Source organism: Osmerus mordax, chromosome 4, assembly GCF_038355195.1.
Source record: "Osmerus mordax isolate fOsmMor3 chromosome 4, fOsmMor3.pri, whole genome shotgun sequence".
Lineage (NCBI taxonomy): Eukaryota > Metazoa > Chordata > Actinopteri > Osmeriformes > Osmeridae > Osmerus > Osmerus mordax.
This window is the reverse complement of record NC_090053.1, coordinates 18,245,744-18,351,031: the sequence shown is the minus strand read 5'-3', so window position 1 is coordinate 18,351,031 and position 105,288 is coordinate 18,245,744. Positions and strand designations below refer to the sequence as shown.

Sequence of the window (105,288 nt, the reverse complement as noted above, 5' to 3'; positions counted from 1 at the left end):
AGTTTATGTTTACATTTACATTTATGCATTTAGCAGACGCTTTTATCCAAAGCGACTTCCAAGAGACAGCTTTACAAAAGAGCATAGGTCACTGATCATAACAACGAGATAGCCCCAAACATTGTGAGCATCCAAAACATGAAGCATACATTGTGGAAAACCAAATAAGTGTCAAAGGGAAGAACCATAAGAGCATGCAGTTAAACAAGTTACAATTGAACAACATGAAACTCCCCCCATGTTATTTAATGTTGGGACAAGAGCAGAGCAGAACCATCCCACTAAGTCAATACATCACATCCGGAGTTACAGAGCAATTACAAAGTTGTCTGGCACATTAAAAGATGCATGTCGAGTACATATTTGAATTGTCACTGTTTGCTAATACACGTAAACTAAAGCAAGGATTAGACTTGTATGTCATGTTGTTAGCACACAGCTAGACCTCCTGCCTCCCTTTACTGCGACTACCCTCTGCCTTCCTTTATCGAGGCAAACACTTTGTCACTTGTCTTTCTTCATCTCTCAGAGTTTTGGTGCCAACTGTGTTTCCTTGCTCCCCCTAACCCCAACGCATTAGGAAATGGTGTGGCCTCGGACCAGTCACAGGATGCAGACACGTTTAAAATATTTTCCTCTACTCTTTCTTTCTCATACACATAAAAACCAACTGGTACCACCGTGCTGACAGCCAGCAGTAGTGTGTAGATGACGTAGATCCTACCCCACCGCAAGTCCCCCTGGCCTGTGGAGCTCTCACTCCGTCAACACTGTCTCCTACCCTGCACCCCCCCGCCCCACCCGCCCCTTTACAAACAAATGGAACCCGCTCACACCAGGTAACCATGGCAATAGTTGGGTTGTTATGGAAATGTGTGTGTGTGTGATTCTGGTGACATGCTGAATCGCATACTTTTACTTTGAGTGGGTACTACAGGAACGTTTATGGCGCATGCTATTGCAGGCAGAAAGCAAAAACGCTTGGGACATACTGACTGACCCAGGGAACTGGTCTCTGCCACAGCAGATGAGTGCACTTGCTACAGTCATTCAAGTATACAGTGTAGCTCCTTTGGGGAACTGCATAAGTTTAACATTATTTAGTCTATAATTTGTGGACATAGTAGGATTCTGTTCTCTGCAAGGCAGATTGAAGGAGTACTTACAGTATCGAAACTAAAACTACATGAAAGGATACATTTGGATCTTGTTGGACGTCATCTTCGAAGTGAGGGAATTCCAACCTAATAGTGGATTATTTATTTTTGTACAAATCTACAAATGATGTTATAAAGTCATACAAATACTATACACACACAGAGACACACGCGCATACATACAGACACACCTGTTGTCCCCAACAGGAACAGGATACATGTTAAAGATGTCATAGAAAAACAACCATGTGACCAAATCCAGATGGATGGATGAAGGGCATGTTGGACGATGATGTGTGTTTATGGTCATAGGTCGGGAGCCTGGGGTTCTAAGTTTGTTAGTATAAAACTGCCAGGCTAATGTGGTCTCTCCACTGAGCAGGCCACACAGCCAACACACCCTCATCCTATGACACACATTGTTCTCCTTCTTCTGCTGGCTCTGTGACCCGCTCAATAACTGGAGGAAAAGATGACATATTTTGGAACGCCACAGTAGAAAACGATACTCCAGAGAATGTTCTCTCATTACGCACGAGGTCTTGGCCGAACACTTCCGAGAATTGTAGCAGCAGGGGGGTGATGGAGGTTAAACGTTAACGTTTATTAATGAGTTTGAAAATAGCTCAATCAAGGGTGAAATAGAAAACAATGTGTTGATGAAACATTTATTCCACATGGAATAAAGGGAAAACTTGCAAAGGAAAAATCTAATTCTAATTGGTCGAATATAGAAATGACACATTGACAATTTTGTTAAATGAATGTTGTATTGTACTATTGTACATACAGTCGGTGGAGCAGGTTGTTGTCAGGAGAAATGTAGGGAGCAGTGTATGTATATATTGAATAGCCTAAACACATTATAGCTAAGTTTACTTTAATGTTGTTGGTGTATTTTTTTTTATAGAACACCTGTCGGTTTAATTTGAGATTCATTAAATTCCATCCTTTCCAAACATACAGACATTGGGGAGGGTACCATCCAGATATTGGTGCAGAGACATGGCGATTGACTTTCTAATTAGGAAATTATGTTGATTTGCCTAAAGGAACATTAGATTTTTTGTGTTTGGCCAGTGGAAAAACTCACAATCCCCAAATCTTAAGCCCAAATCTAAAGTAGATTTCAAGCAGTTCCCCAATGCATTTGCAGAACTGTGACAGGGCCCATAGAAAGTCAGATTTTACCGGATTGAAGTTCACACAATATGCTATTCACAGCAGTTATATAAATTTCATTATAATACCTGTATTATAATGTAGGGCCGTGTTCACACTTGACTTCTTAAAAAAAGAAGTCAAGTGTGAACACGGCCTAATACTGTTACAATTGTGGACTTCTAGACTTTATGTATGTCGTTTGGACATCCATTTATTCATTTACTGCACCAGACATTTTATGTAAGTATAAAGGTGGATTTGTGTGTTAAAATCCAATAATGCCAGTGAATTCCCTCATAACCGTGTCCTACTGTATTGTTCAGAGCAGGGCAACAGCATCACAATGACTCAAATATCCCCCAAAACGATTTATAACATCTGAGTCAGGGTGTAACTTACTTCCCAACACTAAGTGGATCTAGGCAGTGTAGGAGGCGTCTGAGTGAATAGTGGGAGGTTTCACAGCGGGCACCTACAAGTTCCTGGGAGTCCACATGAACAGCAGGGCTGGAGTGGGCTGGTAACATCATCACCCTCTACAGAAAGTGCAGTCTCTTCTTCCTGAGGTAGCTTCGGTCCTTTGATGTGTGCAGCTCAGCACTGCACACATTCTACCAGCCTGTGGTCTCCAGTGCCATCTTCTACGCCGGGGTGTGTTGGGGGATGCTAGCATCAAGGCAGATGATGCCAACAGAAGGAATAAACGGACCAGGAAAGCAGGCTCTGTTCTGGGGACTAACCTTGGCACCCAGGAGGAAGTGGCAGTGGTAAGGAAGGACACTCTCAAAGCTGTGGGCCACGACACCTCCCAGTACCTCCACGACTTGGTACTGGTGAAGTGGAGCATCTCTACAGCACCAGACTGATCATAACTTGGTGTCATAAGGAGCGCTTTTGGAAGTCCTTCTTGCCAGTGGCCATTAGACTGTAGAATACCTCACTGTGAGCCGGAACACGGGCCGTGCTGTTGGAGCACCACTCAATCACTTCAGTCATCTGGACATGCTTGTTTCTTAACTGCAATAATACTGCGTTGATTGCACTGCTCGGTTTGCACTGTTTAGTTGTTTAGTACAAGAGACTTCTCATAGTATTCTCCCTGTGTTAGGTTTTCTGTATTTTTAGTTTTTACTTACCGACGCTCATCTTTACAGTGCATGCTGTACACTGCTTCACGCTATTTACATGCTATTTACATGCTATTTACATGCTATTTACATGCTATTCAAGGTTAGCAGTATTGCCTGCATTAGCTGTGTGTCTCCCTGTGTGTCAGCTACATTCAGTTGTTTTGTCAGATCAGGATCTGTCTAACAATCTAACAAATGTACTTCCAGGATTAATACAGATCAATGTGTGGCTGCCTGTCCCTGGATGACCTCATCCACAGAACGTTCCCCACTAAGGGAACATCAGACTTCTGGCCTTCATTTGGTGGTTTCCTCTGACGGATAATGTCTCCCCCTTTTCTGCTGCAGAAGAACTGCCTTATAAGAATTGACCCATTACTACTAAAGAAATTCCACATAAAGGCATGTCCTTGACCAGGGTTCAGGCTTAATCAGGCTTTTAATATCTGTCCTAAGCAATTACTAGACAACATACTATTTTATTACTGATAAATATTCCAGAAATAAGAGTTTTAAGAACTATTGATTCTTATGTAATTTTATTAAATTCCCTTTATTTGATATCTTTGAAATGGAGCAGAGTTTTGTTCATGCATGGGTTGCTGATATATGTTGATACGAAATGTTGATATATGTTGATACGAAATGATACAAATTATAAATAATTTTACTCTGTGGATACTCTGTTGATTTGAATAAGGACATAAACTTTTAAATGAGTGATTTGGGTGAAATTATTGTTTTTAGGCAGTAGGGTCTATCACATCTGATAGAATTGAACCAAAGACACTCATGCCCCATTTACTGGAAACAGTCATGCGACTTATCTTATCTTTATATCTTGCTTCTCTAAGAGAAGCTGTGCGATGTGATGGCACAGGGCCTGTCAGACAGTGTAAACGTTCCTTGTGAGATGGACAAACATACCACACACAGGGGCACTTCTACGGGAATGCAAGGAATGCCCTTGTCAAAGCCAAGAGAAATATTTGAAACAATGGTGTGGAGATAATGCTTTGCATCGGGAGTGAGAAAAGTAAGTGCATATTTTCCAGCTGAGCTCAATGATATTGGTTTCATCTCAAAGCTGTGGCTCAGTAGGGTGTGTCTCAACCACAGACACACAAATACAACACACACACGGACACGTACACACACACACAATCCTTTTTACACACAAACACGAACTTCAGTGCACTTCGAAGCACAAACAAAGGATGTCGCATGGCAACCAGAGGAAGAAATCCAAGCAGTAATTAATTGCAAAGCTCCACAGTCTACTACAATGTGAGCGATTAAGATTTATTACTCTCAGAGGGGCCATGTGTACACTCCAATGCTACAATTGTGTACAGAGAACAGTACCTCTGCTATTGATGTGTCTCTTTGGAAAAGAAATGGGCAGGGGCTTTAGAGAGACACTACACAAACCCAGCATGCTTCATGGGAAAAAGCCTCCCCCACTGACACTGAAAGTCTGAGTAAAAAAAACAAAAAAACTTTACGGATTGTCTTGTTTAATTCTATTAATTTGATTAATTATATCTATTTGTCTCACATACGTTCTCAAATAGTACTGAGCCTAGGATAGCTGCACCAAAATCTCCCCTTGGCCAGCGAGGCAACGGTTGACATTGTTGCCCTAACCTTGTCTAAATCAGGTCATGAAATGTATCACCTTGACACAGGAAAAGGAAAGGGGGGGGACGCATTCTTCGCTTTCCAATGTAGCTCTCAGTGATCTGCCTTGAGGGAGGCACAGTGTGTGTATGTGTGCTGTTTGTGTACGTGTGACTGGCACGTATGTGATTGTGTGTGTGTTTTAAGGAGGGGGGGGGGGGACTGGGGGAATACCTTTTCCTAAAAGCCTCACGCATCATACAGAGGAATTTTCCAGCTGTCCAGTTGTGTGTGTGTGTGTTTTGGGTGTGTGGCACGATTGTGTCATTTCACAGTGTGTGATTCCACTTCCCTCGGTTGGGCTTTCACACCCCTTGTGCTCCAGCGCAGCCAGTTGATGGCAGGCCAGAATGTGACAGTGATCAGCTAATTACATTGTGGAAAGTAAGATGGCTGGCTCAACAGGGACTTGTTCACAGGGCCCAGTCACCATCAGAGGGCCGGCTGCACAGGGCCTTAAAGCACCGTCTGTATAGATGATGTGGTTGGCAAACACACCACCCAGTCAGCAGAGATCTCTGAAAGCCTGAAATTTTGTTAGCAAGCCAATCAGTCAGCCAGTCAGTTAACCAGTCAATTATCTGTCTTGTCAGACCATGAGACGACTATTTTTTTCTATGTACCTTCCAATGAACAGAAAGCTGGACGTTAGCCTTTACTGGAGCACAACTTACATGTTCTAAGGCTAATATCTGTTTGCTTGTTGCATTGCAACAGTGTTGTATCTGAATGAAAGGAGCTGGAAGAGTGTTTTAATTCATCGTCCCTCCCATGCCTCGAGAAAGTTATGCAGCAGAGGCAGAGAAGGAGACAAGCTTGACTCTGCCTATCAGGCCTGAATGCCTTCCAACTCTTACCTAACTGTCTCAGAATGGAGAGAACACCGTTACTGACAAAACATGTTTTGATATGCCTTGTCTTGATTGAAAAATCCATCTTTCGCTCTTGTGATTAACCCTTGTGTTATCTTCGGGTCATTCTGACCCATCAGTCATTGTGACCCACCGTTGTATTGCGACAGATTTACCGCATACAAAGACAAAGTGAAGCATTTTCTTTTAACAGCTAGGCTGTCTCAGACCCCCCACATTGCAAAGGTTAAAAGAAAATTATTTTAATTTGTTTTTGTATTGGGTAAAATTGGGTAAACACAACGATGGTTCGTTATGAACCTTTGGGTCATGTGACCCGAAGGCAGCACGAGGGTTAAGCTTCAAAGACTTATCCGGTCCACCCGGGCGCATGGGCCGAACATCCATTGTCTTCCAAAATTGGCCACAGCTTCCATACCCTGTCATCAATGTTTTAATTCCTAATCTTCTGTAAAGCACTGGGACACATTGGCTGGCTTGTCATTACAGTGAGATCAGTGTTGGAGTATGACAGCTATGTAGTTGCAGAATGCTGAGAAACTGTATGAAGCAGGTTTATCCAGACCAGGACACACACACCTTGCCAGATAGACACCCGAAATCATGTATTATTTAGGGGTGTAAGAGATAGAAGATTGCTTCATGCAACCTACTTAGCGTCTTGGGACATTCCATTTTTATTTTCTCAACTGTTTGTCATGTTAACTAGAATGTCATTACCTACAGTTCAGGAACAAGACGTTATTATCGCTCACGGGATCCATTTGGTTAACGTCTCTTAGCAATTTGAACACAAGGAACAACTTATCACCCCACCTAAAATACATCAAGATGTCACATCAACATTGAGTGTGGTTTCAATAAACATTCAAATGTAGACACATAATGCCTGATACACAATGCTTGAAACTGACACATTTCAAGGAAAAGCAAAATCTCAAGCAATCATGAATGATATAATAATACAAATGTTACAAAAACAATGTTTTCTCCCTGAAGCAACTAAAGGGAATCTGGTCCTCAACCAGGGATGGTCAGACTAACAAGCCCTGGTGCATTGTGGGATGTGTGGATCAACATCAGTTTAACACACACACTTTTCCCTGGACATAAATGTTAAACAACAACAAGGTTCTAGAGATACCCGTCATCACCAAATCCTTGTATTGCATTCTTTTCAGCAAGCATGGACAAGCTCACAACAATATAGGATGTCTCTGTTGGAAAAGGCCCAGTTTGAAAACATCCCAAGATTGTGTTTATGAGCAATCTCCTAATTACAAAACAATTACTTACACTTCTGTATGTTGATTGTTAAATGTACACATTAATGGGACAGGAAGCATTTCTATAGTACCTCCAGCAGATGATGTATTTTACAAGATTTACTGTAACTGTATTATATAATTTTACGTCAACTAGCAAAGCTTTATGGATGAAGAACTCATTATTTGGTCATCTAAGTGTCAAGGCAATTTTCTTACTGAGTAATGAATACAGCTCATCTCATCGATATCAATGAAAATCTTCTATTAATCAGACGAGTGTGGCTTTTGGAGGCCAGACAGTAAAATGAAAAAGCGTTCCAGAAGGAAGGTGCAGCCAAAGGTGGCAGGGTGGGGGGGGGGGGGGGGGGGGGGTCAGGTCGTGAGCCCGGCCAGAGCTGACACCTACTTCATCATTCTCTACTGAAATGTGTCTAAAGGTCTGACACTGAAACTCTCTCTCAAACACTATTTTTCTATTTCCAGAAGATGTCCCACTTGAGACGTAAAGAAAGCGTGCGCTGCCCCCTTCTCCCCCAAGAGAGAGAGAGCGAGGGAGTGCTAGGCAGAGAGGGGCTGGGAGGAGGGGGAGGGGGTCGGAGGAATCCCCCTGAATCCCCCAGGCATTTCATAGTACACAATGCACCTACGTGTCAAAAGCACCTTCGGCCTCCTGCCCAGGAGGTTCACACCACCGTGGTTCTGATGGATCCCCAAACATCGCACTCTCCACTCCCTGTTCATTGTAAATACACTAAACATGCCATGCTTAACCCTTGTGCTGCCTTCGGGTCACATGACCCAAAGGTTCATAACGAACCATCGTTGTGTTTACCCAGTTTTACCCAATACAAAAACAAATAAAAATAATTTTCTTTTAACCTTTGCAATGTGGGGGGGTCTGAGACATCCCAACGGTTAAAAGAAAATGCTTCACTTTGTTTTTTTATGAGGTAAATTTGTCGCATTACGACGGTGGGTCACACGGCTGATGGGTCAGAATGACCCGAAGATAACAAGGGTTAATAGGTTTTGGCCCCTGACCAGTTACAACCCCTTATGGATGTGTGCGTGCGTGCGAGACAGAGAGAGAGAGAGAGAGAGAGAGAGAGAGAGAGAGTGAGAGTGTGAGGAATGTTCCATAACCATATATTCCTCGCACTGCAGTGCTTGATGTGGGAAGGTGGAAAGGTCTGGGATATTCCTCTTCTTCACTTGTTCCTTAATCTTTCATCCGTGGGCGTGGAACAAGCCTTGCTAGACTCACTGCCAGAGACATTTTTTTGGAAAGAATAAAATGAAACTCATTGCTCAATTTGTATTACCATACAAGGCATCCCTGAATTCCTGCAGTGGACATTTATTGGCTCTCAAATAGTGTGTTCCAGGGATTTGCCAAACTTGGGGGAGAAATTCTTATCTAGCAAGTAGGAAGCTTGGAAAAAAGAGGGTATCGGTGGTGGAGGCTGGTAATTAAGCAAAATCGAGACTGCAAAAAGTGCACTAATTTCCCCTTACACTTTCTGTATGTGTTTATGTGTCAAGTACATGCATCAACTTTATATGTTCTTGTGTCATGTATGTACAGGATATATAAAGTATATGTACGTCTATTTACAGTATAAATATATATGCATACACTTTAAAAGTACTGTAAGTGGTGTGTGTGTGTGCGAGCATTGGTGAGTTTGGGTGTGTGTGTCACATTTCAGGTGCAGTTCATGGTTTCTGTTTTAAATAAGAGGATTACACTTGTCTACCAGGCAGAACGGAGCATCGAAAAAAGTCCTCCACAGTTGACTAAGGAGCTGGTGGGGATACTGACTGGGAGAGCAACTCTGTATTCATGACATGGAACAGTGCTTCGGTAATGAGGCACGGTTTCACTAAGCCCACTCTGTGTAGCGTTTATGGGGAAGACACTGTACGTCTTTGCTGGTACTTATGCCTTTGAGAGTGTGTGCGTTGAAAGAGAGAGGGGGGCGTCGTAGAATAAGGGGAGTGAGGAGAGAGTTCGCTTAAGCTCACTACCAGTGTGTGTGGTACACAGGTCTATTAACACGTGTACACCTGTGTGGGTAATACAAACCATGATAGCATACTCTTGCCAGGAACGATGTCAGGCCCTCCTTGAAACATACATTTCAAACACACTGGCTTATGTCTTCACTTCGCACTGTACCAGTTTATCTTCAAGTCGAGTGTCGCTCCATTGGTAAATCATGGCATATACACAACCAAAAGTCGTTTTAAACGTGTCTCCGAAGAGTGTGGCCTGTGTGGTGCGGAGTCTTTGCGTTAATATTACATAAGCTCCATAGTTACTCAGATGACAGGTGTACAGTGGATGGAGGTGGTGGTGGAGGGAAACTCTATATACGAGGCATAGCTGAGGGCTTAACACCTGGCTTTACTGCCTCCCACACTCTCCTCCCCACTCTGGTCTACCCAGCATGTGTGCCTCAGAGCAGCAGCATCAGCCCACTCGTATCACAACACGTGCTTCTCCTCAAAACCTTTTCTCCGAAGGGTGGATTGCATCTTTGAGGTGCGGTTTGCATGATTCAAAATGGCCACATCTGGTGAAACATTCCTGATAAGAATTTCGCAAGGGTGCATCTAAAAGTGGACAAGGATTCTCACTTTTTTTGCTTTACGCTACTGCTGTAACCTTGAGAGGATGGTTGACCACGCAGTTTACAGTGTATGAATACTAGCAGACTTTTTCCAGCATTGGAAAGAGGAAGTGCTGTGGTTAACAATGAGAGGAAAAGGAAACTTGTAATAAGAATCAGAGTCCTGGCTGCTCATGTTAGCAGACAGAGTGCCATGCTGCTTGCAGGATATGATAGTAATCTGTACTTCTAAACAACTTTTTCCCTTATTGAACCTGCAGTACAGTATGTGTGCCAGTGACCTGTATTACCAAGTTCCATAAGCTGTGATATGGTTAAGGAAAAAAGGAAATTGATTGAGTCATTCATTTCCAGGTGAGAACAATCGGTCATCTAGAGTAGAGCTGTCGTAATAAAGCATATGGCAAACGGGCAGGCAGTGAGTGGATCATTACCTCCTAAACAATCATGGTGCAGCTTTTTAGCAATAAATGCTCATAAACTCGAAAGCTTTATTGTAACTGTGAAGGAATTCTGTGTATTGACATTTAGTCACATGGAGATTGATCTGTGACTGTAAACTTGGATTGCCAGGGCCACAGCTGTCTAAAAGCTCACACAGTATAGACCAAGCTGTAGCTTTGTGTGCTTTAGTCCGCATTAACATTCGTTTGACCTCACAACCAACCAGTTTGTCAGGCAACCGATGTCATGACACAGTGTAGACAGTTTTTCTTTTGCTGCACCTCATCAAAGTATCTTTCTACAATGTGGCAAAGCAAGATTCAGTATCACCTGGACAACTGACAGAATGTCTTTGTTCCTTTCTCGGAGGTCAGTGAGTTTTCAAGGTAGGGTTGTCAAGGCAAGGGGTGAGCTTGAACTCAACTGCTCCGTTTGATATATCCACAATGTGAAAAAAGTGAAGGGACATTTCTGGTTTTTATCTTGCTAGCTCTGTATATAATTGGCTCTGTCTCCATGGAGTGACAGTGATGCCACTTGTGCAGCTGAAGTTTTAACCCTTGTGCTGCCTTCGGGTCACATGACCCAAAGGTTCATAACGAACCATCGTTGTGTTTACCCAATACAAAAACAAATACAAATAATTTTCTTTTAACCTTCGCAATGTGGGGGGTCTGAGACAGCCCAACGGTTAACAGAAAAAAATGCTTCACTGTGTTTTGGTATGCGGTAAAGTTGTCGCAATACGACGGTGGGTCACAATGACTGATGGGTCAGAATGACCCGAAGATAACAAGGGTTAAGCTGTAAATGATATTGGTACTCCAACCGTTTGCAGGTGTTGCTTCCATGTTGGAGTGGAGGAAGATGTTTATGAAAAGGGCTTCTCACACCAGGGTACCATAATATCTTGACAGTAGCTGGGCAGTCAACACAAGGTTGTACAGAGGCCCCCTACTGGCCTGTGTTCTCCCTGCTCTAAAGTGTAGAGAGAGTGTATGTGAGGTATGTGGGGGTGGGAGGTTTCCTCCTGTTGGAAAGGGAGTGAAAGAGTGGAAGAGAGTGAGGGGGGAGGGGAGGGGAGAGATGCTTAGGTGGGATCAGCATGTCCCAGGTCATCAGTCTTGTCTGTCTTCACATTGAAATCAAGTGAAGAATCTGGATGCCATATGGTGTGAGATACAGAAAGCACCAAACTCTTAAACCAACAGGCATCCCTGCTTCTGTTTCTGGTAATGCTGTGAGAATGGGAGTTTGCGTGAGAGCAAAGCCAAATTTTAGAGGTCAAAAAAGCAAGGGGAAAGATAAAGAAAAGGAGAAAGAGAGATAGAGAAAGAGTAAAGAGAAAAGAAAAGAAGTGAAACAAAGTATAACAGAAGATTAGGTGAATAGAATATTAAGTTAATAATTGATGATCATGAATGACAAGAATAACGGCAAGGGGAAACATCTTGGGACTGGTATGAATAAAGTGAAGAAATAAAGATAAAGTTGGTCTTTATACCATCTCTTCGCTCCAGACAGACCTAGGTGGAGAGGTAAGAGAAGGACAAGAGGAAGAAGGGAACACTGTGCTCCTGGAGCCTGGGGCTATGGTTATTCATAAACAAACCACTGGGGAAAGCGCTCACTCGACAAACTGACACTTATTCACATGGGTTGATCCCTTGTGAAATGCTTTTGGGTGTAGGCAAAGACATTTCATGATCAAATGTATAATTAGCAGGTAGCAACTTTTGAAACCAGTTCTGGGAAGTTTTTTCCCTTTCAACATTTTATTTCATGATTGTCTGTGAAATGAATATATTTTAATTACACAAAAAGTGGAGCTACTTAGTATTATAGTTATCCTGGTGTATTTGTGTACACGGGGTAGGAAGTGAACTTACAGTACCAACATCTCACTGTGACTGGTAAGTGGTGTTAAAAGAAACCCCAATCCAGTTTATCGGAAAACTTTAAAATACAAAAAACCTTCCTTCCCAGGTCCTGATTGACAAGTCCAGAGACATTCAATGACGATGTTGCTAAAAAATGAGGCGTTCCCCTCTCTCCCTCTCTCACACTTACGCTTGTTCCAGGGAGATAAGGAATGCAGGCTATGAGGAGTTTTTACACTGCTGACATTTGCCCTGAGATGGCTGATGCTACTGCCGCTTCTGAAACACGTGGTGACTACGATGTTATAAACATCTTTACATATTTTTTCAGCCAGGAAGTGCTGCTCCTTAAACTACCCATCACACCCTATGCAGTGTTAAATAAGACACTGATGCCCAAAGATGAGCAAGATCCTGTAATGTTTCATGAGGTTCGAGTTAATGTTGGCGAGAACTTATAGAAAGGGATTTGAGACTATTAATCTACACAGAAATCTTCCAGATCTTCAGTCCTACGTCGTTGCTTGTGGTCTCTCTGGTCTTCAGCCCTCCCCGCTCAAATCTATGGTCAGTGAACAATTTGTGTGTGGAATTGGAGCTATGCTTTACACAGTGTTTCTGCTAGAAAATCAAATACCAAACCTGCTAGTACTTGAATGGGGTGGACTGCATGTAGCCATGTGTCTCCAGTGCCTTTGGAAGTAAAACACATACATCCTCCACCATACTTCATGCTGGGGATTAGGTTGGTTACTGTATGACCATGGCTATTTTACACAAAATCCACCTCTGGTGGTCTTGTTAGTTCAGTCTCATCAGACAAGTCCAACGGTATTTAACCCCACATGCTTACGTTTGTGGCTTGGTGACAAAAAAGGTTTTCTTCTATTATAAAACTTATTGGCAAAACGTGTTTTGATGTGTAAGGGAAGGGCAGTACAGAGGCCTGGTTACCGTGGTGCGCGCATGGTGGTTGACTTGAGGAGGAAGAAGGCACTACTGACTCCAATGTCGATCCAGGGAGTGCATCCCGAGGAGGTCCAGACGGGACCACAGACTGGAATGGACCGGTAACACCGAATGTCCCGGCTCAGAACCTGTTTACAATCTGGGGCAGTCGGCATGTCTCCTGCCCATGCATCTCTCTGTACAGCACACAACACACTGCTGGTCCTTCTGTAGGCGCTGAGAACCATGAAAATGAATCAGCACATTAAGTAACGATTAGCATAGAGGGAAAAAAACAAGTTATAGTGTAATATTATAGAGTTTTTGTGTGTATGTGTATGGGTGGGGGCGGGGAACTAACCACAATGCACAATTTCAAATCATCAAAGGAAAGAATAACATGAGAACCTCTCCCAGATGTCCCTTCCCTAACCCTGAAGTAGGCAGATATACTTGCGTTTTAACAAGAGGCTGGTAGGCTGGACACATGCATTATGGAAGAGAAGGGAAATTACATTGAGCTGCCGTTCAGGTTCCTCCAAGTGTTTGGGCTTCCTTGAATTGTCCCATTGCTTCCAGAGTGGGTGAAAAGACAATCCAGTCTGAGGTGGATTTTCCATGAGCCGTCCCTACTACATACAGAAGTCCCATTGATGCAATAGGGCTGCTATGCTAGCCGAGCCCCTTAGTAAGGTTTAGTTGAGTGTGTTAACACATTAGGAGCCATTCGCACAAGTGGAGTTGTAATAAGTGATCTGTTGTTAACGCCTCCGGTTACAAGACCTGTGAATATGAACTAGGCATGAGGTAATTATTGCAACAAAAAAAACATTTATTAGGGTTGTTAAGAGTGCAGAAAAAAATATGAAAGTGCAAAAAGGGGGTAGGTAAGGTAGACACAGTACATAAGAACTGATAAAAGAAAAAAATTTAAAAAGTGGTTATCTTTGCTTATTTGCATTGCACTGTACATAGTTGGTCCTCATATCAATTAGTACATTGTTTCATTGTAGTCTGGAAATGTTGTAGTCTACATAACATGCATTAAGCGTTTTCATTGTACCGGACCCATTGCATCAGATAATGCCATATTGCAGTGAAATTAAAAGAACAACAATAAAGCACTTGTTTTCTCTTGAGCAAATATTGCTATCAAAGTATACTGCTATCGCTAAAGATTCAACTGCATAGAGGTGGACATCAGTAGTACATTCTTTGTGCCTTCTAGAAAAAGCATTGCAGATCAGTGGCATAGTACCATAACACTTTATAGAATACTAACAGCTGCTTCCATCGAAGGACAGTCCTGAAAATAGACTGAAATGTCTATGGTTGACAAACGTAATCTCATTAAAGAATAGAAGAAAAAGTCCCATGTAAAGTGAAAGACGGAATGGAACCTTCCATGGGCAACAGAAGGCATGGATAGATCTATATTAAGGCAGTATTTGTTTCACCACTGAGTGTGCTGGTTTTGTTTTGATGTAATATGCATCCTCAGGATTCAATATAAAGATTCAAATAGTCTAAAGGAGAGGTATGAAAAAAAATAAAAGAAAGAAAGTCCATCAGAGGAATTCTACACAGGTTTAGTTCAATTTCACTTGATAAGAAAACTCTACAGTTAGCTAGCAAGCTAGCTAGCACAAGCCAGCAGGCCTTGGCTAGTAACTGATGGAAGACTTGACAACCTAGAGCAACACCCGTTGGCTTGAATCAACCCTTTTGATCGGTCCAGACTTGACCCATCTAATGTTGTCTGGACAGGGTTTGGAACTTCCAACCAGGCCCGTCCCTAGGCCAGGGTCTTCTTCTTGCACTCCACCGAGCAGAAGAGCATGCCCTGCATGGCCATGAAGCGCTGGCCGACGAGGCACTTGGAGCAGCAGGAGCACTGGAAGCAGTCGGGCTCGGCGTGCCAGTGGTGCTCCCCGTAGGAGACGCGCTGGGCCTCCGGCTCCACCGGGTTCTGGCAAGCCACACACTTCTGGAGAGAGGGGGGGTTAAAGTGCAGGCTTAGTGTTTTAACCCTTATGGCCCATGTGTATATGCATACTCAAGCTGCCCAACCCGGACTAACCACAGCGTGGCTCTTCATGTAGCAGGGCTTGCAGACAGGCTTGTCGTTCTCCATAACGTAGGTCTCCCCGGCCAGCACGCAGTCACAGTCAAAGCAGCAGAAGTGCTTCAGGTGCCAGTTCTGTCCCTCCGCCTGTGTGTACTCATTACTGAAGATGAGCTACGTAACACACACACACACACACAAACAGTTAAAACAGAATACCTTGTATTTAGTACAGAATCAAAGGGTCGATGTGATATCTAGGAATATAACTGACAGCTGGGAAACAATTGCCGCCCAAGGACTAGCTAGGACTGCAAGTCTAACCCCCAAGTCACCTCATCACAGCCACCACAGCGGGGCTTCTCACTGTCTCCATAGTGACGGCCGCAGTAAAGCTTGCCCTTCTTCCAGAAGTAGATCATGTCCACCAGCAGCTCGCTGCAGGTGCAGCATACGAAGCAGCCGGGGTGCCACAGCTTGTCATATCCAGCCCGCTCCGCATACACCGCTGGTTCACCCTGTCGCATGGGCAGCTGGCACTGGTGGCAGGACTGGAGGGAGGAACGGGTAGGAGGCAAAGATGGAAGGAGGAAGAGGAGTAAGGGGACAGAGCGATAGAGAGGGGGGAAAGATGGCGGGTGGGGAGATGGATGGTTGATGGGAAAAGGGGCGGTAAGGATGGAGGCAGAAGAGATGAAAAGGGACAGGTGGTAGAAAGGTGAATAAGAGGATGTGGAACAGTCAATATCAGGGTATATCAATATGATCAGGGTTGAGTTACATTTAAATGTGTTAATTTACATTTGTGTCTCACTAAACCAATGCCACTTCTGTTCCCCAATATCACCGTGACTACGTTCATTTTTTCCAATGCACATTTTGACACTGCCTGACAGCTGTTGTGAATCAAAATCCATTCATTCAATGGGAGTAAGTAACTTCATATGGGGGCTTGAAATAAGTGGTAATTGGGTAAGTTAAACCAGAGCTCATTTACACTGTTTTTCCCCCAGACATGACTAATCTCAAATTCCAACCAAACAAATTGATTTGATGCTAAGCATAACAAAAAAACATCACGGGTGAGTGTCATTACCCATAATTTCCCTTCTAGCTCCACCTTGTGGCCAGTTTATGAATAAAGTCCCATTGAAGCACATCCAAAAGGTACCTTCAACCCATTTGGTGTTACTGAGACCAGGTTAAATGGGATCAGTTTATTCAGTGAGACACACATACAGATGACACTCCTACAGATCCATCAACCAGCTACTGAAACATGACACTGCCACATTGAACAGTTTCAAGATATTCTCTTTTCATGAAAGTTTGAGTGCCGGTTTTCGATGGAGGCTGAAGATACTGTTTGAAAATTGCAACCTAGTTCATTCATTGGTCTTTAGAGGCTGAACATATTGGTAACACATTGTGAAGCATTAGTATACATTGTCTCAGAACCTAAGTCTCAAAGCCTGTCTTCAGTTCTTCATCTCAGATAGTCAGTGCATTGTTAACGATACTCTGGGGTCTTTAACCATCAGTTGAACAAAGCTCTCTGTGTCTGCAGTAACCCACCTCCCTGGTCAGCCCATCTCACGCACATCACAGCCACGCACAAGCTTACATGAACACAAAGATGTCACACGTGCGTTCTGAGTCATACTTACAAAGGTCTGTCCAGGCAACTCGGTTGTGAGGCCACTGAGGGCTCCTGGTGTTCCAATGGCTCCAGCTCCAGTGGCAGTGCCCATGTCCCCTGTCTCTCCATATCCCCCAGGACCCCCAACCCCCCCAATCCCAGGAGCCCCAGGACCCCCTACCCCAGGACCCCCTACCCCAGGACCCCCTACCCCAGGACCCCCAACCCCAAGACCCCCTACCCCAAGACCCCCTACCCCAGGACCCCCAACCCCAAGACCCCCTACCCCAGGACCCCCTACCCCAGGACCCCCTACCCCAGGAGCCCCAGGACCCCCAACCCCAAGACCCCCTACCCCAGGACCCCCTACCCCAGGACCCCCAACCCCAAGACCCCCTACCCCAAGACCCCCTACCCCAGGACCCCCAACCCCAGGACTCACAGTCTGTGCTGCCCGAAGACTACCAGGCCCTCCAGACCCTACGCTCTCTGGAAATCTGGTCACAGGCCCACCGACAGGCCTCACCCCCTGGCAAGGGTGTCCGGTGAGTATAGCACCAGAGCCCACAGTTCCATCCCTGTTCTCAACCCCAGCCCCACCAGCTCCAGGACCATAGCCAGCTCCAGCATTGACCCCCCCCGCTCCAGCTCCTGGCCCAACCCCAACTCCACCTTCGCCAAGCCCTCCAGGTCTGTTCTCTGGCCCTGGTCCTCCGGCAGCCCCGGGGCCTCCTGGAACCATCGTCTCAGGCAGACAGAGGTCTCCCACCCCCAGGGCCTCGTCTTTGTACTTGCGAACAAACTGCTGCATCTGCTTGACCTCGCCAGGGCTCAGTTCGTGGCACATGGACGGGTCCTGGTCGTGCTCAGGCAGCTGGTGGGCCATCTGCTGCCGACGGTAGGCCGCTCCCACTGTACCGGCAACTGGGCGCCTCTCTGGCGGCAGTAACTCGATGTAGCGCACCGCCTGTGGGCCCAAGCGGAGAGGAACTACTGATTAGGTAAGAACCTGGGAAGGGAGGGATATGTGGACGTGCAAAGGGAGATTCTATGAAACAGACAGAGACAGATGGTGAGAAAGATCGGGCAAAAAGGAGTTAAAGTTCACCTCCCCTTGGCTCGTGACTAAAATGAAGGCCTACTGATGTGAGAGAGCTGCTGAGATATTACACAAAATATCTAGCTATTTCATTTTTCAGGGTGAAAACTTTCCATGATAATTGTCTGGATTTAACAGGAACTCTTGCATTCCATATGCAGACATAATTGTCAGTAGTTTAATTAAACATTCATTCTATAGCATGCTAAATCAAGCTAAAACATAGATATTACGGTATGAAAGCAAAACATAAGCTAGGAAAACAGAACTACAAAGTATGTAGGCACTAATATAATCCAAATTTAACAGAATACGTGCTTCTTCGCCTAAATCCAGTACAGAATGTCTTCAGTTGCGTATGCTAAGAACTTTCTGTACGTGTGGTGTAGGAAATAACACATACTGTGCTGGAAGCCTCTTTTCATTGTGCTGCAAGCACTCAACTTATCGAATATACTTTTTTACTAAACCTTTATTTATTACCTTGCTTATTTAATTAATGTTTTTTTATTCCATTCTGGGGATTTACCACACATATGCAACCCTACATACACGTATGAATTAATGATAAAACAAATGGGCAATGCAAATATTCAGGGCACCGTATCCTTACCAGGTACTGGTTAGCTCCCGGCGGCACCCACTCGTAAGTGACCGACTGGGCGGCATCCTTCTTGACTGGCACCACGTTGGCTGATACAGCATTGGGCTTCACTGGCACGGAATTTGCCTTCACTGGCACGGAATTTGCCTTCACTGGTGTGATATTGGCTGGAATTGTGTGTGCGGGTACCGTACTGGCACCTGCGCCAGGAACAGCTGAGGCAGTGGCCTGAGGTGGCACGACAGCAGCAGTGGAAGGTCTTGCCAGGGTGATGGTGACCATGTTGCCCTTGTATGTGGGGACGCCGTCCGTCTTCAGCTTGGCGATGAGGCCCGTGTACTTGGTGTCCTCAAACAGCTTGCCCACTTTCTTGTTTTCTTCAGAGTTCATCTGGACGTCGTGTTCAGTCAGGCCACACTTGCAGTTCCGGCAGATCTTTCTGATAGGGGAAAACAAGGGAAGAGATCGTCTTGATACCTGATTTGATGCTAGAATATATGCCACGTTTTATGCATAGGATCTGTGGAAGTGAGGACATTAATTTGGTTTCAATATTTTCAATGGTTTAGCTGTTTCAATGTCTGAACTATTTTCATTGTCGGGGGAATAAAGGATTGCATTTGCATCACAATCAATAGATCCTATTTTTCCTTATTAATTAATTCCTTGACATAGTATGTGTTCCTGTTTGAACCTATCTTGTGAACTGATGATAGTCATGTGTCAGCCTGAGTGTGTAACGAGATGGATCATTGGCATTTGGTGGAGCTCTAAGGGGAAAACAAGCATAATCCTGGTGTCCACTATCTTTTGCCTTGTTTTCACATGCGTATTGCAACCTAAGATTCAATGAAGGATGCTTCACTAATAATTTCAGCGACACTGGCTTGTCTCTGTATAACATACCTCAGATAGGAAAAGAAGGACTAGGTCATTAGCTAGGACTGCAAGACATGCTACGGCAAGAGCTGGCCTGTAAATACAGAATAAAACTGGAAAGACAGCTCTTACATCAGTATATGAAAATGACTATCACTACACTATCACTTAAGCCAAAAGCCAAAGAGTTGCTGGACTACTACAGCTTAACGGGTATGTAGGTCAGGGGTCGATAGGGAGATCTGTGAGGTGAAAGGAAAGCAGTGATGATTAAAATGTTTTCAGTATAAAATACCTTAATACCGTAACATGTCACACAGTAATTATGATTTCAACATTTTCCATTAGCTATTTTTCCATGACACATTGGTTTAGAAAATGGATGCATGGTGAAACAGGTGTCTGCCAGGTACACCTGCTGGTCAAACTCTGTTTATGGGGACTAGCCTACATGTCCCAATTCAAAAGGAAGACATGTTGACAGGACAGAGAAATACAGACCTCCAAAAGTGCAGCTCGAAACCCTCGCATTTGTCCTTGCATTTCAGACACGCAGCCCCAGCACCAAAGTCGTGCCCCAGGGTCATCTGCAAAACAAAACCAATGTTTGTATTATTAAAACAGCCGTATTTACTTATCAATAGACTGTCAGTCTAGTCAGCCAATCTACATCTCTCTGAATCTTGAAAAAGACAAAAGTCGCAGGTCCCTCCAATCTGAATCTAAATATTTAGGTTAGTCACTTGGAATCCCAATGGTGAACTGGAAATGATTTAGGAAGTTCCTTTTATGGTAAATTAGGGTGGAACATTGATCAAGGACTGGGTCCTGAGCAGCTTAAGTGGTAGTTAGTCACGAATGTAGTCACCTTTCTATATTTACTTTCAGCTACCATGTGAGTGACTCATTCTGCAATAAGGCCTGGTCAGAAGAGTGTGCCACACATTTCCGAGATGGGCCGACGAGATTGATAGTGACTGTTTGTTTTAATACATTACACTGGGTATGGTAAACGATTCTTCCGTTTTACGATGAGGCTAGTGAATACAGCCGTTTAGGGATTATAACATCAAATACAGTTGAACTCTATGCACTTTTGACCCTTGATCTATTACTGTACTTTTTATGTGGACTATTTGTACGTCGCTTTGGATGAAGCGTCTGCTAAATGATGTCCTGCAATTAAATGTTTTGATACGTCGTCATTGTGGCCCTTCAGCACATGATGGGCAAAATACAAAAGGTGTTGTGTAAATGCATTACATTAACCACATTTAGCTAGAGCTACTTGTGTCAGAACGTGGTGCTGTTGCTCATAATGTAGAAAGAAAAAACAAACCAACTAGCATTATTGACAATACGAGACCCCAAATGCAAACGTTACGCCTCAAAAGGGGATTAGGGGGTGCTAGCTATCTGTGCTTCAAGACATGCACTTTCTCTCAGTAGCAGCTTTCTCTCGGCGTAGCTTTAGCTGCAAAGTTCTCCTGTAATATTTTATGGTTGACTCGAAGTATCCGATTGCATTTTACAATAATAGATATGAGCATACGTGTAATCCTGCTAGCTCAATAAATGCGCTTTGAGTGGACAGGACGGGACACCCTCAAAACAAACACAGCACAGCTACAACGACAAAGGATGGATAAGACATGAATCAGCACCTCGTTTGAACAGGACTTTAAGTGGACCGTTAATTAAAAATAAGACATGTACAAAAAAGGAGAAGAAGAAGAGAATAAATGTAGTGTATGTAGTTGTCAGCCACCTGTCCTGTACTGCTAAAGGTTGGTTCATTCTGTTGGCTACAGTACTCAGGCAGCTAGACTACACCTTTTAAGGGCGTTACCCATTCCATTCTCTTAAAAAGTTTCAAACGATGCCAAATCTTACCTTCTTTACTTCTTTCTCCACCTCCATTTTATGTCCTTTTTAGTATACCAAACCGTAAAGACAGAATATTATTTATAATGTCTAAGACAAATCAGTGGGCTTTTGGTGAGTTTACTTCGCTTCCCCGCCGGGCAGTTTGCATCAATCTTCGAATATACTGCCCTGGTGACGAAACAGTCTGACTTCCGCTATCTTATACTCTTGACCAATGGGAGTCAGCGAAAGGAGTTTCTTTTATTCCTCATGTTTAGGATGCCTGTTAGACTGCCAAACATTCCTAGGTCTATGCCAGAAAAAGCTTAGTTTGTCCCAATAGATAATGTCAAATGCAAAGTATGCCAGTATGCCATACTTGTCCATACTATGTCCTACTGCATCCGGTCACATTTTGCAGTACGCAAACCACCATTTCTGGAGAAAGGTCCAGCTGGGTCCAGCTGCAAGCCCCGCACTAATTTGAAGGAAATTTAAGCTGAATTTCCAAATATGGTTCGAGTGGTGGTTTGGTAACAGAAAAGCCAACGTCCAAAACCGCTCGACCGGTGTTCACCCAGTAAAAATTAAGAAAGCATTTGACAAGAATTCGATTAAAACTAGTTAATTAACATCTTATAGTTGTATTTATATAACATAATTAATATGTTAATAATTTTATTATGTAATTAATAAAAGTATCTGATGCTATATTTTTTATACATCAATCCTTATTTTAGATTATTATAAATCATTGAGAAAGTCAGTTTGAAATTTCCATTTTAAATCAATTTTCAAAACAAAGTATAGCTTTGAAAGCTCATTGACAGATGAAGCAGATTTAAGTAATTTAGAGAAGTATTATGTGTGTTTTTAGGTGTGTCTTTCAGACTTCTCTGTTAATGAATAATACACTTCCTGAGTTGGAAAAAACTGCCTATTCTGGTACTGGTGTTATCAGCTGGATTGCGTAAGGCTATAAAACTGTTGAGTCAGAGAGATCTAGAAAAGTGTACAACTCTCCTTTTTAATAAACATATTTTCCAAATCCAATTTCATTTTAGCATTGACTCAAATAATAACAGATACCAAATGTTGGGTGTTTGGAACTGAAAGTGAATTATGTAAATTGGAATTAGGATATTATACAAAGTGTCACTTTGTGAAAGTAAGAATCTTTTGTAGTTCCATGTTTCGCTGTTTAAGAAGACTTTTGATATTTGGTTTGAATTACATTACTATTACATTCATTACGTGACACAAATTTGATCAAAAAAGTCTGCCTCATAATGTGGTGTGCGCCACTAACACCTCATGAGCACAGCAGTTGACTTACAAAAATGTAAAAAATATTAATTTAACCCCTCATATGTTTTCACACATTTTTAAATGAAGGAAAAGATCATTAATATGTGGAATATAGTAGCTCTAAAAATGTTTGCAGAACATATTCTCTGGCCCCAAATTTTAAAAGAAATGGAAAATTATCAAAAAACAACCCAACATTTCACAGTATGTCCTGGCTGGTGTGGGAAACTGAGCAGCAGGGGTAACACGTCGAGAACCTTAGGCAAGGTTGTGGGCAGTGTCATCACACAGCAAGCATAAAAGCTGGTGGATATACAGTTTAGATACACTTTTGTTGGGCATGATGAAGAGACTGCTCATTCTGATCGCTCTGTTTGTGGCCGTTTTCGGCAAGGACACTTTTGAGGGGTAAGTGGCATTCGTAGAGAGTTGAAAGGCTTCAGGAATCCGTAAAACCTCATTGCAATTATATAATATTGGACTGTGTAGTGAGTGGTATAATAACACTAATAACATTTAGGATTAAAAACAAATGGTTCTGATACATTATATGTTTATTGTAATGTGTAGGGAAGGTGTTAGCTTCAAAATCTTTCATGGAGACTTATTCTGAATAACAAGAAATAGATGATCTTCAGAAGGATGTTTACATTTCTTTAGCAGAGTTTACTCAACGTACATGAATGAAACACATTTTAAGCAATCACAGTCTCTTTCAACTTCCCTCTTGCAATATGATCTCTTGCATTGGCCAAGGTCTTGATGTTGTGGTGTCTCCACAGGGATCAGGTCCTTCGTATCACTGCGAAGGATGAGTCCCAGCTCGCTCTGCTCCATGACCTGTCTGAGATGGAGATGCTGCATGTGCGTTGTGATTGCAGAGCCAATGGGCCACACATCTCATATAATCACTCAAATAAATTAATTTTAAAAATTAAATGTACTCGATATGTCATTCACATATTGTCAAGCCATAAATTATGACAAGTCAATATGTTTGTTCCTTCTCATTCCCAGCTGGATGTCTGGAGGGGACCTACTGATGTTGCTACCCCTGTGGACATCAGAGTTCCCTTCCACAGCCTGAAGTCCGTCAAAGCCTACCTGGAGGCCAGGGATGTGCAGTACACCATCATGATCGAGGACCTGCAGGTTGGTAGGGGGTCTCCAAACACTTAGAAGGAGAAGAGCGAAAGACTACAGACTTGCAAACTCCACCCCCACATTGTCAAGTCCTGAAATGTGCCTCTTCAAATGTGAGACTTGGAATTTTGTAGCTTGCCGAGTTTTCTTCTGTCACAAGAGTTACAATAATTGGTCTGAATGCCAAGTGATAACGTCATCATAGCAACCTTCGTAGCAACCCACCATAACAACATTGATGTCATTGTTTTCGGAAGGCTGTTCTGGATGAGGAGCAAACACAAATGCGGATGGCCTCTCGCGCTGCCGAGCCCAGAAACACTGATGCATTTGACTACTCTAACTACCACACCATCAATGAGGTCAGTAAGAAGCAGAACATGGTAACAAGTGGCAATTTACTTTGCATGACATATTTATGACATGCACTGCTGACACATGCCATGAAATGCCTGTTGTTGAAATCCACATGTTGAACAGAGAGTTATGTCCTTTGTCTTTGTAGATTTACAGTTTCCAGGACATGCTAGTGGCTGAGAATCCCCAACTGGTCAGCAAGATTGTCATTGGCCAGAGTTACCAGGGACGTCCCCTGAATGTACTCAAGGTAAAAATGTGTTAATATTTGTTTGCTCTAACACAGCCTTTTCACATGACTTAGCATTATTTACATAGTTAATGGTAACTGTTATTACATGGACGCTTTCTATTTATTCTCTCTTTTTCTATCTCTTATTCTTTCCCAGTTCAGCACTGGCGGAACCAATCGCCCCGCCATCTGGATCGACACCGGTATCCACTCCAGGGAGTGGGTCACCCAGGCCAGTGGTACCTGGTTTGCAAAGAAGGTGCCTTGAACTTTCAATTTTTCTGCAATTGCTTTTGCATTTGTATACCTCACCATGTCCTTGTTCGTCTCCACATGGCTAAATGACCACTCTTTTCTCTTTGAAAATATATAAAAAATAAAAATATCAAATGATATTTTTTTCACCATGTAGATCGTGACTGACTATGGTAGTGACCCCACCCTCACCGCAATCCTGAACAGAATGGATATCTTTTTGGAGATTGTGACCAACCCTGATGGTTTCTACTACACCCAAAACAATGTGAGTTCCTTGATGCTAGAACACTGAATATGATATAAGGGCAGGGATATATAGATACATTGTGTTTCTCATGAAGCAGTATATTCGGTACATTTGACATTTGCTAGGTATTGGTGTTGAATAAAGTTTGCCGTCTGACCTAGTTATGTCATGAAGTAGATTAAAACTAGCGAACCACGAGTCATTCCAGGGACATTCTCTGTTTACTCAGAACCGCATGTGGCGTAAGACCAGGCAGCCCAACAGTGGCTCCTCCTGTGTTGGAGTCGACCCCAACAGGAATTGGGATGCTGGTTTTGGAGGTGCAGTTTTTCTTCTTTGTGTTTTATTATCACTTCGCTTTTGCACTGCTACATCCAACTGGATGTTCTCCTTCAACAAAATGGTGACATTTTTTTATTTTGTCCATTGTTGTGGTTTGGTCATACCAGTCTGCAGTTTTTTGTACTTGAATGTTTTGGTTGTAACATTGTCAATTCTCTTTTGTTGTCATGTCTACTGTACTTCAGGTCCTGGGTCCAGTAAAAACCCCTGCTCTGAGACCTACAGTGGCCGATCTGCTCACTCTGAGTCGGAGGTGAAGTCCATTGTGGACTTTGTGAAGTCTCATGGTAACATGAAGGCATTTGTCTCCATCCATGCCTACTCCCAGATGCTCCTCTATCCCTACGGCTACACTTCAACCCCCACTAAGGACCAAAAAGAGCTGGTGGGTCTAGCAGAGACAAAAATCTACTCTAATTTGTCTCAGCCATTGATAATCATTTGTTGAATATACATTCACTTTGCATTCAGGCTACATAAACTACCATGTCACTGCATACAAACATCTGTAGTAAAACATTGTTAAGCAAGTGTTAGTTGTGGAGATGAAAACAGAAGGGTTAGAAGGCACACTGTGGGTTTGTGGTGAAAGGGACAACTCAATGCTGTAAAGGGGCAGTTAAAAGTGTTACAAAAACAAAATCAATGTTAATCTACCCCTGGAAAACCCAACCTCCCCCAAACAAAGTTTCACTTATCTAATAACCGGTAAATAGCTATAGCTATTTACTATTATAGTATAGCTATAGCTATTACTATGTAGTGACGTGGTAGTTAATGTGCCATTGGCTTTATTATCATTACATTGTTGACAGGTCGTCAATCAAACAAGGCATATAGAGTACGATGATAAGAACTATGATAGTCATTTTACAATACTTTTTTTTTAACCTTTAATAATTTAAGAATCCATTACATTAACCTTAGTACAAGCATGTTACACATTTAGTTGATTGTATTTTATTTCTTTCAATAGCACGCCCTGGCAAGTAAGGCAGTCAAAAACCTTACTTCCCTGTATGGCACCCGCTACAGATATGGTAGCATTATCAACACCATCTGTAAGTATCACATATCCATTGGTAAACCGCCAACTGCACATAATTGAACATGCACACCCTTTCAGGCCAACCAATCAACTCACCTTGACTACATGATACTCAACATCCAGTTAAATCAAAACAAAATCTAAATAGACTTTTGGCTCTCCGTTGTATCAGGTATTGTTATTTTTCTTTCTCTCTTTCTAAGATCAAGCTAGCGGCGGTACCATTGACTGGACTTACAACCAGGGCATAAAGTACTCCTACACATTTGAGCTGAGAGATACTGGTCGCTACGGTTTCATCCTGCCCGCCAATCAGATTCTCCCCACTGCTAAGGAGACCTGGCTGGCAATGATGACCATCATGGAGCACACCAATGCCAACACTTACTAAAGGGGGTCACTATAATGACACTGGTTGATAACACATCTGAGAAACATTCTTTGTAGGGTTAGAACCTTAATGTACCAATAAATGACATATCTTCTACCCGCTTTTGTCCTCTTTTAAATTGAATTTACTTGAGATTTTTTATTTATAACAAAGCATAATGGAGACACACTGTAGAACTAATGACGTGCCATGGTTCACTCCCACACTATAACATACAGTATGTTGGTTGCTCATTTGCACTGTGCTCTATGATTAACATTTGTACTACTTAAACTATCCACAGTTTAGAGGACAAATTAATATAAAAGTATGCGTTCACAGTATAAAGCTTGAATTGTCAGAAAAAAATATAGAACTGTCTGGATACTGCCAGCTGGCTTCACTCGTGAAGATTGGATGATTTTGGCATGTTGACAAAAAAAATGAATGTGTGTTCACTCCAAAATTAATATTTAACATTTGTGTTTTTGTAATATTTGTATTTAAATGAGGGTTTACTAAAATATTTGCATAAGTATTCAATATGAATGCATTCAGAGTCCTCCTCTTATCCACATGTTGGTACATTACAGCCTTTAAAGTAATTTTGGTACATCACAGCCTGCAACTCAACATGACTAAATAGCTTTTTTTTTGCCTCATACCCCTTAATGACAAAGCAAACATTTTTTTTACAACATTTTTGCAAATGTCTTAAAAATAAGAAATAGTAACACTACATTTACATCGTATACAAATTGCATATTCTGATCCTCCGCTGTGTTAAAGCTTTTTTGACAGTAACTATAGCCTTGAGTCTTATTGGTCTACAAGCTTGGTTCTCCTGTATTTGGGAAGCTCCTCTCATTGTTCTCTGCAGATCCAAGCTTGGTCAGGTTGGATGGTGAGCGTCGCTGCACACAATTCATTTCACCAAACTCCAAGCGGGCTGTCATGAGCCGTTTACTGAAGAGTGGCTTCCATCTCACCACTGTACTATGAAGGCCTGATTCTGCTGCAGAACCCATAGTTCAATTGAGCCTTTCTAGACAACCCTTCCTTCATCCCTTTTTGACACACATTATTCAGCTGTGCTGTGATGTTTTGAACTGTTTAAAACCATGCAATTTGGACATTTGATAGGTTTGTTAAAATTATTATGTTGTTGATGTGATTTGATTTGGATTTGCCAACCAGGTGTATAACAGATATTAAACATACCTAAATTAGGAAAATCATCCTAGTAAAATATGTTATTGTAACTGTTGTCTATGATTGTATTAAACACAAACACTCACTGGCAAAGCACATGGAAAAGGAGAGGCACAGCTGGATCCAGACCAGAGCCAGCTACACAAGTGTTACACACGGCAGGTTTATCAGGCAAGGTCGTGGTGAGGTTATTTGGCCAGGGCATAACTCTGCTTGGCAAGATGAAGGGGCTGCTCATTCTGACAACTGTATTGGTGGCTGTTTTCAGCAAGAAGACTTTTGTGGGGTGAGTGAATTAGTGAATTAGTGACATTTGTAGGCTTTCCAAATGACTTGCTGGATAAAACACATTGTAACTGAAGTCACATCTCTGTCCAGCCGTAATGAATTATTCTCACATTTGTGATGTATTTGAAGGGATCAAGTCCTTTGTGTTATTGTGAAGGATGAGGTACAGCTAACTGTCATCCAGGACCTGTCTGTAGATGAAGCAGCTTCAGGTGTGTTCATATCATCATGTGTGAAATGAATGACAAGAAAAGATGGCTATATTATCACAAGGTGTGAACTGTCTCTCCTCTCTCATGTTGTTGCCATATTTTAATGATTGATGATCTGAAAGTCAGGAACTCCCGCTAATTTATCAGTGGAAATGTATGGAGGTTGAATCATTGTTTAAAAGAATAAACTCATAGCAACCAAATGTTCATCATTTGGTGAAATCTGCACAATCCTCTTCTGAATTTTTTTTCAATTCACACACAACCTTCAAATCCATTTTTGTGAAACCCTGTAAAATATAGACTATTTATATGCATTTTAGATTAACCATGTGTACCTTTTCATTCCATACCATCATGATCAAGGACCTGCAGGTAGGTAGGGGGTAATTGTAATTGACTCTACCATTTGTTTTTAAATATGAATTGAACAGCAAATACAATTATTTTAAGGGTATTTCACCCCCAATCCAGTTACGGAGATTTTTTCTGAAATAAAGTAAAAAGGTAAATTCATTACGTGACACAAATTTGATCAAAACAGTCTGCCTCATAATGTGGTGTGCACCAGAAACACCTCATGAGCACAGCAGTTGACTTACAAAAATTTTAAAAGTATTAATTTAACCACTCACATTTTTTCACATTTGTTAATGAAGGAAAGGATCATTAATATGTGCAATATACTAGCTCTAAAGGTGTTTGGTTTATAAGTCATGCAGAACATATTCTCTGGCCCCAAATTTGAAAAGAAATGGAAAATTATCAACAAACAACCAACATTTCACAGTATGTCCTGGCTGGTGTGGGAAACTGAGCAGCAGGTGTAACACGTCGAGAACCTTAGGCAAGGCTGTGGTCAGTGTCATCACACTGCAAGCATAAAAGCTGGTGGATATACAATTTATAGATCCACTTTTGTTGGGCATGATGAAGACACTGCTCATTCTGATCGCTCTGTTTGTGGCCGTTTTCGGCAAGGACACTTTTGAGGGGTAAGTGGCATTCGTAGAGAGTTGAAAGGCTTCAGGAATCCGTAAAACCTCATTGCAAAACTATAATTTTGGACTGTTTAGTGAGAGGTATAATAACACTAATAACATTTAGGATTAAGAACAAATGATTCTGATACATTATATGTTTATTGTAATGTTTAGGGAAGGTGTTAGCTTCAAAATCTTTCATTGAGACTTATTCTGAATAAAAAGAACTAGATGATCTTCAGAAGAATGTTTACATTTCTTTAGCAGAGTTTTCTCAACATACATGAATGCAACACATTTTAAGTAGTGCTGTCAGTTAACGCGTTATTAACGGCGTTAACGCAAACCCATTTTAACAGTGTTAAAAAAAAATATCGCGAGATTAACGTTCTTTTTGGCCTGGCAAACTTTGTAGTTTTTTTCACATGCTGTTGCAACGAGCGAGACGCCGAAATGGATTCCAATAAGATTCTGAATGGAAAGGTTACTTTAAAAAAATTGCCAAATGGTTCCATTGACAAGACCAAATTGATTTGTGTGTTTTGTCGTTGTGAACTGAGCTATCATCGCAGCACGTCCTGTCTGAAATACCACTTGATGGCCAAGCACACAGCTGATGCCAATTCTCCGCCCCCTCGTCAAAGCCAGGCAATGTTGCAATGTTGTTTTCAATAAAAAAAAAAACATTTGCACTTACTAAGCAATCCAATCCACTTTTCCATGTTGATAAGAGCATTGAAATGAGAAAAAATAATGGGACAAAAAGAAATCAAGGGACATTTAGAATTGATAAAAATGGCGATTAATTGCGATTAATCGCGAGTTAACTATGCCATTAATGCGATTAATCGCGATTAAATATTTTAATCGTTTGACAGCACTAATTTTAAGCAATCACAGTCTCTCTCAACTTCCCTCTTGCAATATGATCTCTAGCATTGGCCAAGGTCTTGACATTGTGGTGTCTCCACAGGGATCAAGTCCTTCGTATCACTGCGAAGGATGAGTCCCAGCTCGCTCTGCTCCATGACCTGTCTGAGATGGAGATGCTGCATGTGCGTTGTGATTGCAGAGCCAATGGGCCACACATCTTATATAATCACTCAAATAAATGTATTTTAAAAATTACATGTACTCAATATGTCATTCACATATTGTCAAGCCATAAATGATGACGAGTCAATATGTTTGTTCCTTCTCATTCCCAGCTGGATGTCTGGAGGGGGCCTACTGATGTTGCTACCCCTGTGGACATCAGAGTTCCCTTACACAGCCTGAAGTCCGTCAAAGCCTACCTGGAGGCCAGGGATGTGCAGTACACCATCATGATCGAGGACCTGCAGGTTGGTAGGGGGTCTCCAAACACTTAGAAGGAGTAGAGCGAAAGACTACAGACTTGCAAACTCCACCCCCACATTGTCAAGTCCTGAAATGTGCCTCTTCAAATGTGAGACTTGGAATTTTGCAGCTTGACGACTTTTCTTCTGTCACAAGAGTTACAATAATTGGTCTGAATGCCAAGTGATTACGTCATCATTTTTCATCGCAGTCTTCGTAGCAACCCACCATAACAACATTGATGTCATTGTTTTCGGAAGGCTGTTCTGGATGAGGAGCAAACACAAATGCGGATGGCCTCTCGCGCTGCCGAGCCCAGAAACACTGATGCATTTGACTACTCTAACTACCACACCATCAATGAGGTCAGTAAGAAGCAGAACATGGTAACAAGTGTTAATTTACTTTGTATGACATATTTATGACATGCACTGCTGACACATGCCATGAAATGCCTGTAGTTGAAATCCACATGTTGAACAGAGAGTTATGTCCTTTTTCTTTGTAGATTTACAATTTCCAGGACATGCTAGTGGCTGAGAATCCCCAACTGGTCAGCAAGATTGTCATTGGCCAGAGTTACCAGGGACGTCCCCTGAATGTACTCAAGGTAAAAATGTGTTAATATTTGTTTGCTCTAACACAGCCTTTTCACATGACTTAGCATTATTTACATAGTTAATGGAAACTGTTATTACATGGACGCTTTCTATTTATTCTCTCTTTTTCTATCTCTTATTCTTTCCCAGTTCAGCACTGGCGGAACCAATCGCCCCGCCATCTGGATCGACACCGGTATCCACTCCAGGGAGTGGGTCTCCCAGGCCAGTGGTACCTGGTTTGCTAAGAAGGTGCCTTGAACTTTCAATTTTTCATTTCCATTGCTGCAATTGCTTCTGCATTTGTATATCTCACCATGTCCTTGTTCGTCTCCACATGACTAAATGACCACTCTGAAAATATATAATAAATAAAAATATCAAATGATATTTTTTTCACCATGTAGATCGTGACTGACTATGGTAGTGACCCCACCCTCACCGCAATCCTTAACAGAATGGATATCTTTTTGGAGATTGTGACCAACCCTGATGGTTTCTACTACACCCACAACAGTGTGAGTTCCTTGATGCTAGAACACTGGATATGATATAAGGGCAGGGATATATAGATACATTGTGTTTCTCAATGAGCAGTATATTCGGTACATTTGACATTTGCTAGGTATTGGTGTTGAATAAGGTTTGCCGTCTGACCTAGTTATGTCATGAAGTAGATTAAAACTAGCGAACCACGAGTCATTCCAGGGACATTCTCTGTTTACTCAGAACCGCATGTGGCGTAAGACCAGGCAGCCCAACAGTGGCTCCTCCTGTGTTGGAGTCGACCCCAACAGGAATTGGGATGCTGGTTTTGAAGGTGCAGTTTTTCTTCTTTGTGTTTTATTATCACTTCACTTTTGCACTGCTACATCCAACTGGATGTTCTCCTTCAACAAAATGGTGACATTTTTTTATTTTGTCCATTGTTGTGGTTTGGTCATACCAGTCTGCAGTTTTTTTGTACTTGAATGTTTTGGTTGTAACATTGTTAATTCTCTTTTGTTGTCATGTCTACTGTACTTCAGGTCCTGGGTCCAGTAAAAACCCCTGCTCTGAGACCTACAGTGGCCGATCTGCTCACTCTGAGTCGGAGGTGAAGTCCATTGTGGACTTTGTGAAGTCTCATGGTAACATGAAGGCATTTGTCTCCATCCATGCCTACTCCCAGATGCTCCTCTATCCCTACGGCTACACTTCAACCCCCACTAAGGACCAAAAAGAGCTGGTGGGTCTAGCAGAGACAAAAATCTACTCTAATTTGTCTCAGCCATTGATAATCATTTGTTGAATATACATTCACTTTGCATTCAGGCTACATAAACTACCATGTCACTGCATACAAACATCTGTAGTAAAACATTGTTAAGCAAGTGTTAGTTGTGGAGATGAAAACAGAAGGGTTAGAAGGCACACTGTGGGTTTGTGGTGTAAAGGACACCTCAATGCTAACGAAGTTTCACTTTTCTAATAACTACTAAATATATAATAGCTATAGCTATTTACTATTATAGCAAAGCTATAGCTATTACTATGTAGTGACTTAGTTTTTACCTCTTAATAATTTAAGAATCCATTATATTAACCTTAGTACAAGCATTTTACATAGTATATAGTTGATTGTATTTTATTTCTTCCAATAGCACGCCCTGGCAAGTAAGGCAGTCAATAACCTTGCTTCCCTGTATGGCACCCGCTACAGATATGGTAGCATTATCAACACCATCTGTAAGTACCACATATCCATTGGTAAAGAATCAGAATCAGAATCAGATTTAAACCGCCAACTGCACATAATTGAACATGCACACCCTCTCAGGCCAACCAATCAACTCACCTTGACTACATGATTCTCAACATCCAGTTAAATCACAAAAAAATGTAAATAGACTTTTTGCTCTCCATTGTATCAGGTGTTGTTATTTTTTTTTCTCTCTTTCTAAGATCAAGCTAGCGGCGGTACCATTGACTGGACCTACAACCAGGGCATCAAGTACTCCTTTGGTTTTGAGCTGAGAGATACTGGTCGCTACGGTTTCATTCTGCCCGCCAATCAGATTCTCCCCACTGCTAAGGAGACCTGGCTGGCAATGATGACCATCATGGAGCACACCAATGCCAACACTTACTAAAGGGGGTCACTATAATGACACTGGTTGATAACACATCTGAGAAACATTCTTTGTAGGGTTAGAACCTTAATGTACCAATAAATGACATATCTTCTACCCGCCTTAGTCCTCTTTTAAATTAAATTTACTTGAGATTTTTTTTTAATAACAAAGCATAATGGAGACACACTGTAGAACTAATGACGTGCCATGATTCACTCCCACACTATAACATACAGTATGTTGGTTGCTCATTTGCACTGTGCTCTATGATTAACATTTGTCCTACTTGAACTATCCACAGTTTAGAGGACACATTTATATAAAAGTATGCATTCACAGTATAAAGCTTGAATTGTCAGAAAAAAATATATAGAACTGTCTGGATACTGCCAGCTGGCTTCACTCGTGAAGATTGGATGATTTGGGAATGGTGACAAAAAAATTGAATGTGTGTTCACTCCAAAATTAATATTTATCATTTGTGTTTTTGTAAAATTTGTATTTAAATGAGGGTTTACAATTGTTTGGGGATAAGTGTTCAATATGAATGTATTCAGAGTCCTCCTTTTATCCACATTTTGGTACATTACAGCCTTTAAAGTAATTTTGGTACATCACAGCCTGCAACTCAACACGACTAAATAGCTTTTTTCCCTCATAACCCGTAAGAAATAGTAACACTACATTTACATTTACATCGTATAAAAAATACATATATTCAGATCCTTTGCTGTGTTAAAGTTTTTTTGACAGTAACTATAGCTTCGAGTCTTCTTGGTTATAACTCTACAAGTTTGGTTCTCCTGTATTTGGGAAGCTCCTCTCATTGTTCTCTGCAGATCCAAGCTTGGTCAGGTTGGATGGTGAGCGTCGCTGCACACATAATTCATTTGACCAAACTCCAAGCGGGCTGTCATGAGCCTTTTACTGAAGAGTGGCTTCCATCTCACCACTGTACTATGAAGGCCTGATTCTGCTGCAGAACCCATAGTTCAATTGAGCCTTTCTAGACAACCCTTCCTTCATCTCTTTTTGACACACATTATTCAGCTGTGCTGTGATGTTTTGAACAATTAAAAAAAAAACATGCAATTTGGACATTTGATAGGTTTGTTAAAATTATTATGTTGTTGATGTGATTTGATTTGGATTTGCCAACCAGGTGTATTAACAAATACTAAACATACCTAAATTAGGAAAATCATCCTAGTAAAATATGTTATTGTAATTGTTGTCTAGGATTGTATTAAGTACGAGAGTCAGGTGGCTGAGCGGTTAGGGAATCGAGCTAGTAATCTGAAGGTTGCCAGTTCGATTCCCGGCCGTGCAAAATGACGTTGTGTCCTTGGGCAAGGCACTTCACCCTACTTGCCTCGGGGGGAATGTCCCTGTACCTACTGTAAGTCGCTCTGGATAAGAGCGTCTGCTAAATGACTAAATGTAAATGTAAACACAAACACTCACTCGCAAAGCACATGGAAAAGGAGAGGCACAGCTGGATCCAGACCAGAGCCAGCTACACAAGTGTTACACAAGGGTATGTGTGGGAAAAACAGCAGCAGGTTTATCAGGCAAGGTCAAGGTGAGGTTATTTGGCCAGGGCATAAAAGGTAGTGGCAACTCATGGCATCACTCTGCTTGGCAAGATGAAGGGACTGCTCATTCTGACAACTGTATTGGTGGCTGTTTTCAGCAAGAAAACTTTTGTGGGGTGAGTGAATTAGTGACATTAGTAGGCTTTCCAAATGACTTGCTGGATGAAACACATCGTAACTGAAGTCACATCTCTGTCCAACCGTAATTAATTAGTCTCACATTTGTGATGTATTTGAAGGGATCAAGTCCTTCGTGTTATTGTGAAGGATGAGGTACAACTAACTGTCATCCAGGACCTGTCTGAGATGAAGCAGCTTCAGGTGTGTTCATATCATCATGTGTGAAATGAATGACAAGAAAAGATGGCTATATTATCACAAGGTGTGAACTGTCTCTCCTCTCTCATCTTGTTGCCATATTTTAATGATTGATTGTCTAAAAGTCAGGAACTCCCGCTAATTTATCAGTGGAAATGTATGGATGTTGAATCATTGTTTAAAATAATAAACTCAGAGCAACCAAATGTTCAGCAATACATTTTGTGAAATCTGCACAATCCTCTTCTGAACATTTTTTCAATTCACACACAACCAGTCAGATGAATTTTGGTGAAACACTGTAAAATGTAGACTACTTATATGCATTTTAGATTAACCATGTGTTCCTTCTCATTCCCAGCTGGATGTCTGGAGGGGGCCTACTGATGTTGCTACCCCTGTGGACATCAGAGTTCCCTTCCACAGCCTGAAGTCCGTCAAAGCCTACCTGGAGGCCTGGGATGTGCAGTACACCATCATGATCGAGGACCTGCAGGTTGGTAAGGGGTAATTGGAATGGACTCTACCATTTGTTTTCGAATGAACATGAATTGAATAGTAAATACGAGGATTTTAAGTGTATGTAAGTTGAAGTGTAACCCCCAATCCAGTTACGGATAATTTTTCTGAAATAAAGTAAAAAGGTAAATTATTTGAATGTCAATGAGTTACCCATGGTTGAATATGAGACAACACCCTTCTGCCCTTTTGCCAAAGGCTGACATTGACAAAGAGGAGAGACAGATGCAGAGAAGTTCCCATGCAGCCAAGACTACTGATGACTTTGACTATGCAAACTATCACACCATTGATGAGGTAAACACCACATCACCAAAAATGTACAATAGTTGTTCACTTTTCTTCTGTACCAAAGACCAAAGTCATGTCATATCCCATGCACATTAAGGTTTCCCAAGGACTGTTGGCGCCAATATGAAAAGCTGTGTGTTTTCACCAGATCTATAGTTTCCAGGATATGCTTGTGGCAGAGAACCCTACATTGGTCAGCAAGATTGTGATTGGCCAGAGCTATGAGGGCCGTCCATTGAATGTGCTTAAGGTAAGCTGTTAAAAGATAAGAAAGCTTGTGTTTAATATATCTGTAAACATCAGGGGTGATTATTTAATAGGAGGATATCAAGCTATTTCCTTTCTTTCTCCTAGTTCAGCACCGGAGGAACTAACCGTCCTGCAATTTGGATTGACACTGGCATCCACTCCAGAGAGTGGATTACTCCAGCCAGTGGTGCATGGTTTGCCAAAAAGGTGACCAAATTCTGATAAAAAAAAAGTTATATACTTTAGAGAGAAGACTTACAATCTTGTAGGTCCTTTCTATGACCCTGTACATAGTATTTCATTCATGGTATTGTTCCCTGTCCTCCTGATCTGTCCCTGTCTATAATTCTGAAGGGAGTATGATAACTATTTCCCATTTAAAGTAAAACTCACCCATTCATCACCTGCCCTCCCAAGAACTATACAATACTTTATAGTAACTGGTTAAATGTTTCATGGACAGATTGTGCTTGATTATGGACATAATCCTGCCCTTATTGCTATCCTGGACAGAATGGACATCCTTCTGGAGATGGTGGTCAATCCTGATGGCTATCATTTCACTCATACCAATGTGAGTTAGTAAAAGTTTGATTCCCTGTCTGTTTTGGAGTGCACAGACATTGTCAGACTGTTAACAAAGTTGTCTAACATGGGCCAATATGCTGACAGAACCGCATGTGGCGTAAAACAAGGAAGCCTAATCCTGGTTCTTCCTGTGTTGGAGTTGACGCCAATAGGAACTGGGAAGCCGGTTTTGGAAGTATGTCGAATTGTCTGATACAGTATAGGTCTGTGATGACTGTAAAGCAAGTTAGAATGTCCCTGACATTTATTTGGACAACCATCCACCATGTGTTACCCAGCTGCCGGCTCCAGTGGGAACCCCTGTGATGAGACCTACCATGGTCCCACTGCTCACTCTGAGCCTGAGATCAAGTCCATTGTGGACTTCATGAAGGCTCATGGCAATATCAAGGCGGTCCTTTCCATCCATAGCTACTCCCAGATGCTCCTCTACCCTTATGGCTACACCAGTACCTCTGCCAAGGACCAGAAAGAGCTGGTGGGTCCAGCAGATGTTTTTCTCAACCCTATTGGTTTCTGATAGGAGGGTTGACTGTTTAGTTTGAGCTAGGAACAGCTGGTTAAATTCCCAGAAACAATTCCCAGTTGTTTGTACTGTACCAGTCAAGTCTGGTACAGTACAAACAACATAAAATGTACAATACTATTGACTGCATGTGAAACTTTTTATTAACGCATTTGTCACATGAATTATAAGCTATTTTACGATATATCCACAGCATGAACTGGCTAAAAAAGCCGTCACTGATTTGGCCTCCCTGTATGGAACAGCCTACAGATACGGGAGTATGATCAACATCATCTGTAAGTAGGCTATCAAACATTCCCTTACACCATCTCACCCCAGGTTTCTTATTGTAGACCTATTGTAAAGCATTGGAAAAAGGTGTATTATACTGGATGTAATTCCTATCATTTCCATTTTGCATTCAAGATGTTGCTATTATTCTTGACTTTGAATTAAAATGGCTTCCCCCACAAATGACTTGCTTGATTCCTCCCAGATCAAGCCAGTGGCAACACCATTGACTGGGCCTACAACCAGGGCATCAAGTACTCCTACACATTTGAGCTGAGAGATACTGGTCGCTATGGATTTATCCTGCCCGCCAATCAGATCATCCCCACTGCTAAGGAGACCTGGCTGGCACTAATGGCCATCATGGAGCACACCAATGCCAACACTTACTAACATCTGATTGGGGTAAAATAGAAAGAACGCCCATGAAGTGATGCTGTAATGACTAATGAACAAACTTATGAGAATATTTTAAGTTGTCCTCCTTTGTCCATTGGCCAAACAGAACACCATACAATGCATTTCAAAATGAGCAATCCAGTGTGTATAGTATACGATTGTGCATTTTATTTGACAGTAATGTACAAAAGCAATTAACTGTTTTCAGTCAAAACAGTTTTTAGATGACAAGCGTTGATGAGTTCATTCAGGTACAGCAAGTAGAAAGGGCAGCCTTTTAAAATTCTGAATATCTCTCTCACTCGAGCATACACAAACCACAGGTCAGACCTTAAAATACATCTCTCAAGCCCCAAACATTACAGTACATGCACTTTTTTAAGACCCAGTGATGTGGTAATTTAAATTTTTCCTGGTACAAAAACTGAAATGACAAAAAACTCAAACAAAACAGGTCACATATCACGTTTCACATTTTAAAAGTTTCCCAGTGGTGATGCTTTATAAGCCACCATGACCACCATATCATAATACCTATGTGTTCTCAGCAAAACTGAATTCACCCACATTAACCAGTATGACTGCATGAATGCATAAACAATCCCCAGGAACATGTAGAAATAGAGTACAATTTAGATAGATAATTTCTCCATTGATATTGTTCCTTTTCTACTTTCTTGAGAATGTGTTACACAATAATATTGGTCTTGTGTTTTTGGAATAAATCTACAACACACACTGGGGCAAACCTTTTGTGCAAAACTCACAAAACTAGCAAAACAAATGCATGTATTTATACAAAAAAAGGTAAGGGTTTTAAGTGTCATCTATAAATTAGTGTTAATTCAGTGCAAAACAATTTTCCTCAATTTCCCATTCAATGTTTTGGCCATAGGTGACGTCCTACTCTGATATGACAGATTCAAAACATTTTAAATTGACTTCTCCAGAAGAAAATCGAATTTACAATCCAACATAAATCCACCACACACTTTGAAAATATAGGCCTATAGGGCAGGGGTGTCAAATAAAGCCATTTGATGGTTTCAGTGTCTGCAGACACCACACAAGGTATGTACTTTGAATAACTGAACAAGGACAGATGAAAAGCTTTCAGGGCTGCCACAGTGAAGGTATGCTCCCCTATACTAGGTATCACGACAGTAGGTAATGGCGGCTCATGGAAGTGCACTGAGGTATTGATACTGAAATAAGCCCTTACAATTTAAAGGGAGTCTTCATAAGCATTCATGACACCTTTATGAAACCACTCCTAATACCCTTGTGAGTGCTTAACCATTCATAACACATTATTTTGATGTTGTTTGAAACCGATATGCAAAAGCAATTTTAACAGTTTTCAGTTGTAACAAATAATGACGTTAGCCCCAGTGAATAATGCAACATAGTGTATCATTGCGTTTGTCTGTTTGTAGCCAGGCAGAATACACTGCCAGAAACCTTCCCCTAGAACATATCAGATGTATGCTACACAGTAAAACAATAGCTATTGACTACCAAATACATATATTCCACACACACGAAGGTGTAATGAATGTTCATAATGGTGTCGTACATGCTTATGAAAACTCTTCATGTGAAGTGTTAGCGTAGACTTTATTTGTATTTTTAGTGGATTGGGGGAAGTGACGTCCGGGGGGGGGGGGGGGGGGGGATGTTACATTTATTTCCAGGGTCTGCTGCTCTGGGATCTTGCACTTTCAGGGCTAGCTAAAGAAGAGCTCTTTCGACTCCGAGCACTAGAAGCTTTGGACAGCGTGCTGCTGCTCGACATGCGACTGCTGAGACGGCCTGTGAAACACACAAGTAAAAGAACTGAAAAGTCAAGTCAACAAAGGAAAAAAGTGGTTTAAGTGGTATAGTGTAGTGACACCTATTGGTAGGATGGTTCAATGTTGGAAGTCACTGCACAAAAAAAGCCTCAAGAACAATGCTTTCAAACTACCCCTTGCTACAAAGTGATACTCATGTTGATTAACTTCTTTCCTTTATAATTCAACCTTTTTATATTGTCACTCCTTAAACATCTTCCACATATTTAGTCAACTTCAGTTTGAACACAACCTTTCTCAACTTTCCTTTACTGCCAATGTAACACAAGTTTGGTGTCCTTACTGTTGGGATTCGTTGGGACAAGCATTTCCTCCAGGTAGTGCTGAATATTAGCTAGGTCGTCAGATGAGAACCTCCACTTCCTCTCTGCTGGCAGAAAGACCTGGCGAGGCGTGGAACGCTTCCGGCCAACCACTGACCCTGTGGGAGACGGCAGGCAAGAGGCCGGAATGGAGCCTGTTGTCATTCCGACAGGGAACTTCTGAGCTATCACTTTGAGACCTAGAAGACGGGAGGGAGGAGAGTGTGAATGAAACACTAAGCCCAAAACTGAAATAACCAGCGCCACAAAAAATGTGTACACAAAGTGATGTTTGCATGTCATTATTCTGACTGTAAAGCAATCGTACCTTATTATGTAACATTATCAGAAATTGCTCTGTTGGGAGGGATGCACTTTTGCTCGCAAACTACATCTTTATACACTTTTTTTATACAAAACATCACCATGGTTAAGCAACAATGTCGGCTAATCGGTGTAAGGCAAATATCCTTTAGGATATGTCAACCCCCAAAAATCAAATGCAATAGTTTACCTCCAGACAGCATGAAGAGATTCTCAAAACCTCTTTCACACATGGTGGTGGCAACCTGACTGGCCATCCTCTCATCTTCATCGTACACTATGATGATCTTTCCAGAGGCGTTTTTCTGAACACACACTCTTGTCAAGGGTTTACCAATCCAAATGTAAAGTTCAACATCCATTTACCCAGTTTATTTTAATTTTTTTACCACAGGAATTTCCATCTCTAATGATGATTGATTCTTGACAAGCACATTTATTTAATCAAGAACAGAATCCCTAGATATGAAACTTTGGAAAACTGTATACAAGTGCAAGGATACATAATCCAACACTTCCCTAGTGTAAGGATTCATTGTTCTTGAGAGGGTGGCAATGGGGTAACTGTATGCTGCAGGGAAAAAAGGAAAGTTAGTAAGCAACAAGTTAAAAAGAACAAGAACACAACTGTAATTGTGAATAATGGAGATTATAATGATTCCCGGTGAGAAAAATGTGTTTTCCTTGAACTACTATTAGTTTTATAGCACCAAGAAAACTAAATGAAGAACTGACCAAGTAATTTAAAGGATTGTAAATAGATTGCTATTTAACGTAATGGCCAGTTATCTCTATGAAACCAAATTAATTGGAATTCTCTGCACCTCATGGGGTGTACCTACCACTGATGATGTGGCACTGGTCGTACTGCTCTCTGTCCCGCACATCCAGCAGCAGGTAAGGACAGTCAGGGTACCGTGTGTCTGTTTCCCGATGACTGGACAAGGGCGTCAGAATGACCTTTTGATCTTCCTTGTCCAGGTCCAGTTCTCCCACACCACTTATAACACTGTAGGGGTAGAAGTGATTGTTTCAGTAAATGGCCAATGGCGTTCAAACACACTTGACATTATGCCATGTCACACTTCCAGATAAGCAAAGGACAGCTAATACTTGCCTGCCCATAGGCAGGAAACAGGAGATTCTTAATTTGTTTTTTAAGAAAAGAAAAATGGCACGATGAGATGTGTGGGGCTGAATTCAGACAGGGATGAGGTTACAGCTGAGTTTAGGGTTCATAGTTATTTACAGTCTGTGTGAGTGTATGTAGGCAGCATATATGAATGTGTTAGAAGGATGGACGGAATAAATAAAAATAAGGGTGTAGATATCCAAGTATTTAGGAAGGAGCAGATGTTTGCATAGTCTGTATATGACGAAAGGACATAGGCTAGTACTTGTGTGACAAAAAAACAAGGAAAAGTTGTCTTTAGCTGACTGTCAATGTTGTGTAATCTAGTTTGGTTCTACAAACCCTACCTTTGCAGCGTCGACCTTGGAGAAAAGCCAGCATCCCCCGCATTGTTGCTGTTGTCAAGAAAATGTGCGGGTGTGGGGTACTGCAGGGGAGAACCGTCCGTGTTCTCAGACAGGCGCTTTATTTCAGGCTCCGAAAACACGGACATATTGTCTGGTGGGGTGAAAAACACCACTATGGTAAACCATCCACATTAGGTCAGCACACTCGTGACCTGTTACTTCTAAATAAACCTGACAAAACGGTTCACTCCAGCCTGATACATGTATTGAATTGTATTAGCATTGCAAGACAATTGAGCATATTCATGCATACATACTGAAGGTAATTAGACATCAACAGTGAAACTGTAAAGAGTTCAGTCATTACCTTCAAGCCTTGGCGTTTCATCTTCATTCACACTTTCATTCAATTCCGATACCGATGCCACTTGAATAACCTGACAAAATGACAGTACGTTTGTAACAAAGACTCCCTCAATTATTGAATACTGTAACCAGATATATAGTCTTGATCCCGATACCCCTCTACTCACCCATCTACATTAAAAGGCCTCTCAAAATCATTTTGTTCGAAGAAGAAAATGTACGTAAAGAAATAATATTACTGGTGTCAAAACCAATCGCAAAGCCGTCTGGCACGTGAAGTCAGATGATTAATACACTGTCTCAAGCAAAATAGTATACAAATATGTTCATACAAATCTTGTTACACATCCATTTAAACATTTAGCATGACTATCACAGCCACAACCTGAACAGCTATTCTACCTGTTAGCAGTCATTTGCCTACTGTACTTCAAACATCATGTACATCGTGAATAAGCTTGTTTGTGCGTTGGTAGAGAGAGAGGGTTGTGGTGGTCATTTGAATTTAGTCAACTTTCCTTCGAGGATTTTCACGAATCCTAAAAAGAATATTTGTTGTTTAGAATGTGACTCACAGAATGAGTGCATCATTTCTCACTTACCAACTGTGCAAATGTTGTCACTTTTAGCCTTTTGAAGAGTTCGTCCTTTCTGTACCTGTAATCTAAAAAGGGATATATTAAGTTAATCCTGAAACAGATTTCTCCCACATATCTTAACAACATTAAACAGCTTTGATGTGGATTCTCTGTCTACTAACTCAATCTCGACCCACCTGGGTCTTGCATGTCACATTTTTGCTTTGCCTCTTCCTGTAATCCTTCCAAAATATCTCTGGAGCTCAAATCAACAGTATTGGCGTCCATACCGCCTTGCAGGCATACCTCTACCACACCCAATGCCCAAGTCAGGCTGCTCACCCTTCTTTTAACACAGGCCTTGGCACTGAGGTGACCCAAAGTAAGACCTTGTTATCTCACTCTCTTACTTGTCAAAAGCCCCTGTTGGCATCTCAACAGTGGAGCCTAACAACTCCTTCATCAAGGCCCACAGAGAAATTATTGTCGAAAACTTTACAATCGGCCCAAAGTTATATAAAGGAATCAGTGTTACTTATCCCTGAGAAATCGTAGAGCCAGAAAGAAAATGGCCACTAGGCACAAAGTGCTTATTCACCGTGGTTGACCAGGTTACCAAGCTGTAAAATATCAGTAGGACAGGGCTTCTCCGGTGTACCTCTGAAAGTACAGACTTGAACACCAAAAGGAAATTGATATTGTACTGGAACTCTTCTTGTGAAAAGCACATGCTTTGAGGGTCTAGATACATGTGTCCCACAAACAAGCCTGGGTCTAGTACAAATGCAGACTTGTGTTTTGTCTACGCAATAGTTTAAACAATAAGACAAATTAAATGTTATTGTGCAAGAATACCTACACTAGAATATATCTAATCGTCATTTTACACCTTTATATTGTTGTTACTTGTTCCTGTTGTATTTATCTGACTTGTAGAATATATTCTGATGTTATCATCACTGGTAAGTGTCTGCCATGTGATGCACTACTTATTCACAAATAAAGTTGTTTATTAGCATAGTAAGCTGAAGAATCCTCAAGGCTTTTGTCAAGTCATTGCAATCATTACAGCACTACAAATATAATTTCTTTTACAAAAAGTGGACTTACTTTTCTTGATTTCTTCCAGCCTCTCCATGTACTTTGTCAGGCTGCATCCTGCCAAATAAAATACATTCAACTACATGCTGCAAATAATCCACATTCATTCTAACATAATATGAATACGTATATTCACAATTAGATCTAACTAGTATAGGCCTACTGCAAGAAACATGGTATCCTTTACAATAGTCATCTGAGGACATTTAGCCTACCTGTATCCAGCCTGGTTTTCACATGTTGATATTTTGGGTTCTGTGGAATTCTCCTTTTCAGGTACTTGATATGGGGAATTAGGTCAAAACTCTGATTATCTAGGTTACAACTTAAATAGCAGTGGTACAGTAACAAATAGGTTAACCAAACAGATTAGAAGCTGTGTGTGCACGCCAGTTAACAAAATGGCTAGTTTGCTGTATAACGTCGTTAAATGACCAAATAAACAGTAGCACTGCAATTCAGATCAACACGAGCAGTAAGACAGCACGAGCAAGTTAGTAATAATGAAGGTTGTTACTGCTTTAGTCTACTGTAACACCTGCGTGGCCAGAGGACCGGGAGAACATCTAGCGAGTACTGTATTATGTTTTGCTTAGTAACTGCTGACGGGAAACATGATCACGACTTTGAGAATGATCATCTTAAACCGTCGAAACGACTATAACTAGAATACAATGACTAAACAAATGTTAAAATAAAGTTAATGTAGTCAATTTACCTCTGTGTTTCCAATACTCTTTTTGGACGACATCTTTTCAAACGGAATACTTATAAAACATCGATTGCCAAGTTTAACAAACTTGGCGCTGATTGATTGAAGCAGAATTCTAAACCAATCAACAAAGCTGATACTCTGATGTCGAAGTCCATCGTTCTACAGTTTGCTGTACCAGTTGCCTAGCAGCAGAAGACGCTTAGCTCCTCCCTCACGATACTTTCTTGCCATTAGCACAGCGCTGGTCTGACATCATGCACATAGATAATCTAACTAGTCTACCCATTTAACCAATGTTTCATTGTATTTTCTAGTCCTTCTTACTAGTAATAATATAGCATCAATGTACAACTTCTAATCACTTGATGATAAGACTCACTAGGTACTCGACTAGCACAGTCTGACAGACTTAAAGCGCGCATTGTTTCCCCTTTGAAAGATGGAGGAGTACTTGGCAAACCTTCTCCGTTTTGCTTTTCCAAAAGCAAGTGTGTAAGGATTATGCTGACTATTGATGTCAATGCACTCAATGGCATCTGTTATGGTAAGCATACTGTTTTAGAAATAATGTGATTGTCCACAAGCTCAACGTTGATTGCAGTACTATGGTGAAATAGTTACGAGCTAGCTACTGTAGCAAATACGTTAGCACTACAGTACAGTAGCTATCGAATTTGCAACTAATTTGGACAGCTAGCTTATGGCGCTAGTTGTACACAGCTCAGATACCAGGTTTTATTTTATAGTTGGGTATACTTTTCCAATAAGCAGTGCCAATATTGTATTCTGGAGCATGAACAAAAGAAATGTGACGTTTTAAGTGAGCAGCTGACGCTGTGGGCGTGTAGAAGGGATGTCAATGGGGTAAATTAATTGACTGGAAATTCCTTAGCTGTCAGATGGCAGCTTCCTCTTAATGGGAAGGGCGGGGTGATGGGGCATGGGACACAGCTCACAAATATGGTCTCCGCAGGACGACCCAACCCTTCAAAGCAATTTCAAAGGCCACAAAGATGCCATAACCTGCGTAGACTTCAGCCCCAACCACAAGCAACTAGGTAACTTCACAGTCCTATTGCTTCCTACTATGCACAATCTGCATGGTGTCATACTATCTCACCACTAAAGGCTAATGGTATTACTCTCATGCTGCCCAGTTCTACTTTCCAATAATTACTCCTTTTCTCCATGTGTCATTAGCCACTGGGTCGGCTGATAAGTCCCTGATGATCTGGAACCTGAGTCCCAAGGCCAGGGCCTTCCGCTTTCCGGGGCATAAAGATGCTATTACTGGGATCCAGTTCTCCCCTTTTGGTGACCTTGTGGTATCTGCCTCCAAAGACATGACAGTCAGATTGTGGACCCCTAGCATGTGAGTTTTAAAGAAAGCAGCTCTGTTTTCAAGGTTGGGTGGTAATCACTGTTCTTCGACTGAAGTTGCCGCAATTTACTTGGCTTGCACACATTAAAAAGCAAACTTGTTTAATAGACTAAAAAGTTTGGTGTAGGCTTTCTCAAACTGTGCTTTGACACGATGCCAGACAAACAGTAGTTGGACACTAAAATCACACTATTGCACACATACCACGTAAACAGCTTCCCAACAAAGTGTTCCTGTTTTGGAGTCAGGTGGCTGAGCGGTTAGGGAAGCGGGCTAGTAATCTGAAGGTTGCCAGTTCGATTCCCCGGCTGTGCCAAAAAATGACGTTGTGTCCTTGGGCAAGGCACTTCACCCTTGCCTCGGGGGGAATGTCCCTGTACTTACTGTAAGTCGCTCTGGATAAGAGCATCTGCTAAATGACTAAATGTAAATGTAAATGTTTTCAGTAAAGGAGAGTCAACAGTTTTTAAAGCCCACACAGCCGTGGTGCGAAGTGTTAGCTTCTCTCACGACGGCCAGAAGCTGGTGACGGCCTCCAACGACAAGTCAGTGAAGGTGTGGAGCGTCCACAGACACCGGTTCCTCTATTCCCTCAACCAGCACACTAACTGGGTGCGCTGTGCCAGGTAATGTCTGACATGGTTTCTGTTGTCCTTTCGATCTGTTGAGCTTCCCAAATAGAATGCTGAAAAATGCGGCATTCAATATTATTATTATATTGAATTCAATAATATTGAATATTATTCAATATTTCCTCCTGTTCTTTGCAGGTTTTCTCCCGACGGACGTCTTCTGGCGTCTTGTGGTGATGACCGCACGGTCCGACTGTGGGATGCCTCCACCAAACAATGTGTGAACAGCTTCACAGACTATGGAGGGTAGGTAGTAATACTGTATGTTCGTCTTTATTTAAATCCTGAAGGTCTTGGAAATAACTTCATATGTGTACTTTTCACAAACATTTCAAAGCTTTTTTGGACAATTGAAGTTGCTGTAATAATAAGTGCTCATACAATACATTTGCATTACTTAGTGGTTTCAACGAACCCCCATTCATTAATATACCTTCCTCTCATACCCCATGTTTAGGTCAGCAACATGTGTAGACTTCAACTCCAGTGGTACCTGCATAGCATCCTCAGGAGCTGACAACTCCCTGAAAATCTGGGATTTAAGAACTAACAAACTACTTCAACATTACCAAGGTAGCCAACTTTCTACAGAGATGGCCACAACGTTACTTTTAGTTTAACGTGATTCTGTTTCAATTTGTGCCAAGTAATAATTTCTGTTCATCTTAACCTCTTGTCATGGAGCAGTCCACAGTGCGGGGATCAATTGCTTTTCCTTCCATCCATCGGGTAACTACCTAATTAGCGGCTCAAATGACAACATGGTGAAGATCTTGGACCTGCTAGAGGGACGCCTCATCTATACCCTCCATGGCCACAAGGTAGCGCCAGGAGTATTTCCAAACAGCAGTTTGCTTTATTAATTTGACATGCGTGATGACTGTTGCTTTGCTCTGTACATACAGGGTCCGGTCTTCGCTGTGGCCTTCTCTCGAGGGGGGGAGCTCTTTGCCTCTGGGGGTACAGATGCCCAGGTGATCTTGTCTCCACTACCACAACACAAGACCTGATCTGATTGTCACTATATCCATAAGATGTTTATACTGGTCTTCTTTGAGGATTTCATTTGAATCTCAGGTCTCTGATCTAAAGTAGGTCAGGGCATCTATGGTCAACTGTAAAACTCTTGGTGACATTACTTCTAATGTAAAATAGTAAAAAAGAAATGAAAGGTATAATCATTTTTCATGACCAGACCATATTCATTTGAGATCAAAAGAGATGTTTACGGATGGATATTTACAGATGGACAATCTTGACAAAAACACATAATTCCCATTAATTTTTATTTTAGGTTTTGGTGTGGAAGACCAACTTTGATATCATAGACTACCGAGAGCTTCTGAGCAAGCACAGCCAGCGGGTCAGCCTGGACCCCCCCCCTCATCTGTTGGATATCTACCCCCGAGGACCCCACCTCCACTCCCCCCAGTCTGGGGCCATAAAGGTCAGAAAGCCAAAGCAAACGTTTTTCCTATTATTATTCCTGTTAAATGCTATTGGCATTCTAAAGATTTGAAAGTAGTAACTGGAGTTGCATTTGAACATGTTGCTGTATAATATATTGCTCTGGGACCATTGCTCTAGATCAATCCCGTTGTGGCAGACACCCAGTCCACTGACCCTGACGTCATAGATGTGGACCAGACACTCTACTCCTTTATGGTAAGCTTGCCCCTCTGAAATCTCAGCCAATAGGTAAAAAGGCACTACCAATTGTCCAAACAATCAATAAAGATGAGTTGTCTGTCAGTCAACCTCCCCTGCAACAACTCAGATTAGGAATAAAGGTCCTCCTTTAAACATTCAGTAAAACTCTTACAGATGAGCCAAGAACAGTCTACTGTAGATGGGTTCAATTTTACACAAAAAAATTAAACTAATTTTTAATTTTATTTTACAAATTAATACAACTATCAGTATTGTCTGTGTTTCTATGAGTTTACTGCAGCTGTATTTTATCACCAATGAATGTAAACCTTAATTACTCAAGTTATCATCTAATCTTTGTTTTATGTATTTTGTCTGTTGGCCACTAGAAAGCAGTGCAGGGCAGTCTTTTATTTCAACAAATGGGACTGCTCAATACCTTCTGTGTGCTCTCTGACAAATGCATGTGGGTCATGTACAGACTGAGGCCACAATGCCATGGGGAAGGGACTGCGACACAGCAGTAAACAGTACTACACGTGTTTAGACTCAAGTCTTCTTTAAATTACAATTTTTTCTTCAAATGTAGTTTATTTCTGATATTTGTAATTGTTTCTGAGTTATGAATTACCTTTTTTATTTATGATCTTACTATTTGAATTAGGGATATCAACGGTTAACCTTTTTATCCGATAAAGCATTAACCACCAAGAACAGTTTTCTTCCGGTTATGTAGGTCGCTCTATAGGTTAATTTGCATACACCGCTAATGGCTTTGCTAGCAGTCTGACATAAAAATGATGCGCGCTATACCAAGCCCGGTGTGGAATCTTTGACTCCAGAATGGCAGCAATGCCAAATTTAAATTGTGTGATGCTAGTCTTCAGTTCAATAGTAGTAGTCCTGGTTGCACTGTGCTACACCACATTAAGAAGCACCCGACTACCGTGCTTGAGAAAGAGGAGCTAAAAGTCAAGCTAGGCAATAAACTTAAGCAAAGCCAACAGAAAATAAGGCACCAAAAACCTAAAATGTCACCACATCTAAATCCTATTTAGTTGTGTTGTTAAGTTTACAATTGTTTTTTGAATTGTGGTAGATTTTATAGTGTGTAAATATGTTTCTTAATGAGGTTGCATTAAAATTTACATTCAATTTAGAATCCTTTGGATTTCTGTATTTCAGGCACCATGTTGCTATCAGTTTGAGAAATGGCCTCCTTGTCTGAATGGTGTGTCATGTAGGGGTTGCTGCGCATTATCCACCGTAGTATGTTGCTAGGAAAGAATTCTCCTTTCTGTAGTCATGTCCAGTTTGTCAGAGCTAACAGACCCATTCTTTTTTCATCAGCTTGTTGAGTCTGATCATATCATTTGTCTTGATGTCATTTCTGTCCAGCATATTACTGCATAGATGATGGAGCTGGCTTTGACAGACAGGTAGAACAAGTTGAGGAATGTTTTTACAAACTCCAAAAGACCAAACTTGCTTAGGACATATAGTTGTAGTGAGCTTTTTGAACTGGGCAACAGTGTCTGGTGCCTATCCCAGTTTTTCCACCCAGGTCGACTGTAAGGTACTGTGACTGGGGCCAGCATTGTCCAGATGTTAATGGACCCTTTTAGCAGATGGATGATTGCGTCATCGACAAGTATGTCTTTCAGGTAGGCAAACCGAAAGCGTTTCGGACTCCGAATCCAAACATCTTTGTAACCAACTCTGGGGGCTGTCTTAGTGTCATCTCGCCACCTGTCTGTCAAATGTTCAACCAGAGAGAACAACACACCTGCTTTTGAACGCTAAAGAGAAGAGGGCTTTTACTGCACAGCCTCTGGACTGGTCAGATTGTTTGGTTCCCCCCACACACGCAAAAGCAAAGCAGCCTTTCACAATTTAGTGTGAATGTCTTCCGATGAAATGAGGTATTCAATGTGCCAACAGTATACACAATTAATGAATGAGCTTGGGGTATTAATAAAAGTGTAATACCCCAAGCTCATTCATTAATTGTAGGTTGTGAAAGCATCTTGAAGTACCGTTTGTCTTGCATGTTTGGGTACACTCTTTGTGTGTCCCATCATCCTTTCCACCTCCACCCTCCCTCCCTCACTCCTTCTCCGCCTTTTGCTCACATTCAGCCCCCCACCCCGACTCCCGACAGCGCTTTTGCTCTCTGACCCCTTCTATCACTTTCTCTCCCCCTTTCCCACTCTTTCTCTGATCCCTTTCTTTATCTCTGACCCTGTGTTAGGTGGTGTTAGCCGGGCTCCCTCTGAGAGTCACCCATGCATGGCAGAACGGAGGCCTATACCCGCCGGGGGAGAGAGGAATAGAGAGAGAGAGGGGCATAAAGAGAGGGGATAGAGGGAGAGAGAGGGAGGACTGGAGGGAGGAATAGAGAGAGGGGAGGAATACATGTGCCTGTGTCAAAGCCTCCTGGGTCCCCCCCCCAACCAGAGTGCAGAAATCCTAATAATAGATTCCCGCTCTGCCTGTCTCACATTGACTACCTCGCAGCTAGACACAGACACATGCATGCAAACAGAATGGCTAGACAGAAGCCACCACTCGGTAAAAGACACATGACAGCCTACTTGGCATCTGCCAAAATGCAACTAAAGGACTCTCAGACCATGAGAAATAAGATTCTTTGCTCGGATAAAAGCAAAATATTCGAACTCTTTGGTCTATATACCAAGCATCATGTCTGGAGGAAACCAGGCACCCCTCTTTACCTGGTCAGTACCATTACAGCACCATATGTTGTGGGGCCTAGCCCCATAGGCCTGTAAAAATAAAACGGAAATGATTACATGGAAATGTTACACTATTTGAATTGAGATTCACTGATTTACGCAAACAGAGGTTTAAACTGGCCCCAAGCCCCCAAGAGCGTGCCATCACAGGAGGACCAGAGCAAACATCTGTGTGTTTTACTCATCTTCCCCCATCTCCCATGAGCACCTTCCCTCCACGGTGTTTCCTCTCTTCTTCTAATGGTTGCCAGCGTAGGCGGAGAAGCATGGGTCCAGGCCCGGGGCAGCAGCACTGCAGCCAATCTCTGCATTCATGAGACATGTATATCACTTGTAGAGTGTGTGTGTGTGTGTATGGGTGAGGAAGTATGCGTGCAAGTTTGAATTGTCACTCTCTTGCCTTTGCATAAATGTGCATGACCTGAGTGCGCGCACGCCATTGTTTGCGTTGTTTGTGCTTCTTTTCACTTTTGGTGGGATGAGTTTGTATGTGGTGTGACGCATTTTGTGACATTGACAAAGTTCACCGCTGGTGCTTTCTCCTTACTTGCTCTTTTCCCTTTCTTTCTTTCGCTCTCTCGCTCTCCCTCTCTTCCCCCCCTCTCCATCCCCTGCTCACTTTGGAATCGGCCATTAAGTAGCCCTGTGAGCTTGCGGCATTAGCTGGGTTCACTGCTTCTGAATGGATGGGTTAGCAGCTGAGGCTACGTCAGCATCTCACCCAGGACCTCAGAAACACTATAGGAGCGAGGGGAAAGGGAATTCTCCCAGGCTCCATTGATATAGGCATAGACCCCGGGGCCTCGAGTCTTGTGCTGAGCACATTCAAGTTCACAGGTAAAAACCTCAAGAGGCAAACTCCACCATCCCTCCAGGAACAGGCTCGTTTTCATGTTAAGTTTTGAGAACTAGTGAAAGTCGAGGGACTGAAGTCAGGACAATGACTGGTGTGTGTATTTAACTTAACTGAATGAAGCAATGTTTTAAAATTATTTTATAGTCCATAGCAAGGGCTAGAATATTTTCGTTCAGTAGATTGTTTTTCTTTACACTTTGTAGAGTACAAGTTGTCAAGACTCCAAGTTAAAGTTCCTATAACACTACATTTAAAAAGAGGTCTTCCTAAACTTCTTAAGGAAACATGAATGAAACTGTTCATCGCATCCTTTTGGTGCTGGGGTGTGAAAAATACTTTTGTTTTTAAACTACACTTCAAACCAGACCTGTGACGGTAGCTGTTTGAGTAATACATGAACTTTAAGGTATTGTGAATGTTTTATGAAGACCTTCATCAAGGAAAGTGTCTATCTTCTCGTATACGTCTGTACAGCCTGTACTCATGTCTCCATAGCTGACATTGAGAGAAGAGACAGGGTTACAATGTCAAGGCATAGGGCTAAATACAGCCAGACAGGTCTATTACAGGTGTTGGGGATACCTGAAAGGCAACTGGTGCCTTTCTGTTAGCCTGTGGTTCCTGGTTTCCATCTAATGCCAGGGCCTATTGTAATCATTTGATATCACGTCAAGTGAAAATCCCAGACGTGAAACGACTCCAAAGCGAAAAAAAATTTTTTTATGTGACACGTGCCTGTTTATTAGATGTCAAACGTTTGGGCTTTAGTTACATGTACTGGCTACCATAAGCCTTTGCTGTGAATCAGGCTTCATCAGACAAGATATCTCCAACCAACATGGTTCTATCAATGTCTGTTTGTCTATGTGTGTGAAGAGTATTGCGGTATGGCTCTCCATCTAACCATTAGAAAGTTCTAGTGTCTGTGTGTGGGATCATATTATGTCTGTGTGTGTATGTATGTGTGTGTGTGTCTATATATGTGTGTGTATAAGCACCTGCCAGAGCCTTCCTCCTTCCTTCCTGTTCAGGAAAGTACAGAATATTGGATGGCTCGGAGGTGTGGATAGCAGATTTAAGTGCTGTAGCAGAGCACGAGTGACAAGGCATGGCGGAAATGGCTAAAGATAGACACTGCTCCAAGGGAGGAATACTTTCCACCAGGAGAGCTTTCAGAGATTTCCTAACAGCCGGAGAATGAAGCACATACACTCCTGACACCTGAGGCCTTAAATGTTCGGAGTATTTCCCTTGATTTTGTTCAGGGATTTGGACAGTTTGCATTTGTATGTCTTTTGTTTCAGGAGGTGTGTGCGTGTGTGTTGAACTCCATGGCCTTGCTTGCGTTTGCTGTAGTATTAGGTTACGTTGCGTGACATTTCCTAACTGCTTGATCTGTCGGCGACAGGGGAGTCAAAACGGAAACTGTCTCGGGACATAGAGTACGTCTCTTTTGTCGTCAGACACCCGGCAACCCTGGGCTCCGGTGGCAACATCGGCATGTGTGCGTCCAAACATGATCGCACTCATGAAAGATACAGGAGGGGCAAGCCTTATCACTTATTCAGCAGGGTTCTCTCTTAGTTTCCTTCCTGCTCTTATCCTATCTTCTGCCCCCCTCGTCCTCTCTGACACTCTATCTTAACACCTTACGCAATGCTCACTGCACAAAGCACTCCGTTGATGCTTGAAGGCTGTGCTCGATGGAAGTCACTTGGAATGAAAAAGCCTTTCTAATGGTTTTCCCTCACTGTCTCTGTATGTAGATGTCGTGGTTTTAACTCATTTTTTTGTGTGATTTGTTGGTATACATTCTACTCCAAGGCATTACCAATCATCCCTTGATTTTAACCAATGTGCACACCAATAAAAGCTACTGCCAGAGCTGTCTACGGTATGTGTTTGGGATGCAATCTCATTCTCAAAATCCAAGCATGTTTGATATCTGATCCACTTCTACTTGAATCCATAAAAAGCCCTGATCTCCCGTCCTTTTTTCATATTCTATAGTCTCTCTCAATTGGTCATATTTCCTGGCCCATAATGCACAAGTTTTAGCTTAGCTACTTATATCAGTTTGTATATTTATTGAATCAGAGACATAGTGCTGAAGCTTCATTAGCTTCTTCTTCAGAATCACCTAGTTTAGCTACCATCTGATCTCTAAATGTGAACCCCTTCAACGGTTGTGTGGCCCGTGTGTTGGGCGTCCAATAACATATGTCTTTAAACGTGCTCTTTAAGAGCAGAGTGCTCACCTTTTGTTCTCCCTGTGCAAGACTTCCCCTCTGTATGTCCTTTCTTTCTAAATGTGCTCTCTCAAAAGCACAGGCTGTGCCCCAAGGGGCCTCTGCTGAGAATTCGCTGACAGTCAGTCAGTGCGGAAAGCTAAAAATAGAGTGCACAGGTCTATTACAGGTATTGGGGACATCTCAAAGGCAAATTATGCACTTGAGTTTTCCTGCTTGCCATTGCTGTGTCTGAGGTGAGAGGGGTAGACAATGGAACTAAAACATCTCCCGGATGTTTTAATAATACTGGTGGTTTTCATCCTAAAGTTGTAAAGTCTTACCATTGTTATATCTTAATAATAATATGAATATAATAATGTATTCATTTAGACGCTTTTATCCATAGGTTCGTATGAGCGTTGAACCTAAAACCTTTTGATTTGCAATGAAATGCTCCACCACTGAGCTATGTTCTTAATCCCCTGAATGAGTTTCGGATTCACAAGTGAGAGTTACTTTCTCTCTGTTCCTTACAACAACAACACATGCGTCACAATCAATGCCCAAACACGGATATCACTTTGTCACATGAGGTCCTTACAACAAGGACCAACATTTTGGGCAAAACCCAAAATGTAAACACTAATTAAACGCAGGGTAAGTAATGTTGTTGAGAAGCACTTTGTCATATTTATTGAAATAAACTTCCCATCCTTACAGCAACCAATAAAGCTAAAGGGGGTCAGATGGCTGAGCGGTTAGGGAGTCGGGCTATTAATCAGAAGGTTGTTGGTTTGATTCCCGGATGTGCCAAACGATGTTGTGTCCTTGGGCAAGGCACTTCACCCTACTTGCCTTGGGGGGAAATGTCCCTGTACTTATTGTAAGTCGCTCTGGATAAGATCGTCTGCTAAATGACTAAATGTAAAGGTTTGACACTAAAATTGTGGGGGATTGTCCTCGATTTAGCTTATTCAGTACAGTGGCACAGGAGACTGTCATATAAGTAGTTTAGCTTTTTTTGGTGGCCAAGCGGCGAAGCCACCTTAAGTGTTTCTACCTTTTCTTCTTCTTATTATTATTATTATTACACATCTGTCATGGGAATCTATGGGAGCCCCAACCACATGGTCAGAAGTTGTGAAATTTGGCACACTCTTTGGGACCAGTCCCCTCATCAATTTCACCAAGTTTCATGTCTCCCATTCCAACCATCTAGCACCACCAATGGGTCAAAGTTGAAGGTGTGTTTACACATGTTACTTTTGAACCATATGCCGCATTTTCCAAAATGAGGTCTCGTTGGATTCCCTGGATCAAGACGAGTTCAACACACTCTGACATCATACCCAGTTATATAGATTCTCTGCCATTTTGAATGTAAAGGAATGGAACACAACAATTCTTGTTGAATCTTCTTCAAAATTGCCACAGATGATCTTCAGACCAAGCCTCACAAAAGTAATCCCCTGGAGCTTTGATTTTCGCAACCATTTGTTAGAAACAGCCAATCAAATTCAGCAACTGATCTTGAAAAAGGGAAGTGAGGTCATATCTTAGCGAATCTTTGATGCATTGACTCCAAACTTGGTGCATGGATTCATGACCCTGTTATTGAATCCAGCCACAGTCATCAAGCATGTCATGATACTGGTTTATCTGTTTAGTGAAGCCAGGTATGCCACAGTAGCTGTCTAACAGTATAATCATAATGGTAATGATAATGTTTCAATCTCAGGGGATCTATACAGATTATAGTCAGATTTATTGTGCTTTGTAGATATGTTTCCTCTAACCTCTAGGGGGGCGATGCCGTGTTTGACACATGTTAACTTGTGATACCAGCCGAATTGATACTGCCATTTTGAATGAATTAATAAAACGTTTTTGTCCTACCCCTCCTACAAAATGTATCAAATATTCACCAAATTTGGGACAGATTATCTTCAGACCACAATCACCTTGACATGTAAAAATAGGACTGAATTACAGCTGTTTTAACCCTTGTGTTATCTTCGGGTCATTCTGACCCATCAGTCATTGTGACCCACCGTCGTATTGCGACAAATTTACCGCATACAAAAACAAAGTGAAGCATTTTCTTTTAACCGTTGGGCTCTCTCAGACCCCCCACATTGTAAAGGTTAAAATAAAAATATTTTTATTTGTTTTTGTATTGAGTAAAATTGGGTAAACACAACGATGGTTTGTTATGAACCTTTGGGTCATGTGACCCGAAGGCAGCACAAGGGTTAAACTTGGGCCAAATCTGACAACCGCTTGCCACAGGAAAAACTGCTTATATTTTTAACCAGTAACTGAACTCTGTGATTTCCAGCACTGAGAATAGCTCACTAGGATAAGTTGGTGTCCTGGCAACGGCAACGGCAGAGGTTAGAATCCACCCAAAGCCGACGAGCTTGTCATGTCTCTGATTCTCTGTTTAGCGACACTGTAAGCCACTGCAAAGGAAGCCAGGTACACCGCAGTCGCTAGCTACCTGTAGTCAAGCTGTATATAGTCAATGCAATCCTCACACAAACTATCAAATGATTTTAGATTTTCGAAACCGTTTCGATCGGTACAGCCAATCGAAATCGGCAGCAGAGCCGCCAAACAGAAAGTTGTGTCGTATCTCAGCAAATCTTTGATGGATTCACGCCAAACTTGCTGCGTGTACTTGGAACCCTCTTCTTAGGATGTCGAAAGTTTCTTCTGGGTCATCTGACCTGCTTGGCCACCCCATTGATGCTTGCAGCTATATTTGTATTTATTTTTTTATACTACAATGTTTTAGACAGTTGCACACTGTGACATAGTGGGGCTCTCTATAAAACAATAAAACCCTAATGTTGTGTAAGGCAAGGGTTGTTGGTCTAGATTGATTAATACATTGTCACCCTTTTAGTGTAGTTAAATGTGTCCTATTGAATTTATGAGTTGTCTGCATCTGACCCTATCCGTTCTATGGCTTTGTGTGAAAACCGGCTACCTGTGTTGATGGTGCTATTTCTGGGTGAGTGTGGGAGGCAGAGAGCCTGTGGCCTGTTGCACTGTGTGGGTAGATCAAATGAAGCACCACTCTGCCACTGGCTTGGATTGGTCTTTTCAATATGTTGCACGACAAACCCCAGAGACGAGAATGATTTATTTATTTTGAGATCATTTATCTCCAACAAACGTTGTTTTTCCAGATGAGGATTGCTGACAGGTGAAAGTCAGTTAACAGGGATTACAGAACAGGTGCACTTGGAGAACGTAAGGGTTTCAAATGGCTCTTACAGTGGGTTTTGTTTATTTTAATATTGCTCATAATTTTTCGTGTACTTGTTTCTGTAGTGTGGGAAAGGGACTTTTTAACTTCCATGTTTAAGATGGGTCGGTAAGGAATTACATTTTTCCCATAGCATGTTCCAGCCGTCATTATTCACATTTATACTGATACAAGAAGCTGATGGAATCGTGTCAAATGTTCTGTATCAAACTGTCGATATACGCTTAGTGATCGTAAAATAGTCGGATAATGAAAGCAAGTACGGCATATTACAAAGAAAATTGTGTGTGGTTTGATTGAAGTTTTCTGCAGAAGGGAAACAAATTTACTTCCTGTGAGAGGAAGGAGCCCAAAGGGGTCATGGTCTCTCCGGAGGTATGGAATGAAACCCAACCCTGGCTGAGTCCCAGGTTAAGCCATCATCAGTGGACTGTCCAACAGAACACCTGTTAAGAAGCCATTCATCTGTGCCCCATTGTCCAAAATAAGTTTGGTTACTAGTCCTGAATGAACTTCCCACAAGTCAATCCCTAATGGTTTTGCCAAATAAGTCCAGATCCAGAGCAAAAACCAAGTTCACTTGACCCCTTGTCTTGACTTGTTGCTAACGCATCAGCTACCCACGTCCATCCCAGAGACTTTCCGAACTCAGCCAATCCAGCTAATTTCATTCATTGTGTTTTACCCTCTTCAAAATGGCCCATGGTCTGCATAGTAATGTGAAATTTATAACCTGTTTTATCCCCCTGATATCTGCAGACTAACCATTACTTTTGAGTTCTGTTTTTTTATTTTGATTAATTTGTATCCAGGTCAAGATTGTGCCAAAATACCAGATCTATACATGGCCACTGCCTTACTTTTGCCATAGAAATACAGAAAAAGTTCTTTGAACCAATGTTTTCTTTGTTAAGGTATTGGATTTAAAATTCCCCAAATTAAATCTGATTAGCTTTTTGTTGGTGTCAGTTAGACTAGTATGTGTGGGAATGCAGGAAAGGTTCGATGGCTCCAAGTCTGGATCTGGAAAAGGATCTGGTTTAGCCTGGGACTCCTATTGTTTTACTTAAGGGGAATTAGCAAATGGCAGGCAGCTTATAGTAAATCGTGAGTTCCCACAGGTGCTTTGCAGAATGTTAGGTATAAGCGGAAAGCAGATTAGTAGGCATTTGTTGAGCAACGCAGCTTGGCCCTCAGTAAATCCCTCAGTGACCCCTCCTGTTCCAGCAACTTTCTGTGTATTGATGCATTTTGCCTCGTTTTCTGAGGCTTTATGAAATTAGAAGTCGCTTAATTTCACTGTACTTAGCATTCTTCGAGTATTTTCCCTCAATCCTCCCGCCAGTGTGTGTGTTTTATTTATGTGGTCAACTGTTTGCTATTTTCCATTTGTTTGTCCCACCTGTTATTTTTTGCAGTGTGCTACAATGTGAATAGGATGGCTGGTCTGTGTGTCCTAAAATCTGTGATTATGCCTGGCCTTGGAATTTTGTCTAAATAGCTTGAACAGATTCCACTGTCCTACATGCATGTATACACACATTCTGACATGCACTCTACACCTCTCCAAATGGCCTATTACCTTCTCTGTCCAGATCTTTTCTATAATTGCATGTTTGCCTTTAATTTCCCTCCTTCATCCTCATTCCTGCACTCACCTATTTCCTCTATTTATTAACTGATTACTTGATATATTTATTTATATAAATTAGGAATAATTGTACCCATAATAGATATAGATTAAATATAATGAAAAAGTATACAGATGTTGTAAAAAACTAAGAACAACTCAGAATCTTATCCCTGTTACTATTGTGTCTAGGTCCCCTTGTGACCATTGTTTTTTTACTTACTGTAATTGATCCTAATTAAAGGAAGTCACCCATTTTATTCTGTTTCCACCAGTGTATTTTTAGAACAGTCTTTGTCCTCTGTAGAGAATTATAAGTACCACTTCAAAGGCCCAAATCGGAATTGATGGCATTACCTTTTTCAGAGAACCTTGTGATGATGTTCCAAGGGTTATTTGCAGAATGGCACATGTGAGGGCAATCACTCAGAATGCACAAACAACAAGCAACATACTGATGTCTTATTTTAGAATGGATCAATCAGATTAGGCCCCCAGAATCAAATTACCTTTTTTTCCTGGAATTTTCCTGAGCAGGAGTCATATGTTTTTATGACATGTGTTTTCACATTTTTTGTTAATTAGACAAATTTTCTGAAATGCACATCTAGATCAGCTGCATTTGACTTCCTTGGAGTGTGTCAATTCTGAATTGTGGGTTGTTTTGGGTCATGGTTTGAACCAGGTCAGCCAAATTCAATAAAATCAAAATAAACCAAGACAAATTACTCAAATGTTCCTGCTCAAAAATAAATGAAAAAATTAAGAAAAAAAGTTATAAAGTATTTCAACATTTTTGACTGCCAGTGATTTACAGAAGAAAGAGAAAGCTTGTCTAGAATTTTCAAAGGTTAATTAAAAGGCCACCCACAGATATATCATTGAAATAAACCAGCTCCATAGTACACAAAACCTCAGAATGGGTAAAATGTTCAAATGTTCTGGTTGTTGCTTGACAACAACCAGAACACTGAGAGAAAATCTGTATGGAGATCTCAAGATTGCAGTTTACCAACATGTTCTGTATTCCACTTGAAATGTTTTTTTGAAACTGCCCAAATCCAGGTATGCAAAGCTTTTAGAGGCATACTCGAGAACTCTTTATTTGGTAATAAGCCTTAGGTAATATCCTCTGTTCTGATGCTGTTTTGAATGATAAAAACAACTCCCTTCCTTCACCTTTTTGGCTGAAGGGTCAGGTTGTCACTCATTACTAATGCCCTTAGAGAAAGACAGTTAGATGGGGTGCCCTGTTGTGCTAAAACCTATTTAACCTTTGTCAAGCTTGGTGGCCTCAGCCCAGACTTCAACAGTGGGGAAAGCTCTTCCAGAAAGATGTTTGCAGATCAATTTGATTCAGTCGCTTGGCCACAGTGAGCTTAGGTGAGAATCACATATTGAAAGCTTAGAAACATCTGGAGCTGTTATAATGGTCATGGGAGACATGTTGGTATTGCATCATTAAAGTTTTTAGAAGATCAATGTTAACGTTTATGGATTAGTTACTTTGCCTTAGTTTCAGTACATTTGACCCCACATGCACAAACGACTTGTTAAAAATCTCTTTGCAAAGACACCTCCTGCACTTTGGGGAATGTGGCTTAGTAGGAGAGTATCCTATTGTTGGGGTGGGATATTAGCGGTGGATGTCAGCCATATTTAGCTCTCCAACTGGGAGCACCCTGTGACTAGCCTAGGTCTGTAGCTTGTCATTCTAGCTGGTCTCCCATAAGTGTGTACTGCTTGTTACGAGGGTTTAGTTTGTGTACTCTCTCTACCATGAAGACAGCAGCAGTAAGCATGCTTCATCTTAACTGCACACCGACAGAAACAAATGTAACATGCACCCCCATGGAGGGGTAAACAAGCACCCACTATCCCATCCATGCTGTGGCTTTTCTGTCGCATTGCCTCTTTCTCTGCAGAAATTCATTTTTCTCGCCACACATCCAACTATTTCCCATGTACCACACAAACACATACATAGATACACCACTCCCTACCAACCTATTGGTGAATCCCTTACTTGGTAAGTCTTGAAGAAACCACTCAATAAAAGATAGGGAGGTGGTGTGTGCCACAGACTTTTTAATGATGCACCACAAAGTCCTCTTGCAAATACCGAGGCCAGGAGCAGCTCTCTCCTGTCCCCCCCCACTGACACTGTGAAGGGCAGAGGCTCAGCGTGACCTCTCAGCCCCTGGAGCTGGACCTGCCAATCAACCAAAGATTTTCTTCCCACATTCTTCAATTGCTGATGGCTGGTGGCAAACGTCGTCACATGTTCATTCTGTAGAATATTTGATCCTTCCTTTATTTTTCCTTCCTCTTCATATTCCTCACTGTCTGTCTCACAACTAATCTCAGATCTCTTGATAGTTTCAAGAACCATTATGTAACACTTAAGACTGTCTGCTCGTTACTACCATACATCATACAACTCACTACTAGCGTAACAGGTCGTAGTCGTGCTGCTCGGCAGTCCTCACAATCTTTCCCCTCGCTGGCACTCAATCCTCGCGACTACTAGCCAGCTACGCCAACGAGAAGCTAGCTTTTCACTGGCGTGGTGGACTGCATTTATATCTGAGGAGTGAGTTTAACCGATTCACATCGGTTCCACAAGCACAAGTATTTAAAAAAATCCAGTGCTTCTTGTATTGGCTGTTAGTGCTTTAGTCATGTCTGAGAATAATTAAGAATTAATGAGGTAGTAACATACATACAGATTTAAAATATGCTTTTACGTTGGGGTTTTTTGTCTGTCCCAAAATAAGTTACTGGTAAACCCACATTGAAACCTGGTTGTTGGTGTCAAAGGGGTAACACTGGCAGCTGTTTTGAAACGTGTCGTTCGGTTTTCCCACCAACTTTTGAGTAGTTGCGTGTCACTGAGCTTTGTTGCCTAAAAGCCTTGCCTACGACTCACACATTGGGATTTCAGTTAATGGGTGTAGACCTTGTGTCCATTCAAATTGAATAAAACTTTATAAGGGGCTTTAAAGTGGGCTAATCTTTTGCAAAGCACAATGACGACCATTCGCTTAAAGGATTTGCCTCCACTTCAGACATGGGTGGGAAAGTGTGTCTGAAAAACCACCAGTTTTAGCGATTACTCTCTTTAGTAGGAGTCTTATTTCTCTTCCAAGAAACCTCCCAAGTAAAACTGTTTTGATCTGTGTAAACCGTCTTATCGCTAGATGCCAATTAGCTGTATTTAGCACAAATCGTGTTTTTTGACAATGCAACATGATGCTTATCTATCACCTCACACAAAAGCATGACAAACTCATTCTAGAAACACCTCACTTTGACGTGGAATATGAAGTTGCCAATGTAAAAAGACGCTACTAACAGAAATGGTCAAAAGTAGGTTCAAATGTTACCCACTTCAGGTGAGTTCTCACTTTGAGAGAGGAAGCGGTGCGTGATAGGTGTAGGTACATGTTGGCCTATAGAGAGAGAGAAAATGCTTAGAATGTGAATGCTGTTTTGTTTTTTTGTCCCTGAATTTGGAAAAAGAGTGCTCATTGTCTCATGTCAAGTTGCCATGCACACAACGTCATGGGAGTAACTACTTTGTGGAACAGAAACTATGAGGATTCCAATCAATATTACAGAGTTTGTTGAAACTTGGGAAAAAGTAAAAGCTACAATTTAGTAGGCTAATCTGTCTTATCAAGTTTGCTACACGTGCTGCGATTTTCAACAACAGTTTACTGTTAGCAGTGAGCATGGAACACAAGCTGGGGCACAAAGTAGCAATCTCTTCTGTGTCACTCCATAATACTGTTTAGTATAAATCCTTTGTAGAATTTATAGACAATGGCATCAGTATTCCCTCTTCATGGCCTGACCGTTGTGTCTGCTAGGCTTATACGATATCCGCTCAGAAAGGCCCCCTGGCGGTTGTTTTGGCTGACCCCTGAAAATAAATATGATGAAAAAAAGAAGCCATTGAGTCAAGCCAAGAATTGAAGTCAATCCCAATTACACGTTCAAACATTCAAACCCCAATGTAGAAAGTAATTAATTGAATTGTGAACTTAATACAACTATATGAATTGCAACATTTGAAGTGTCTGGATGAAAATGTATTTAGAAGACACATATTAACATTTTAAACTACATATTCCTGTCCATAGAAGCGATGGGGAAAAAAAATACAAAATAGTCAGACTGCAGCCTATGCTGCTCTGACATACACATTTGACATTGCATTCATGATGACTCGCGTGGATGCAGCCCTTTGCATTACCCTCTTTATTTAACCACGCATACACATTCCAGACAGTGAAATCCATTTAATGGGTCACAGACTGACAAAGAGATAATTTAGCAGAAGTGGGAAGAGGAAAAATAGTGAGAGAGGAAGAAAGAGAGGAAGTTGACAGTGCTGACAACGGTAAAATATGTGGAAGAGCAAAAATACAGGAAGGGAACAGGAAAAAAACACCCATTACCTAAAAGAATTAAGAAGGCCTGGCATGCAAGTGTATAGCTAAACCCACTCCAAAAGTAATCTGACATAGGGAATCATTCTGAATTCAATTGAATTTCCTCTTCCCTGTCTGATTGCATGTTGACTACCACTAACTGACACATGGGAGCATACACTGTATAGTTGTGGCCAAAAGTATTGGCAGTGACAAATGTAGTGTTTTGCTAAATGTTTTGGTCCAGTATTTGTAGATACTTTTTTCACGTTTCTGTGGTATACTGGAAAACAATAATACACATTTCATACGTTTTAAAGGTTTTTATTGGCAAAAACATCAAATATATGCAGAGTCCCCACTTTAATAGCAATCAGCATGCTCTTTTAATCCAATCAGAATGATAGGGACTTCACCTGACTTCAACCCCCCCCCAAGAAACATATTTGTTAATTGCCAATTGGATTGTAACTCATTGTTTAATGATTCCTTAAGCAATATAAATCAGGCTAAACCATAGCAAGTCGTTTGTGTAGTCTACACAGCAACAATTGTAGCTAATAACCTCAGCTCATTCAAAGCCAAGGTAGAATTATCCCTGCAAAACTGAGGTAGCATACTAATTATAAAAATGTGTTATAAGGAATTAAACCAGAATGGGTGTTTATTAACTTGCAGACATGCAAATCTGGTGGCACAGACGTTGATTAACTGAGGTGACTACTGCCATGAGACATGATGCTTTGGTGTGGTGTGTAAGCTACATAAACCAATGCTCTGGAACCCATTTGGTGAAAGAACCAGTGCAAATACTATTTTCAGCCAATGACTGTTCCTTAAGTTTGATAGATGAGCTTCTTAGATCTCTTACAGTACATAATTCTTGCAGCAGGGGAAGCTTTTGTCCTTGGGTTGAGCCAAGCTCGGTGTTGTCTACCTCTGATGTTCCTATTTGAGCTTTTGCAATACCACCAGATCACATATTACCTCTCTAAAATGTACCTGTGCCTACTGTCAATCCAGCACATCATCCACACTCAGGCTGAAGGACTACAGTAATTATTCATTTCCGGCTGGGAGGGCTGTAACACCAGCCGCTCAGAGCTAGCCAGATGTAATGTCATGCCCCATGTCCAACTTGTAACCCAATGTTAATGGAAGGCCATGTTCCTGATCTGATGCATTACAGGCCTGCCACATAGCTGTTTTTGTTGCCATCGTCTCCAGCCACTCACACGCACGCGCTCTTGGCGAGATTTGTGACAGATTCGGATTCTCCCAGGGTCTTGTGACAGCTGACTAGAATGTGGTTGTCGTGGCAACACCGTGATGCCCGACTTGATCTTGTTCACGTTAAGCTATCACCCATGTCCCTATTTTAAACATCCATAGGTTAATATCTCCATCTTATTTTGCTGCCAGTGAAAATTCACTTGAGTATTTGATATATGTCTTCTGAAATGGGGAGTCATTTCCCTCTCACCACTTCTATCTTTCTCACTTCGTTGACAGTCACTCTATCATTATCTGCGTTTCAGCCGTCTGAGCGCTAGAGTCTCACTGTGATTTAGACTCAGTCGCGATGTGTCAGTTCCACCTTCAGGGACGCCAGCCAGACACGGGAGACTTGACCTCCGCTTCCCATCCACGCTGACTCATCCAACCACAACATTGAAAGGGGGCGGGGCCTCAGAGGTTCATCTGGAACCCAGCCAGTCACAGTGGCATGGAAGGGGATGCCCATTTAACATCCGTCTGCCAGCGGTAAAACAACAAGTTGTGAAATTGAATAATGCCAAATCTACTAGCTAATAGTTAAAAAAGAAAAGAAAAACATGAATATTCACTGACACAAACGTGGACAATGTCAAAAAGCTGTCACAAGGTTGTTGCTTCTTAGAGTACTGTACAGTAATGTAGCACCTTACTGATCCAGGAGAGGGTTAAGTTTTGGACACAGTGTTAAAGTCGTAGGCGAGGTCACGACAAAATAGAATATTTAGAATCTCAAAATACAGCAGCCAATGCTGCAGTCTGACATACACATCACGTGGATGCAGCTCTTTGCATTACCCTCATTTAACCACGCATATACATGCTAAACACAATCACAGTTATTGATGTATTTATTTAGGATCTCGCTCTGTTTTCTTCTACACTGTGTCTGAGTTGCTTGCCTCAGGGCCAGTCAGGGGAGGTCGAACCTTCCCAGTGTTGCTCTGCACACTGGCAGGGGCTATGAGTCACCAACTCTGAGTTGGAGCAGTTAAAGAAACTTTTATTCATCCCCTTGCAAATGGGTCAGGATAACCCATCTTCAGCCTCATGTCACCTCAGTCTGTCTCCTGGGGTAGATACCTCTTGTGTCTTGCTTCTGTCAGCACATGCCACACCCCTTCCTTCTTTATTTCTACTCCACTTGTGAACAGAAATGTTGGGTATGTGTGTGGGCGTGCACACAGGAGGTTGGAGATACCAGTCAACCTGTTATCAAACCATGGCGTCTCAGTGCAGTTTTTTTTATTGCTGTGGCTTATTTAATGTTCTCATTCGAGGCAAACGGACCTAACCGCCCAATCACACAGACGGTTACAAAATACACAGATAGATAAAAGCTTGAAACCGGATATTTCAGTCAGCATGTGTGGGCGGTTGTGGTGTCGAGTTATGAAACGAAGGTTAGAGATAGACGGAGGGAGGCAAAGAGAGAGAAAAAGAAAGAGGGAGAGGGAGGGAGAGATAAAGCAAAGCAGACATATAGAGGAAGTAGACAGTTCCTCTGGCAACCTCATGACTCACATTCTGGTTTCCTATTCTCTCTTTCAAAATGTACATGGTGCAAAAGTGCACCAAGACACAAAGTCCTGGGGGTGAAGGATGTTTGCGTGAGACCTTCAAGAAGGGAAATGGAGATAGACACAGAGAGAGAGAGAGCGAGAGCGAGAGAGAGAGAGACGCGAGTGACATGTTTGAGAAAGAGAGAAGGGGATGATTACAGCATGCACACTTCAATCAGTCTGTAATCCTTACAGGCATTATAGCAGAAGCAGAGCGTTAGAGCCTTACCCATTCCCTGACTTCCTGTTAAATGTCAAAGGGCAGGGGGGCAGCTGTGGCTACCACACAGGAAGTGGATGACATATGAGAGCACACAAAATCGCAACTAGCCTTTAGTACAGTATTTAGCATCTCTCTCAAGTGAGCTTGTTCTAATGAGGTTTAAAAAAAAAAAAAAAACGAACAGGACAAGATAATGTCACAGAGCATTAAGCGCGTGTGTGTGTGTCTTTGTGAGTGTGATAGTGTAGGAGGGTCAGGGGCCACTAATGCCTCCTTTGATTTGAATAAGGATTTCCTTGTTTGGGAAAATCTTGAATTTAATGGCATTACATGGCATCCTGTGACCAGAAAATGTTCTCTTCCCCATCAGCGGACCAAGAAGCCTCTTCAGTCCTGACATACTGTTACATGCTTAAGCCGAAGAGAGTGGGAAATGTTGTATACATAGATACTGCTGTATATCATCTTATTAAAGTATCTTTCAATCTTTCTTGGTTTTGCTTTGACCTACTCGGAATAACTGGACAAACAGTTGACTCTTTTAGAACAGATAACCAAATAAGCTTGATGTGAACTCTGGTAAATTAGGGTTGAAGTGGGGAAAATATACAACCATGGCCCTGTGCTGATATCTTACTTCCTGTATGGATACGGCCGACAACAAAAAAAGCAGTTTGAGATGCTTTGATTGTCTCATTGTTTAGTCTAGTCAAGAACTCAGTGAACCTTCACTGAAGTAGCTCATAAATATTGGTAATAGGAGGGATGAGATGGAGTGCTCAGTGAGTGTCTGATAGGCCAGGGCCAGCGAGGATGAATTACTTGGCCGTTGGAATTAATGGGCGGACTGGATACTGTGGATGGGGAGCTGGGTGAATATCTTAGTGTTGAGTGCCCCACCTGTGCTCTTTTCAGTAAACCAGGACTACCATACATGGCTTGCTAGTTGCTGAGCGGCCTAATTGCTGAGTTTTTCGCCTTTTCTGCTTGAGTTAAAGAAGAGAAGCATAGCATACATGCTAAGAACCTTTTGAAATTATACACCTTTCGGTAATAGAACATGAAGACATTATGAAAACATTTATGATAAACAGAGTGTCCTTTTTCAATTTTTCTTGTGAATAAGTAAATTAATAAATGACACAGCCAAGTAGTCCCATCCAACAAGATATTTGTGACACGTTTTCGTTTGAGTGAAGTACTGGAGCTAAACTGTGATACTGTGGACATGTCAGAGCTAAACACAGGACAATACAAGAATCTAAACAAACCACAAACTTCTTCAATACTTACATATATATAGAGCAGTAGGTAATGATATAAATACATTTCCCAAAGGATACACATCAAACATACCATACCAGTCACATAATATGAATGCCCCAACAATTGTATGCCGACAGTATATTCCACGTTTGTAGTAGAACAAGCCTTGAAATATATATTTTTGCATAAAATTATATTTTTGCAGGAGATAATAGTCTTCAACATCAGGTTCAGTGTAGAAAGGTGGGTACTTCATTGACCCCAAAGAGATATTGTGGCATCAGGTGTTATGTGTTCAGATTACAAAAAAATACTGGTAACCAATACAAAATATACAACCCTAACACAGGGATGTACATAGGGATAACACCTACTGTATGTGTACAAAACAAAAACAATTTAGCGCAGGTGACATACAGAACACAGGTTGTACATGGGAAATGCACAAAATGTAACACAGGGACACACTATACAATAACAACGACGTACCATACCTGCTTGCTGCCATCGTATAGCATGAACCAGCAAACTGTACAAAATGAGTGTCAAATAAATAGACAAAGCTGTAATATAGAAGGAGAATTGTAACAAGTACTGTGAGATGTACCTGTAGCCATGTTGTAGCAGTGTTAGCGATTGGGGCACTGCCATACTGTTATGTCATCAAAGTTTTCACAATGACCCTCTTGTTCGGCTTGCCACTCTCACTCTGACTGCCCCGTCGGGCTGGTAGCGAGCCACTGATAGCCTTGGTTGCCGTGACAATGATGATATGTGGCTGGCAGTGTAACGTGGGTGACGAAAGAGAGCAGGTTATTAGTCCTGAGTGTGCGTGCATGTTTGTGAGAAGGAGATTGACACGTGGACACGGAGTCGTGGAGGATCCCGTACCCTCTTGATGTCCGATTGCAAAAACGTCCTGCTGGAGAGAATAAAAGGAAGAGGTGGAAAAAAGGGGTAACATGGCAGACTAGTCTGCTGTGCGTAAAGGAGCTGAACAGATGTAGCCCAGATGTGGCAGAGGAGCGTGCGCGTGTGTGTGTGTGTGTGTGTGTGTGTGTGTGTGTGTGTGTGTGTGTGTGTGTGTGTCAGTAAGACAGAGAGAGTGGGAGGATGCACAAAAAAAAAACATAGAAAAGAGGGGGCAGCCCAGTCAGACTTCCCATTCACACACTGACAGGATGAACCTCCCTCCCTTCCCTCCTCTTATACCTTCTCTGCTCGCGTCTCTCCAGTCCTCCCCCTCCTTCGCCCGGCTCTTTGAAGTGAAGACAGTGCACAGGAAGCAGGCCCGGAATCGATTCCTCCATGCATTAGGTTAGGAATGTGTGACCCCCACCCCCGACCCCTCCTGCTACTTCCTCCTCCCCCTGTTCCTGTCTCCTTTGCTCTTTTTTTCCTTTCTGTTCCTCCGTTGTGGACGTTTCACTTCTCTGCCTCAGGCACCCGGGTTGTACATTATCTTTGCTTGTGTCTGCCAGGCACGTGTGTAAAAACCCATCGTCAACTGGCTAGCTCTCGACCCTCTTTAGGAACTTTGCAAAAATGTATAAAGCAAGGATTCTTTTTTAACATGATGTCACAGTATTGCACTTTAATATGTGACACACCTAGGTCAAACCGTTTCGGTTCAAATATCCAATAGTGATATGTCGGGAAACTTTATTTTTCTCATTTTGACAGTTGGCGTACAGGGGAATTCTCGGTCATTCATACTCCAGCTAGAGTAGCCTGTAAAATCTCAAGCTTGGGCATCATTCAGTCAGAAGTTAGCATTCCTTTTTTAATGGACTTTCACATAAAATATGTAAAAATAAAATTACAAAAACTATGTCCCACAAGGATATTGAGTTGGGTTACTTAAGCATGTAAGACCAGACAACATATTCACTGATACAATGATTCAGTGTATTTGGCCTACATCCTGTTAGTGTACATTCTGCCCTTTCCCTTCTTTTCTTCCAGGTTGTCAACCAGTTTCCAGTGCTGCATGGGAACACTGACTGCCACTCTGCCGGGTTGCCCGGGCGACAAGTAGCCAGTCCGGGTCCCAGTGAGGGGGCCAGTGATTGTGGGCAGGGTTCACCCTCACCGTCTCCATCTAGGCCAGGTGGAGGGGCGGAGGAAGGAGGGAGAGAGGAGACGGGGGATTGGAACACACAGGAGGTGCCCTCGGCCGCACCCATGGGGTTCCACACAACCCTACAGCACATTGTCCACCAACTTGAAATCCTCACTCAGGTGAGTTTCCAAACTTGGCGCAAGTTCCAAAACCACCCTGCTTACAAACCAATATGCTGCCTCAAATGAGTATTTGTTAATGGTGGGGGGAAAAATCGATTCACTTGTGTATGTGAATCAATTTTTTAATGTTTTTTTTTAAATATATATATAATTATTATTATTTGTTTTATTTTATTTTTTCTCTGAAAAATCATGAATCGATTTTTAATCAAATCGTGACCCCAAGAATCGAATCGTGAGGTACCAAAATTTTCCCACCCCTAGTATTTGTAATATTTTTGTTGTTATTGCATTTTTTTATTTTGTTTCCACAAAATAAAAAGGCCACGTTTTAGTGACAGGAAAAGCGTTAACAGAATAGCAGATGACTTTGCTTTGTGCAAAGTTCTAGATGACACATTTTGAGATTTTCGATTGACGACGTTTGTTTTTCTTTCCAACAGAATGTGTCGATGTTGGAGAAGAGACTGACACTGACAGAGGATAAACTGAAGGAGTGTCTCCACAACCAAATACAAATCCTGCAGGGACAAGGGGAGAACAAGGAGAAGAAGAGAAGGGAGGCGGCGGAGGAAGAGGAGGCAGGGCGCAGTCTCCCCCATTTTGGTTTAGGATAACTCCCTCCACACTGTAGCATCTAGCTGTGAACAAGGATTATGAAAAAGGTGTGTAGGTGGCCACACTTGTTTGTGTGGAGGTGGTGGGGACTGCTTGGGGATCTTCAGCTGTGTGATTGTTTGTTTGTTTGTTTGTTTCCGCATGTCATCATTTGTGTGTGCATGTGTTTTCTCCAGGTCCTCATCTGTATTTCTGTATGAAAACAGATATGCCTGAATGCACAACTTTTTTCTTTCTTTGTCTGTGTGCAGGTAGCCTGGGTGTCTCCTTCTTTGCCATATGAGCTTTACCTTTAAAGCTTGAATCCAGAATGGGGTTAGAATCAAGAGTAAGATACATAATTTGTTCATTTGAAAGGAAACTTTTTCTTGCGTCTATAAAAATTGATTCCCTTAATAATGATTTATTGTCTATTTATACAAATGAATAAAAACATTTATATATTTTGCATATAAGCATATCAAGTCTCTTGTGTTTGTACATGTCCTCCATACCTGCACATAAATGCACAACCCAATATGTCTCTAAAGAATATGTAATGGCGCACAATGCATTGTATTTACTATAATTTGGCGATCTAATTCATGTTTATTTTCTGTTTATAAACTTCAGATGCGTTGATTGTTTCAATTGCGTGCTGACTACCAATGCACACATGGCTCATGTACATATTCAATTCGCCCTGTTTTTAACAGAATCCATATTTAAATATGTTACAAACAACTGTGCAGGCTAACTTTTTGAGAGTCTAATCCCTCCTGTGTGTTTGTACCAGCCAATTGTGAAGTCTTGTTTTTGCGATTTCCAGATTATTGGTTCATTTCAAAATACACAATGTTGTACACACCAATTAAAAGCTGAAGATTTGCCTTGCAGACTAATTTAGTTTTAGTTTAAATTCGTTTTTTTACAAGCCGCTATGCACTCTATGCCTGATGTAAAAGCAGAAGAGTTTTTAAATGTTTCAAATAGTCAGGTCATTATTTTTGTGTTTGTATCACATTATTGTACCATATATATACAGAATATATTCTATACGACTATATCAGATGGGGGAACGTGGTGGACTATATTATTTCGAATGGGGTATGCAGATTATAAAGTTTGAAAATCCCTGGCTAATCCCAATCTTTGTCATATTTTAGTCCCAACCCATGGCTTTGTGTATATAATCACAATGTATTTCCCCACATTAAGTGCCACAGTTGGGGAGACCTCATGTTTTAGTTTCCATGAGTGGAGATGTGATCGGAGGTGCTGTGGCCAGGGCCCGGGGGCAGAAACTGTAAAAACACACACAAAGGGGTGTGCTCTCCGTTTGCTCTCCTTACCACATCCTTCCTGCCCCCCTCCCCCATGACCATCCCAAGAACCAGAGCAAAGGACATAACCACTTCACCACATGTGGGAGAAGGGATTGGAGAAGGGAAAATGAGGGTTTCTTGCAACATTAGACTTGGGAATCTGTCACTGAAAAACACGTGCTGTGATGTCCCACTGCAACTGATTATGTCCATTACAACCAGGGACTGCATATCAAGGAACCTAACATACACATAGTATAAATTCCAATATGTTGCAATATTCTGTGTTGTGAACTGTGTAAACTCATAATCTGCCTTTAATGACTTCCTTGACACTGAACTGCTTGTTGATGTTGTTTAGAGGCTGACAGATGGCGATTGTGTTGACCCACAGCCTATTAGAATGCATCCAGCTTAGAGAGAGCTTTTCAGAGCTAATAAAAAAAGTGTATATTAAGAAGTAAGTAGTCAAGTTTTGTGACTATATAGTGAGGAGGCATGGAAATTGTGTGTGGGCCCAGGGGGAAGTAGGGGGTCATGGTAAAGCGGTTCTCTCTCTGGTAGACAGTGGAGGTTGCCGGAGAAGTGGAAGGTAAACATTATCTTTAAACCCCCACAGACTTCATAAGCCTCTCTTCTTCCTCTCTCTCCTCTTTTTCTTCATTCCCTGGCTCGGGCTCAAAACCTTAGGAAAACATTTCCCTTTTCTCCCTTCAGGGGATGGATAGATGTATACGGGCCAGAACAAAACGGATCAGAGCGACTGGAAAGAGAGAGAGAGAGAGGAGGATGAGAGCAGGGAAGGAGATTCCACCCACCCCTAGTCCTGTTACAACACAGCCTCTTGTCCTCTCTGCTGAAGTTGTTCACATGTACTGCATGTGCAGTACACACATACACGCACAGTGCAGTACACACATACATAGACAGTGACACCTGTTCAAATAAGAGGAGGAAGGACAGTTCACCACATTACCGATACACACACACACAGACGGATTACCGATACACTGTCCATTTCCATTTGTTCCAGTTGATTCTATGGTTTTATGTCATCTTGCACAACATGCACAAATACACTGTCTAACCACCTGCTTCCAGTCCTCCTTCCCTCAGCTATAAACACTCAAATGAAAGCAGTATATTTATAATAAGAAGCAACGGTGGCCCGGCTATTCAGATTATTGGTACATTAGCATGCTGAGACCACATGTTGTGTTTCTGGTTTTAAGATGCTTGAGGAAGTGTTGACAGGGGTGGGGGGGCATTAATGCATTAATTTTATGCATTAAGGGAAATTCAACTGGATTTTCCTTGCGTAAAATTCACAACTCGTATACTTGATATACTTTGCATGTAATACTTGCTCCATTGTACTGGATAAGCTGAATAAAGTTCTCCTCAAGTATGGGACTGCATTAGACCCTGGTCCGATTGCCACCCACTCATGTTTCACACTCCCAACCTTTCAACAAGTCTCAGTAGGACCCTCTAAGGTCTTTATCTGCACTGTGTTTCCAGGAAATTCATGTTTCCCACAAAGCCCCACAAATTCTACCCGTCAAAGCTATATTGTGTTATTCTGCAGGGGTTCGTTTGGAGGAATACGAAAAACGGGAGAACACGATGTCCTCAACTCCCAAATAAGGAAACGGCGGACTTCCCAGTTTCCTGCTGTGTGATCTGCCAAGGAGATGTGGTCTCCATCCGTTTGGGTGGAAGGTCTCGTAAGGAAACCGCAAATCCTTCCTGTCTCCAACCTGTTTTTTTCTGATTGGCTCTGACAGGACACTGGTTGTTTATTTACTTTTTGTAAAGCGAAAGAGAAAGAACGTTTTAGCTGCATCTCTTGCTGCATGTTTAAGCTGTGAAGTGTTGAAGGTGTTTGAAGGTGCGGCAATAGAAAACTTCAAGTATACATACAGTACAAGTAAATTCCTCTGATAAGTTGATATTATGACCACAGTAAGGTGGGTGAAATGATTGTGTGAGTGGATGTCAAATGCTTTTCATGGATGAACCCTGCTGAACTCTTCGGAGGCTGTGGGTGTCAGCGGAGTCTTCCGGGATGAACCATCTGGCTCGTGGGTGGCTGGTCCAGCGAGCGCATATCCCATTTATCCCACTGGTCACACACTGACACACACGCACAGACACTTTATCTCTCACACACAATCCCTGCCCCCTCACCACCACCATGTCCTCGAATTCCAGATGTTGGCTTTCACACTGCTGCACAGGTCTCATACGATGTGTTACTGCCTTCCACCCCCAGCACACCTGTGGCAGGCCCCTTTTAATGACAATTTTACAATTGGACAGTGATTCACCAATATTTCTTAATGTGTACATATAGCAGAAAGTGGCTTGGTTGTTAAGACATGTAGCAGTGTAAGTGTACTATCATGGAGTGGTTTGTCCGACACAGATGTGTGTGTGTGTGTGTGTGTGTGCCTCGTGATCGTTTTGTCAGTGTGCCTCAGAGTTTTAAATAATGTTCACACCGTAATGGCAGCTCGTCAGATGACTAAGTGCCAACTTGTGTGTGTGTGGAATCAAGCTCAATGAGTCTCGATGGCTTAGTCATCTCAATGACCTTCCTGTGGGAGTATGTGTGTCAGTCAGAGAGCTCTCTCTCCCTCTTACACAGTCTGACCTGCAATCCCCAGACGTCCTCTCTCGTTCCTCTCCTCCCCTCTCTTCTCCATCCTTTCCTCCCTCCCTCTCTTTTCTTGCCATGTGCCTCCTCAGTCAAGTGTCTGGCTCTGAACTCTACTTTCTGATCTCGGTTAAGAACTTTTCCCTCAGCCCCACTTTCAGTCTCCATCTGTTCCCTGCATCCTCCTCTCATCAGTCAGGACAAGGATCACCTCAGGGACGCCAAGTGCCAGAGATCACGACAGCCAATCAGAATAGCTTACACTAATCAGCCATCACACCACCTCTGTCCCTTGAACCAAGCAATACGGCTTTTCTGTGGGATGCACAGTCTCAGGTCATTGCTGTAAATGCTCCTTTTATAGTGTGATAGCTTTTATAGTGTTAAGGAGATATGACCTGTATTTACCTGAGTGCAAATTATAGTGTGTGTGTGTGTGTGTTTGTCCATTTTGTTATTTCTGCAAGCTTAGATTTGAGCTGCAAGCTCAAATTTGTGTGGCGTTTGTCTGTGTTTGTTTTATCATCCGCACACTGCCTCGGGCTAAACCTCTCAGATACCCTTGACAGTCATTATCTACTTTAGTCACTTCCTGTCTTCTATGAACTAGATGAGTTATTTGCTATTACCAAACCAAGTGATGATTAGTTGAAGTGAAGCTTTAAATGACTAATGGTCACTATCCAGATTATAAAGAATGTGGATCTTTCTTTCTTCCTTCCTTTTGTCCTCCCTTCCTTCCTTGCCTTCTTGCCTCCTCTCTATCTAAGTTAACTGGAGGGCTCAAGATATGTAACAAAGGTATATATTTGTGGCTGTTCAATTAACTCACACTTCAAACCTCCATAACATTTTAGTTCAGTGATGGAAAAAAAGGATATTCTTCACACACAACTTTTATTTTTCTCGAACATTATTTATTTTTTTCCTTTACGTGAGTTTAAACTGTAGGTGCTTTGATTTACCCAGGTGTGCATTTGTGTTGTTCCCTTGTGTGTGATCATGTGTGTATGTCGACAGGAATACAGTCTCTGCCTCTAATCCAAAGAAGTGCCAACAAAGCACTGGCCCAGTGAACACAACAGAGCTTGTTCTGGGTTAACCCCCCCCCTCTCCCATCATCCCTCTTTCTAATCCTCACCAGGTGTTGTTAGATTAAAAACCCCACCTCTACCACTTCTGCTCCTCCTTCTCTCCAAACCTCTGCCCCTCTTCCATGTTGTCATCCCTCCAGTCCATTAACGGACATATTTCCTGGCTGTGAAGTTGGGAAGGTTTCTTGTACCTGCCGACCGGTGTTGTTGATTCCAGTTCAGAGGCTTCCCTCTATTCTTCACCCTGCCATCTACATCTGTATTTCCTCTTTGTCAACTTTCCTCCCTCTCTTGATTCCTCCCTCCTGTATACATCCAGCAATCCTTCAGCAGAACATTCTGGGCCCATGTGTCTGCGAACCTATCTGCCAGACTAGAAAAAGGGAGCCAGAGATGGCAGAAAGGGAATAGTTGACAGATAACAGACAAGGAGAGTTAGAGCTGCAGGCTCCAAGGAGGGGACCTGCACTGTCAAATGGACAGTTTCTTGAATGAGAAATTATATCTACAGTATTTTTGTCATATAATTTTTCAATGCTTTGGCACTACTATTTAACACAGTTAGTCTTTTTTATTTTTGAAAAGTCCCACAAGGATGATTGATCAATCCTCAAATAAAGGGAGGTTTTCTGAGAAAAGTAACCAACACACTGTTAACACTCCTGTAGTCCATATGGGACTTAAACTGACCTCCTTGTGTTGGAAGCGCTCATTCCCATGGGAACGGGGTACCTTCTAGGGGGCTGGAGATCCCTCATCATCAATCCCAACCATGTGTAACCCAATAGGAGTTCTTTGTTCGTTACATCAAAGAGCTTTCATTGGACCTGAGATCAATCAGCAATTAATAGTAAATGGGGTTCCCTCCCACGGAGCTTTGCTCTTGGGGACCCTCATCTGAGTGAGAATGCTGCCTTCTATTCAAACTGATTGATTAGCTTTTTCAGTTTGGTCTCCAACCCACAACAAAGACATTTTCTCAAACCCTCAGTGCAGGAATTCAGAATGCAAGGTTTTGGAAATGAACTTTGTCCATATAATAAGTGCATATTTTGCTATCTGATGGATTTTTCACTCATGAATTTTACAGAAATGCATGCATTCCCTGGTATAGAATGCAGGTCATGCACCCACATAACAACATCATGACCTCTTAGAATCTTAAGAATGCAGCAATGACCACAAAGTAAACACAGTATATACAGTATATAGTATGTAAAGGTGACAGGCCTCCTCAATGATTCTATTTTCAATTTCAGTGAAATGCTTACTTCAGCTAACACAACATGGTCTTGTTGTCTGGCTCCAGGCCCTGGGCAGCCAAACAGGATGTGATGTAAAGGCCTTTCTGCTTCTCCTCCTGTGAGAAATGCCTCTGCTGTGATTGGCTTGGCTTGGTTACTGAAAGTTAAAAAGAAATAAGTCACTGATATGCTGTGTGTGCATAGCATCCAGATATGCACATAAACAGAATGAATAGTTGCATAAATGGTAGCCACAAATAAGAATGGATTATTTTGTAACATGACATCAATAGCCTACCAACGCATGGGTGAATGATGAAACTGAACACGTCCTCTTTAGTCCTTTTTTTTACTACAATTAAGTTCATATCCACTCAGACATAGACAGATGAACCGATGAATCAGTGTCATCAAGCAGATTCTTAATCCAATCCACTGAGATTTCACTGGATTGACAGCAGGTACTGCAACACAAGGTCCCAGGTTTGGAGACGCCTACTGGAAGTCGGGTGATGCCAATGACTTTGATCTGTTCAAGAGCTGAGACCTGTCTGTGACTGAGGCTCTTTGCCATTAAGAGGCATTAGAGGGAGATCCTTTTAGATAGTACCGGTGTGCACAACGGGCAGCTGGACACGGGCAGATGGGATGAAGAGAGTAAGAGAGGTGGGGGGAGGGGGGGGGTAACTAGAGGTGCATAAAGCAGGAAGTAGGGGGATAAGCTGCCATGTGGCCCTGGGAGCACAAACAAACTGACATCACAGCAGCAGCTAAAGAGTCACTTTGGAGGGTTTGGGGGGGTGCAGATTCCCTGTAAGAAATGAAAATGTGCGCATCTCTAATTGTCTTGTATTTGGTTGGATGTTTGTTTGTATCATTATATTTGTGTGTGGATGAGTAGCATAGGGGGGGGAAAGCATAGCCGTGGGAATGTGTCTGTTGAAGTCACTTCTTGATAGTTTGTGACATGTTGTGGCTCTAACATGTAAAAATAACAATTATTACCAGAACATTGGAAGGGGTCTGGCCATTGCTCAGGTGTACTTCAAGTACAGTAATACAATGGTCAACTTTTGCACTTTCGCTCTGCATTTATAATGTTTGTAAATCCCGTAGTATACCGGTTGTGTAAACTTGTACACAAGATACTGTTCGGCAACATGTGGTGAGCATGTGCTTGCTGTTGTTTTTCTGACAACTATGTTATTTGGTCCTATCTTACTAAAGCCAGCATGACTTTTAAAAGTAGTTGAAATATTTAAACAAATGAGACTCCAGCACTAATCTCTGCAGTGGTAGTAGTTTACTGACAAAACGTCATATCAACTTGTGAAGAGGTAGTGTGGCTTCAATAACTATTTTATCTAACTTCAACTTTCCATTAAAGGGCGTCATCATGTTGGATTATGAATTCTGCTTTTCTTGTTTCTTTACCCTTTGTTGAACGCTCTGCCTTGTTTCATTTACATTTACTTACAAATGTCCATGCTCTGAGAAAGCTATAGGGAAACTTGGAAAACAATGTCAGCATTATTTAATCTTGATCAAGATATATATGTTTTGTCCCAGAAAGAAAGGTGTGTGTCAACATTTTTGTTTTAGAAAGCAGATATGCTGTCAAGTGTTGTGTCATGTCAACGAGGTCTTTCGCTTGTTTTCACACACACAGAAATGCACATAATTGCACACATACAAAACATGCCTTTCTTTTCCCTTTTTTTCTTTCTCTCACCAACAAAACATGTTACTGTTGTGTTCAGGCTTGTTGGTGGTAGGAGGTGCTACGTTGTTATCTGGATGTTGATCATAACGGCTAGCTGTAATTACAGGGCTCCTTTGCTGAAGTCACACAACAACCTTGGGGAAGGGCGGAGGGGGATGGAGGAGAAGGCAGGCGGGTGGGTGGGTTGGGTGGGTGTGGGGAGGTGGGGGGGTTAGGTTACTGAGAGCTGTAGAATGATGGGGAGAAACAGCTGCTCTGGGGTGGAGTGGGTTTCTGTCATAACCAGTACATAGTACACATGCATGCCGCCGCTGCACTCTCTAGCAGGAATATTTGCTTTATTGGGCTTTACATAACTTTGTGAAACTGCTTATTTTGATGTCATGAAATCTAAATTCAGAACAAGATTGGACTCTCCAGCATACACCTCTCTTGTGGACAGGGTGCTGAACCAAGTCAAAAAAGAGTTAGAAACACATTCACTCACACTTTAATAACAGTCCTTTCCATTCCCTCAATAGTATTAATTGAACTGGTGAGGCTAGCTCCACAGTGCACATACAGTATCTTTAAGTATGTGTAGGCAAGATTGACAAGAGGATAAAATGGGCACACCTACACTGACTCTACCTGTTTTCTACCTGGGAACTATGTTCCCGCTCTCTGTTTGACACATCCCTTCTTTCCATTTCTGTCAATTTTTTGTTCCTTTTTTGTACCACTATTTTACATTTACATTTAATCATTTAGCAGACGCTCTTATCCAGACGCTCTTTTAGTACATGAAATCGTCTAGTCTTAAGACATCCACCGTGCTGGGAGCCTAGGTTACTGCTTCCTGTTTACTCAGTTATGAGGGTTCCAATGGGACTGCTTGTTTACCACTGCTCTCGGGGGAGAAGGGGGTGTGGGGAGGGGGTCAGTGTAACACTTCCTGTTTTTATTGAGAGACTAAAACAGGACAAGAATGTCCTTTCCACTACCATAGCCTGTCCCGATAGTTCCAATGTTCTGCGCACACACACAATTACTGTACATGTAGGCCAACTGTACATCCTGTGGAGATAGAAACAAAGTAAGACATTCTATGCGCAAACACACTATCACAAATACTCATACTGTGATGTTGTTCAGTTTTGACTGTGTCTGGAAGTCAGTATGCTGAGAAGAGAAACCATATTAGTCAGATTACCAGAATGAGGGCATAGCCAGAGGATGTGGACACCCGACAAGTGGACAAAAGAAGAAATCTTCCCTTCCTTCACTGTTACACGCACACACACACATCCACACTCACACACACAAACACACACACTCGCCTTGGCTGAAGACAGAGAATGAAACTTTGTTCAACTGTTCCACCCCTATCCTGTATGACTCCTGACCCATAGTCTGTCAGATCTTTGCTTCTGTCACATAAAACACACACACACACAAACACACACACACACACCGGCAGAACAACAGAAGGCCCGGCATAATGCAGAGACAGGGTGATGGGCCAGGCTGATAAGGGTGGAGCCACCATTGTATTTTGAGTGCCCAGACGAGGTTAAGTGGATGTGCTCTCATGAAACAGCAACAGCCGTTGGATAGCAGGATACTGACTGGCAATAGGGGCTAAATGGTGTGTAAAGGTTAGAGGGAATTATTAAGTGTTTCTGGTGAGGTGAATTTTCAACACTGACAACAGGAAGAGAAAGAACGTGTGTGTTTCCAAATGGGCTTTATATCCCCAAAGCAGTTTCTATTTGGAGTGTGAATGCTCATCTATTTCCATCTGAATAGATTTAGAAAGTAAACTTAGACTTGTCTCAGAACGTCATGACCCATAACACACTTTTACAAAGGTAGCCCTTTCAAGTGACTTAATTATTAAATATTATTTGACATACAGTACATGTCAGAATCAGCTTTATTCGCCAAGTAAGTTGCACAAACAAGGAATTTACTATGGCAGGAAGGTGCATACAGTAAACATATAATACAATTTTGAAAAATAACATGACAACAGATGACAACAGTATCTAAATAATTCAAACCACTACTATACAATGTAAAACAATTAAATGTCTGTGTCATGCTAATGTCTGTGAAACTTCCATCCTCTTTGTTCTGTGATGACTGAGGAACGGATGTGTGTGTCCATGTAAACCTGCATATCACTTTGTGTCCAATACATATTTGCTTACATGTCTATGTGGGTACTCAATATGTCTTGTCCCTGTTTGCCTTTGACACAGATTACATCACTGTTGTGATAACAGAGTTGGTTAGTATCAGACAACACCCATGTGTCAGGAGCCTGACATGCTCTGTGTTTTGTCTTTGTGGCCTTGTTTGGATCTTCACTTGTCTCCAGCTGTCTTCATTGGTGGGCCATAGGACTACATGACTAAGCTGTCTGCAAGAGAGAGCAAAGAAAGGGTAAGGTGGGTTGGAAGGAGGACAAGTAGGAAAAGAGAGGGGGGGTTGGGTTAAAGGAAGTGGGGGTCATTTGTTCATGAAAAGAGAGAATGCATTTGAACCTGAAAGGACTCAGTATGGCCCCATGCAATGCGAACAATGTCAACCAGAACACCATTTGAATGTGACTGCAGTTGGGCCAAAGGTCTGTTGTAGGGGCTGGTGAACATTTCATTTGCTAACTGCTCTTAAAGGTCTAAATTTATAAACTTAACCAAAGATAATTATGCAACAAAGTTAACTATACTAACTATACGTCATTGCCAGAAGCTTCCACAACAAACTTAGACAGACTTAACAAATGGACCATGTAATGATTTACTAAGAGCAATTGATTTGTCTACATTGATGACAATGGTGGCCCTCTTCTTCACAGTAATACCACCTTGTCAAACTGTTTATTGAGGTGTGGATGAGGACATCAGGAGGGAGGGGATATGTAGCGTGTAGTCCATTTATTGGCATGAAAAGCATTTTTTTTTAATTATTCAAAATACATAGTGAATTTTGTTTTTGTTTCACAGTAGTAATATATATATAGTGAACTGGTTCCAGCCAAGGGCATACAAGTAGTAAAATTCAATGGTGTTACATCTGAAGGTATTTTGTTTTCAGCTAAGGACATCGCGAGACAAAACTGACTGATGTGAACAGCAGGGGTATGTGTATATGTTTGCACTATTTAAAAACACGTTGCGTTATTTTTGTACAGTAGTAGAAGCAGAATTAGATTTTTTTTTAAATAGAGACAATCTTTGTGATGGTCTTTGGAATCCCCAAAGAACCAATCAATGTAGCTGCTGACAGGCCTATTCTTAGGTTTATTGACCTATTATTTTGAAGTTGGCACATCCAACAATATCCCTGAGACCAATCATTACCTTTTATTTACCAATCATTACCAACATTTTTACAAATTTACTATGACTTTGTGAAGTGACAATATATCCAGCTGATTGCAATTAGATTATGTGCATTTTTGAACCATTTGGCCAAGTCAAATCATTATAGTTGAATAGAGATGGCCAACAGAGAGAGACTTGTAGCCTACCCTAAATATTTACATTGCCTAAGAAAATGATTGCGTTCATTGGAATGGCGTAGAAAAAAACGTACGCAATTTGTTTTAGATTAACATGTACCGGTAACTATTTAGAACTAACATGCAACCATATGCATAGTTAATTCTTGATGACTTTATAGTTTACAGCCTATTCAAAAGAAACATTTATATTAAATAATAAAGAATACCTCTGAGCTCTGACTAATTTCTAAACATACACAAATGAGGTGCTTAACATAGCTCAACCATTACGAAACAAGGTACAAGGTAAGGATCCCCCACTTTAAGTAATGCCCGTCTCCTTCCTTCCCCTGCAGAGCAGCTTCTGTTTGTTTGCACTCACTTGATCCGGAGCGGAAATTCCTTTCCGTTTTTGTGAATGACAAACTTATTAACAATTCATCAACACAGTCTGTTCCATCCGGTCCGGTTTCCAAGGCGACGACTGTTCTACGAACTCTGATTGGCTGGTTGACATAACGTATCCATTGAAACGCCTCGCGTTTGTAACCATTCACTAGCTTGGCGCTGCCGAGAGCGGTTCGACTACATAAACAAGAAAAGACGCATTTTCACAACAGCAACATAGGGAAAGGACGGCAATTCAACAAACGAATCAAAAGGAATATCACTGATTTGCAATTGCAGCTAACTGGTGGATGTTTTTGATGGTTGAACAAGCAATTCTACTGAATATTTTGTCTGCGAAAGCGGGAGTTATATAACAAGAAGACAACGTCAGTCTATTGCCTATTCGCTGGCCCGCGTGAGTCATTGATAAATACATGACCATTATTCACGCAGTTGCATGAATGAGAGCCTGTGTTGGAAATTTGCAGTAGGAAATCTTAATCATATATTTTTGGTCGAACCGAATAAGGACGCAGGAACAATCTACCTGATATTCCTTGAGAAATTCTTTGAGAATATATTTTGAACATTTTGCGCAATATATTCTTAAATGATACAGTAATCATTGTGTCGTTAACGGCCTCCTGCTGAAGCCGACGCGGACCGAGTTAACACTTTTCCTGTAGCCAAGTGTCCAGCTTTTTTTGCTAAATGCTTGACAAGCTCAAGCCCGTGCAGTTCGATTCGGTAATGGCGATCAGCATGACCGTGGAGTGGCTCCGGGAGCAACTGGAGACGCGCAAAGACTGCCTCTTGGTCATGGACTGCCGAGCGCAAGAGCTCTACGACTCCTTGCACGTTGAGACTGCGATAAATGTGGCGATACCGAGTCTCATGCTCCGTAGACTGAAGAAGGGCAATCTCCCCATGAAATCTCTTCTTTCAAACGGCGAGGACCGGGAGAAATTTGCACGGAGATGCAAGACTGATACCATTGTTCTGTACGACGAATACAGCAGGGAATGGAACGAAAACGTCGACGGGGGCTCAGTTCTGGGTTTACTGCTGAGGAGAATGAAAGACGAGGGATACAAGGCATATTATCTTGAAGGTGAATATTGTTTTTAATTCATAATTTCACAGATTGAATTAGGCAGTCGTGGTGTACTTGTAGCATATTGTCAGTGCTTATAGTGTCAGAATATCAAGTAGCCTAAAGTTAACATATTTATATTGGTCAATTCATGGCCGCGTTTGATCAATGGGAAAGCTAATAATGTGTATATGTTTACAGGTGGTTTCAGCAAATTCCAAACTGAGTTTCCTGCCTTGTGTGAGACCAATCTGGACGGCAGCTCCCACAGCAGTTCTCCCACGGCCCAGGTGCTGGGCCTCGGGGGGCTGCGGATAAGCTCCGACTCCTCAGACATTGAGTCCGATATCGACCGAGACCCAAGCAGCGCAACTGACTCGGACGGCAGTCCTCTCTCCAACCCCCAACCCTCGTTTCCTGTTGAAATCCTCCCGCACCTATATCTAGGCTGTGCCAAGGACTCGACAAACTTGGACATTCTGGAGCAGTACGGCATCAAGTACATCTTGAATGTGACCCCCAACCTCCCCAACTTGTTCGAGAATGCAGGGGAATTCAAGTACAAGCAGATCCCCATCTCAGACCACTGGAGCCAGAATCTTTCCCAGTTCTTCCCAGAAGCCATCAACTTCATAGGTAAGCTAAAAACCTCCTATTTACCTCAACATGTCTTTGTGTAAAATTCAATTTGCGAAATGCATAGTATAATACAGAGGAAATAATATAGGCCTAGAGTAATTCCATTATGCAAGTTTGATTACCATGGAACCATAGAAAGATATCCTCTTATCACCAAGTCTTCCGGTCTTATTGTATTAATGGGATTATGTGTGGTGTACCTGGGAACTATCCGTCAATCAAGAGGTGCACACAATGCAGATTAAGGACAATGTGCTAAACGAGAAATACAATTCCTATCAAAATGCGATGCCAAATTCAATTATTTGACTTCAATGGGAGACATTCAGACTTTAGTCACTGAAGGCTTGTGTACTTGCAATACAAAGGCTCATGTTGAAATAAGAGAAAGCGGGGGAGGGCAGTAATTTGAGCGCAACAGGAAGGAAGCAGCATTGAAAGTAATCTAGGACAATGCACCCACCCCCCCTTCACAAAGAGAGCCATTTAAAGGGCCTGTTGACATCCTGTTCTGCCTCGACAAGGTCCCCTTTTGACTCCTACGTTTACACGCCCAAATGGCAGCATTGTGAAGTAACTCGGGCGTGCGGAAGAATGGTTTAATAGAGCGTAATAGTCGGTTTCCCCCAAGTCGGGTACTCAAGGCCAAGGGAAAGAATGTCAGCACTGTTTTCGTGCAAGCACCGCTACCTCGTTTGTTGATTGACACAACAGGGCGGTAGTCTCGAGATAATAACTTCCACCGTGCACCCCTGGACTGAGTCCATTGTTGACTACTGCAATCCATTGTGACCATTTTCCCCACGGGAGCTTACGTTCAGGGTTGACATTCAGCCAGCACATATGTAAATTGAAGAGATGTGTACCTATCATTATCAGTCATGGCTCTTTTGCACCTTTTGAACATCTGTATAGTTAACTGAGCATGAGCATTTGTAGGATGTACCGCAAGAGCGAGTGTGTTTTTCTTTAGATAAATGTAGCGTGTTGTGTGAATCTTAACAAAAGGTTATAATTGTCCTCTTGTTTTTTCTTCTTCTCCTTATTACAGATGAGGCACGTGGTCAGAAATGTGGCATCCTGGTCCACTGCCTGGCAGGCATCAGTCGCTCCGTCACCGTCACAGTGGCCTACCTCATGCAGAAGCTGAACCTCTCCATGAACGATGCCTATGACATTGTCAAAATGAAGAAGTCCAATATCTCGCCCAATTTTAACTTCATGGGCCAGCTACTGGACTTCGAGCGCACCCTGGGACTCAAGAGCCCCTGCGACAACCGGGTGGCCACCCCGTCCCAACCCCTGTACTTCACCACCCCAACCAATCACAACGTCTTCCAGCTGGACCCTCTGGAGTCCACGTGAGAACGCACCAAGGCCATCCCCCTACTGGCACTGCCAAGTTCCTCTTTTTTGCCACCTGTTGCGACAGGGATTGTGACATTGTTGACACAGTTGGCTTGAGGTGACGGCTGCCAAGTGTGGCTGCTGAAGGTCCATGGGTCTGCCCGGAGCTCCGTGCAGCTCCTGCAACACCGGGAGAGAACCAGAGGACGAGGGAAGAGAGACATGAGAAAGTGAAAGCATAGACACTTTCTATAACCCTATATTGCTAACTGAGCTTTCTTCCCACTATGTTTTTTGTCAGCAAGTAAGTGAATCGATGGACAATTGTGCATTAAACTCCACGTCAAAAGGCTGGTGTGCCAAAGAGACTTGCTACATGCTTGTTTTAAGTGGAAATGTGTATATACATGCATATATATATCTACATATATATATACTTCTATGTTTTCTGGGGGTAGCACTTGCACCTGTGAGGCTATTTTGGGGTGCGTATCTCTTGTCTTCAGTGAAGACTTGCCTGTTCAGGGATGATACACCCCAGGGTTATATGGCACAGTATATTGAACTCAATTTTACATGTGTGGAGTTGTTTGAAACTTTATACACATGTAAATATCTTTAATATAAAATACAACAGTTGAGCTTAGTGTATACCCTTTGCAACAAGTGGGTACAGAGTATCTTTTTTTCATTACTATATGTAAGCAAACAAACTCGATTTTGATCAGTATCTTTAAGTTGATTATGCCAAAAATCATGTTTTTTTAAGAATCTTACAAATGTGTATATAGTGTGTGGGTGTATATATAATATATTTCATATTTGCTTTGTGTGAATTCAGCCGACAGGCCTTGTTTGCATCCACCCTCACATGATTCAAGTTCACCTTTTTGAATGCCTTAGTTTTGTACATAGATGCATTATTACGCATTAACCCTCAAAGTAATTCCCCTGAGCTATGCTCATCATTTTCCACAATCGGTTCTAGTCAAATAACTTTTATACAACCAGCTTGTTTTTTGATCTTGAATCCTTCTTAGTAAAGCACTGGTCCATTTGACAGTGCGTCAAGGAACATACATTGCTAAGTTTGAGTTGGGGTAGTGGTTTTACTGGAACCCATAAGAGAATGATAATCATGTCTGCTGTTTGATTTTAGAGAAAGCATACTAAAGGTGTGCCAGACTCTCCTTTTGATATGTCGACAAAGCAGATGGCCTACCATGTCTTGTTTGTTAAGGGACAATCATATGAAACAAAGTAGTTTTTACCCAGAAAAGATTTGTTTATTCTGGAGAGGCTTGTCTGCTCTCAGCGAGAAGGCGTGTTCAATGTGGGGCTCTTATCTGTGAATCTCCAACCCACCACCAATCCACACTCCTCTCTTACGAATGTAAAGAAACGATAAGTTATTAATAAATTGCTATTTTGTCTACAAATCTGTGTACAGCCTTCTTCCCTTCAAGTTTGTGTTGTGTGTGTGTGTGTTTGTGTGTGCCGTTTTACAGCGACCATTTTTCAAGAAAGTCCAGCAATAACTATTCAGTATGGTTGATTTATCATTAGACATTTATAGATGGGCTTTTTATTTAACCCCACCAGCCCCTCAATCCAAAGTAAATAGCAGGTAACACATTGCTATTCATGTCATGCAACCTTAAGTTGACAATGTTCTCTTGGGGGAAGATTATTTGCAAAAGTTGACATTTTAACAAACAGTTAATTTAGTTACTCAGTCACTCACAATTACTGACAGACTGGGTTTTCCAGGTACTTTCCTGATTGGGGTCTTTGGGTTTACAAGCCCCTAAGGTGCTTCCTGGAGGTGGGGCCTTTGTTTCAGCTCCAACTGACCATCAAAGGAAGCACCAAGTACGCAAAAACAAGGTGTTACCCGACCCATCTATAGCATGTACCTGATAAGCCCCAGGTTGTGACAGTCGTGGTGGGGGGGGGGGGTTACTTAACATGTGGACTGTCTGTCTAAATGGGAGGGTTAATTGTATATAGAAGGGCTAGTGTACGTAAAAGTAACTGGCTCACTGCTGGCATTACTTTTTCCATTTTCATCTTGATAGAAGTCACTTAACAATAAGAGTAAATTATTGTCCATGTGACCAAAACAATTTGATGCACACTGGTAATATGATGAAAACTCAATTCCATCCAACGTTTTCGTTGTTTTGTCACACTACATGTGTACTTGTAGAGTAAGTTGATTACATACATTTAAATAACTGAGAATGACAAGGCAAAAAAAAAGAAACAGAAAGCAGAAAAACTACATTTATGTTAGTATGCAAACCCTTTGTACTACTTTGAAGTTTATTTTTTACAGCTTCAAGGCTTATTAGATATGACACCACAAGCTTGGCACCTGTTTTCTCCATTCTCTGCAGTTCCCCTCAAGCTCTTTAAATTCATCATAGTTATTGCTGGAGTCAATTCTATTGTCTCTTGACAGTGGTAGGGACATGCCTCTATTGTCCACCCTTAAATCAACCCTGTGTATGTACTCATATTCTTATGCAACACATGCTGTAGATTCACCAAACAGTACAGCATGATTTACCAAAGGAGATTATTAGTAGAAGTTGATGTCATCGCTCACTGGTGATTGACACAGCGAGGTATGTGTGGCCTGCCACAATGCCCGGGGGATTTGTGGTTGGCCTTCCTGTCCGCTTAAAATGCTTTTAATACCAGGCACAGGGCACAGGAAACTACCCCTCTAATATTAGAAAGGTATGTGGATGTGCTTGGTACCCACGTACTCCGACGGCATTTCTGCCATGCCGCTGACGGATGTAGAACTGTGTAGGAGGTTAGGGTCTGTATAGGTTGTGGTCAATTGGGTTTCGAAAGAAAGTTGTTATTGTAGTTTACCCCCTTTTTCTATCTCTATAATTCCTGTCTATCACAATAATAAAAAAAACACATTCCTAAGTTCACTCCCTTTATGAGAGGGAGGTCTCATACTACAGTATTTACTGCAACCCTTACACTGTCTGTGATAAATGCAATTCATCCATAAATTGAATTGGTTTTGGTTATCAAAGTGAGGTAATTAAAATGGCTTTATGTGGAACATTCCCATATGGTATTAGGCTGTGTCTATGAAACATAGCAAATAGCTAAGCAAATTGTGTGAATCGTTTTTCACGGTTTCCACTGATGGTTATATCTACCCCCTTTTTACCAATGTACAGTTTTTGTGAGAGATTTATGACCATTTCCTAAACCAGTACTCCAATGAGAGGCAAGTGCCTCACCATGGTGGCTCTTCAAGGTGCTGGCAGTGATCAACCAAACACCAAAGTCATTTGGAGAAAGCCTGTGATAAGACATTTCAAGGGAACCTGATAATGTGGAAGACTCACGTGCATGTAAGCTAAGAGAGTCAGCCTATATCTCTACTTCAACAATTTGGCATGGCCTAACTTTACATTAAGATTACATTAACTACATGCAACTACATAGCAATACGTAAAGTTAAAACATTGTTGCTATGTAATTAAATGGTGTGAAGGCGTTAGTATTATGTAAGAAGGAACAACATAGGGGAGGAATGTGAGGTGGAAGTGGATGTTGCAAAGGGGTCATTCAGTGTTGTTACCAAAACTAGCCCAACCCCAAGTTTCATTTGTGCCGCTAAATTGTAATTAAGTCTAATTACAAAGCAGTTCCTACGTAACTTCAGTGTTGTTCTTATAGGTATTGCTATGTTCTATATTACATGGTAGCTCATGCTACCTTAATGTAAAAGTGTGCCAAAACCTGACAGTTGGTCTAAACTACATTGATTTAATGTTAACAGTATACATTCCTGTTAGAATATAAACCCTATTTTGGGAATATACACTGAAAAAAAAGCGCATTCTTGACTTCTTCTTACAGTAACCTGTTCTTTAAAGTAACAGTCCACAGATTCACAAGCTCTATCATGGGTGTACATAGTCACGTGCACAAACACATGCCATTGGCATGCTTGCCATGTTATCATATCCACTGTCAATTTACACACACACACACACACACACACACACGCACGCACACACACACACACACACACACACACAAACACATCAGTCCTACTGCAATACTACTACTGTGGGGGGTCAGATGGCTGAGCGGTTAGAGAGTCGGGCTATTAATCAGAAGGTTGTTGGTTCGTCCGTGCCAAATGACGTTGTGTCCTTGGGCAAGGCACTTCACCCTACTTGCCTCGGGGGGAATGTCCCTGTACTTACTGTAAGTCACTCTGGATAAGAGCGTCTGCTAAATGACCACATGTACTACTGCTCTTTCTTTTTTCTTTCTTTTGCATGACCGTTCAATCCCTTCTCTCTTTCCCGTCTCTCTCTCTTTCCCCCACCCTTGACTATCTTGCCCTCACACACTGTCCCACCGATCAGGCAGATTAATAATCCATTATAGGGAACAATCTGTTACCGAACAATCGGCGCAACAGATGGGTCAGCTCACAGTAAAGTCCTGTCTGAGGATCTGCCAGCTCTCCTCCTGCCTCTCTCTCTACACACAAACACACACCAAGGTAGATGTCACAAGCGATCGTGACTGTATTACGGTGGAGAGAGGAGAGAGGAGGCTAAGGGGGCAAAAGAAACTGGGTTGGGGTCGACACTGACAGGCTTGACAAACACCGTGCTCGTTTAGGTGCGTGTGATTTTGGGCGTTTGTGAGGATTTGTGTGTGCTTGCGTGCAAAAGTGAAGGGTTGTTTGTGTGTTGTCAGGTTGTACATTTGTCCTAATTAAGCAGCAGACTGATTGCTAATTAAAAGCCCCCCAGGCATTTTACATTTTCCCTCTTTGCTGGCGGCAATAGCGCACAAAATTATTTCAAATGATACCCCTTAGACCCTGTGGCCTGCTGTTTCATTTCATGAGCCCTTCCCTTTGTTTATTTAATTGCAGTTAGGGCAATTAAGTTAACTGCGCCATCTTTTCATTTCACCACTCATTCTTTCTTTTATTTGTTGATTAATGATGACATTCATGCATTTGACTTTATTTTATCCACTTCTTTATTTGTCTCTCTTACAAAAGGAAAAGACTCCTTCCCTTCCCCTGCCCTCACACCTTCCTTCCTACCTAAGGTAATTGGGGGGCTCAGCATACAAAATTCATGTATTTTTGGTTGTTGAATGAACTTAATTTCCTCCATCCCTCCTCTTTTCTGTACCTTCCTCCTTTCTTTCTTTCTTTCTTTCTTTCTTTCTTTCTTTCTTTCTTTCTTCATCCTTCCTTCCCTTCCTACTTTCTTCCTTCTTTCCTTCCTTTCTTCCATTCCTCCTCCCTATTTTCTTTCTTTCATTCTTTCATTCTTTCATTCTTTCATTCTTTCATTCTTTCATTCTTTCATTCTTTCATTCTTTCATTCTTTCATTCTTTCATTCTTTCATTCTTCCTCCCTCCCTTCCTTCCTTCCTTCCTTCCTTCCTTCCTTCCTTCCTTCCTTCCTTCCTTCCTTCCGAACTTTACTTCATCAAAAACACATTGGTCGAGAGACATCAACCTTAACAGACAAAATAAATGTTAAGCTTACAGTGTCACTGAGTACTGCTAAACAAATGATGTCTCATGTCATGTTGAATCAGGCTCCCCCCTCCTACCTATTACGGGTTGGAGGGGAAAGAAAGCAATGTGTCTCCAGGCACTTGAAAAGAGCTGCTATCAAACACTACTCTTATGAGCACCTCTCCTCTCCAAAACAACCCACATGGAAGGAGCTACCAGCACTCACTCACTTACTCACCACCAAAATAAGGGAGGGAGTCAGGTGGCTGAGCGGTTAGGGAATCGGGCTAGTAATCTCTAGGTTGCCAGTTCGATTCCGGGCCGTGTCAATTGACGTTGTGTCCTTGGGCAAGGCACTTCACCCTACATCAGGGGGAATGTCCCTGTACTTACTGCAAGTCACTCTGGATAAGAGCGTCTGCTAAATGACTAAATGTAATAACTCTTCTCTTGACCTCCTGTGCTCTTTCTTGCTCTCTCTTTCATGCAAAATCTCTCTCATAAAAGAGAGGAGCGTAAAATAATATTTATGGGCTTATCTTCATTGCTGACAACTTTGGTCCTGTTCTTTAGCAATCATCCCTCTCCTTGAGTGTGTATGTGTAGGTGTTGGGGTACTTATTAGAGCAATTTATTCTTCCCCACTATCATCCATCGTGTGGACCTGACCCATCCACACCCTCTGTTGAATGCTGGGAAGGACAGGAATGTGACAAGTTTGGGAAGCTCGGAAGAGCTTTTTTGGAACTGTATTTTGTTGTGTTGCTCTCTCTCTGTCCATAAACGTGGTATACATACCTCCTCCAAATTCACGGAGAGCTCCATGAACCTGTTAATGTAGCTATTTCAAGTCATGTCAGTTTGCCATCATTTTTTAGCTCACAGAATATTGAGGTAGATAAAGATTGTTATTTAAATGTAAAATGTATTTTCCTGAGCACCAGCAGTAGAGAGGTGTCACCTTCCTGTCTTACTCTGGGATTATCTGTCGTGGCTGAAAATAGACACACCTGTCTTTCAGAAGCAGATGTATTCCTTACACTCGAGAGTGACGTTCTAGTCTCATTTGTTTACTTTCAAATTTGCAAGTCCTTTTAACAATTCCGGTGTCGGCTTTCCATCCTAAAACATGCAACGATGTTGGTCAAAGGCTTAGTTCCCAGAATTGAAGAATTTAATCTGTGCTGATTTGTTACTTTGCTGCTTTGACTGCTAGGTCGATGGATGCCTTCAGTCTTTCTTCACTGCCTGCCTGCCTTTGGACAGTCCTTTCCAGTGAAGCCTGAGGGCTTTTCCTCACCTTTAACCATGCCCGCTTGTAGTCTCTTCTCTTTCCTCTAGCCTGCCTGTGGTCGGTCTTCCTCGCCTGACTAACTGTGGCCTGTCTCTTCTTGCCTGCTTGCAGTCTCTCATCCAAAGTGGTGTAAAGCAATGTAAAGTGTCAACTGTGATCGTCAAGGTCCGGCCCTTGAGGACTACAACCAATCAATTCAGACTCTGAAGTTGGTATGAAGACAAAGGATTCCACAGGGATATTCAACACTACCTGATTGTGTAGGAATAGGAGCCAGATATTAGTCTGACATGACCTATTCCACCCCCTTTTACGAAACATGGTTTAGGATGTGCATGTCTGGCTCAAGCTAAAACGTTAACCTTGAGACTCCCTTTTATCTATATGCTTCACCCAATAGTTTCTGGCTGTTCTCTACAATATTTTATCATTAAACTGGAGCGAGTGGGTGTGAGAGAGTGGGCTGGAGTGGAGAAAAGGATGACAAAAGCCGAGTATCACAGCTTGTGAATCATCTTCTGTGTCTTTGGCAGCCCACATGGCAGGCTGTAAAGAAGTATAAATAGTGATAATCATTTAAGGCATTTTAAAAATAACACCAAGAAAGACCAAAGGGAGAGAAACCATTGTGCTAAGACCACGCAGCCTCTAGCACATGATGTGGTATCAGGTCTACCTCTTAGTCAGGAATTGTGACAATATCTTGCTGTCTTTTTTTCTCTCATCTTTGTCCGATCTTCTTTTCTTTCACTGTTTTAGCATTTTCTCCCCTCTTCTGTGTTTCTTTCTGTATTTCACTTACCTGTTTCTCCCTCTTGCTCTTTAATGATATATGTTCTCCCTATAGCATTCCGTCAAAACGTAAACTCTCTGTCTCATCCGTTACACACCCCTTTGCTCTCTCGTTCCTCTTCCTCCCCACTTTTGGAAAACCCAGTTTCCAGTAGTCTTTGTCCACCCACCACAGGTTGTCAGCAGGGCAATAAGCAGGAAGGGAGTAGTTAAGGCAGACTCTGACCTGCCTGCCCAATGGATATCCTCCAGGTTTGAGTAATGGCATTCTCACTGCCAAGCTACTTCAGAACCAAATTACCATGCTGAGGAGAAGAATGTGTGCGTGTGTGTGTGAAATGTGTAGGCTCTGTTAACTAATATCAAATGACCATAACGTTGATGATGAGTTCTAGGGGTTTTGCCATTGGTCTGCCAAAGGAAAGTCTGGCCCAAATATGTAATGCCTAATATGATGCATGACCAGGCATTACTAGATTGTGTATGACAGAAGCATACCAACAAAGTAAACGGTTGTTATGGATTCATCTGAACTGCAGAGATAATACTGTAACAATAGTCTACTACTAATATACACATCTTTGTAAAACCAACACAGTTCTTTAGAAATCTAATCAAAAACATGACTTATCTCTGAGTGATGCAACTATAGCCTCTTGAATTCTCTTTATTAAGGAAAAATATTTGAAATCCACCAAATCCCCCTCTTAACCTGTCTCCTCTTAGAAGCCGCAAGAGTTTGACTCACTACACAGCACTGTTGGTTGCTAAGCCAACGACAGGCAAAATAAATAAAAAGAAAATCCAATCAAAAGCCTGCAGAGGTTTGAAATAAATATAAAAAGAAAAAAAGAAAGAAAAGTGAGAGAAGCAGAAGCACGATCTGTCCTTGGTATTGAATGAGGTCTCTTGCTTTTCTCCTATAAATAGAGCGAGTGAGACAGTAAATGGATGCGGTTGGGCCTGACAGCTCAGGGCCCACTCACATGTCTCCTCCAGGCAAAATGCCGTTAGGTCAGGTGGTGAACGGCATTGCACTCCACTGCACTGTTTGACTGTCTGGCTGTGAGGGACTTCACTAGCTGTCTTCTAGTCATTACCAAAGTTAAAATGTCTCTGAACACAAAAAGTCTGTGGGTCTGTGAAAGTCATATTCTTTCAGACAAGGCTCAAACTCCAGTTTCACAAATAACAGTCTCTGCAATTAGTTTTCTTTCGTAGCCCTTGACATCTGTTTCAGAGACAGCGCGCTATAAAAAAATATAATTTATGAACATTGGGGTCCCCTTTAGATGTGGGTGTTGATTGCTTGATAGGGAATACAGGCTGAAGAACTGATAGAGGCTTGTAGATATTTTAATGTCTATTAGGATATTTTCTTACTCTCGCTGTAGTCAGGACATTCATTCACTATCTCTCTTTTCTCTGCACCAACCCTACTTCCTGTGGTTTATCACCTCTTGTTTTGGTTTGATTAACAAACCAAAGGCATAAGGGGAGGTGAGGAAAGGTCAATAGAGAATGACATTTCAAACGTACTGAAAGTCAAGTTTGTTAAGGGTTAATTAAAGGGTGAGCAACTTTTATTCACTTTGCCATCCTCTACTGTTTGAAGGAACATAGTATATACTGTGTAACTTTAAACGCTGTAACACTCAAGAGAAAGAAACCTCAGGTTCCATAAGTAGCCTTTCACCCAAGAGACATGAATTTCCAAAATTCCTGTAGTCTACAAAGCATTGAGACATGGTGGCACCAGCCCAAATGAAAGGAGAGTACAACATCCCCTCTGAGCGGCATGTTTGCAGTGTAAATAGGACGCATGGACACGGAAGTTAGGGCATGTGAAACCTGCAAGTCTGTGTTCCGTCTGTCGGATTGACACTGAGGTGGAAAGTAAGAACAGGAAACGTAACGCAATCAATATCCCCTTTGTGCCTAACCCTTCCACAACTCTCACAGAAAAATCAGCTGATGCTGTGTGGAAATTGAGATGAGGTTGATAGGGCAGGGTATCTTCCAGATGACATTTGCAGTTAGACTAAATACATCATTTGGCCATTCTTTAGCCAACAAACTTCAACAAACAAAATTCTGTTGAGAGTTGCTCTTTTCAAACTCTGATTTCCATACGGAAACCTTCAAGGCTCATTTATTTTCAGATTGTATATAAAAGGAAAGTCTTATTTTGCAACTGTGGAAAGGGGATTAGAAAAATAGGAATAGTCGTCCCCACACTCTTTCCCTTTACACTGCCACCCCACCCCCTTGTCAACAACTTGCTTCTTGTGATTTTTACCAGCCCCATTCTGCTTTCAGCTCTTCCGGATCACCCCCACCCCCATCCCACGTATCCCCTAATCACAGGAATGCAGATGACCCCTCTCTAAATTGATCACCACCTGCCCAGTCTTGACTGACCCACCCCACTGCCCCTGACTTCAATGCATTGGTGTTAAATTGCCTTGACCCTGTGTTCAACCCTAACCAACTTTAAGTAGTAAAGACGGACGGATGGAGACAGAGTTGAGTTTCCTTTGTTTGGCTTGCTATAGGGTCATAAGAGCTAGCGTAGCCAGCTGTAGCCCAATGGCCATGTTAGGGTTTCTCAGTTTAGCCTATCCAAAAAATTTAAAACATGAAAGACCCAGAAGCTTAGTATGAAAATTAAATTATAATACTTATAAGATACAACATTTATTTAATTTCCATCTCAAGTGGCTTAATTAAGTCATTTTAAGTTAATAAAGGGGTGATAACTTTATTGACCCCATAAGGGAAATTGCAATTTCAGGGTGGCATTGAAAAAACAGCACAAGGGACATGTTCATAAAATCAATTAAACAAACAATAAATAGATGTTTACCATTAATGATTTGACTTTCAATGTTGTATGCTGCACTGCTATTCTGTTCCTAAAAGCTATCATTGTCAGCTTCCTTTATCAATTTTTGGGAGATGGAGCGAGAATGAAAGACAGAGCAAAGGACAGAAAGAATGAGAAAGTGCTAAGAAGGAAGGTAACATCCCTTATATAAAAAATCTAAACTATCCCCCTTCCTGCTTTCCTGTCTTTTGTGACTTGCCTGCTCCCTCCCTTTCCTACCCACAGGGCAGATAATATAGAACTGTGAGCAACAGCTGCACTTTTACTGCCCCTGGAGGGTATATGGGGGAGAGGGTTATGCTGGTGGAGAAAGGGATGATGAAAAGGTTGGGCAAAATACATTCTTTCCGATGGAGCAAGTGTGTGTTAGAAGTGAAGAGGTCAATATGATGTCACCTCACCTATGATCAAGTGACTTACACTACCCTCAGGCAGACGTGTCACAATACTGAAGCACACACATGTCCTCCTTTGAACAATAACCCACGACGAGGACTGGACTTTGAAGTTGGTTAAATGTGAGACCTGGGGTCCTTGGATAGGATATCTTGCTAGAGGAGTTGGCTTCAATGTGCCATTAGCGGAAGGCCTACTCTCACTAACCTTTGCTGCAAGGCTACAGCCTCAAGTCATTGATCAGAACTAAAGCCTGATGGGTTCTGGAGAAGGCAGACCCATGGAGAATGCATTAAAGAGAGGGTAAAAAGTAGGGAGTAATGGACGGGTGCCCCCTTCTCCACCAAAGGGCAGATTTCACGCTGTCTGAGAGAGGAAGAGAGCACATGGACTGTGTCTGAGACGATAAAATGATAGAGAGGGGGTTCAGCTGGTCAATGAAAAGGGGTCAGATTGGGGGAGCGGGGGGGGGGGGGGGGGGATCAGGTTGGGGGTAGGGTAGGGTGGCGGTTGAATGGAGAAAAAAAGGATTCCCCTTTCCTATTGCATTGCCTTCACCAGCACCCACCCCTGACCTTTACTTTCTTGAAGAGGAAGTTGTTTTCGCCAATAAACATACTTTTTATGATGTTTGTGTGTGTGTACAGGCATCCCAGGTCAATGAGTGTAGAATGGAGTGGAAAAGCATTGCTCACCCTGTGTTAAAATCAAGGGCTGTGAAGTGGCCATAAAATAGAGTGGGGGCAAGGGTTAGGGCATCCTACAGGATGTGGAGCGTGGTGTTTTTCCTGTCAAATATTTAGTCTGCTGCTCCTGGGGCGGCTAGGGTCATCACAGGGTCAAAAGGTTCCCTTTGAATATATCAGAGAAAGAGGTAGAGTTGAAGAAAATTGCTAGATGGACAGATACATGCTGGTGAGGACTCATCTGGTACACAACTGGGGTGAACAGTGTGTGTATAATAAAGCTATCCTCACCACGCACAAACAGATTTGGGGTGAGCACTGACCCAACAGCGAAGGTGGAGGTGCTCACCTCTCCCCCCTCTCCCCCCGTAGGGGCACGGGGGGAGAGGTGTTGAAGAGGTGCCTCCCTTCCTTCGCCCTGGCTCTCTCTTACTCACACACACACCGGTACACACAATAATACGCAAAGACATATCCAGACATACACGCATACATGCACACACACATTCCAACTCCCATACATCCTGTGCAGAAATGGGCAAATGACGAATTCACTGTACTGACAACTAAAAATATTTGCTGTGTTTGTCAATGCTTGATTTGTGTGTGTATGTGCAGGCACATTTGTTGACACGTCTTCCTATTTCTTTCTCTCTTGCACACAAACACACTTACACTCATCCTTAGTCAGTCCATTTTCAGTTTTCTTTTGTAACGTGACTTCTCACCTCTCTTGCCTGACTTTTGTTTGTTTTTCCAGGGCAGCCTTGTTTACTGCTGCCACCTTGACACAAAGTAGTACTGTGCTTCAGTGGCTCCCTTAATCTTATGTTATCTTTTTTGTGCTCACGGGATTTGAATATTTGAATGAAATTCTGTTATTGTGGGTGAACACCTGGATGCCTTCAATGCACCTTACATTGAACCTGCTTAAACATTGTGATACCTCCAATAGCCAATAGGATTTTACTGACTCTGTTAGTAATCGCTAATTGGAAGAAACAGTCAGTGATAAACTAAATAATCCCCCAGCCCTTCCATATGTCCAGGCAGACCTACGTGACCCCGACCTGACCCTGAAGCCCCAACAGACCAAAAAAATAAAGCTCTTTTTTTATGTTTGCCCAGGAAGGAAGTGAGTGAAAGAGGAAGGGGAGTGACAACAACAGAGACAAGATGTTCCCTGTTTACAACCGCTTCTATAAAATGTAATAAAAAAATTATTGGTGGAATACCTTAGGATTTTTGTTCGCTACCAAGTGCATCAGTGTAAGTGGGCGAACATTAGATAGACTAGTGGTGTCACCTTTGGCCCCCTGTCTGAGAAAATGTTCTCATCATTTCATTTACATTTCTCACATCAAGACTTATTCAGTCTTTCTCAGTGAGGAGAGGGAAGCAAAGTTTGGCAAACCTGCAAACCTGTTGAAAGGTCAATAAGACCAGCCGTCGGCTATTCAGTAAAAGGAGTGAAAAGATGGGTGTGGCCAGGTAGTATTGAGGCAGCATTAGCTTTGCTGCAGCGGCCTGTACAGTAATAGAGTTGTGGGGGGGGGGGGAGTGGCCGCAGATGAGATATTGGGTCATGGTGGAGAGGTTAACTTATATAACTGTTTTTAACATTGTATTAACTGTTCTTCTGGTCATCAATACAAGTTAAGGCTTTTGCTTTCTGTCCTGCCATTAAGCTCAGTTGACTTGAACTCTGAGCTGGAGGTCAGAAACTTGGAACTATAAAGTAGAACAGCCCTCATTTAAAGAGGGCCACTTGTGGAACTCGCAACAGACCTTCTATGTCGTAAAAATGTCTGTACATCCTGTTAAACACCACAAATTACAACCCCCACAATGAAGTTCAAAAGGTAAGAATGGATTCAAGCCATACACAGCATTTTTCTAACTTGCCCTGGAGGTATTGCTTGGCGACCTTTAAACCCTACTAAACTAAATGGATATATGGCCGTACAAAGTGTCAACTTCTTTAGTAGCGTAAAATGTTACTGTACTTCTTGTAAACACATACTTCATGCTATGCATAATGTCTGCTGTTCCATGTGTGTGTACGGCTTGCAGTTAAACTGCAATTTTTAAGTACTTAACAAGCAAATAAGGAGCCTTGACATATGTTTTGATTTGAAGCAACTAATTGGGGAAATCCAGAAGCCATGTTAGATTTAGTTGGTCAATGTACACAAACCTTAAATACCTATAGACATTTCACTATACTTCATACTTGGAACAAAGACTATGTCTTTCTTGGGGGTTTTTGGGTTAGAAGTTAGTGGTAACTGCAATAGGGGCCTTTTACACTTAACTGATTGTTCTTCAAAGAAATTAAGTAGCAAAAAAGTCAGCACTGTCATTAAGGAGGATTTTCAAAAATTCACAAATAGTAGAGAGAGAAATGTACAAGGGCCTTTTCATTTGAATAAATGTACACATGCACCCCTTACCTCCAACTCTTAATTAATTGTTTTATTTAATTTTTATCTTACCACATCATAGCTATTGCTCTTTTTGTTTGGTGTAGGGTTTTGGATAAGCATAGGATGATGAGACAATTACAGTTACTTCATCTTTTATCTGTCTTGAGTGAGGTAAGACTGCTGTATGTAAGATATGCTGCTGTATGCTGGCATCACCTCCTGGAAGATCTCAGGGTGCAGGAACACACACTGTCCAGAGGGAAGATACACAGTGAGCAACTGAAATATTGATGACAAAAATTAGGCATGCGCTCTTACACAACAAAGTTCTGTGTGTAAGATGTTGCATGCATTTGTTTTGATTTGTGTGCTCAACAGAATTATGGAGACCGATTTTTGGTTTAGGCCTAATTCATATATTGCATACTCCCTTTATTAGATGAACAACAACAGTGGATTCAAGCTGTTTTGGGGATTAGTAACAGGGAGAGGATTTGAGAAAGAGGGAGGGGACTCTGGGATGACTCCCACTCACTAATGACATCATGTAATAGCATCATGCAACAGTCATGGACATTTGTCCCCTCATTCCACCCAAACACATTATATTAGGCAAGCAGAAAACCTTACACAGCTAATTTTCTATACATGTGTATCGTTCAATTTAATAGGAAAAAGGAAAGCCAATATGGAGTTTAGATAACTGAACTTCAAATATTGTTTCGAGTTTTGCTGAGTAAATATAGGAGAGATCAAATGAATATTTTTGATCTTCTAAAACTCAACATAACAGTATCTATGTATAATTCCAGGAATCTGTGTGACTGTGGCTTTATATTCTCTGGAAAGGAGCACTGTATGAAGTTGAAATGAAGCAAGACTGAAAGGCTTACAGCAAAGTGTGTGAAGTTGTTTGGACGTGACAAGTAAATAGTATATTTACATTTACATTTACATTTAGTCATTTAGCAGACGCTCTTATCCAGAGCGACTTACAGTAAGTACAGGGACATTCCCCCGAGGCAAGTAGGGTGAAGTGCCTTGCCCAAGGACACAACGTCATTTGACATGGCCAGGAATCGAACCAGCGGCCTTCTGATTACAAGCCCGACTCCCTCACTGCTCAGCCACCTGACTCCCTATTATATTTGAGGCGATGTATTAAAAGGAGAAGCTTGTGGACATTATATATTATGTATGTGTGATAGTGTCTTTCTCCTCCTATTGCTCTGTATATGAGTGAATAATAATACACTCATAACATTTTGTTTATACTCTGATTTGTGTGTGAGTATTATCGTAATGGCACATTCTGGTTTCACTACAAAATATGTTATTGATGTCATCCAAAAGTTACCCTAACCCTAACCCAAAAGTTAGTTAAGGTCATCATTTAACAATACTTCTCTATTATGATTGCATGCAAGCTTTGCCAATTGAGAGAAAGAATTTCACATTTTGTCTAAAGCCTGTTCCTCATCTTGACACACAAAAAATCTCCTTATACCTGCACACACTTTGCATTCATCCATGTTAAAGGCGATTGGGACAGAGAACCACACCCTTGGAATACACCAACGACATGGGCCGGAGGACTCCCTTGGATGATGTCATCTTCAAGCACCCATGCATTATTTATCCTCCAGCCTGGGAGAAAGGTCATGCATGCTTGCCAGTTATTCTCTAACTACCGTAAAAAGCACTCATGGATTTTTAATGATCCGTGCTTTGGTAAGAGCAGACGTGCTGAGAAAACATGCTGAGTCTTGCTTGGCCTTGATGATGTTGATGTTTCAGAGCGGGGATGTAGTGTGTTTGTGTGCGGTGTGTGTGCGGTGTGTGTTTGTGTCATTTTCTGTGTGCGTTGGTGTGTGTTTATCACCTCCGGAGAGCTTTGGTGGGGCCCTTAAGCTCCAGGAACTGATGTAATGCTGCTACAGTAATCTCCTGTTAGTCCTCTACTTTAGTAAGAGTAAGACTTGGAAATGAGTTTGTGTTGTGTGTATGTTTGTCTGTGTGCATGCATCTAAGTATTTCTCCACCTACTGTTATGTATAATTAAAAATACACTACAAAGACTTGCTGATGAGTTCAAACTTTGTGGTGTGTGTTTGTATGTTGTGCGTTTGAGTGAGTGTGTGACTGTGTGTGTGTGAGTTAATGAGTGTGTTAGTGAGTGACGCACTCTTATAGAGTTTTGTGAAAACTAAGTGGCCGTAATGGTTGCGCTCTGTTCCCACATGCAGGTGTAAGTCACTTTACATAGCAATGACCACTCAAATATTTCATTCAAAATACTATTATGGGTGTTTATCTCAGATTGGTTATGTGCATGCATGTGTATATATCTGAATTTTTACTCCATCCCAGGGCAATCTTGAACTTGTAACATTAATGATAAAAAGTTGTTTACGGTATTTCCCTTTCAGGTTCATTTCAGACTATTTTACAATAATAGCCGAGAGAGACATAAAGGCTTTATGTAGTGACAGAAATGGAAAGTGATTCAAGGGCAGCAAAAAAAAAAAAAACTAAACTAAATTGTGGAGCAAGCACTCCATGACAAACTACAGAGAGGCCTAAAACACCACAGCATGTTGTTAGTACATATGACAGAGAACACATGATTTTAGCAGCATCCCATAATGCCACCAATCTCCACAATCAGCTTACAGTATCTATGTTCGGAGCTGTCGGCATATTGCCTGATAAACGCTTTCCAAAATAACACCTTCAGCCAGGAAGCAGCACCACCCACTGAGTGGAGAGAGGGCTAACTTGTCTTTGTTCTCCACACTTAAAGGCTTGGCATGCTTCAACGTATATCCCCCTCTATCTCTATCTCTACTCACATACAGCACTCACACACTCTATTTCCTTCCCTCTCAGCTCCGGCAATGTGTGAGATAGCGCCAGAGGTGCAACGTGTTATTCTTAGCCCCCTTGTCAGCATTTCTGTCGTTCTTTTTGGCGAAGTCTCACAGGCAGGCTGCCGCCCCCTTGCCTGCCACTTCGCCCATATGCGTGATTTCTAGGGGTGGGTCATGAAAATTGGAAGTGGGCAATGTGTGAAAAGTGCCACCTATCTGTGTGTGGTCAATATTACAGTAAATCTGAGATTGTTTGGGTCTGTCAAGGCACAAGACAAACACAAGCCATGAAAACAGTGGGAAATGTTTTGGTATGAGAGTAGTTAAAAGGCAGTCAGGAGCGCTTTATGCTTTTTGGAATATGACTGCATTTTCTACATTTTAAACACATAACTTAAAATATCTCAAATATATTTTCCAGCCATTAGTTTAAAGGGCTCCGGTGCCTGTTTTAAAACTACAATAAATAGGTTTTTGGCTTTGATGTTCTGTTTTTCGGACTCTGCTCAGTTCCAGTGGCATGTCAACTTTTTTGGAGTGTGTCGCCACTTTCCAGCCAATTCTGTTCCAGCAATCCAGTCTCAGCCATTCGCCTTTGGTGAGGCGTGCCTACCTCCATGGCTTATTTTGTGAAACTCCGGTCAATCAAACTAGAGTGCGGGAGTTCAGAATTTGGGGCGCTGTTTCTCATATTTGATTAATCTTTTATTAATTATTATTGTTGTTACCCATTGCAGCTTTAAGTATGATTAGTTATCTATTTTTTAACACAAGAATATTACCACAATATTCAGGAAGATGCATTTGCGAATTGCAATAATTATTAAATTAATTTAATCCAGATAATGTGCTAAAAGACAGATACATATTTTATTTTTTCTTGTTTTGCAGGAAACTCCTCTGTTCCAGAAGCCTTGGCAAGCTAATACAAATACCTCATCTCTTTAGTGCGGATTTTTTTTAAACATCAAACACATTCCCTAGCTAGCTTCCTGAGTCTGGTAAACAGTGCTGGACTGGGCATAAGTCGCTAGCTCAATTTGTTCCCACACCTGCATGCCATGTTTAACTAGGAGCTATTGTGCCATCCAGTACTTGGGTCACTTGGGTTTAAATGTTCAATTTGGTGTTACAAATGACAGTGAGCTCATGTGGTATGCTCAAATATGCATGTTATATTGCAGAGAACACAGACCTGACTGATTTCCACAGTCCTATTTTAACTTACGCATTTTTTGGGCAATAGCTTTGGCAAAAAACATGATTTTTAACCAGGTTGGACTAATTTGGAATGAATTGAAAGTGAAGTTAATTGTGATAAATAAAGGAAACCGTTAGAAGGAAACATTGTCATTTAAACCTTTAGGAGCGTGTCCCAACCTTCCTGAACTGAATTTTAAAAAAAGAGTTGGGGACTGAGAGGGCAAACTAGGTAAGAAACTATGAAATGAGCAGGAAAGGGGGCAGGGTTTGTCTCATTCATCCACCCCATAGGCAATTTACTTTTGGTTGAAAAGAAACACAGAATCCATCAGGGAAGTTTGAACTCTGCAGGACGATGAGATGAGTGAGGAGCCACATATGCCTGGAGGGCTCAAAATAGGCCTGTCTAGTATTGCCGGACACAGTGCAGAAACCCTAATGGAAATGTCCACTCTTTACCCATGTCCTAAATTTTACACAGAACCCCCCTGCTGCCCCCCCGCCCACCACCCCCCGCCCACCCCCAACACCCCCCGCCCAACCTCACCACCCCCCGCCCACCCCCACCACCCCCCGCCCAACCCCACCACACACACAGAGTCCATTCATAAACGTCATGCCCTATTCTCTAAATGGGTGACACCCACCAGTTTTGAGGCCTATCTGATGGCCCAGATAAAAAAGCATCTCACTGTACTCCCTCGTTATGTAGGGCAGCAACGGAAAAAGCTCAGCTCTCTCTCTACCCCTCCCACTGAGACAGAAACGAAAAACACACGTACACATTCACCACAAACTTACACTGGGACAGCTATTAAGACATAATCATGGCATGCTACCACTTAAATTGAGAGAGTATTTGTCTGTGTCTATGTTCAGATTTGCATCGCAAACCACTCCTTCCATCTTCACTAATTCTGCCAAAAATGTTATGAAGGGGTTGAAGAGAAGAAAGACAAGACCAGGCCAGGAACCCAATACTTCCTGCTTTTTGGTCCCCGGAACTCAATTCGGTTCCTGGTTCCTGGAGTGGAAATACAGTGAGTTCCAGGGTATGGTTCCTAGTTTCTGGGTACAGTTCTTGCAATGGAAACGTGGCTATAACTTATTAGCTGAAGTTACATGCCTTCTGTTGTGCAGTAGTCAAATAGACTACTCTATGTGTCCATTACTTAATTGGTCTTCAATATTGAAAACTGTGTCACAAATAATTTGGTCGCATCCAAAATGTGTTTCAGCGCCGCACAACTGCGTTGTTGCATTTCTAACATATATTGTGCATTATTTGTTTTTGTTGCCATTATGTAACACCAAAACAAATTA

At 41.9% G+C, this 105,288-nt stretch overlaps 7 protein-coding genes across 8 annotated transcripts; 5 read left to right on the top strand and 2 right to left on the bottom strand.

Annotated features, from left to right (window-relative positions):
- Positions 1-13,991: 13,991 nt before the first annotated feature.
- Positions 13,992-21,496, bottom strand: tes (testis derived transcript (3 LIM domains)). The gene is made up of 7 exons (XM_067235126.1): positions 21,356-21,496; positions 19,964-20,049; positions 18,593-19,022; positions 16,909-17,847; positions 15,577-15,792; positions 15,257-15,415; positions 13,992-15,163 (listed from the first exon to the last, which is right to left on the bottom strand). The coding sequence occupies exons 1-7, from the start codon at positions 21,380-21,382 to the stop codon at positions 14,972-14,974; spliced, it is 2,049 nt and encodes a 682-aa protein (XP_067091227.1). The 5' UTR covers positions 21,383-21,496; the 3' UTR covers positions 13,992-14,971.
- A 1,477-nt stretch (positions 21,497-22,973) lies between these two features.
- LOC136941561 (carboxypeptidase A1-like) lies at positions 22,974-26,750 on the top strand. Its single transcript, XM_067234095.1, has 11 exons — positions 22,974-23,044; positions 23,419-23,500; positions 23,654-23,788; positions 24,037-24,141; positions 24,285-24,386; positions 24,526-24,627; positions 24,781-24,891; positions 25,103-25,193; positions 25,401-25,600; positions 26,192-26,276; positions 26,467-26,750. Exons 1-11 carry the CDS (start codon positions 22,977-22,979, stop codon positions 26,652-26,654), a joined length of 1,269 nt encoding a protein of 422 aa, XP_067090196.1. The 5' UTR covers positions 22,974-22,976; the 3' UTR covers positions 26,655-26,750.
- Positions 26,751-29,269: 2,519 nt separating this feature from the next.
- Positions 29,270-33,493, top strand: LOC136941678 (carboxypeptidase A1-like). Its single transcript, XM_067234226.1, has 11 exons — positions 29,270-29,340; positions 30,302-30,383; positions 30,537-30,671; positions 30,927-31,031; positions 31,175-31,276; positions 31,416-31,517; positions 31,673-31,783; positions 31,995-32,085; positions 32,294-32,493; positions 32,909-32,993; positions 33,210-33,493. The coding sequence occupies exons 1-11, from the start codon at positions 29,273-29,275 to the stop codon at positions 33,395-33,397; spliced, it is 1,269 nt and encodes a 422-aa protein (XP_067090327.1). The 5' UTR covers positions 29,270-29,272; the 3' UTR covers positions 33,398-33,493.
- Positions 33,494-35,025: 1,532 nt separating this feature from the next.
- On the top strand, positions 35,026-38,188 carry LOC136941790 (carboxypeptidase A1-like). Its single transcript, XM_067234388.1, has 11 exons — positions 35,026-35,090; positions 35,214-35,295; positions 35,654-35,788; positions 36,010-36,108; positions 36,251-36,352; positions 36,457-36,558; positions 36,815-36,925; positions 37,024-37,114; positions 37,218-37,417; positions 37,659-37,743; positions 37,944-38,188. Exons 1-11 carry the CDS (start codon positions 35,026-35,028, stop codon positions 38,129-38,131), a joined length of 1,260 nt encoding a protein of 419 aa, XP_067090489.1. The 3' UTR covers positions 38,132-38,188.
- A 1,619-nt stretch (positions 38,189-39,807) lies between these two features.
- On the bottom strand, positions 39,808-44,895 carry cep41 (centrosomal protein 41). Its single transcript, XM_067235042.1, has 11 exons — positions 44,859-44,895; positions 44,356-44,419; positions 44,150-44,197; positions 43,064-43,125; positions 42,463-42,532; positions 42,096-42,246; positions 41,459-41,625; positions 41,120-41,187; positions 40,807-40,921; positions 40,274-40,492; positions 39,808-39,949 (listed from the first exon to the last, which is right to left on the bottom strand). Exons 1-11 carry the CDS (start codon positions 44,889-44,891, stop codon positions 39,822-39,824), a joined length of 1,125 nt encoding a protein of 374 aa, XP_067091143.1. The 5' UTR covers positions 44,892-44,895; the 3' UTR covers positions 39,808-39,821.
- Positions 44,896-45,145: 250 nt separating this feature from the next.
- poc1b (POC1 centriolar protein B) lies at positions 45,146-71,423 on the top strand. Of its 2 annotated transcripts, none has more exons than XM_067234792.1 (13): positions 45,146-45,399; positions 45,829-45,913; positions 46,056-46,227; positions 46,683-46,862; positions 47,007-47,114; positions 47,326-47,441; positions 47,556-47,689; positions 47,774-47,842; positions 48,163-48,315; positions 48,456-48,533; positions 69,993-70,268; positions 70,715-70,936; positions 71,141-71,423. In XM_067234792.1, the coding sequence occupies exons 1-12, from the start codon at positions 45,370-45,372 to the stop codon at positions 70,886-70,888; spliced, it is 1,575 nt and encodes a 524-aa protein (XP_067090893.1). In that variant the 5' UTR covers positions 45,146-45,369; the 3' UTR covers positions 70,889-70,936; positions 71,141-71,423. The 2 variants fall into 2 exon arrangements, with proteins under 2 accessions (XP_067090893.1, XP_067090892.1); XM_067234791.1 differs by having other exon boundaries at positions 47,553-47,689.
- An 11,549-nt stretch (positions 71,424-82,972) lies between these two features.
- Positions 82,973-87,311, top strand: dusp6 (dual specificity phosphatase 6). The gene is made up of 3 exons (XM_067235381.1): positions 82,973-83,904; positions 84,088-84,522; positions 85,577-87,311. Exons 1-3 carry the CDS (start codon positions 83,505-83,507, stop codon positions 85,888-85,890), a joined length of 1,149 nt encoding a protein of 382 aa, XP_067091482.1. The 5' UTR covers positions 82,973-83,504; the 3' UTR covers positions 85,891-87,311.
- The last annotated feature ends 17,977 nt before the right edge of the window (positions 87,312-105,288 follow it).

What these genes read in the sequence shown, in the direction of transcription:
- tes (XM_067235126.1), bottom strand. Translation starts at nt 21,382, where the DNA reads ATGGAGGTGGAGAAAGAAGTAAAGAAG. An exon ending in CGGGAGCTAACCAGTACCTG is followed by an intron (nt 17,848 to 18,592) that starts GTAAGGATACGG and finishes TTGGGCCCACAG; the next exon opens with GCGGTGCGCTACATCGAGTT. An exon ending in AGTTGCCTGGACAGACCTTT is followed by an intron (nt 15,793 to 16,908) that starts GTAAGTATGACT and finishes TCCTCCCTCCAG; the next exon opens with TCCTGCCACCAGTGCCAGCT.
- LOC136941561 (XM_067234095.1), top strand. Translation starts at nt 22,977, where the DNA reads ATGATGAAGAGACTGCTCATTCTGATCGCTCTGTTTGTGGCCGTTTTC. An exon ending in GTCCCCTGAATGTACTCAAG is followed by an intron (nt 24,387 to 24,525) that starts GTAAAAATGTGT and finishes ATTCTTTCCCAG; the next exon opens with TTCAGCACTGGCGGAACCAA. An exon ending in GTACCTGGTTTGCAAAGAAG is followed by an intron (nt 24,628 to 24,780) that starts GTGCCTTGAACT and finishes TTCACCATGTAG; the next exon opens with ATCGTGACTGACTATGGTAG.
- LOC136941678 (XM_067234226.1), top strand. Translation starts at nt 29,273, where the DNA reads ATGATGAAGACACTGCTCATTCTGATCGCTCTGTTTGTGGCCGTTTTC. An exon ending in TCATGATCGAGGACCTGCAG is followed by an intron (nt 30,672 to 30,926) that starts GTTGGTAGGGGG and finishes TGTTTTCGGAAG; the next exon opens with GCTGTTCTGGATGAGGAGCA. An exon ending in TAGCATTATCAACACCATCT is followed by an intron (nt 32,994 to 33,209) that starts GTAAGTACCACA and finishes TCTCTTTCTAAG; the next exon opens with ATCAAGCTAGCGGCGGTACC.
- LOC136941790 (XM_067234388.1), top strand. Translation starts at nt 35,026, where the DNA reads ATGAAGGGACTGCTCATTCTGACAACTGTATTGGTGGCTGTTTTCAGC. An exon ending in ACTATCACACCATTGATGAG is followed by an intron (nt 36,109 to 36,250) that starts GTAAACACCACA and finishes TGTTTTCACCAG; the next exon opens with ATCTATAGTTTCCAGGATAT. An exon ending in GTCCATTGAATGTGCTTAAG is followed by an intron (nt 36,353 to 36,456) that starts GTAAGCTGTTAA and finishes TCTTTCTCCTAG; the next exon opens with TTCAGCACCGGAGGAACTAA.
- cep41 (XM_067235042.1), bottom strand. Translation starts at nt 44,891, where the DNA reads ATGTCGTCCAAAAAGAGTATTGGAAACACAGAG. An exon ending in GCTGGAAGAAATCAAGAAAA is followed by an intron (nt 43,126 to 44,149) that starts GTAAGTCCACTT and finishes ATCCCTTTTTAG; the next exon opens with ATTACAGGTACAGAAAGGAC. An exon ending in CCAAGGTCGACGCTGCAAAG is followed by an intron (nt 41,626 to 42,095) that starts GTAGGGTTTGTA and finishes CTACCCCTACAG; the next exon opens with TGTTATAAGTGGTGTGGGAG.
- poc1b (XM_067234791.1), top strand. Translation starts at nt 45,370, where the DNA reads ATGTCAATGCACTCAATGGCATCTGTTATG. An exon ending in CCCAGTCTGGGGCCATAAAG is followed by an intron (nt 48,316 to 48,455) that starts GTCAGAAAGCCA and finishes CCATTGCTCTAG; the next exon opens with ATCAATCCCGTTGTGGCAGA. An exon ending in AGACACTCTACTCCTTTATG is followed by an intron (nt 48,534 to 69,992) that starts GTAAGCTTGCCC and finishes CTTTTCTTCCAG; the next exon opens with GTTGTCAACCAGTTTCCAGT.
- dusp6 (XM_067235381.1), top strand. Translation starts at nt 83,505, where the DNA reads ATGCTTGACAAGCTCAAGCCCGTGCAGTTCGATTCGGTAATGGCGATC. An exon ending in CAAGGCATATTATCTTGAAG is followed by an intron (nt 83,905 to 84,087) that starts GTGAATATTGTT and finishes ATATGTTTACAG; the next exon opens with GTGGTTTCAGCAAATTCCAA. An exon ending in AGAAGCCATCAACTTCATAG is followed by an intron (nt 84,523 to 85,576) that starts GTAAGCTAAAAA and finishes TCCTTATTACAG; the next exon opens with ATGAGGCACGTGGTCAGAAA.